Source organism: Anser cygnoides, chromosome Z (assembly GCF_040182565.1).
Source record: "Anser cygnoides isolate HZ-2024a breed goose chromosome Z, Taihu_goose_T2T_genome, whole genome shotgun sequence".
Classification (NCBI taxonomy): domain Eukaryota; kingdom Metazoa; phylum Chordata; class Aves; order Anseriformes; family Anatidae; genus Anser; species Anser cygnoides.
The window spans coordinates 79,954,451-80,061,007 of record NC_089912.1 but is presented as its reverse complement, the minus strand read 5'-3'; the positions used below and the strand labels follow the sequence as shown (position 1 = coordinate 80,061,007).

General features: G+C 39.4%; 3 protein-coding genes across 37 annotated transcripts; 1 reads left to right on the top strand and 2 right to left on the bottom strand.

Annotated features, from left to right (window-relative positions):
• Nucleotides 1-665: 665 nt before the first annotated feature.
• Nucleotides 666-17,953, bottom strand: GCNT4 (glucosaminyl (N-acetyl) transferase 4). Of its 19 annotated transcripts, none has more exons than XM_048049907.2 (5): nt 17,789-17,953; nt 14,279-14,482; nt 9,243-13,737; nt 2,843-3,014; nt 666-2,333 (listed from the first exon to the last, which is right to left on the bottom strand). In XM_048049907.2, exon 5 carries the CDS (start codon nt 2,330-2,332, stop codon nt 965-967), a length of 1,368 nt encoding a protein of 455 aa, XP_047905864.1. In that variant the 5' UTR covers nt 2,333; nt 2,843-3,014; nt 9,243-13,737; nt 14,279-14,482; nt 17,789-17,953; the 3' UTR covers nt 666-964. The 19 variants fall into 19 exon arrangements, with proteins under 19 accessions (XP_047905864.1, XP_047905856.1, XP_047905857.1 ...); XM_048049899.2 differs by lacking the exons at nt 9,243-13,737; nt 14,279-14,482; nt 17,789-17,953 and adding exons at nt 4,151-4,199; nt 4,573-4,838; nt 4,944-5,026; XM_048049900.2 differs by lacking the exons at nt 9,243-13,737; nt 14,279-14,482; nt 17,789-17,953 and adding exons at nt 4,151-4,199; nt 4,670-4,838; nt 4,944-5,026.
• A 2,196-nt stretch (nt 17,954-20,149) lies between these two features.
• Nucleotides 20,150-86,808, bottom strand: ANKRD31 (ankyrin repeat domain 31). Of its 15 annotated transcripts, none has more exons than XM_013192100.3 (26): nt 86,562-86,691; nt 85,503-85,558; nt 83,910-83,980; nt 80,568-80,614; nt 79,842-79,936; nt 78,763-78,803; nt 72,328-72,996; nt 69,198-69,475; nt 68,747-68,874; nt 65,928-66,098; nt 63,104-63,246; nt 59,772-59,916; nt 56,963-57,024; nt 55,119-55,578; nt 54,182-54,427; nt 49,497-49,628; nt 48,188-48,330; nt 45,596-45,755; nt 45,009-45,106; nt 44,197-44,278; nt 41,301-41,397; nt 38,439-39,486; nt 36,109-36,249; nt 35,391-35,487; nt 31,962-32,156; nt 20,150-21,425 (listed from the first exon to the last, which is right to left on the bottom strand). In XM_013192100.3, exons 1-26 carry the CDS (start codon nt 86,660-86,662, stop codon nt 21,280-21,282), a joined length of 5,052 nt encoding a protein of 1,683 aa, XP_013047554.3. In that variant the 5' UTR covers nt 86,663-86,691; the 3' UTR covers nt 20,150-21,279. The 15 variants fall into 15 exon arrangements, 14 of the variants coding, with proteins under 14 accessions (XP_013047554.3, XP_047905835.2, XP_047905839.2 ...); XM_048049878.2 differs by having other exon boundaries at nt 83,919-83,980; XR_010827782.1 differs by lacking the exon at nt 85,503-85,558 and adding an exon at nt 23,897-24,067 and having other exon boundaries at nt 21,302-21,425; nt 86,562-86,808.
• Nucleotides 86,809-88,780: 1,972 nt separating this feature from the next.
• HMGCR (3-hydroxy-3-methylglutaryl-CoA reductase) lies at nt 88,781-106,352 on the top strand. 3 transcript variants are annotated; one of them, XM_066988405.1, is made up of 20 exons: nt 88,781-88,936; nt 91,238-91,433; nt 92,279-92,390; nt 92,948-93,035; nt 93,152-93,236; nt 94,776-94,881; nt 95,588-95,694; nt 96,113-96,229; nt 96,647-96,798; nt 98,081-98,325; nt 98,458-98,630; nt 99,177-99,371; nt 99,966-100,124; nt 100,260-100,417; nt 101,398-101,503; nt 102,520-102,690; nt 103,298-103,438; nt 103,545-103,703; nt 103,987-104,141; nt 104,285-106,352. In XM_066988405.1, the coding sequence occupies exons 2-20, from the start codon at nt 91,269-91,271 to the stop codon at nt 104,337-104,339; spliced, it is 2,649 nt and encodes an 882-aa protein (XP_066844506.1). In that variant the 5' UTR covers nt 88,781-88,936; nt 91,238-91,268; the 3' UTR covers nt 104,340-106,352. The 3 variants fall into 3 exon arrangements, with proteins under 3 accessions (XP_066844506.1, XP_066844505.1, XP_047905869.1); XM_066988404.1 differs by having other exon boundaries at nt 88,805-88,936; nt 98,461-98,630; XM_048049912.2 differs by lacking the exon at nt 88,781-88,936 and adding an exon at nt 89,003-89,228.
• Nucleotides 106,353-106,557: the final 205 nt, after the last annotated feature.

Here is a 106,557-nt window from a genome sequence, read left to right as displayed (position 1 = left end):
TGTAGCGTGTTTGGTGTTTCCTAATAGCACCACACTGCTAAGTGTTAATTAGAAATAGCAGTTGTTATCCACCACATGTAAAAATACTGTCCCAAAAAGACTGGGATTTCACAGGAGGGTATTTCTATTGGCAGGGATAGATATGAAGGCAGACATCTTTTGGCATGGGTATCTACTTTTAGGGGCTGCCATTAGGACAAACCCTTGCTACCCTTGAAGAAGAGTAGTGCATTATTCATGCACGTTCACAGAGGTTGTTTTCAATCCACCACCATCCACTCCACATGCATGGCACAGCCCCTGAACACACACTCCACAGAAAGAAAGACAACGTGCAGATGAGCTGGGAGAAGGAAGAAATGCTACGTGCAATGTGGTGCCCAAGGATTTCTCCTCCTTGTGCCATCCAGCCACATTCACGTTACAGAGATCTCTGCTCGCTCCCGCAGAAGGGGAATTTGGGGCTTCAGGCTGGCCAGGGAGGCCGCATAGCTCATGTGGCATCGTGTTGTTCTCTTGGCCTTGTCTGTGAGTTGGGCACTTCCAGTTTTCCTGAGGTAGCAGATATAGAGGTCTTTGATTCACACCTTAATGAAAAACAAAAGTGAAGGAAAAGGGGAAAGGCAAACAGGCATGGCGGGGTTCCTTAAGAAAGACGCAAACACAATGTAAAATATTTCTGGAATATTCCATTAGGATAGTGCCAGAGTCTCCAAAAGCAAACCTTACCCTTCCAGAATCACCTTGAAGAACAGTAACAGGATCGTTGTAGCAAGTTACAAAATGGTTAACCAGGGAGACATGACTTTTCATAAATAGGTGGTCAGGCACACGTCTCCCCAGAGCCCTGGACCATATGCAGAAGGAGCACTTCTCCTGCCAGCCTCCTGCAGCAGGTCAGGGCAGAACTCCAGGCCCCATGCTGCAGCAGTACACAATACTGACAGCAGGGAGAATGGTACTGCTATAGTGAAGCATTCACATAACTTATACGCAGAAAATATTTGTCAGAGGACAAATAAACCCACTCTTTCTGTTGCTCTGCCAGTTTTTCTGCCAAACATTTTATCAGGACGGGGTCTACTTTGGAGTCAAACTTATTGGCAAACCAATGCCCATAATTCATAAGCCATCGTAATTCTGCAGCCCCGTAGATACAGACACTGCGAAGGTGGGTACCAGTGCATGGAGGATATAAATGTTCTTCAAGATAATTCCATTTCACCAAACGAGTTTTGCTCTGAAGGTCTGTGATATCCTGGGCTGACCTCGAAATTTCCCCAGGCACCCCAGGAACACGTACAAGAGTGGCCCAGAAATGTTCATCTGGAGAGTAGGTATCCCGTGACCAATCAAAAAAATCTTTTGCAAGAGAGCTTCTGAGGGTGTACTGAATAAAAGCTCGACTTAAAACAAAATAGGCACTGCCTACAAATACCTCAATATTATGAGGTGGTGGGTTCTTGGAAACGTTGGTTTTCACAGGCATCTGCATGTATTCATAAGGCACTTTCATAAGTTCATAGCGATAAGTAAATCGTTCTCTTTTGCTGCTGCTTGGCTTTACAGTTTCCAGCATGTTTCCCCCATTGAGTTTCTTCAGTTCAGCAACCAACTGGAAATTTGACCTCAAAGGGAAATCTTGTCCACACAAGTTAATAACATACTTCCAGGGAACTGTAGAGTCCATCAGATCAGACAAACAATTGAAATCTGCTTGCAGCCTCGAAATATGTGCGTAGTCCACTGTCTCCAGTTTTGAAGCAATGAAAATGTTGGGGAAACATTTAGCTAGATTGTTCATAGCAGATTTGAAACTTTTTGTTGCTTTTTGGTCATAATGGATGCAGTATATATTTTGATGACTGTACAGTGAATGTATGAGCCTTTCTACCATTACTGCATCTTTGTGAACAACCAAAGAATAGGCTAATGGAAAATTCTCTTCCTCTGGAGAAACAGGTTTTAGGTGGTATTTCCTAAGTATGCGATAAATGTGGCAATCATTCGTCATTGCTATGATATCTTCATCATCTAAATCAATTATCTCTTTTCTTCTTATCTCTAAACTCTTGCCAATTTCTTGGGGATCTTGTTCATATATAGATGAACAATTAATTTCATACTGAAAGTGATTTCTAAGATAGGAATACCTGTTTCTAACATAAGAAGAAGTGCTCAAGAAGTGCTCAACCAAATAAATGCCCTTAGATGGAAAAAAGTGTCTTTCAACGTGGAGGAGTTTCAGGAGTGCAATCACCCACCCCGTGAAACACAGAATCAGAATCTTCCTTCTTGTGGGACATCTGTAGGGACACTTATGCCTCCTCATTCTGTAAGAAAACAGAGATATATTGACATTTTACAATAGGAACAATGCATCGGAGGCAATTACAACTTCTGACAAAAACATGAGTGCACTGGTCTGGCTACAGCATAAGCACCACCTTTCTCCTTAATCGTCACATTAATTTAAGGACAGATTTTGCCACAATAATAGGCAAATATTTAATTACCCTTTATTATCTGACTGAAAGCAATAAAACAACTCTGATTTCAGATAATAACCAGCTAGATAAGTGTGTTGGAATAAGACTCCTATTGTTTATTTTCCAGACCTCTCTTTTTCATTTGAGTCATAAACTGAGGTACAGCAACCCCTGCATTGGCAGAAACATGACTGTCCTCTAAACGAGTAGAGAGGAAAGTGTATTTTCCTGGGTAAATCCAGGTAATTCACTGGGTGCGGCAAGAGACTCTCTCATGAGTCTGCAAAGAATGCGTGTTTAACAACTGTCTGTATTTGAAAAATAAAAAATAATAAAAAAAATAATAAATTAACCTGAAAGTTTTAAATTCAGTCAGGGCATCCTCATCGTCTTTGACACTAGGGTTGGCCTATGGAAAGGTGCAGAGGGAAATGGATTTCCTTCCTGTCTCCTCGCAGCAGGGTCTGATATGTCCAAAGTCCTCCCTATGTCCAGATTCCTTCTTGAAAATACTGCTAATCTGCCCTGAAAAAAAGACAGATGAAGACAATATTTCCATCCACTGGAGGGAGTGTATAATACAGTCTTTGAAGGCAGGAGGGACAGCAGTGGGAGGCCGTGCATCTCTCCTGTTCTTTTCTGTGTGATTCAACCTCAGCTGTGACTGCAAAGGCACAGCCACAGCCCTTTTTTATGAAACAGGGTGTGCAATATGATTTGTGTGAAGCATCTTAACAACTGAGGTATTACTGCAGTGAAAGTTAAACACAGTGATCCTGTTTCCATATATTTTTGCCTTACCAGCTGAGTACAAGCAGCACTATTGTTGTCCCTGAACTAAAATTAGACCAGAGTCCACGTCCAGGTCCAGGTGCAGCATTAGTTTAACCTCTATTTTCTTTCTACATTGAACTGTTCATGCAGAACAGCTTCCAGCACTTTCTTCCAAGAATAAGCTGTTCCAGAATGCCTCAGAGTAAAGGAAATTTCTGCCCAGTTTTGGGTAGGCATTTGCCAGCTGATGGGTGCACATAACCTGCTGTAAACGTTGTGCAATGCCGTAACAAGGACAGAGAGGCTTCAGTTCAGAACAGAAGCAACACGGTCTTTTGCAAACCAGTGAGATGATTTGGGAGGATTGTACATAGTGCCATGACAAGAGGTTTCCTGGACAATGGGCAGCTTTTCTGTACGTCTCCCCACAATGTCCTCTCCCTCCCTCCCCCTTGTCAGACACAAGACAGGGAACATGGATGAAGTACCGTGTGCTCTCTGGTTCCTGAAGCTGTGCAACAGGTGATGATGCCATAGTAAAACAGCTCCCAGTCATTCCCAGAATTAGAGCCAGGTGGATGGATGGCTTAACACAACCCGCCTCCATCAATTCCTGCAACAAGCGTTAGGCGAAGCACCTATGATGCTCTGCCTTCTCCTCTCCTGTACCAACCTCAACAGGATCTATGCTTCCACATGCAATACCAAAATGAATCCTTTCAAAAAAAGTTGGAGCTTCCCCCTCTTCCCAGTTTTCAGGTGAAGTTACAGGCAGGAATAAAATGGTGGGACCACCAGGAGTAGTCAGATGCCTGCAGGTTCCAGGTGTAGATGTAAAATCAAGTACTGAGATGTGTGTGCAGCTAACTTAGGGGTCTTTAACATACCCACAGTGGTCAGGTCTCGCAAGCTCTAGCTTCACAGTCAAAACTTATCCTGTCAAAATAGAGTTGTGTCATTAGTCTGCTCTCCTTGTGTTTTCCTTTCCCAGTTACTTTCTCTTTGAGGAGCAACAGAAAGGAGAAGGAAATGCCACCTTCCCTGAATAAATACATGCAGCCCCGATGCGAGCCTACATGTGGGTGCCCGTGCAGGTTCAACAAGCTTGCCTGAGTCCCCGGCACTCTGTGTTTCACCTGGGGTGCCAGCTAGAGACTGGGGAAGGGAGCACAGTAATATACCTATTTTGCAGAAGCCAGAGCTTGGCAACTCTCCATAGGTTTTACAGCCACCACACATACTAAAAAATTATGAGAAAAAAACAGATCTCTCTTTCCAGTGCTCCATTATCACAAAGCCAAAACCCCACCTTCTTCCTTAGCCAGCACTTGCTTGCCTTCACTTCTCCAAACTAGTGCCCAAGGTCTAATCAGTGTCTCAATGTCTGGACCAGGTTTCCCCTTCACCTGCTTCCTTCTTCTTCTTCCTTCTTCTTTCTTCTACTTTTTCTTTGCAGGAAGCAGAAATGTGGAGTGTGATCTCTGTGGGCAACCTACCCGATGATTCTGCCCTGTGGTCTCACTAGCTACCAAGGACAACTGATGTCACGCCTGGCTGAGCAGAGATCGCTACATGCTGAAAGGGAACAAATCTCACTTGAAAAGGCAAAAAGAGAAGCTGGAAAATGAAAAAAAAAAAAAAAAGAAAAAAAAGAAAAGAAAAAAAAAAAGGAGTACATACTCTGCTGCTCAAAACCCCCTCTATCTGCATCAGTTCTGGCCAACTACTGCCCAGCATCAAACATTCTGTCCCATGGTGTTCCAGCCAGGACACCACGGTTACCTTGGAGTGCTGGAGTCTGGTGTGGTCTGGAGGCAGGCCAGGATGTGCAGGAAATCACCTGGGCAGCACTGAGGTTTCCTTCTTCCCAGATGGTGGGCAAAGGATCTGTGCTCAGCTCTGTTTAACATTCCTATGGTTTTCGGCACTGCCAGCCACAAGAAACTATTGTGCCATATAAAGAGGTTATAGAAACCCAGAAGATTGTGGTGATGCGGTTTGAATTCCTCATGAAGAAAGGAACTAACGAGCACTGGTAAGAAATCGCAGCTCCTCCACTGAATCCCTTGTTTATGGAGGCTCTCTCTCTGATCCTAGCCAGGATCTGGACAGATGAGAGAACACAAGGAGTGAGCAATTATACCCACAGCCTCATCTATGTTTTTACAAAACACAGTATCACTATCACCACAGTGGTACAGACAGAATCAGGCCATGCATGATCCCAGCCACTCTCCAGCAGTGCAGCTCACCACTACCAGTATCCCACTGTCCCTCCTGCCCCACTCTTACTACCTTAAATTCATATTCTCTGTTGTTACCTCCAAGGCATCCAAGGCCAGGGTCAGTACACCAGTACAGGGGCAACAACTTCACTCTTTAGGCACAAAACACTTGCCTGTAACTAGAACAATGTTAATTTCTGCAGCAGACTGTGATTTACTATGGGCAAATTGTGCCTGACAGATCTGGTGTCCTTGTACAATAGGGTTATGGCATTGGCAGATAGGGGAAGAGCAACTGACATCATCTGCTTGGACTTGTGCAAAGAATTTGACGCTGTCCCACATGACATCCTTGTCTGTAAACTGGAGAGACGTGGATTTGAAGTTTGCCGATGACATCAAGCTGTGTGGTGCAGTCAACATGCTGGAGGGAAGGGATGCCATCCAGAGGGACCTGGACAGGCTTGAGAGGTGGGCCTGTGTGAACCTCTTGAGGTTCAACAAAGCCAAGTGCAAGGTCCTGCACCTGGGTCAGAGCAATCCCAAGCACCAATACAAGCTGGGTGGAGAACAGATTGAGAGCAGCCCTGAGGAAAAGGACCTGGGGGTGCTGGTTGATGAGAAGCTCAACATGAGCTGGCAATGTGCTTGCAGCCCAGAAAGCCAACTGTACTCTGGGCTGCATCAAAAGCAGCGTGGCCAGCAGGGCGAGGGAGGTGATTCTCCCCTTCTGCTCTGCTCTCATGAGACCCCACCTGGAGTGCTGTGTTCATCTCTGGGGCCCCCAGTGTAGGAAGGACATGGATATATTCGAATGAGTCCAGAGGAGGGTCACGAAGATGATCAAGGGGCTGGAGCACCTCTCCTATGAAGACAGGCTGAGGGAGTTGGAATTGTTCGGCCTGGAGCAAGAGAAGGCCCCGGAGGAGACCTTATGGTGGCCTTCCAGTACCTAAAGGGGGCCTACAGGAGAGATGGGGAGGGACTTTTTACAAGGGCATGTAGTGATAGGACAAAGGGTAATGGCTTTAAACTAAAAGATACTACATTTAGATTAGATATTAGGAAGAAATTCTTCACTCAGAGGGTGGTGAGGCACTGGCACAGGCTGCCCAGAGAAGCTGTGGATGCCCCGTCCCTGGAGGTGTTCAATGACAGCTTGGATGAGGCTTTGGGCAGCCTGATGTATGACAGTGGAGTTGGAACCAGATAGTTCTTCCAAATCAAAGCATTCTATGATTTCTTGAGGAGCAGTGTGAGACAAGAGAATGGAATTCTTCAGGAAAGAAGGGCCATCACAAAAATCTCATTAGTTTTTGATACCAGTGCGTAGCTCTTATTTCTTAGCACAATGCAGCACTTGAAGCCCCTCTTGGACACAGCACTGTACTGTATGCACAGTCGTCTCTGGAAGAGGAAGGGAATGAACAGCATGCTACAGACAGTAACAGTTACCTACAACTACCTGAAGCACCTACCTTGGGTAGCACTGACCACGACGGTTATCTCACACATGTATTTTTTTTTCCTCAGGTGCTAACATCCTGCTGTTTATACAATATCTAGGATCAGTGATCCCTCTTCTGCACAAGGATTTTATACTAGGAAGGGAGGACGGCATTGCCATCTTGCCGAGTTTCCTAACATGTCTGCACTTTCTCTTCTGCATGCAAGGCTCCTGAAGGAATTAATGAAGGTTGATCACATCTTGTAAACAACACGCGTCGCACAGCTGGTGTACATACACACATACACAGTGTCTGGCCTGGGCACTTGCTGTGTGGGATGCAAAGTACTGGATGACTCAGAGAAGACAAATGGGTGTTTTTATTTATCCCTTGCATCTGTAATGCAAGATCAAGAGATGTTCAAAGAAAACAGACATGAAACAAATACAAGGCAAACAAATTCGTGTTGTGTAAGAACATGCATGTGTTCTTACACAACATGTAATTACCATCTGTCAGAAGGTATCATAAAGACCATGAGCTCAGCAGGATTCAAGAAAGAATTAGGCAATCAGCTGGCTATTGGGAGTTTCCAGAGAATTGCATTAGCCAAGGTAGAAATATGGACAGAAAGCTCAATTCTCTGGCACCATGACATAAGGCAATTACCATCCACCAAGATCCCTGACTGGAAACTTTTACCAACAAGAACACTTACTGTGACCATTGCTCTGTTCTCGGAATCTGCTTTTATCTCCTGTTGGGCCAGAATAGGGTCTGCTAGTTAGATCCATTACAGTGATATTTGATGGTGGAGGGGGAGAATTTCACACACCCCTGAAGGACCTCAGCCACATATCAGGTCCTCGTTACCAAAGAAGATGCAGGATGTTCTTGATGATGAATGCAGGAGCTGTGCTAGCTTTCACCAGCAGAACAAGTACCCCCGAGGGGCATGGAGGGAAGCCTGAGCCGGCTGTTCTTGAAGAGGAACTATCAGTCCTCACCTCCAATGCACTTCACAGTGCCCAGTGTCTAAAGCAGTGATGCTGGGCTTACAGGAGGACCAGAGAACAACAGCCTTCTGCAAGTAGGCAGTGGTGCTCCACTCCCTCCTACGGGCTTCAATCCAACGTGCATGTCTCATCTTTTGGGAGGCTGCAGAAGATTTCTGCAGCTCTTCTGTAGCTCCCAAACCACTCATAAAAACTTGTAAAGCCCATAAAACTGGAGTATAGTGGTTTGCTTTTTTTTTTTTCCTCTCTTTGTCCTGAAACACTAGCCAAGCAAACAGTATTTTGACTCATCTCATGGCAGTGTAACTCAAGTGTTGCTGGAATTAAAACAGTGGAAAAAAACTGCAAGAAAAGCTTCCTTAGCAGGGCTTCTTCCTTAGCCTCATGAACTCATAGAGTACTGAAAGTGTTGATAGTTATGAGCAGAGCCATGGCCAGCTCAGGGAAGCGCTGGGAAGGAAGGCCAAGCTGATGGCACAGGCATGCCAGGAAATGCACACTTAGACCTGGGTTTCTACTGACTTGCAGCAACATGGGGACAAGGCAATGAGAACAGAGGAAATAACATGTGTGTATATACATACTATGTATATTTTAGGTAACACAGCAAAGGTTTGGGGAAATGAAGTATGGTCTGATCAGGGAAGCGTGACTGTAGAAAACCCGCTACCTCAACAGTCTCTACTTGCTGCTATCAGTGAGATATGCTGAAGTTCACCTTTCTGAGAAAGAAAAAAAAAAAAAAAGAAAAAGAAAAAAGAAGAAAAGGTATTCCTGCTTGCAAACTAGTCGGTCTTATCCAGCAGCCTGGAAACATAAATTAAAGCTGTGGAGTACCCAGAAATGTGCAATCCCCTACAGTGGCACATCATAAATGTGGAAAGCAGCATTTACACCTCTACAAAAGCCATAGGCAACCTGCTTGGGTCAATCACATAGCACAGTCAATACCAAGTTCATACTGGAACATTTTCACAGAAGTAGAAATAATGCGCACTGATAGGGAAAGTGAGGCGAACTGAGCTGGTGGCTATTTCTCTTGGCTATTTCTCTTTTTTTTACACCACAGCTTACAGAAACAACACAGAAATGTGGAATTTCTATACTAAGAGACTGTAATTGCTTGAAATATTAATTTCTTACAGGGTGAAAGCCAAGGAAAGGCTAAGTGAAGGTGAATTAAAACCCACTTTTAGAATTCTTTTGGGAAAGAAAAAAAATAAATATGAAAACAAGTATAATTCCAGCTCAGACGGCTCCTAACATTTCTACGCACTATAAGGTACTTACTCCATAGGGTGGCTCTTCCCGTCACAACAGCTGCTTGCATTCAGGGTAACTGAGGAAAGGCAGAGCATCCATCCCCCACATACAGCAACTCTAGCCTCTTCAGGAATATGCTCTCTCCTCAGCTGCAAAGGTCGCTGCACCAAAGGTTTCGGTGCTTATAAATCCACGCACACTGCTCAGGGTTCGGCCACCACACAAAAGCAAATGTAGGAGCTGGGCAGAGGAGGAAATCCCATCCGCAGGCACTCGGGCTTCAGGTGGAGCAGCAGAGCGGTGGCTGGGGAGCAGTCCGGCTAAAAGCTTTCCCTCACGAACCACAGACATTAATTACAGCTGTTCTGACTGACAGCCAGGCCCTAGTGTGCCCTCTGTGATATTGAAATTTAAATGGCTGTCCCTGAAAATGGTTCAGCAAAGGTCAGGTGCGCCGCTAGCACCAGATGCAAGCTGGTCAGAGAATCCCCAACATCGCGGGCACCGATGCTGCTCTGCAAGCTGTGTGGACAGCCATGTGCTTTTGCATTTAGCTGGCAGTCTCCTGTCCCAGTCACTGCACCGTGCACGTGTGACTCACCTTGCCCCATGTCTGCCAAACTAAGTGTCTGAGGTCCCTCTGCAGTGCGTTGGAAAGATGCAAGGAACTGCAAAGGACAATCAGTTTCACCCCAAGAACAAGCTGTGAGAAAATAGAGGAGGCATGCCCAGGAGAGCCACTGCCCCAGCAAACAGTGCTCCAGGATGGTGTTCAGGAGCTATGGAGAAAGGCCAGCCCAGGAGCTCCTCTGCTAGGCACGAGCCTGGGTCATCCTGGAGGACCAAGGCTGCCGGTGTCCTCCTGCTCCAACATCTTGTAGCCATGAGGGCTTCAGCTGCTTCAACTCTCTTTCAGGCTTCCCTGCTCTAAAGGGTTAAGGAGGGACTCAAACAGCTGACAGAAGTGGGCTGATCTCCTTCAGCCATGTGGAGAAACTTGCAGGCTTTGGGCTCGTGCTGCCTCTCTAAAGGCATGTTTCCACTTTGCTGGGATCTTAATGGCTTACATATGCAGAGCTCTGGCTCCTGAGAGAGCCCAGTGCTCTGCCACTGCTCCTCACATTGTTATTTCTACCATTTCAATAAACTCCATGCACAGGGAGTAACTGCAAATTCCAGTGCAACTCAGCAATGCCAATATCATTTTTGTGCAGGAAGAGTCTGCAGCTGCCTTCGCCCTGAGCGGGAACAAGTGGTTGGCTTTCACTTGCCTCTTGTCCTGCATGGCGAGTCTCTCCTGCAATCCAAGCAATCACCACTCTCTTGTCCCTGTATCAGCACTGCAAATCAGAGAACACGAACACCGACTGCCTTTCTTGCTGCAAAGAGAGAGCAGACCCCTCTGTCACCGAGGAACCAGCCCCAGCCTCTCCAGAAGCCTCCCTTCCTATTTGGCAGACAACTCGCAGACGGCTGCTGGAAACGGCCTGCTTGGGAATAAACCAGTTTCCAAAAATCTGTTCTTTTAAAGTAACAGCCACGCTATTCGAGGTACTTTTCATGGATGCTGCCCATGTGGAGGAGCTGTGCTGAGCCCCCGGGGTCCATCATAGGCAGCCCAGAGCCTGCTGGGGGGGGGGATCTCACACCAATATCCCTGTGGCAGGCAGCAGGGTGAGGGTGCTGCATTGGAGGCTGTCACTCATCCACCCAGATCTCTGCTCAGGGCAGGCTGGTGCCGTGCAGCCCACAGAGAGGGGAAGGAGCTCCAGGTATGGAAGCGATGGGGCAAGCAGGCAGAGCTACCTGAGGAAGCTTACAATGCACCCGCCTGCGTCAGTCCCTGCGTGGCAACTTCCCCGAGGAATGCAAGATTTGCATCGGTCAATACCCACTGGCCCTCCTGCTCTGCCCTCTGCCAGTCCTTCCTGAAGGACCAGTTTGGTAAGCAAACAAAATTCCAAGCTCAACCACCGGCTGTGTGGAGATGCAGGGAAACAACAGCCCTGGTCTCCCTTTAGCATGCATCTCCAACATTTACAGTTTATTTTCTGCCCCAGTGCTACCCATCTGAGAGGTCTGTGGCCCTCTGTGGTGGGCCACAGAGGCCACACGTGATTGCTGGTGTCATGCCGGGGGCCAGCGGGTGGGAACCAACTCGTTATCTGTTGTCGTCTCAGCTTGGGAGTGGTTAACCCAGACCGTGGCACAGCAAGGCACGGCGCGTTGGCTGCTACCGAAACGGGGATTCCTGGAAAATTCAAGCTGTAAGTAGGCAGCACGCTCTCCTCACTGTATCTGAAATACATTGTACTCACTACGAATACCATCAAAGGGAAACCTGAATTTGTGCCTGCCACACAGCAAGAACGAAGGGAAAATATAAATTCCGAACGAAAACTGTGAAAGGAGAGGGAGTGGATATGCAGGTGAGCAGGAGTGCTCCTGCCCCACTGTGTTGTTCTTTCTCCCATGTAGAAGTCTGTCTGCAGATGCTCCACAGGAACCAGGCAGCTCCTCCTCCACAACTTTGGTAAAAACAAAACAAAACAAAACAGCGGGAAAGGGACAGGTGCTGAAAAAAGTAGGAGAAGCAGAAAAGGAGTGGGGGAAAAGATGAAAGAGGAGAATGGAGAGAGGGATCAGTTGGGGTAGGTGATTTCATGTAGGTGGCATTAAGGAGAAAAAAAAAAAAAGGCAAACGGAGCAGCAAAACATGTGCTTTGTCTGACTTGCTGCTCCTCCAGCTCTCAGAGGCACCTGACTCAAAACCAGCGTCCACACCTTTCCTTGGAAGCCAGGCTACCGAGTGCCTGAGTGCTGCACAACAGCATTTCCATGCAACAGCAGGAGCAACAGGAACCTTTCCCTCTCCTTCAGGCAAAAAGACACTGGGAAAAGATCTCCTTTCTCCTCTCCCTCATTAGAGACCTCTGTTTGCTTTACACACACCCACTCCAACAGTGGTTGTGTGCAGACTTGGTCTCCACTACTGGCTCTGCAGAAAGACGCAGTCAGCTCCTTCTGGCTTTCCCTCCGCTCTGTGCAAACCAAGCTGCTGGAGAGGTCTCTGGGGAAGGCAGAAGAAAACGTCCCTGGGAAGCCAGGGAAGGAGAAAAGTAGTGATGTGCTTTGCTAAGTGATTTTTTTTTCCTTTAGTAAACTGTCTGGCTGAGTTAAACTTTTATCTCTACTTGATTATTCAGTGCTGCTAGCTGGGAAAATTAATTTATTCATGTACTAGTATTTACTGCTGCTAGCTGGTTATTTTCATTGCAGATTTATCTATGATAGGGATCTCAGAGCTCCTGTAGGAGTGCTTTATACTGGCATCAAATCTAGATAAGTTGATCTATCAGGTTTGCTTGTTTTTTCACCCATTTTTCTGACCCGTATGTCCTCATGCTGGAGCCCCAGTAAGAACAGCCCAGCACCTCAGGCTATGCCCCTGTACCAGGCAGCATTGCCCACTGCCAGTATCCTTCCCCACAGCTCACCCCCCTGTTTTGACCTGCCTGATGTCATACGTAGATTTCCTCTGAGTGACTGACAGCCAAAGAACTAAGAAACTCCTGTTTTTCCCAATTACTTCTGAGCTGTTTTATGGACCTCTATTTGTGATGTTCAAGATGTGGAAAAATACCCCATTGCTTTTCAACTGAAGCCATTTAAACAGTAAGCCTGTCAGTTTTAAGACCCTGAAGATTTAAAACAATGAGGTGCCCAAGGAACAACAATAACAATAAAATCCACAGTTTAACGCTGCCCATTTTGCTTGTGCTTCTGGAAGAGAAAAGACAGTGTCTGGGCAGATGGATGGGACATACAGATTCAGCAAAGATTTAGCAGTTCTGGATATCACCTCTGACTTTGCCCTGTCTGGCAAGGATTTTGTCATGCCAGCACTAAATATTGGGACATTTTATTGCGTGGGATACATAGATTTGTGTTTCCTTACAGAACCTGCTGTGCTGACAGTAAGTTATTTTGATCATCTCTCTGTCCCCTAACTCTGTAAATGTTCCTTAGAAAAGGCCAAATGCTCTTTTCTCGCTGCTGTCAACATGGAGGTGATCCTCATAATTGCAGTAGAACACCTAACATAATTTCCTGCATGCTTATGTCCCCAAAATAAGTCAAGGTAAGGGAAGTCGGGCCTCTGCTCTTCAGCCAGTAAAAGAGGCAAGCAGCTGCTGCGAGGTGGTGCAAGAAGGTGGCCCCCCAAGGGAGGAGTGAGCCCACCTCCTCTGCCTCCCCTGCTAGCCACAACTACTTCACAGTAATTTTTGCTGGAAGCAGCTCTGGTGAGTGCCTAAAAAGAAAAACTTCTCAACAAATCCCTTGGTATGTCCCAAACTACTCTGTCCTGCCAGCCAGAGGTTTTGTAGCCCTGTTAGGATGCAGAGGTGTTTGGAAAGCCCAAGGATGGTCAGCTGTGAAAGCTCTCAAGCCTGATCACCTGCAAGGTGAGTATTTAAGCTCTCTGACTTTAAGAGGTGGCCGTATCCATGTTTTTCAAGAACTTAAAGGCAGGAGTCAAAGAGGATTAAAAGAAAAAAAAAAAGAGAGGGGAAAAAAAAGAAAAAACCAACACAGGTAAATAGATTTTACTCACTTCTAACTTGGGGCAAGCCAGGGTTTAACAGCTTCTCTCTGGTTCATATGAGAGTTTAAAATAATAATAAGTCTATGGTGGAGTGAGGGTTAACCTTTACCCCCAAACTACTGCACAGCATAAAAATCAGACCCACAGGGGCAAAGCTTGTGTACATTGGCAAGCACTGTTGGCGTAAGAGAGGGTGGAAGTTTCCTGTCGGAGAAGGAGGCAGAAGAAGCTGCACCGTGCTCCAGAAAGGCTTCAGTGAGCAGCTGAGCCTATTTCTCCATTTCCCCCAACAGCAAGGATGCCTTCACCTTCCCGCCGAGCTTCTCACAGGCTCTTTTCTGCAGACCCTGGCTGTAAATTGCACCCCTCAAGTCAATTCCTACTGAGCCAAAGCCTTCCCAACCAGAGTCACAGCTGCTGTATTGGTAACACCATTTACACTGAGCTGCAGACCCACCTCCTGGACGTTGCTTTGGTCTCTTTTCCTTGGGGAACACGTCAGGGCGCCCTGCCCAGGAGGAGCCATCCAGGCACAACCGATGTGGTGGTGAAACGAAGCCTCGCTGCCCGCCCCATCCTGCCGGCACCGCCGCGTTCAGGTCGGTCTGCCTTTCAAGCGAGTGCGAAGTCGGACGGACGTATGGAGCAGGGACATAACTGCCTGCAAAGAATAACAGTAATAATAATAAAAAAGGGTAACAAATTAGCTGAAAAATAACGAGTGAAATAATGAGTGTAGGTTTGTATGACAAGCCACGGAAGTCTTTAGCCATACAACAAGCACCTATTTCTGTTCACCCACATAGCACTCCCAAGCACGGGGGAAAAAAAAATCCTAAAAAAGAGCGGCTGACATCAAAGCAACCACATTCTCTTCCACAGCAGGGAGAAGTGAACGTGCAGAGGGAAAAGCACCCTGACAGGAGGACTGACTGCCGAAAGCCCTCCCGGGTTCAGGCCTTGGCAAGTGACTTCCCCAGCCCGGCAGGGGACGCGCAGGACCTGGGCCATGCCGAGGTGGGTGCACTGACCGGCAGAGTGGGGGGACACCGGGGCTCCTTGGGTGCTGGCCCCTGAGGGGATGGGCACAGATGGGGCAAAACGCCTCTGGTGGTGGGCAAGGGCCCCGTGCTGCTCCTTGGAGCCGTCCTCCCCGCAGCCGAAACCCCAGCACCCAGATCAGAGGCAGCTCACTGCCCACAGTCCCAAGGTGGGCGTGATGCCGGGGTGTTGGATGCTTCCAGCATCCTTTGACTTCACGTCCCAAAAGCTATGCTCGGTCCTCGGATAAGAGAGCTCAGCTACGGACCCAAGGGCAGGAATCTGGGCTATGTATCACAGCGAAGGTCACGGTGATCCTTTCTGAAGTTTGTTTTAGGCACAACAATCTGCACTGCAAGTCCACCTATTCCTAAGCACCCCACATCCTGTCTGAAGTCTCTCATACGGCAAGAAATCTCCTTCTGTGCTACTACACATAAGCTTCACACATGCAACACTCACAAAGAAATCTGAGAAACCACACATTGTGCCGTCTGCATGTACAGTAAATAAATGCCATGGTCCTTTCTGCTGAGGAAAGCGCGGTAGCTGTACCCCAATAAGTCATACACATTTCCCCTCTCCGCCCAGACTTCAACCGAACCATTTCGCACACCAGCCCCCTCTTTGCCACCAGCCTTCCCCTTCATGTGGGCTTACAAACACGGAGCCCACAGCCTGTGCTCCACCCCGAGGTGGCATGGACAGCTCTCAGAGCTCTGCTGATGGGCCTGGAGCAGCCGGCAGCATCCCTGCTGCAGCACGATGGGCACAGCATGGCAGCTTCCCAGGGAAGGGTGGTCCTGGGATCCTTCCCCGTGGTGCTGCCCCCATGCCTCGGACACACAGGTGCCATTAGTTGATGAACACACCAGTAGCACAGAGATTACAGCGACTACAGGAATTTCCCATGGTCGTTTAAGTGATCCACCACCAGATGACAGTGGGTGATGTAGCTGGGCATGACGTGGTCTGGGAACTCTGCGCTTGCCACGGCTGTCCTTCGCACTCCGTCATGTGGCAAATCCCCGTGAGCCCCCCCGGAATTCGCCAGGCAGCAATCTGATGAGGCTTGACTTGTTGACAGAGTCAGACAAAACTTATCTCCCTTGCTGGATTCGGCACCCTGCGGTTTATGCTCCAGAAACAAGCTTTCTGTGACTCATCTGCCGTGCCTCTTCGCGCCTTCATTGATATTTCCTGGGAAACCTCGAACGCTACAGTCACCGTGTGACTGCTGATGCCATTCCGCAGCTGGAACAGCAATCACCATAAGCTCTGCTAAAGCCCTCGTAGCATCATCTGCTAGCGGGACCAAATCGCTCCACCAGCCAGCCTTGGGAGCACGCATCAGGACAGCCTCACCTAACCCTACCCAAAGTGGTTTCTTCTGCTGCGTGCAGGCAGAGTAACCACCAAGAATAATGCCAGCACCTCTCCAGTGCTCAATTCCTGGTGTCAAACAACAGCTAACACTTTTCCAAAATCCCTTTCTGTATTGCATCTATTGTCCTTTTCTGAAACCTTTCGGCAGAAGTCTGGCAATGCTCTCCTCCTGTTCTGCTAATTGACACAAAGCTTCCACAGGGGAGATTCACAGATCTAAGGATCCTTCTTGAAGTACATTGTGGATGCCCAATAAGGCCCTCAGCAGAAAGAATAAACAGCTGACAGACTGACAAGGTCTCTGAACTTACCTGTTCTCTATGAATGTTTCAACATTATCTTGGTTTCTCTGAATTCTGTGCATCAGTACTCACCAGTTTCTTTGTACGTGCTGATAACACACTGCTTGACCTTTTGTACTTTCTGAATTTTGCCTGTGGTCAATCCTTCCTGGATCTCCTGGGCTACTTCTGAAGAACTTGGGAGATCTATTTTTGAGATGATCAGACATTCTGGTGATTGACCAGCATAATTTGCAGAAATTACACCAGGAAATAGCAGGCACAGCACAGACTAACATCCACGAAGTCACAACAATTGGTACACCAGTGGATTTCAGTGTTTGGTCCCCCTCTCCTGCATCCCCACTGTAATCCAAAGCGATCCACAAGCAATCCAAAACAGCTGATTTTTCCTTGCCACCATCACCGCTTTTCAAAAGTTGTCCTTAAGAATTGCTCGCTAATTTGGATCATGCATCAGAAAGTGCTAGGCAGTGCTGTCACTGATCTGTAAATGCCTTTACAGGCAGGCAGCATACCCAGAAATGCACAAAAAAAAAAAATAAAATAAAAAAAAAATAAAAGCAGAACCAAAACCACGGGTGACAGATATGTAACCAACAGCCGCAGATGCACAAACACGGCAGCACCCCACGTCCCTTCCCTCGTCTTGTAAGAACAGGCACATCCCGCCCAGCCCATGGGGCCCCTCCAGCCCAGGGCGCTGTCCCTGAGCACACACAGGCGGGTGCTTGGGGAGCGAATGAAGAACAGAAGAGGACGAGCACTCTCCTACACCTTCTCCACGTATCCTTTCAGTCTGCGCCTACTCACAGCTCAGAAATCGACAAAGCCGGGAGTTACAACTTTCTGTTTCACAGCACCAGCACACTGTGACTTTCTGCCGTGAAATCGTACGTTTGCTTTTGAACCCCTGTAAATTTTTGGATATCCAGGAGACCGCGAGGGGCAAAGCACTCCGCAGCTGACCCACGTGCCGTGTGAGGAAACCACTTTCTCTCACTTGTTTTCAACCTTCTGCCTCCCAGCATCACTCAATAGTTGTAGATCTCGTCCTGAAAGACAGCAAGCAAGCAAGCAGCTCTTCCCTCCTTCGCTGCCTTCACTTCAGTTTCAAGTTTTCGGTTTCAAGTTTTCAGTTTCAAGGGCGCCCGCCCGCCCCGCAGCCCCCTCCTCGTCCCGCTGCCGGCCCGAAAATCCCCCTGCGCGCAACTTCTGGGGCGCACGCGAGTTCTTACCGGAGCTCCTCGGCGGCGCCCGCGGACGCTGACACCGAAAACACCGACGCTGCTCGTCCTCCTGTCCTCCTCGCCCTCCTGTCTGCTCGTCCTCCTGTCCTCCTTGTCCGCCTGTCCTGCCGCCGCGCCGCGCCGCGCCCTGCCCTGCTCTGCTCGGCCGCCCCCGCGCAGCAGCGCGCCCGCGGAGCGGCGTCGCGCCGCGCCCCTTCCTCCTCCTCCTCCTCCTCCTTCTCCTCCTCCTCCTCCTCCTTCTCTTCTTCCTCCTCCTCCTCTTCCTCCTCCCGCCTCCTCTCCAAACTCCGCCGTCGAGCCTCCAAGTTTGTGCCGCCGCCGGGCAGCGCGGAGCCTCCGCGGCCCCTGCGCGCTGCTCCGCGAGGAAAGTTGGGGCCGGGACGGGCAGCAGGAGGAGGAGGAGGAGGAGGAGGAGGAGGAGGAGGAGGAGGAGGAGGAGGGGGATGCGGGTCCCCGCAGCAAAGCCCGGAGCAGGTGGGCAATGTTCGCGGCAGCCGGGCGCTTGGCTCACCCGCAGCCGGGCACGGTCAGCGGCTGCTCTCGCCGCCGCGCAAATGGCCATCGGGCTACTGCGGAGCGGAGAAAAGAGCCCAAAGCTCTCGTGTGAAGCGGTTCATTCTCTTAATCGCTTAACCAGGGCGTTTTTCCCCCGATTAACACTGTCTGAAATCCAAAAAAAAAAAAAATAATCTTTTCCTCTGTGTCATAATCACAAAATACTTGCCAACTCCAGCTGCTCCAAGAATTTATCAGGATTCCTATGGTGATGTTACGCTGGGGCATCTTCCGCCTCCACCCCGCCCCCCCCCGCCTTCAGCAGGACTTCCCCAGGCACCACCATGAACCCACCGCAGGTATTTGCACCTTGCCGTGTTTTTGACAGCTTCCCAGAGCTGCCCTTCGTTCCCACGTTTCTCTTACCTTACCTATTCTTGCCGGTTACAGTTCAGCTTTGCCTGGCAAGAAGGTGCAATGTTTTGTGCTGATCCTCTGCCGAGAGTGAATTTAGCTCTATCCATGTCTTTGTCTTTGCTTCTTGTCTCTTTTCCCCTCGTCTCCCTCGCTTTTACCATTTAATAACCTACGGCCTATGTTATGCAGGAGGTCAGATTTTCACATCGGTCGCTTCTGGCCTCAGAACCTATGAATCTGTGTTGTATTGTCTGCCTCCCAGCTGCTTATTTTCCTTCCCTCTCACGCTTTTGTTTCGTGCCTTGCGTTCTTCCTCACTGGTATTAATCTTCTGATCCTTTTTTTTTTTTACCCCATCGTGGCAATACATAAATAAATAAATTGGTGGAAATACAAATCTGAATTTGTGGCCTTTGTTCCCTGCATCATCTCCTTTTCCTCCTGTTCCCCATCTGAATATTAACAACAGACAGAATGCCACGGGTTTTGTATTCTTTGCATTTCTTGTCCTTTCCCCTTTATTCTGTGCAGCACAAAATACGCACTAATTCACAGGCTACAAGTAGAGAAGTGGTTTGCTAAGAAAGAGAACTGGATCGTGACAGAAGGGCTGCGAGGACTAACCATCGCTGCTTGCCAGTTGTGCGCGGATGCTTCATTATTCTGCGGTGCTCAGGATCACTAGCAGCTGCCTGTCTTTGACCCCCCAGAACTACACTCAGAAAGCAAAAATTTTATCAAAGAAATCAAAACATCCTACTCACAGAGGCAGGACTTTTGTCATCTCTTAGTGGGTCTTTACATTAAGAAAAAGATTCCAGCAGGCACAACATAAAAAATTCATAGTTGGAAGATTTAGGAAGTGGAACCCTACATCTGTTGTCAAGCCAATGCCTTTCTTACGATGCTTATGTGCAATACAAATATCGAACAACAACAACAAACTGGTAACTGACTTTTACTTAAGGAGTTAACAAGAGCAGTTTTCATCTAACTCTCTGCATTTTTACCTCTGTACCTGTTTTGAATCATTCAGACTTTTGTCACTTTTGTATCTTCATACTGCCTTAGGTCATCTAATTGTGTTAATATAATGATGGGCTAAAAGCATCACTGTCAAGTCCTCCCAGTTTTTATACTGCAATTTTATTAAACATCTGGTAACAAAGAAGTCAAGCAAACATGTAAGTAACTCAGTAGTAATTTTAACAGTCATAAATCTTCAACTTCTAATGAAAAACTACTTCCCTCTTCCAAGGGTGTTCCAAGCAGCAGCATCCGAATGAACAGTTCCTTTAAACCAATATGCCTTCAGGTTTGTTTTGCTGCAGCAGCTGTGAGAATGTTCCATTTTCTTTTTGCGTGGAAACTGACCTTTACTAAATACCTGTCACTCAGTAGCCTTTAACTTTTTTTTTTGGCTTCGAGGCAGCTTGCTTTTTTTTTTTTTTTTTTTTTTTTAATCTTTACAGCCCATCAGGCAATGATTGCTCATGCATCCCAGGACAGAGTACTAACTCTGCCCATCAGACCCCTCTCTCTCTTCCCTAAAACTTCTCCCACTAAAGACACTAATCAAATCCCTGCAGAACAGCTCTTCTCACTCCAGATAGAGAACTGAGGATGTTAGGTATTGACAAGAGGTATTTCTCACCCCATTCACTGGAGTTAGGAGTAGTAGGTGTTATTATTTCATCTCTCCTTACAATCCGGGGAATGAAAGAGCAAGAACATCACTTGAATGCAGATAACTTTCATGACAGTCAAACGTGTTACAAATACGCTACAGAGGCAGATTCGCACATTGTAAAATAAAAACAAACAGAAAGCCTCCACAGATCAGGGTGGGAATCTAGGATGTTATTATGCTGAAAAATTCATTTACCAGGAATAGGCTCGGTGTATTTCCTGCCAGACGCTGGTGCATTTTTTGACTATCAGATAGATTTGGTTGAAACACTAATGGAATTTCCCCGAGCACTTTGAAAGATTAAGAGCCCTTTTCTAACCTCTCCCAACATACATCCCGTTCTCAAATGTTTGTATATAACCATGCCCAGTAAAGCAAAGTTGCTGGTTATTTTCAAAGCTGCCCGTCTTGATTTCTGCCTAACAGCTCACATTATTGCACAAGCATTTGCAGCCACTTCTGATAGCATGTGCTTTGGAAGACTGGATCAATGTTTAGGTGTAAAAAGTGAGCATTGGTGTTGGTACCTGCCTGGTACTGTCAAGCACGGGCAGGTAGGAAGGCACAGAAATCAGTGGAGTATCATACAAACTTACCAACACAGAATATATTTCATTGTGCACCAACATATAACAGGCCCCTGTCTACTTTCCCATTTAATGATGTTAAAGCACAAAATTCAATATTGACAGTTACTTTCACCTGCTACAAAGTACTCTTCAGTTTCTCATTTACTCAAACAATCTTTCAGTCCATTCCAAGTGCTGGGCAAATGATTTATCAGAATGATGGTAACAAAGCACTTGGTTCTAGAAGTTCAAATGTTTACTTCTAGATGATGATGGAAAAAAAAAAAATGTTAGCACTCAAGAAGTCTTCAGAATCCAAAATCTTCACATTCCATGTAGAAATTCCAGTGTTTTTCCATTACAGACCATGGTAGAAACTCCTCTGTACGTAGAACTAATATCTCATTGACAGCTTGTGTCAGACTTTCTACTGAGTTGAACTGGACAGAAGAACCTGTTGAAAACAAATGCAAATGATTACACAGTGCATGCTGAAGCAAGAGAAAGCAACCACTGGCACTATTAATTAGACAGGTGTTAGTAGCTTGTTAGAACCACGCAGGCATCACAGATCCCTGTGCACTAGGATGCTTGTAGCCTAAGACCCCAGATATCTCACCTGTGGTGCTACCACAGTACGTGCACCCAGACTTCAGTGAGACAAGGCAGTGCTGTGTGTTTCGGTGCTCAGGGTGAGGATCCCTCTCACCACGTCCTTCCTATAATCCTGAATGGACTGTACAAAGATGAAGCTGTACACGTTTATACAAAAAATTACAGCATCGAACAATGGGTATTTGCAATATTTAAATACCTGCTGGACTGACGCAACTACTGCAATGCATGAATTTAAGGCATTTGTGTCACTGCCAGGGCACCTGAACTTGTAGTTTTTACTGTTAAAATCAGTAACAAAATGGCAGAGTTAAGATCCAGCAACAAATAAGACCTTTTTTTTTTTTTTTCCCATAGGAGTACAGAATCCAACAGGCACTTGAGACTGATGTTTTCAGAGTTACTGGGATTTGTTCATCTTTCATCCACACTTTCTCCATTCAGTATGGGTGCACACAATGCTGGAGCTGCCACAACCAGCCCAACATGGAAACTGCCACATGTAGCAGATGCTAGCAGGGAAGGATTGTCATGAAAAGTGGTGATGGCCCCTGTTTAAAAAAAAAAGTGTTCTGACAGTCTTGAGAGGACAGGCATTTCAAGAGGATTAGACCGGCCAAAAGAAATACTTGTTGAAATACAGAGAAAACATGTCTCAAGGTACAGCAGGTGGTCATTTAGCTTGCACTCCTTTCTGATGTGCCATGCCAGGAGTTTGTCTTCCTTTGTTACCAAAGTTTTCTGTGTCACCTACGCCAATTCCAACATGCATGAGAGATTCACTGCACTGACCACACTGGTAGGTCCTAGTGGTGAAAAATCTGTGTACCTTGTAGGTATCAGACCTTTTAACTGTGTCTCATGCTCACTGACGAGTTGCCTGCCATTCCTGGATAACTTATCACCCAGAGCAGAGAAGCAGCAAATTACTAATAAAAGTGAGAGGTCTGAGTTCAGAATTGCAAATACACAATCTTGCATGTGAGGGTGTGTGTTGTTCCACGCAGCAGAACTTCTGACTTCAGCGAGAATACGATATCATTCCATATTTTACACCCTCAATGTGTCTTCTGGCATAACACAATACATAATGGAAAAAAAAAAAAAAAGCATGATGGAGCTATAATCCGATGGCTAGTGTATATTGAAGTATCTTGAACTATGGCAAACAAAGACGGGCAGGCTGAATGCATGCCCCATCCGAGAGGTAACATTACAGTGCTCCTCACACAAAGCTTATATCTCTTATGAAGGAGTAGTCAGTCACACCAGAGGTTCCTTACACACTCAACTGGAATTAATTTTCAAAGAGTGTAAGGAGAAATGCTTGAATGGGAAGTTACAAAACAGTTCTGCGGACAATGCCTTCAGGAAAAAAAAAAAATCTTAAAAGCAAGCCTGGGAATATTTTGATAAAATAAACTGGCAGAAACTGAGCTGAAAGGTTATCATTAATACTGGGTCTAGAGTAACACGACAGGCATGACTTCAACCTGTTTCAATCTGTTGAAAAAGCTTTTTCATCCTGAAATGCCCACATATTGCAGGTAAGTACAGGGAGACTTCTTGGCAAAGTCTGAAGTTATATGAACAACATCTTTTCATATCATAATTGGAGAAAAGACATCCATTTTTTACTTTTGGAAATGATCTTTTCAGCACTCTCACTGCAATATTCTAACTTAAAAAAAATCCAAAATAAAATTTGGAAGTGTAATAAAGTTATGACCAGATAAATCTATTGGTTTTGTTCGTTGATTCGCTGGCAGCTGATGGCTTTCTTTGTTGATTCCTTTGGGTCAAATTAATGTTTTACCAATTGGATGAAGATTTTGTAAATACCAGCATTGTATTATAAATACAAATTTACCTGATTGTATACTTTAAAAACAAAACCAAAAGCAAACAAACAAACAAAACCAGAAGCAAACAAAAAAAATCCTTTTCATTCTAACCTCTGATTTTTAGTAATTTTAGGTAATGGTTAGCAAAAGCACTACAATTTATCCACTCCAAAGCCTCCCCCTTGGTTCTGAACAGCAGTGTTGGGTAAGAGAGTTTCTACATCCACACACAATCTCTTTTTCCTTAGCAGGTATCAATCAGTTTTTTAACATTTAGTCCCTGTGTTTCCTACTCCATATTCTGAAATAAGCAACTAACTTCCTTCTCATTCCCTTTTTCTTTCTCAGCTCTTCTTCCCTTTTCTCTCTTTGCTTACTATTATGTTTAACATTTTAATACCCACTTTGAAGTTTCCTTTCTCCCTTTTGCCATCTGTTAACTCTCATCCCCTTACTGGCAGCTTACAGGCTTTTAGCAGTGCAGAACTGCTCCCATGCTAGTATCCAAAACTCAAATGTGTGCCTCAGGTTCAGAAAAAAGCTTAGGCAGGTAGTATGCACATAGCCAGGGTCTTTCTCTGCTTTACCACCTTTGCTGTCTTGTCAAGTGCTCTCAGTTTTCTTCCACCTTCATAAGCTAGAAGATAAAGTGCCAATCATTATCAATATCAGAATTAACTTTTCTTTTTTTTTTCTCTTTTTTTTTTTCTGTAAACCTGGAGAAAACATGTTCCCTTGATACTTTTTCCATCCCGCCTGCCAAGAACTTCTCTGTGTGCATTGGTATCTCTTTCAGCCTTACATTTTTGAAACCTTTTTAAATGTTTTTCAACTTCTGTTTTCATTTTGTTACAACTTTGCAAGACCTTGCTTCTGTGGTAGATAAGAACCTGAAAATTCTATTTAAGTGCTATATAATTCCCATTAGTGGCACAAAAATATAAATGTCAGACCAGAATCTCCAGTTGCATAAAGGTTAGTCACCAATGATTGCTACTTCTGTGCAGTCTCCATTTTCTGATCACTAAAATATCCCCTGAAAGATCTTTTTATTATTATTATTATTTTTTATTTATTTTTAAATGGCTATCCTACCAGTATTTTTTCCAATTACAAATTGCTGAAACCATCCAGAGATACCATTAAGCATTTTGTAACTATTTTGCTGATGTAAATTATCTGTAAAAGTTATTTAAATGCCCTTACATTATAACCACCAGCATATTTGAGTCAATATACAGGCAGCAGTCAATCTAGTGTCCATACTTCTGTAATACAGGTGAAGGTTATTACTACATCTGAGAGGAAGCCTAAGTGATTTGTGATATCTGTAGCAAAGTCACAGGAGATGCTATTCATCTAGCTCAAGCAGATCTGGGTTGGTGCAATAAGTCTAGATGCGGGCTACAGATGCATCAGCAAAGAGAAACTCTACGGACAACACACTGAAAGATGTCAGCAGTTGATCTACGATTCGGCAGTGAAGACTTAGAAGAAAAAAAAAAAAAAGAAACCCACAGCCTTAGATTTCAGGTTTCTTGGGTTTCTTCTGTGCTCCTTTCAGGAACCCAAATAGAGAACACCAGCCATAAACCAGGAATCCCATCACACATTGGCCCTTCATACCCAGAAATGACATCCAGAACCTCGCATAAACAACATTTAGATCCTGTGACTCTTAAAAGGCTGCTACTGAATTGAGGCACATGAGTTCTGCCCATGCTAGTGGTAATGTTGCAAATGACTTATTTCAGCTAATTAAGACATTAATTGGCATCTTGGAAAATGAGATGATTGTGGACAGTTCACCATTGTAAGACTGGATCTTTCTCTGACAAAATAAGATGCTTCCATGGTAACTGTTTTTGTTTGTCTTATTTTTGTTGTTTTTTTTCCCCTCAAAATGCCTTTTCTTTCCAGGTCTCCCCACAGTTCTTGACTCACTTCATGTGATGTAGATCTTCATTCTGACAGATTTTCGTTCTCTGTATCCTGTAGTCCAAGGTCTTTGCCTTTACAAACAGATTAGTGATATTTGTCTAACAATCAGACATGACATCCAATTCAGATACCTGAAGGTAAGGTATTCCCTAAAAGATACAGGCCAGCATGGATTTTGGATACTTGCTTTGTGACACTCTGCATCCACCTCCATCCTGATTTGGAAAGCACTTTTTTTCCCCAAAAATTAATTTATCAAGTACATTTGCTGTATTTTCTATACTAGTAGGTACCATCTATACTGGTAGGTACCATTTCAAAAAATTTGAAGGTTATTTGTAACATCTTGTGAAATAAATAAATGAATCGTTTCCACTTGGAAGCTAACTAATGGATTATAATGACCACTTGCAGTTCAGCGCACAGCTAAGATTGTATCAGGAGGACTTAGAGCACCTTCTGATAGTCACCCAGCCTATGCTTCTTTCATTCACAAATCAGACAGCTACTCACCACAGATCACCTGTAGGTTCAGTTCATCATTTGCCTATAAATAGAATTCACATGGCAATAATTTGGAATTTAATTCATGCTTTCACAGATCATTATTCTATTCTCTTGATGCTACATAAAATGGTAGATTTGAGAAAGCAATGTTTCTTCTTCTACTCAAAGAATAACATTTCTCAGGACTTCATTCTTTCTTTTTGTCCTCCAGTAAGATTGACAAAAGCAATGTCATAAAGCAGAAAAAATGATTAGGTATCTAGAATCATTCTTCTCTGAATTCATTTCATAACAGTGACCTTTCTTGTTACACTCTGCTTCTGTATGGAAAAAGGACTTGCAGGCATGATTAAAGAGCAGGAATTCATGCCTTTTATTCTAAAGCATCAGTTTCAAGGTTTACACTGAAATTTCTTTAATTATTTTTATATTTCTTGTAGCAGGAAGTATTGTTCCCACAACACAGTCAAGGAGATGTTATACTTTGTGGAGAGATACAGTTACTAGCAAATCTATTTTTAAATATCTGGGGGAAAAAAAAAGTATAATATTAATAATAATTCTTAGCTTTTCTGCAAGCAGTGCCTATATAGGTGATATAAATACAGTATATTATTCCCCATTAAAACCTGTGCCCACATCATAATCTTATACAGTAACATTTTTTTCTCATCTGCTAGATACATTGGGTATATGCATGTTAGCCAGTAATGAATACTTTATATGGTATCATACACTCTGAATTGCTACTCTTCAGGGCCATTGCGTTGTTGTATTAAAGTATTTTAAGATTTTTATTTACGAGTCTGGGAACTCAAAACGTCAAATTCCTTACAGAAAGAGAATGTTACAATATAGAAATAAAATGTTACAATAGGCTATCAGGGAAAAGAGAGAATAATTTAAGTCTCAGCAGACAGTTTCTTCCTGTCTTCAGTGTAGCTGTAATTTTATTTTTCCCAAAAAGTTGAGAGGCATTATTGACAAACACACAAATATCAATCTTGAAATGTATACAGACTCCCATAAAAGAATCTATATTCAAGACTGAATTTATTAAAAAAAAAAAAAGTATTTTAAATATAAAACATTATGCCTGATTCCTTTTTTTTCTAACCCAAATATTTTTACATAGCTGTCCAGATGACCTTTCCATTTCTGGATTAAGTCAATCATTCTACTTAAATATCAAATTACTAAGTTCTCCAATAACAACAAATGCATTTACCGATATCATTTATTAAAAGGCAGTAAGATTGCTCTAAAAGGATTAATAGGAGACTATTTCTCGGTCTGACTAGCAGGCTGCAGGTTCCCACCACAGGTTTCTCTCTTTTTAGACTTACTATTTTGAGTTATTATTTTACACTTGCTTAGACAATAATTCACTTGTGTACTCATTTGGAAGGCAAATACAGAGTTCTCTAAAATTATATCTAAGCATTTTAGAAAACCTGAGTTTAATGTGCCAAGTTAGTAAGAACCAGCTCCAGAAACAACCCTGAGTAATTAGAAAGTAACACTTTAAAATTCTCACAATTTACAGCACACTGAAATGTAGATTGTAAGAAACAGAAGACAATGTATAAATCAATTTACAGTTCAGATCAGAACAATTATTTGATAGAAAAACCAATAGTTCATGCTTTTTGTGCACTGGCAAAATCTACAAGAGCTGTGATTCATTCCGTAGATTTTATGTGGAGTCTCAGAACAACTTCTAGAGGCTTCTCCCTAGCTGTTATTGTGTGGTGATTTAAACACTGAACTGTTTTCCTTAGAAGATTTGTTCCAACTTTGTGAAAAGTTGGTCCTGAAAAAAAAAAACTGCAATATTACCTGAAAGCTCATCAAGGTAAGATTATGAGGTTGTCTACTAACTGCCTTAATTTGACAAAAACAAAAACAAAAAAAAAAAGTCTGTCTTTTCCCTGTTTCAAGCAACACAGCAGCTGAAAGCATTTCCTCTTGAGGCTTGCTGTTAATCACATTGCTTTTCATTTATCGCTTTCTTGGGTAAGGTAGAAAAAAGATAGATGTGTATTTGGAACGTTATCTACAACAGTTCTGTTTGTCTTAGTCTTCTCGCAGTCTCCACAGGACCACCAAAGCAGATGAAAAGCTGCTATGTGCAACTGGAAGGTCAGTTATCAAAGTATTTCCTTTACACCTTTTTTATTTTTTATTTTTTTCACAAAGTAAAAAGGCCAGAGAGACACTGTTTAAAGCTTTTAGGAGTCAGTTTACTTACTTTTCGCCAGACTTCTTAAGAAAATGAATCTCTTACGCACAGGGAAAAGAAGCAACTGTCAGTAATTGTAACATGTAAGATTCCAACTAGATATATGGAAAAGAAATTCACCATGAGCATGGTCAAGCACTGGAACAGCTTGTACAGAGATGTTGTGGAACATCCATCCTTGAAGATATTCAGAAATTGACTGGGCAAGGCCTGGAGCAACTTTATCTAACTTGGAATTTGGCCCTGCTTTGAGCAGGAGGCAGGGCTGGAGACCTCCAGAGGTCCCATCTGACCTACAGTACTCTATAGTTCTGTGAGATCACTCTCGCTGTCACCTAGTTACTTTTGAAGTAATGTTCCAGTTTCAGAAATAAATAAATTAGTTAGTAATAAAAAAAAAAAAAACAGGTAAGAAATTAAATTCTTAGAGTTGGTTTCCACAACATGTAGTCCTTTCCTTGTTTTTCCTTTCTGGCCATCTCAAAAGTGAATTTTGTTTGGTTCTTGCTAGCCACTCAGCTCAACTCCCAGTCAGTCACACAACATACTGCCTTTTACCTTGCTGATGGTCAAGTAAGAGCAGGTAGAGGATTTTGGAAAGGCAGAGTGTGCAGATGGAGTAAGCCTACACTTCAGTTATGGCATGCAAAGTTGCTGGAAAATACAGCCTTGTAAATTCTGCTGACAGAACTATTTGCTTCTTCATAAAGTATGTAACTACCTAAAGCAAATGTCTGGAACTTAAAAGTGTTGGAAAATATTTTTAAATATTTTGTCTGTAAGCCATAAAGAAGAGAACACAGCATGCATTCAAACACCATCAAAAATAAATTTTTGAAGCCAGAATTCAAATAATAGCTGCACCATGAAATAACTGAGATGGGAAAATATTCTGGATAGGAGTATTTGTCTACGATCTCACTCTGCTTCCAAAGTACAAAATATAAAGTAGCAGAAAATATAAATAATATATAGTGCATGCCCCTGTCTTTTACAGTCACATAAATAAGGACATTGTGTGGTTAATGAATATTCGGCTACAGGTAACAAGGAAGATACATTTATTAAATGCAGGAAGCACATTTTTAAGATGCTGTGGATTTTTTTTTTTTTTACACTTCCATGTACTTCTCCTCTTCCGTATAATTATTGCCATTATTGATAGTGACGATGGGCCACTACTTCAATAATTCCCAACCACAAAAATTCAGATATACAGAATCAAGCTCCTTTGAGTCATGATATTTTGTGTGTCCTCCCCACCTCTCCATCTTACCCCATCCCCACCCCACCAAAAAAAAAAAAAAAATTAGGAAAGAAAGAAGAATTAACCTTGGGGTTCTTGATTCACATACTGATTTTGGAATCACTAAGTGTTCAAGATCTTTTTCAGCTATTCTCCAAAAACATGAAGATAATAATTGTAGAGTTTTTCAGTGAAAGTAGTTTCTGACTTTATTTTCTAAGCCTTGCAGAATCTGGAGCTCTGAACTGGAACTCTATGCAGCACCAAAAGTATTACAAGCTTTCAAGTGTGGGTTACATTTCTTTACATTACAGTTACTTAAGGCAAGGAAATATAAACTACACTGGGCCAGATTTGGGTTTTGGACTAATACCTAAGTAATATTTCAACAAGTTCAATGAAGCAAAGAGATCCCTCTTCTGAAGAGTTCACAATTAGAGTCTAATGGAAGATTCTTGCAAATATGTATATGCAATGTTTACTAGTACCCTAATGTTACACCTATCTATGAGGTATAGAAATACTTCATAGTTTTCTTTCATGATGCTGAAGCACTTGGATTTAAATATTCTCCTGCCACATCAGCAGTTTCAGCCTCACAACTTTCTACTGCATAAGGACAAGAAGATAAGACTGACTAGCAAGAAAACTGAAATTAATTACACTTCTATCATTTTTCCAGGACTAGCGAAGCCACAAAAGAAAACTAGTTAAAAGTCAATTTAAAATGGCTGAGCTTTACATTCAGAATTTATTTAGCATGAAGTAAAGAAGCAATGGCATTGTGCATCTGAGTGTTTCTTAGGAAACAAATGTAAAGGGCAAACAATACAGCACATCCATCTTTGAGCTATATGGCTTCTCATGGCACTCCCAAAGCTTCATTTAAGAGATTCAATAAAATACACTGAGACATTCGTTTTTAAAGAATTTTCATTCCTAACTAAGAGTTTGATTTTGATAATTTATATTCAAAAATATTTTTGGTCAGACTTGAAATCTGAAAAGGCTCTCCTCAGAAGTGGATACAAAAGGTTTGGGTTCTGTAAGCTCAAAAAGTGGAAAAAGGGTTGTTACATTTTTTTTTAAAGATTATACTGCACAATAAGCAGTTCCTTCCTTCACTTAAAAGAGCACTTGCAGCAAATAATTAAAAAAATCTATACATGGAACAATGTTTCTGTGAATTTCCAAGTTACTAATTTTTATTTTATTATACATTTTTATTTTTGCATAATCCCCACGTCTGTTAGAGTGGGGATTGTTGTCTACAAAATGAACCTTTGTCTACAAAATGAACCTACCCTCTTGCTGTAAGTTTCCAGACAGGACTGACCACACAGATAATAGGGTGACGAGGACGACACATGCTACCAGACAGTTATGTTGGTAAGCAGAGCGACAACTAGTACCTTGAGAAAAAATGAACACGGCTGGCTAATCATTTGTTCAGCAGAGAAACACAACTCCTGTGAGCCATAACATGTAACTTTTCAATTCATATCAAAGGGAGTTCAGCCTGTTTGTTTGTTTGAAACACAAATGTTAACATAATGTGTTATATAATCTATTTCTTGTGATTTTTAAAACCACCTCCCTCCAAATATTCTGCCCTGGCAGTTAAGACACTCACTATAATTTCTTCTATAACACACACACACAAACACACAGAGAACTAGGCTAACAAAGCATTTTCTGCAGAAGATTCTCAACTCCAGGGTTTACTTCATCTTTTGTACTGCAGCTGAAGGGCCTATCTATAGTCCTGCAGAAGTGTAAGGAATCACTCTACTGTGTGGACACTCTTTTGGTTTACAGTGGATGATACAGATGTAGACACTTGTCACCTCTGATAGATATCCTTGTTCCTGTTTGCCACAGCAGGAACTGATTCAGCACTGTTACCCACTTCAGTGCACGGTGACATTGGCTATGGTGAGGGTTTGAGCTGACCACTCTGACTCTGCACTGCTGTTGATCAGGGTTGGTGGTCATCCCTCTGTGGTGTAATCAACAGCAGTAGAGGCAAAAATGCTAGCTCAAAGTGCAGTAACCACCATTGAAATTGTGCAAATACTACGGATCGGGTTTAATGTGCAATCAGCATGTAATACTGAAAATACAAATTTAAAAGCTCAGTGAACTCCACACAGATCTCAGCATCCTCAGTAACATTTCCTCTCTTCTCTCTAAATTAGACTACACTAATTATATTATTCCACAGTGCTGTTATATCATATTTCACTTCCCGAAAGCATTTGTCTTTGCTCTTACTCTGTTGAGACAAGCAACTAAACACTTCAAATGACGTAGAGTTATTTTATTAACTACATCAAAATAACAAAATGTTTCTAATTTGGATGCAGGAGAGTAGAACATACGGAGCTCTCAAAAACTTCATTATTACCTCTTTTAGATCAATCTAACCCATCAGCAGAGTCATCATTTTTCCCCAGCACTCTTTCCCTCCCCCAGACAAATCAATTCCGTTCAACCTGCTTTCTTTTTATCTTGTGTAACTGTTTTATATCCCCTGCCCCCACCATTTGTTTTTTTTTAACCAGTTAAAAAAACAAACAAACAAAAAAACCTTACTCCTTAATTCTCTGGTAATTGGGAGACTTTCAGCTGCTTCTCTTTCAGTGCATAGCAATGTTTTCGCAGTTTCTGTCTGAGTTCTTGGATGCATGTTGCTCAGGTCAAAGCTCCCAACAGGTAGAACAGAGTCAGCGCAGGGACTCGGGTAGTGCTGGGTGTGGTTGCTGGGGTCCCTTGTGATAAAATTCTTTCCTGAGAGTGCAAAAAGATCAAGACAACTTTATTCTATTTATTTATACCAGTATTATCTAGTGCTGGTGGTTTAATGCTTTAACACACAGAGTAGTTATGCTTTTTATCTTTCTTGCAGGCAAATCCTGAAATTTCCACTCAGCTTGACATTCTCTAATATGTAAGGAGGTTTTGGTTTTCTGCTCCTTTACATCTGAGATGTAGCTGCTAGAGGATGACTAGGGCATTCGCTTTTTTCCTTGGCAAAATTACTTTAGATGCCATACAAATTTAGCTTGAAAAGTAGCCTACTAAATATGCATGAGTTTCACTGCATGTCTCAAGGAAAGCAGAAACATATGGTATCACGTATGATCACAACAAAACTACTCTTACTTGCTTTCATGCAATCTTCCTGATCTCAGCCACTCATTTCATGGTCAGTACCTGAAGTAACACTAACATCAACATTCTGAAACAGTTTCTGTGGACCAGCCATTAAGAAATCACCCCAGTTCCCTTGAAAACACCCTTTATTACTCATAGTTTTTGCATCTTTCGTGAACTAAAGTTAGGGAGTCATTCTAATATTTACAGGTGTCCAATGGCTATTAAAGGCAGTCAGGGATTGCCAGGGCCCAAGAACTCCACTAATCACACTGTTTTTCAAAGACTACCTTCCCAAAATAACAACCTGGAAAATGTACGTATGTATTACACTCACGGTTAAAACTGGTTATGCTTTTATTTTAAGCCACCTAAATGTAAAATTTCTGAAATGAACATCTGCTCTGCAACTGACATCTGCTCTTCAGCTGACATCTGCTTCTGAATCCTTGCTTATTCCTGGCCATTTTTTCGTAAACATTATGTCTTTACAGCATTTATCAGAAAGCACACAGGAATAAATTCCAAACCATATAATCATAGTTTATTCTGCTTCTCCGAATACAGACAGTCTAGAATTATTGTATATCTTCTCAATGTTTATTTCTCACTCAGACTTGAACACAGTAATTCCTGCTTTCTGCTAGTGTGATCCTACAAGGTACTAAAGGCTCAAAGAAGAGGCACAGCTGTCTAAAGTACAATTTAGTTGGGATTAAGATAATTCATTCCCAAATTGCAATTTGTAAAACTTATGTTAAATACTGTTAAAAATTTTTGCCTTACTCTGGGATTCCTTTGCTTCATGGGATCTTCAAGTAATTTCCATTAACCTTCCTCAAGGGCCTAAAATTCTGCTACTGTACAATCCTGGAAGTACCTTCATCTCAAAAAGCTGAAAAACTAGGACTTTTCTTATGCTGTCGGCAGCTACAGAACAGGAACTCCTTCACCTGTCTTGCCTAAGAGCCTTAATTTGTTAAAGGTTCTTAGGACATGCTTCCTACATTGGTCTGTATGCAAAATTCAGTAGTAGCTGTTTCTTGCTGTTAAAAGATGGCTAGATATAGCCACTGCCAGATCATTTTCTTCCCATTATCCCATCATCTTCATATAATAGCTCAGTGACCAGAACACTGAGCTAAGATATGGCAAGCTGGAAGAAGTGTAAGGGTACTACTTAAAATAATAGCATTCTGCTCTGAAAACAGTCAAATTATCAGGCCCAGTATTCTCTTCTAGCAATGCTCTGGAATGTCTTGAAGTAAATACAATTCATTATTACAGAAAGAAAAATAAAAGAGTGATTCCTCAAATAGGCAGGATACACTTCTATTATAAACACGTAGTGTTTGAGTATATATTAAAAAAATAATATAACATATTAGACTGTTATGTTACATATTAGAGAATAGAAGTGTGTTTGTGAGTAGCTAGCATCCATATTAACAAACCTTCCTATGCTGTCCAGCAGGCTGACTGCAGGCAAAGTGCCCCTTGGGAGCTGCCCTTGGAATGAGCTCTCTCTCAAACCACCTGCAACCGTTCTCACAGTACAACAACAGAGGTTGATCATCTTCTGTAAATTTTTAAGACCCTGTTTAATTTCCTAGTATGTATCTGGCTATGTAGTATCTGAAATGGAACTGAAAGCAAGAACACTTCAGCTTTCCCTCCTCAATTTCCCAACTAGGACTAATGGTTGAATATTAATGTGATCTTAAATTACACCTGAGAACAAAATCTCTCTAAATACTCTTTCCTAGATTACCCTAGATCACCCTGGGCTGTGTGTGAAAGGCATGAAGAAAAAAAAAAAAGTTTACTGATCCCCAGTCTGATTTATGTTTGTCAAGTAACTATTTTTTGAAGAAACTGATTTCCCTGTTTTAGAAGTTATAATATTTATCATAAATCTTCCATGAAAGGAGAAATTTATAAGAACTAGTGAAATATTCAAAAGCCTATAAGAAGTTAGAGACTAAATCCATTTTTTAAGTCTCTTACACCCGGTAAAAACTTAACTTACTGAAGCAGGACAATATAATCTCATCATCTCAGTGTTCTTAGCCTAAAGCAATTATCAGTAGAACATGATAGTTTGAATATCAGATTAGATATTTTACAAGAATATATCTTAATTTACTTTTAGTATCTTAAGAACAGGCCAAGCCTGGTATCCCAGTTCACGTGAGGTGCACTGACTCATCAAATTAACAGACCCAATTACAAGAGCCCAAAAGCTGTTCGGATTCCAAGTGCAACTGACTGTCAAAGACACTTGGGTTTCCCTGGAAGCACATTAGTTATCAAAATCAGGCCGAAGTTCTTAAGTCTACTGCGCAGTTCTGAGAAAAATTATTCAATGTCATTTTCTCATATCAATGCACTCTGTTTCTTATGATTGATTATTTTTAGAGAATATCTCCCTAGTTATTAATGTTTCTTGAACATACCAGGATGTCCACTGACACAAATTATTTAATATGACTTTAATATGTACATACAATTAAGTTATGCATGTATCTGAGTTTCCAACAGAGTAAACAAAGTATTAAATTCATTTATTAAAATCTTCACTTTCTCTCTATATTAAATATTTTAGATAAAATTTTACATAAATATTTTTATACGGCAGCCATAACATAATTATTCTCTCGACACAAACACATTCTGAAAGAAAAGAAACATGCACTTCTTTAAAGATAACTAGTAATTTCTGTCACTATGTTTCAAGCCCAAGATCTACAGTACACATGTAGCACAGAATAAATCAGAAAACAATGGATGAATTTGGAATTTAAGCTCTTCAGAAATCACTTTCTGCTGCTTTCAGTCATGGTGAATATTAGATTTTGTGGTACGTACCCAAGGACTCTCTTTGTTGTGATGGTAATTCCAGGTCATTAGAAACAGGCACTTCTTCAACAAGAAGTTTTGACAACTCCTTCCCACGATACGTAACCTGTACAAACAAATCTAAATCAATAACTGGTCATTCTAATTACTTTTTTTTTTTTTCTGATAGGTGACAAATTTTCACTTTTCTTATAATACTGAGTTTATGCATATAATAGTCCAAACTGTGTCTATCAATATCAAGCAGAAATTCTGCTCATTTGAATTCTGACTGACAAAACGTACTTCATCTGCTAAGCCCTGTAAACCATGCCACTATTTTTGCAGCATTTGTCCCTGACACTCTGACATTTCAATAAGATTGCTCCTTTTTGTTCTCTTAACTACCTTTCAGCTTTTCCTGTCAGTCTCTTAATCATTTTTAAAACTACTCTTTAAAAGCACTGAGAGCTTACAGAGTGGGCATTCCACGGTCTCTGAACTAGTTCATCATTGTACATCTGCTCTTTTTCTGGGGTTATGTACCTCTCCGTTTGCTGCTTATTCATTAACAGTAAGAAGACTTTAAAATTTAGGCTTGTACTGTCTTCTGTTTTAAGAACTAAGAACTAGAGGTCCTAAATGGTGAAAATATTTTCTAATTGCATTTTACCTTATAAATTACAGATTTGTGAAATTTGTTATTTCTATTTATTAGTATTATTTCAGAGAGTAAAATCAGGCCTACCTTGTTCCACACATACTTCCATGTCACAGAAATATCATTTCCTAATAGGTCTTTAACCCACTGAACTGGATTCTGAAGTATTTTGTTTTCACTTGTTTTGATCTTGCCATTTTCTAAGAGTGTGGCTTTATGACTAAATTCCTAAGAAATAAAAAATAAGGAGGAATTTTTAATTCATAAATCAACAAATCTAAAGTAAAATCCTTAAAATATGGGAAAATGATGAAGGATGATATAACTGAAATGTTGCAGCTAACTTGTTTTTTCTCAAAAAAAAAAAAATTACTGCCACTATGTATCGTAAACTGTGATACATAAGATAAAAGGATTTATTCCAACAGAATAAGATGTTTTGGCCACACAGATAACACTATCAGAGGACAACTCCCCCTAGGTTTGAGATCAAATTCCTTTTAATAACAAGTGCTTGTCAGAACAGTATTTGCATTTTATTTCCTCTTAGACATAACAGAGCTGTGAATAAATTAATTTGTAAAAGAGAACTTAGGAACCCACACTCCAAAAAACTGTAACTCAAAGTCAGTCTCTTAGATGTGTGGAATAAATACATGTCACAGTAGAATTCCAACAACAATTCAAAGATTCAACATATTTGCACAAAACTTCATCTACATCAAGAGACATTAAAAGGAGAAACCTGACAGCCCTACCTCATGCAAAATTAAGTATAAAAGAATTTATTGTTACTGTCTCTCTGACAAGTAGACCAGTTCTGAAAACTTATATGCACCTCTGGAAGCATGGCTTACAGTTGTTTGCAGATCAGTAAGTTATGGTTTTGTTATACTGGTCTCAGTTAGGCTAACACAACAAAAAATAGTTGTTGATTGGTAGGTTGTTGATTGTTGACTGTTAGAACTTGGTAAGTTTGCTTAGTATGCATGAGGTTAAACAATCACAAACGGAGAATTATCCATCAGATTCAACTGCCTTCTACCATGACAAATGGCTTGGCTCTGTGTCTGTAAGAGTCTAAACAAAGATGTTTAACCCAAACATTCTGACAAACACCGAATCCAGTTTACAGTTTCATAGGTTGGGTCCACAGTGTTCAAAATTGCATCCTGCCTACCCAAAGCTAACTTAAGTAAGGACTAAGCACTAAATGTTGTTATCAGGTAGATATCTGTAACTACAAAGAAGGAAACTTTACTGATCATCACTTCTTTGCAATGCAACAGATACTGGCTTCTTAACTCCAATCTCTACAGTACTCACTGTCTTCTAAGACATGAGTGCCATTTTCATTCTACTAAAAACCACTGACTTCTCTAAACCCCCAACATCAACATTTCAACATAGGGTTATAATTCCTCACATCCACATGCATCAGGCTGATATCATAGGTAACGGTCTTCAGAGATGACAGTAAGCATACCAAATTCTTCATCCTTGAATTTAGTCATCTTGGGGTTTGGAGAAATATTACATTTCCTTCAACAATATGAAGAATGTGTATAGATCTATGACAGGACTCAGTGTAGAGAGCCGTAACTTCCTAACACTGTCTTATGTTACTAAACAGAGTAACACACCAAACAGCTGCTCTCAGCAGAAAAGCATTCCTGAGCAGATTGTAGGTGCATAAATGAAGGTCTTTTCTACATTAACTATACCTGATTAGCTGAAAAGTACCTTTCATATTTTAGTCAATACGTTGCCCTGGAAATCAACTGGCTCACAACTGGGAATTCAGTCAATAATTCCATCATTTACTCAATACAAAGCCAGTTCCCTGGCAGCTGTCTTGCAAATCTGCTTTGTATTTGAAAGCACAGGGGCATGTTTTTATATTAAAAAGACGTTGATTTTACTTTTACTTTTTGCAAATGTGGTTCGCATCAGACTCCAAAACCAGCTGGCATGTAAGCAAGTAATTTTGCATGCATTCATGTCTGCTGTGGCACAGTGAAATCCTTAGTGTTACATTTATTTATTTAAGGGACCTAACAGTTGCTTCAAAAATCACATTGTCATAAGGACCTGAATGTACCTCCTCCTTTCAATTTGAAAACTGGGTATTACACAATTACACACAACTAACAACTCCACTCTGGTTTTAGCAACAGGAAATACTAAGAAACTGATAATGCAAAGTTAAACACAAACTTTACACATTCAGTGTTTGGGGTGTTAAAGTCATGGGGTAACAGAAGACGTACATAACATCTTCCTTTAAAACTCATAAAAGATTATCTGCAACTAATGCATAAAAATTTTCACTACCAAATGCTGAAGATACAGACTGCTGTTTCCCCATTTTTTTTCATTATTTGCTAATATTAGCATTATTATATCTCAACAATTACCTGCAGTTTGAATTCTAAAACATTTTCTCCTGGCTTAATCCTTCCCAATTGAAGTAGATCTATCAACTGGAGCTTCTTCTTGTTTTTTCTTTTATACTTCACTTGTTTTTGTCCACATTCCTGATAACTATAGCCCTGGGAAGATTTCTTACTAAGGTTTGCTGGGTAATCTGTGTTTGATGTAAGATTTGTAAGCACTAAGTTGGCATTAAATGGGTTCTCACTGCACTGAAAGATCATTCCCTGCAGAGTATTTGAAAAGTTCTCTGTGGATGTTGACACAATTACTTGCTGGTGCTGTTGCTGGAAAGCTTCTTTCTTATTTACGTATCTGTGTAGATCCTCATCTGTAAGAACCTGCTGACAGTCACCACCTGGCTGACAAACATTGTTATTGACAACAGTGCTTCGGGCTTCTGAAATATTTAATGTGTTTGTTGCTGGAGTGGGATGTAAAGACTTGTGTCCTTGCTCTGCAACTGCTACACAATCAATGCCGTTTTGCTGTGAATTCTTTGTTTCAGCAGTGGAACCAGCAGTTTCTGAAGGCACTGTCACCACTTCTACAGCATTTGACATAGTATTGAAGGGGTATTTTCTTTTCGTCTTTTCAGATGTTGAAGTATGATCAGAAACCTCTTTGCTTCTAATTGCTTCTTTATTTGCTTCTGTCTCAGCCAGGCAGTTGTTTGGATGTTGGCTGCATTCCTGAGCTGAAAACCTATTTTCTAAAGAGAGATGTGCTTCTACTCTGTTTCCATTAGCCATGCTGGCACCAAGCCCCATATCAGATGTAACTACATCAGGATGCATGATTTCATCAGCAGCTAAACCTTGTCCTTTACCATTTCCGTAGGAAAAAAGTATGTTTGAGATTTGGTCCTCTAACTGAGCTGCTCTGAATACTTGCTTTGTTTTTCTGTAATTTTGTATTTTCTGGACTAACTCCTTCTGGTTTTGGGCAACAGTCAACAGACTCTTTTGCCTGGAAGCAAGGTTAAATACTTGTTCCCTCAGTGCTCCCTTCTTAAAAGATTCCACTGAAGCCCTACAGAAAATTAGAAAAGTCTTATTAAAGACCCCATAGTTACTATGAACAGAGAACAAAAACAGTTAAACAGATGTAACTCACTAAAAACAAAGTAGGTTTCAAAGGACTTTGCCAACATCTAAAATTTGAACAATGTTTTAATCATGTATGAAGTTAATGGTTCAGATCCAAGGTTTCACACACAACAAACTGCAGAATTCTGTCTAGAAGTAGCATGAAAGCTTCAAAACTATAGCAAAAACCTTATACCACCCTTAACTCATAGAATCTAACCTGGGTCTCTATTACCATTGGCCAGCCTTTTATCATTGCAAGTAGCAATGGTTCATTGAAGTCAAAGCTTTTAAAGGATGTACTATCAGATATTTTTATGGTCTTCCACCGTAGAACATTTAGTGAACACCAAAACTGTAATAATATCACATGACCATTCAGACAAAAGCAGTTTAGGATGTTGTATGCCAGTTTGGAAATCTCTTTCCCTTCATCAGGACTTGCTTCCTAGTTGACCTGGTCTCCCTGTAAGATTCTTTCGAAGGATTCACCTCCTGCTAGAAGGGAATTCCTTGTTTTCCCACTTTGGCACAAGAACCATCAGCATGGCCTAATACTCTTTTCTCCTCATCTCCCCTCATGAGATAATTGATTGCACCATTGCTCTGGCTCCTTGCTGGAAAGATAGAGGAGTACCACAATGTGTGGGCAAAGGAACAGCAGTGCAGTTTGCTTTTAACTCCACCCACGGCAGAGACGCCATGCAAGTAACACTATCCCAATCTGAGAAAAGAGAGACTGTAGAGGGGATCAGGACAGAGCTACAGCAAGACTAGTTCGTACAAAACAAGGACAGCTAAACTACAATGTGACTGTATTGGTGTTCCATTCTGTACTGTGATACTGCTTGCTGTCACGTGCTTAGAACCCATGATATGATCAGTGTATCAGCATATCATTGATCACTGATATTAGTAAGCCTTGACAACTACAGAATACCACAGAAGCCTGTGAGGCTCCACACATTTTTCTAGCACTGTTTCTCTGGGAAGTTTTGTTGCTTTATTGCCAAATAGGTACAGAAAGAAGCTGCAACTGAAGAGAAAGTACAAAGCAAAGATAGTGCAACTAGAATGACAAAGGCAAAGCAATTTACAGCCACTGATAAATACAGTGCTTTTTTCCCCTCCTTTTTCTTAGGTGAGAGAAACATTTTAATATCTTCAAAGGAACATACTGAAATAGAGAAGTATTAGTATTTCTCCCTGGGCCAACTAACTGAATAACAGAAAGATAAAAAAATATGATGATGCTTCCTCATCTTCCGTACATTCATATCTTGAGTGGCAAAGGCTTATATGTTAATTAGTTTAAAATAAACTTTATACCATATAAATAATAAAAAGGAAATATAATGTAATTTGGCTCATTACTGTTGATGGACAGCTGTTGTATTAGCTGCAGGGTATCTGCAATACCCAGAAAATTTTATCATTTTTCTCTAGAACAGTTTCATTCTCAATATTAGAAGACAGACAAAACTGTGAAAATATTAAATTAATTATGTTGTTTTTTAATTCAGCCACTAGCTTGTTCACAAGGATAGTTTGGAACCCTAACTTCTCTTCACATAAAACTGTCTTATTTACATATTCTGTGTAATTTACCTCTTACTGGAAGTAACTGAAACCAATATTGATAAAAATTCAGCAAAATCTGAATGAATAGCACCTATTTTTGCTTTCACACTACTGTATACTTCTAATTACATCTGCTTTAAAGAATTCCTGTAAATACAAACCTTATATTCCACGTACCTGTATTTTTTAGCAAGGGCATCCCTTTCTGTTTTCTGTTTTGCAAACATTTCATTCAAAGTATTTTGTATCTGACACAGCCTTTGGACATACATATCTATCCAATATTTTGATATAATCAAAATTATGATGGCAATAAGCATTAGAAAATGATAATAGTAATAACATTTTTGATGTAGTAAATGCACAGCCAAAGTACAAACATATTTTTACAGCATAACCTTATACAGTCATTCACACTAAAAGCTATTTACAAGTAGAGTATTTCCAAAGAAAATGCTCCCAGGAAAAATTAAACACAAGTTTAATTTAAACTGAAGTAGTCTGAGTATCAGAAAATTTTGAAGTGCAAGTGCCTAGCCTAGAAAGTTGTTATGAGAACAGGACAGATTAAAGAACTGCCCTGTGGCTGATAAGAACTGAAACTTTTTCAAAGTTTCTTTGTGTTGCAAGGAGTTGCGTAATATAATAATGGTATGTGAGGCTACGTGCAGAAGTTACACAAGTGTAAGAAGGTGGCTAAAACATTTTCATTTTAGTATTATAAAACAGTTTGATGAGTTTAGACTGTTCTTAGTTAAATATGTGCTAAAAACATACGTATCACGGTCCTACATATTATCTAATACATAGTACAAGACAAAATATGATTAGAAATTGTCACATTTGTTAGCTGTATTTTTCTGAAATAAGAGGAACAATTAAAATTTCTTCTCTAGATCTCTTCTTTTCTTAGACATATATCAAAAAGAGAGCTCAGAAGTCATGATCAGCAGATACTACTGGAATAATACAGTAAACATATAATCTCATTTCTAAGATTCTAAAAGAGGAGATATGAAATCTCCATTATCACGGAAACTGGATAATTACATGATTAAAATTGCATTTATGTTTCCAATAACTTATTTCACAGTATCTGCCAGTACTCATTTTTTAAAATAGAAAAAATATTAAAATACTACTCTTATTAATCATAGAATCACTGAATGGTTTGTGTTGGAAGGGACCTTAAACACCATCTAGATCCAACCCCCTGCCATGGGCAGGGACACCTCCCACCAGACCAGGTTGCCCAAAGCCCCATCCAGCCTGGCATTAGACACCTCCAGGCACGGTGAATCCACAGCTCCTCTGGGCAATCTGCTCCAGTGCCTCACCACCCTCAAATGTAAGCTTAAGGTAACTTAATAGAGAATTCGAATCTATTTTTTACAGTAAATTGTACTGCATGTAAACACCCTGATGGTTTTATCCTATGCTGTAAATTTGTCAATATAATCCTATATTCTTGTTCAGTCTTGTACTTCTCCACAAGTAGTAACTATGATTTCATTTAAGAGGTGCTACATTATCAGTGCCTTAGTCAGCAGTCTATACCAATCATCATGTTCATTTCATTCATATCCCTAAACAGTAATAGTCTGATACTTCTTATTTTCCTCATTTATGAAATTGCATAAATCTTTGTTTCAGCCTTATCATGCATAAAGCTTTAACATGCATACAGATTTCTGCCTATCATATGTCCCTTTGTCAAACATTTTTCAAGCAAATATGATTTTAATTAACAGTTCATAATCCATACTTTTGACTTGGAGACTACAAATCTGCACAATTCCATATTTCACATTTATTTTTGAAGGTATATTTTAAATATAATTCGAAAGCTCCAAGCTATTTTCAGGGAAATAAATAAATAAATAAGATTTTCTTTTCTGTCAGGAAGCAAAACTTTTTAATGTGCATGATCTGCTCCAAAGTACACAGTCCCATCTAGCTGGCAGAGGCAGCTGGGGAGAGTCTTTTGTCAAAAGTCTTCCTGCAGCAAGCTTTGCCACTTAAACAGTCGTGGCACAGACACAATATGCTCAAACAACTATGCAGCACCAGCATCGCAATGTTTTAGGAAGTCAGGGTCACTTAGTTGTCTCTTGAGACTAATCTGAACTGAGATTTGATAGACTAAGACAAATTACACCTCCAGGCACCAGCATTTCTGAAACTGCCCATCATCAATAATGTTTGCCATATTTTTTACCCTCATAAATTATTTTAGGCTCCTGAAAGTGCATTTGCACAAGAATGAAAATGCTGCATCCATTATTTTTTACTATTACAGGCACATATTCACGTTCATGGAGGGGCTCCAAAAGAATCTCATACTTGTCACTGACCAACAGTGTGCATTTTTATCTGATGATCCTTACTTATATGATTGATTTGAAACGTATATTTCCATGCCTCCAAGTGGCACGCTTCCCTTTTTTATTATTATATTCATTCTTTTGCAAATGGGAAGTAAAGGGGAAGACATACAAGGAGTGGCTGAGGTCACTTGCTTTGTTCAGCCTGGAAAAGTGGAGGCTGAGGGGAGACCTCATCACAGTCTACAGCTTCCTCACGAGGGGAGCGTAGGGGCATGCGCTGAGCTCTGCTCTCTGGGGACCAGTGATAGGATCTGAGGGAATGAAGTCAAGCTGTGACAGGGGAGGGTCAGGTTGGATATCAGGAAGAGGTTCCTCACTGAGGGGGTGGTCGTGCACTGGAACAGGCTCCCTAGGGAGTCAGGGCACCAAACCTGTCAGAGTTTAAGAAGCATTTGGACTGTGCTTTCAGTCATATGGTCTGAATTCTGATTTTTGGGTAGACCTGTGTGGAGCCAGGAGTTGGACTCAATGATCCTTGTGAGTCTCTTCCAACTTGGGATATTCTATAATTCTATGATTCTATTCCAGTAAATACACTTATCTGGGAACTGTTATTAAATTCTTATTGTCAAGCTATATGTTCCAAAGGAGATATGCAAATACCATTACTTGTTACTTGCAATACTATTTCTAAAGTGATGATATTAGATATTTACAAAAAATAACTGAAACAAATTTACATCGACCTGCATCTTTGGAAGTTCTCAGTTCACATAGCAACAGTTCTTTCTGCTTCTTTTTGGTATCTTGTATGGCTACAACAGACTCCTGTCAACAAATACAAGAATTATAGTAAGAAGTAGGGTCAAATGCACCATATCCTGCATGGAGGCAGGATAAGTATTGGTGGACTCAAGTCATTCCAGATAGGGAGCAGCTTCTGTGAGAAGGTCATGGGGGCACTAATACGATAGATACACATAGTGCCAAAGCTATACTCTGCAAGGGGCTTTCACAGCCTGGTTTTGCCCAGGTGTTCAGACTTGTCTTTGCTCAGAGTCCCACCTCTGAGTGCACTGCAGGGATTAGATAGTGAATTTCACCATGACATTATCACCTAGACAACATACACATAGCCTATGGGTATGAGCAAGAGCTCTCCTAACATAAAACTTGTGCAAAAATCTTTGCTGGTGTTTTAAACTAAGATTAAACAATTTCTAAATGTCTTCATTATGAAGAAAAATCATTACACTTTCAAAGAGCCATTTTGGAAATGTATTGAAAAGTCTCAGAATTCCTCACCTTTTTCTATTCATATAAGGAATAAAAAAATCTATATGTTGCCTACTATTTGCACAATAAGCATAAATACATGGAAATCATGAACTGAGAGAAGTGATAATCCACAAATTTATTGTTTACTGAGCATGATACTGTTCTTTACATAGATTCTAATGTTATTCAGACATTTTTATGTTATTCAGTCAGTAAATCATGCTATACAGTATTCCACTATGAAGCACTGTAACAAAACTCTTCTATTGTCCATACTCACCACACAGGATTTCTCACATTGTGGCTTCAAAGCTGCATCATCATTTTTGCAGCACTCAAAACAAATTTTTGCTCTTCTTGACCTAAGATAACTCCTCTCTTTGCAATTAAAAAAAAAAAAAAAAGAAGAAGAAGAAGAAATATAATTTAAAATGAAATTGCAGGAGGAAATTGCACCATAGGTTAGATGAGCTCATATAGGTTAGAAAAATGTAATGGCAGACCATACTACGAAAAAATATCTTGTATATGCAAATGAGATCGTATTTAGGCAGCATAGTCTTTAAAGCTACAATTTTTAAAAAACACAAAGGTCCTGTAAAAGGAAGTATGGATGACAGTGAAAATCTAAAGAGCCAAATATGTCCTTATTCCTTAGATTCTCAAGAAAAAAAAACATCATGCATCCTATTTTCTGAAAATAAATAAATAAATCCTAATCAGTTGTTAACAGAGTTAAACATACCTGTGCCAGGCAATATGCAGCTCTGCAAATCAGCAGAAATCTAATGTACAGTTTTGCACTATGACTACAGATCCTATGTTTTACATGATAATCCTATTTTTTACGTTACCAAACCAACATACCTGTAACCTCAATAGTTTCAACAGGAAGTACAGAGTCAATAGCACCATAAGACTTAAGAAGTTCTTTCATTTCATCATCACAAGCTTCATCCAAAGCACTTTTCCCAGAACTGTCTCTCTCACAGGGATTTGCTCCATGCTCTAGTAGAATCCTGGCTGCCTATTACATATTATAATTTGTATTGTGATTATTCTTGCTGTAGAAATATACCACAACTATCTATGGTAAGCCACGAGTAACAAAGGTACAAATAAGGTACCCTAAAACCTATTACACATGCAGAGCCAAGTTTATTTGGCTCTTATTTTATACTTCTTTCTTTATAACAACAAATTTTAAAAGGGCAACTTGTTGTGAATCACTAGACAGTAGTTAAAAAACATCCTAGACCTAAATTAATAGAAACTGGTGAATTTTATTGTGAACAAAGGGCAGAAAAGAAGTGGATTTTTTCCTCAAGACATTTAATAGTGTTTTTGTTTTTCAGCTATGTGCTCTGATGATTTCTTTTCTAACTCAAAATCACTTATACATCTGCTTAATTTTAAAATGTGGAAAAGAGATTAGTGGCATCTGTGGAATCATTTCCCTTTAAAACTGAGATCATATGAAAGCATTGAGGGGGCCAGAGGTTAGATAGTAAAGAATTTTCATACGTATGATTTCTCATTTTTAACATTTCTAATTTTCTTACATTGCAAATATTCAGAATACTGTTAAATATCAAAAGAAGAACACCCCACAGAATTTCAAAATCTGTGGTGCTACCTCTAAAGTAGTGGCATAATCAGTCATAATCCTCTATTGGTTTTGCCCACAAATACTGAATAACAGTTTGTATGTTTTCAAGAGTCCTACTGACAGTTAGGCACCAGGACTGTGAAGTCTCCTCCTTCATATTATCTTGCCTCACAGAGAAGATAAATGGGATGCCTCACAGAAGAGATAAATACAACAAAAAATCAGCTCTTTTGATGTGAATAGAGGAGGTACATTTGAGTCAATCTGGCATCATCTTTCTATGCTCAGTTCCCTGGAACTCACTGTGCCAAAAAAAAACATTTTATTTGTTTGTTCAAATAAAATGCAGACATTTGGCTGAGCCGGAGGAGTGTGTTTTACCAGTTACACATGGATCCAAAGCTGCTTCCACAACTGTTTTCTTACCTTGCACATTACAAACCCCAAGTACATGCTATAAGGAAGTCCCAGCCTGCATTTGGGACTCTCCAGTGTGGGAGAACCCAAACGCATATAGGTCACATTTCCACAGACAGTTATCCCATCTGTGCTGGGGTTGCCTTAACCCTACACTACCCACGATGTGCCACCCCAACCCATGCTTTCCCTTACACTAGCACAGTTCTTAAACTGGCTCAGGGGCTATTCTAAACTAAGCCTTGTTTTTTCCAGGATTAGTTTTCCATTTGTTCAGCTCCCTGAACTAGTTTTATGCACGATCACTGAAGAGCTCCAAACTGAAGACTGGCCTTTGGCAGGGACTCTTGCAAGATACATGCAGTGTTAAGTGCTCTTAGAAATGTATCCCTTCGTCTGTTGTAAAGACTTCAACATCTCTTCCACACTGTTAAAATAAAGTTTAACTTTGGATGGATTTCCTTAATAGTAAATTGAAATATTTTTAAATGGGCATCAAGCAAATATTCATGGTTCAGAAAGATTTACAAAAGGGAAAAATTATGACTGAATATATTTTTAACTTACTTTTTAAATAAATCTGGTATTTTCTTTGGTTATTGTGATATTTCTTTAACTTCTTATTTTACATAGTGTAAAGAAACAACAACAACAAAAAAAACTCCAACACCATCAAAAAATGAACATAGCCTTCTGTTCAAAAAGCAACCATTTTTTCATTAATGAGTAAAGATTTTCTTCTTTCCCTAGCCTACAAAACATCTCTGATCTCTTAGTCAGTATTTTGCCTTCTGAAACACCTTTACAAATCCTGTATGTTTCAATAGGAAGTGCACTCATGAAAACTTAATTAAATTCTTCTGATTAATTTTCTGTTTATCAAAATATGGATGTGTAGGTGTACCAGGATTATTCATTGATTTTTGGTCAAATCAGGCAACTCCGTTTGCCTGAAATGATTAAATTTTCGGAAAAATCCATTCTTTGTCTTTAAATATGATTTTCCTTTAAAAATTATGTTTTGAGAGTTAAACTATGCTTGCTTTAATCTACTTTAATGGGAAAATTATCTAACTCAAAACACCTCTATAGAATTCAAATTTAGAATGCTCAATGTTTTAGTATTATTTTAAAGAATCCCAATATGTGGGAGAGAACTATTTATTGCTTCTGAACTTTGCTGATTTGTACACTGGACTGAAAATGTCAATTGACCGTACAGCTTCAATTGTCACTACAGAAAAATAATAATTATTCAAATTTTCATCAACTCGAAGAATATTGATATATTTCCTAATAAATATACACTAAAAATACTAAAAATACTAAAATTGTATTAGTAACTGACTTATCTTATTTAAACCAGCATTTTACTTTGCTGGCCCACTCCTGCACATCAGGTTTAGGTAATGTAATTTAAAAGAAAAATGTACCTCCAAATAATTGCCAGAGACAGCATCGTGTATGGGCAACACACCATTCATGCTTCTGCTGTTAACATTAGCACCAGCTTTCAGTAATTCTAAGATCACTTCAGTACAACCACCATTGGAAGCTTCATGAATCGCTGTCCAACCTAATCAAAGCAAGACAACATGGATCAGATTTGGAAACATCTACACAAATCACTAGTTAGCAATTACACATTTCACTGTGTTTGCTTTAAAATACACATTGGACTATTCTCTTTAAGACTAACCTTAAACAAAGAATTGTCATGCTAAGGTAAATCATTTCCCATGTAATTCAGCTTACTTCAGAGAAAAGTGCGTCCAGCATTGGCTAGAAAAATATTTTTTACTTCTCTACTACACCACTAGAAACAATAAAAGAAACAAACAAAAAAAGTAGAGTAGAAAGAGTTAAAAACTTACATGATTTTTACCCTTATTTCCCAAGGAAAATTTCCTAAGGAAATAAGATTCGTGTGATTGTGCTTCACAAATGAGTATATAATCACCAAGTGCATAAGCATCAGTTCTCTCTGAACTTCCAAGGCCACTGGTCAATTCCAATCAAATTTAATAGGGGCTGTAGGTCTCATAGATACCAACCTTCCATACACTCTCTGCCAGTGTGCTCTTCAACAGAGGAGCATGCCCTGATTAATGTCCCTGCTGAGGGAAAGGCTGCATTTGCTCCATGCTGTGACACAAATCCAGAGGTTCACTGGCTGCTTGAACTTACTAAATGACTTCCTCCCCTCTTCTTCCTTACCCATCTGAAAAGTTTGGAATCAAATACTAAAGTAGACACACTTACTCTTACCAATAAGCCCACAAATCAGGAGACAAAAAATGAGTTTCAAGTTGTCATAAATATGAAAAATAGAACAACTCTCCACAGTTTGTCACACACCCCATCACTATAAGGGTTTCGTATAAATGCTGTATGTGAGAAATGTATGTCTGCATATATGGCTTTATAAGCACTAATATACAGTCATAAAAGCACCTTTGCTCTGCTGAACACTATAACATATTTCAAAGAATTAATATGGCTTTTTTGTAATTGTTATAAATACATCTGAACAAAAAAATACAAACTGTGCTTATTTAATAAATATGTAACACTAATGAAGAGAAGCTATTTTCTACAGGATTATGGTTGAACAGTTTCAAGAATCTCAAAAAGAAATCAAGAATACATAATTAAATTAAAATTAAATGAATTACATAAAACCAAATATACACGTTACATAAAATTATATCTAAAACAAGTTCATGAGAGCCATATTCAAACCTGCATTGTCCTGCTCATTGACACAAATCCCAGATGATATCAGAGTTTTCACCAAAGACAAATTTCCTCTCCTAGCAGCAATATGCAGCTTAGTTTCTCCTTTTGCATTTCTCTTTCTCTTCTTTGATCCACCTGTTGTATTTACAGGTAACATGTAAAATTACATCTTCCTTTCTGTTAGATACGGGAGATTCTGAACACATATTGGATGCTCAACACGAACAATAAAAAATGTTTAATTATAAAAGGGATTAAGTTTCCTAACTCATTTGGATTAATGTAAATTTGTGGAATAGTATGACCTTAATTATTCACCGCTATTAACTGACTGTATCAAAAGTTTAGAAAAGTACTGCATAATAGAGTGGAAAACAAACACATTCTATGCCAAAACATACACAGTTCAGCTCTAGATGACTTAAGAAGGGTACAATGGTTTAGGGATGAACCGAAAAGATAACAATGTTGAACAGTTTTATAATATACAGAGGTAGGAAGCTTGTCACATTTCTCCACAAATTTCTTGTAAGTTACCAGGCATACCTGCCAAACATATTAAATATGCAAATAAAAGTATTTAAGAAAGTACATAGAAGTGGAGACTTGACCATTACCACTTTTCCATTCTGGATTCTGTATTATGGAAACCATACATTTCTACAGAAGATATTTCTACAGCTGTGGTGTGACAAAGTCCCGTAGACTAATTATATATCTTTGATTAATGTCAACTAACACAGCTGAACTGCCTTTTAAGTAAACCGGTGCAGTACTGGACTCATGAGCGTAAATAAACTTGATTTAATCCTTCTCTTATTGGTTCACAAAACAATGCCTGCTTTAAATAGTATCATATGATCAAACAGGTCCTAATTCTCAGGCTTCAGGTAACAGACATAAAATTGGAAGTGATACAAAGAAAAAAAGCAGATTAAAAAAGTATTAATTCTGCACATGGATTAAGGACACCAAAAAGACATGTATCAATATTCAAAGCATGTATAAATCTTCAAAAGCTCTACCACGTTAGCTTTTTTTTTTTTTTTACTCTTGTTCTTACTGTTTTAATACTGTGCTATCACATTTTCAAAAATAATAATAATAATAATAATAATTCATTTGGTTCTTTCCCCGATTTCTTAAAAATCTGAGGTTTCAAATAAGAATTTTGCAAATCTTATCCATTTTTTTTTAAGTATTTATATGAACAAGTATTTCCTGCATCCCCATTTCCTCTTCTCATCAGACAAGCTGTCTTCTCAGATATTTCCAGTTACCAGTAACCATTGCTATCAAACATCTTTCGTGATTTGACAGCTGCCTGTTTTTAGGTTCCTTCTGCCTCATGGAAAATCTGTCTTTCCAAGGTTTTCTTTATTGTAAACTACTGAGCCTGTCATCTAGGACTGTTTGGAAGCATAAGAAAGATATATTGCAAATATATGAAAGATAAACATGCAGTGAGGATATATCCATATTAACTTTAGCTCATTCAGATCCTGCTGCAGTGAGACCATGGCAGCACAGAGCTCAACATAGGCCATTATAACCTGTCAAAAGGCATTTGGGCAGCCAACTTTGTAATGAGTGTACTTGGCCCACATTGTATTGGCAAACAGAATAGCTGAAGACTTTCTTTTTCAAATGAAAACTATGATTCTAGACCATGCAGAAGGGAGCACATTATTGAAATATTCCTCCAGCCTGAGACCTACTCTTCTGTAAGATAATGTACTGTATTTTGTCTAAAAGCTTCTGGGTCTGAACTCCCAAAGCAATCATCCACTTTCTGGTCCTTGCTTTTTTTTTTTTTTTACCCTTTGATTCATGGGGAAATGTCCTAGGGACTCTTTATGGAGATGAAGGAGAAAAAAAAAAAAAAAAGGTGCACAATAGCACATTAAGCAAATGACCCTTAGCAATATTGGCTGCAAGTGAACAGAAATAATTGCAAAGTTTTCCAGTTAAGTTGTGATGCACAACAGTATTCTTCATGCTTGTTCGGAAATATTTGCAAAAGCATAATGGGACGTTGGTATGTGAATCATAAAGTTTTCCATGGAGTACATTGCCAGGTGTATCATAAGCAGGAAGGATTAGGATCTTGGCAAATACAAGATCCAGTAACTGCCAGAACAAAGACAAGGTGGAGAGGTTACAGTAGCCAAGTTAGGCTTGATTAGGCAGCAATACTTCACAGCTTCTTCAGATATTAGTATACTTCACCACTGGCCTATGAGTAATTTTTCCCACAAATCAAACTATAAGAAGTACCTTTGTTCTGTATAAGCAGAGTATGAATGTTGAGAGCCTAACAAGTGACTGAATGTAGATAAAAGTGGCACTGTGTATGTGATCATTTAGGAATAGGAATTTTTTATTCAAGAACAAAATAGCATAAGGAAGGTCACTGGGACACAGAACAAGCAGCTAAGAGACAAAAGCCAGTTAATGAAGAAGAGGCATGAGACAGCAAAAACGTGAAAATGCTGCAAGCCAGGAAACATTATCCCATCTTCCACTTTTTCTGCTGCATCTGAATGCCATTTTCCCAGTCTCCAAAGTGATTAATGCGTTCAGTTATAAAAAGGGCTACACTTTCTCCCATGACCTGTCAAACAGCAACATTCTTCTGCAATGAAGGACATAATTAAATTTAGCAGAAAAAAATACTACCTGTAGAATCTCTCTTGAAAACAAACTAAAAAATAAAGTGATCTGTGAAACGATATTCCACAGGAGACCAAAATGTAAGACCCATGTTTGGGATAAATTTTATTAAAATTCTGAATTGCATGTAAAGGAGGTAAAACATGTGAAGTAAAATAAAATCCAAAATGTATCAAGGTGTACACACCTCACTATAAATACTGAGCAGAAGCATAGGAGCTGCAGAGAAGGACATTCGGAGGGAAAGGCATGATTTCCATGTTCAGTGTTTATTCTTGCAATAATTAGAAGCAGATGGTGCCATGTATCAATTGTGCCATGTTTTCTTTCCAGAATGATGTGAAAAGGGTTTCCTACAACAGGAGGAACCAATTTGGAGATAGGAAAGCTAAGTATTGACACTGCCAAATATTGGAGAACAGTAAGTAGAAAGCAGCATTGACTCCTTTCCACCCGCCCCTTCACTTCCAAAGGAATACAAGAGCTTGCAGTCCAGAAACTCAAGACAACAGAAACCTGAGATGGATAGAAAAACAGCAACCACCTGAGACGGAATAAGGAAACAGAGTTCTGTACAACTGAAGACCGAAGAGAACAAGAAGACTGTGACTATCAAAGAGAAAAGATCAGCAAGAACCTTGTGTAGTTTACTTGTTAATTTTGTCATGGCATCATGACTGTTACAGGACATTGCCAAGATTGGTTGGTGATCCCTTAATTCAACATACAAAACTAGTAAGCATCAAGATCAAAGTCACCAAAAGGAAGTCAGTTGTTGCCAGAGAAGGTAGAAACAGAAATGATGTTTTGCAGGACACAACTACTTTTCACAGAAGCCATATCAAGTCTGGCTTAGGAAGGCAAGGTTAGAGGCCTGGAAGAGAGTGGAATATTAAATGAAAAATGAAAAAATGGGAAGTGTATAATAGAAAATACAAATAAGTTGTAGAAGAATGATATGGAAAACAAAGGAATACAAGGAGATAGTCGAAGCCGGCAAAGATCCTAAAAAGGCAGTATTTACAGGTATATTAAAGCAAAAACAAATTCCTCAAACTTGTAACGTAATTACCTGACAGAAAGTTCAGAATTCTCTAAGATAACAATGAAGACAAATACTCCATTATGCATCTAGGCAAAGCTACACAAGGAATTTGTACCTTTTAATGACACGGTACTTTTCATTTCAACACAAATTAAGAAGAATGCCAAAATGTAATGAAGATAAACATTTCTGAATCAGCAGTCCAGATATATTACATTCAAATGTTTTAAAAGAGGAGGCATCCCATCTGAACCATGCGTTTTGGTTTTATAAGTCTTGAGTACTATGGTGGTTCCAAAGAAAACCTGTCAGTTTCTCCAAAAAGATGTAAGTGAAAAATACTTGGGGGTTATGATGAATAATCTGTTGGATCAGGGCTTTATTGTGAAGGCAAGACTTCAAAATAAATGTAAGTCTTACACATGTGATGAAACTTTTAAACAGAAAGATATATGAGCAGGCAGCAGAGCTTGTTGCAGGGCACTAGAACTTCTTACCATATGGAAGTAAGTTCAGCCTGAGTGTATGCTGATTTGTGCCTAATATATATAGTATATAAAAATATAAGTGAATATATGTGTGTCAGGTACACAGAGAGTCAATTTTACCTGTGATATATAAAATACCTCACTGAAGACCAGTTTAGTATTATACTCTCATTTAAGTAACTTAGTTAACTAGGTATCAATTTAGTGTTATTTAAAGTTCCCAGTTATGATTCTGCATCTCCTCAATTACCATGCTGAAAAGACTGATAAATGCTATGTACATAAAACAGAGTAAGAATACCCATTCTGTAAAACTGATTTCTGGCAATATTTCAAGTGTTTGGAGCTCACAAGACTATTTGTTTAGTATGCTATTCATATTTTTCCATGATTTTGCTCTGGTATTACAAGAAGCCTTCCTCCTATATGTCTGGGAAAAAAAACAGCAACACTGTTTCAGTAAAATATAATTAACCTTTCACCTGATTTCTTAGACGTTTGCTGTTCTGATGCTTGATTGAATTGTGATTGATTAGATGAAAGCTTGTATTTACTGCTACTAGAACACAAGTCTCTCTTTTGGCTTGTCTCCTGTAGGTCTAATCTCATTCTTTTAGTTTGGATTTCTTCTGCTTCAGTAAACTGTGAGAACACATTGCTTTTTCCACTTCCTTCTTCATTTTCTTCAGTGCCTTCTATTCCATTCATTCCAGCAAACCCTCCTTCATCTGTCATTTTAACAAAAGAACTTGGAATAACTATGCCTTAATACACTGTAATGTGTTAAATGATGTTAAAATTTGTGTTAAAATGACCACCTAGTCTAGGTTAAAATACCACTGCAGTACTCATTCAATTTTTAAAAATACTTTAACATAATAAATAGTTTGTTCGCTATTCACTGTATGTTAATGTACTGAGATCGAATCCAAAAGAGTTAAAAGATTCTTTTGTGAAAAAAGGGCCTTTATTGATTTATAAGTATTAAAAAAATAAGGTGCTTAAGAAATTCACTCTAATTAATGTAACAAACATTCTGGTCACATTTTGATAAACACAATGGAGACTTATATATAAAATAGCGCCCCCCCGCCCCGAAAAGCAAAAATGACCAAATAGTTAATCTGGCATGGTGGGCTGTACCAAAACATATTCCATGTTTTTGCCATTTATTCATGGCGATAAACATGCTCTGGAAATCCACAGCTGCAATTTTTTTTTTTAATTTTTGTGTGTGTGTGTTTTGTTTTGTTTTGTTTTTTAAGTAAAATACATAGAATGCTTACAACAAACAGATAAAATAATTATTTACAAATAAAAACATTGTAGGTATTTTCTGGGAGGTTTCTTTCTGTGCATTTTACACAGTCTGGAATGAATAAGGAGCCTTCTTGTCTGCCTTAATACTGAAATGCAAACCTGATTTTGAGTTGGTCTCCTGAAGATCCTGTCTCTTATGTTTAATTTGATGTGCTTCCTTTTCATGGAGTTGTAAAGCTGTAAACTGGATCTCTATACTACTAGCATTTTCAGTTGCTTCAGTATGACAGCCTTCAGCACTTTGTTCTGCATTAAGCAGGATCCTCCATCCTTTCTCTGGTTGTGGAGCCTTTTCTTCAATGGTACTTAGTGCACCACCAGTAGAATTAGAAAGACTTCTAGAAACACTTTCTCCACTAGTAGCTGCTGAAAGCTCACGTGCTAAGATTGCTTCTGTATTTGTTTGAGGTGTCTGTTCAATGCAGCTGGTTCCATCATCCAATATATTGATATGAATGTTTTGCACCTCATTTACAGTAGTCTGTTGCAATATGTCTGCACTCCCTGTACCAGTAAGATTCGCACATGCTGGTACAGACTCACCTGTCTGTAAGGAAATCTGTTCAAACAAAGGCAAAGAAAGTTTTAAAATCAGATCCTATTAATTTCATTTTCATCAACATTAAATTTAACTTGATTTGTCAAGTTTTGCAAAAAAAAATGATTTGATCTGAAGGTATTCTCATATCAGTATTTAGATTCCCATCAGTCAAACTATTACTGTTACTCTGCTTGAGACGTTGATCACTCTCATAATTCTTGGATTTCCTGTTATGACTTTACAACAGATACACTGTGAGAGGAAGTCAAAGCAAATATCGACTGAGAATCAGGTTCTGTTAAATCAGTAGTCTCAGAATGCTGTACAGACACTTTTTATCCAGAAACCAATGATGTGAAGAAACACAAACTGGTGATCACCTCCCCTATTAGGGCAGAAGTGGCTGAACTTCTGCCATTTCTGCCTTTTTCTTTTTTAAATGCATTTTCATTGTTATTCCTGTTGAATTCATGTTCCTGTTGCAATCCTGTCCAATTTAGCAAGCTCAGTTTTCCTGCATTAACTGGAATGCAACAATTATAACTGGAAACAACAACAGTGATGCCTGTTTTGTTACATCCAGCATCAGGGAAACACGTTTTCTGTAATTTAATTGTTCCTTGGTATACAGGTGGATATAAAGAAGACATACTTCTCATGTTAATTATTTCTGAGTGACACTATTTCTGAGTAGTTTTAGTTTTGGCTGTAGCCTCTGCTATATCAATAACAGATATATTTGCATTTTTGAATGTGTATTTTTTGATTTTTTCCCATTCAGTTTTCTGCCTTCAAAATCCCAAGGAACTGTATATTTTTTTGTAAATTTTACCAAATTTCTTTGTTCATTTTAAGCAAAAACTTTGATGCTTCAGTAAGCTTAGTATGTTGAACTGTGCTATCTGCAACCTTGAGCAAGGCAGTAGCTGCCTAATCTTTTCCTATGGAAACCCAATAAATACAATTTAATGCATGGGTGCAAGAAGCAGCTATCCAAGTACTACCAGACAGACAACATTTTGCAGTTTCAGTCAGGTTTCTACAATTACTAAGAGGCACGGATATACCATGGTTGTTGTAAATTACCACTGCAGCACTTGCAAAACCTCAGTAAGAACCACTGTTCACGAGAGGCAGCTGATTGCCTCTGTCTTGCATCTTCATGAGGCTGCAGCTTATCCCAAGTAACATCAAGGATCACCAACTGTTTGCCAAAGGTTTGGCATAATGTTGAATGTCACCCTACCTCAGTCCCTGCTGGATACAAAGCATCTAGTACATTATGTGCTGTTTTTGAAACACATTTCAGAAACAATTGTCTGCTTCAGTTTACTGAAGAGAGCTAGCAATCCCATAACAGTCCAGCATCAAATTAACACCAGAATTCTTTGTAAAGATGTACCTGGTGCAGGTTTGTATCATCTACACTTTGAGCACTTAATGTATTCTCTGCATCATCTCCACCTGAAAACAAAATAAGACAGAAGGAAATGATTACTGAAAAGGGACCATAATTATTTGCTTTGTACATATAGCATATTGTGTCCAAAATCTTGTGCAACAGTACCTACCACATTCAGCTACCCAGAAAACTTACTAAACCACAGGGTTTTTATTAGAATATAAAACATACCAATATATGAAATACATATCCAAATATTGGAGCCCAATCTTCATTGCAGAAGGGACTTTGTACAAACCAGAAGAGGATGGAGTAAAGTTTGACATTATGCTTCCAGATTTTTCAGATTAGTGATATGAGCAATTCTTTTTGAAACTTAGAGGAGCTACTATGTTTCCCTAACTTATAATAGGCTTCTCTGGTCCCCAAGAGGCTTTCCTGAAGCCAGTGATAGTGGGATACTTAAGTCTTTACCTGCATAGCATACTTTGGCAGGGAAAGGGATGAAGTAGCTAAAGCCAAGCTGTTTGTATAAAAACAAGGAAGGATATTTCCCAGCACCAATTCAATGCCTTGCTGGTGGATTGCTTGAGCATTCCAGCTACTCTCTGTGCTGACAAAATGGCATAAAAGGAGTACAGCAGCTACCAAGTTCTGGCCTTAGATATTAATGTACTTAATCCATATAAGTTTATGTATTCACTTTTTTCCAATGTATTCTTAAAACTAGACTGGCCACGCCACATTGAACGAAAATCTAGCTCATCACCCTTTGTCACCTTCACTGCAACATGAACTCTTGCCCAACTACCCATGATGGAACCAGCCTTAAATTTAACAGGCATTTCACAGCACGGCAACTCTTTCTCTAACAGTTCTGGGGATCTCCCTTACCAGATGTTAACCCTAGCCCTAGGATCACTGCTAGTCCAGTGGTCCCTGCCAGTCTTAGTCCTAAATCAAGCCCAATGGCCCAGCTATTGAATACTGATTAGGCCAAATCCTAATCCAAACCCTAATTTTGAACATAGTTCTATCCCACCAATCTTCGTAAGGCTCAGAATGTCAAGATGATTTTTGGTGGCTGCAGCCTTAAACCGTAGTACAGCAGCCTTAAGCTCCCAAGTACAGCAATCCCTGCCAGCAGCTTTAACTTTTATTTCCCTCATATTTGAAGCCAGTAACTTCTGCCCACTCCCTAGTCCTGCAAAACCACGGGGGAATGGCTCTAAACTAAAAGAGGGGAGATTTAGATCAGAGATTAGGAAGAAATTCTTCACGCAGAGGGTGGTGAGGCGCTGACACAGGTTGCCCAGAGAAGCACTGGATGCCCCATCCCTGGAGGTGTTCAAGACCAGGTTGGATGAGGCCCTGAGCAACCTGACAGTGATCCATGGCAGGGGGGTTGGAACTAGATGATCTTTAAGGTCCCTTCCAACCCAAGCCATTCCATGATTCTTACACCCCTGACTCTAAGTTTATTCTGGGTACTCCTTCCACACTGAAATATGCTGCAGACCAAACAGGTTCATCAGTGTCCAAGAGTCCTAATTCCACCTCTAATCAAGGCTTACCTTGTGGCACTTCTTTATATCTGACCCTGACCAAACAGCCCCTTCTGAATTGTCTTCTCAGCTTACCTCCTAAGACTGTACGAGATCCAGTTCTCACCTTAGCCTGAACATTCTACCAACACCCTGCAAACTCAGCCTTTACTGTAGCTCAGCTACACTAATATTACCCCTAAATTGTAACTTAACCCTAGTTCCTGCCCTAACATGAGCAGTTAAGGCTTGGCCTTAACTAAGGCCTTAACTAAGGCCTTAACTAAGATCTAGGTCTAATCCTAGATCCTCCATTTTTAATCTCATGAACCCTTCTAAATTCAGTCTCTATGCCAGTTTAGAGCCAAATCTTACTCCTAGCCCTAAGCCATAACGCAGTCATATCTCAGCAAGTCCTGCCATGCTCCGTCTTACATTTAGATAGGCAACATTGTTGTACTTCACATCTTCATTTAAAATTTAGAGGTAGCTCCAGCCCAAGAAAAAGCTTAACACCATTGTATTTTATACTTCACCAGCATACAGCAATTGTGCTGGGTAAGGAGTGCTCTCTGCAACATCAGACAGCAAAGTCTGTGGAATTACTAGCTATATTTAAGGAAATATTGTGAAATGGATGTTCTGAATTTCTTCGTTTAATAATGATAATATGTCAGTTCTCTCCACTGTTGTGGTTTAACCCAGACAGCAGCTAAGCACCACACAGCCGTTCGCTCACCCTCCCCTCACCCTCCATGGGATGGAGGAGAGAATTGGAAAAAAATGGCAGCCTGTGGGTTGAGGTAAAGACAGTTTATTAGTACAGAAAATAAAGGAAAATAATAATAATAATGACAATAGTACTACTAATAATAACGTGTACAAACAAGTGATGCACAGTGCAATTGCTCACCACCCGCTGACCGATGCCCAGCCTATCCCCGAGCAGCCGGCCCCCCACCCCAGCTAGCCACCCCTATATATTGTTTAGCATGACGCCAGATGGTATGGAATACCCCTTTGGCCAGTTTGGGTCAGCTGTCCTGGGTCTGTCCCCTCCCAGCTCCTGCTGCACCCCCAGCCTGCCCGCTGCCACGACAGAGCGAGAAGCTGAAAAGTCCTTGGCTTAGCGTAAGCGCTGCTCTGCAACAACTAAAACATCAGTGTGACATCAACATTAGTCTCATCCTAAATCCCAAACACAGCACCCTACCAGCTACTAGGAGGAAAATTAACTCTATCCTAGCTGAAACCAGGACACCCACCTGATACCGAATCTCTTCTGGATTTCACTAGATAGCTTTTAAGCAGTCTCTTCATAGATTGGTCAGAAGCTTCTTCTAATGCACATCTCCCCCACTCATTTTTTAATAAGGGATCAGCTCCATACCAAAGCAATAATGCTGCCACCTAGAAAAACAAGGCTTTTTTTGAGATTGTTTCTCTTCTGGCAATATTTTTCATACTCCTTCCTTATACATGTTTCCCTCTGATACACTTGAGAACATGAGCAACTAAAATCTAAAGCCTACAATAAATAGTCCTTCCCTCTACTAGTTAATATATCCTAAGTATTCTCCTAGATGCATCATTATTCTAAAATCTTACTATTTTTATTTTAAAAAATTGTTTCCAGTGATTAACCTGATGCCATTAAGCCAAGGCCTCCGAAAACATAAGGTAGGATTCAACACTCCATAAGTCCTTAACTGGTGGAAAATAATAAGCAATTTTAGGATATGAGTCAGTTTACCTACTTAAGATATCTAGTTTGGGAGAAAATAAGTTATACTGTGTGTACTTTATTGAGACTCTTGTGCCTGCAAAGGGAATTGACAGCTATTTCAGATGTATAAAGTACATCAGGTCAAAGGAAACCCATTCAAACAGTCTTACTGACATTTCAGCTTCATTACAAAATGCAAAGCCTGATTGTGTTGTTGTTCAAGAAACGATCACTTCGGCAAAATGTTCCATCTAGTTTTAAAGAACACTTTTTTAAAACATGGAAAATTTATGGATGATTTCTTTTCTGTGGCTAATGCTGCAATCTTATTCCAGCACTAGTGTGGTTTTACTTGTACCTTTGCCTTTCTCTCTCTTCCGCATCTATTATCATCTATTATCCCTCACCCGTGCATTTAAAGTCCCTCATTCCTTCTAAGCAGACTGCTACTGACAGAATTGCTAGCAAAGTTTTCTCAATTCATACATTCTTCTAACAACAAAGCAAATAAAAAAGGTATTCAATTCACAGCAAAAACCCTCTTGGGCTTCACAAGTTGTCCAAAATCTATGAACTCTTTCATCCAGGAATGTTGAGAACTTCTTCCTTAATGAGGTCTTGAGCTGCACATCACACTTGTATGCTTTCCTCCTTAATTTTACTATTAGAAAGTCTTAAAGTCTTCCATATGCTTACCATTTTTGTGAAATGAGAAATTAATTTTGCAATATTGCAGGTGGGGAAAGGAATAAGGCAGTCAAAAGCTGTGTTTCCAATCTACAGTAGTAACACAACACAAAAAAAGTAGCTTTTAAAGAAGCACGTACAAATGCCATATTACCAAAGCAGCAAAAATTAAGCCTGCCAGACCACTACAGTGATGCAACTGTACTGAGCCCCGCTGTGCAGTACCATTCCCTGTGAATATACCAGCTCACATAACTCATAACACAGCTTTGTGTTGACTGATGTTGATGCTGTGGTGGTTTTACCCAGCTGGGCAGCCAAACTCCACCACAACCACTCTCTCACTCCCACTCCTCAAAGGGAAAGGAAGATAAAATGGAAAAGGCTAAAGGATTGAGATAAGGACAGGGAGATCGCTCACCAATTACTGTCACAGGCAAAACAGACTCAGCATAGGGAGAATAATATAATTTATTACCTATCACTTGCAGGCCAGAGCAGTGAAAAAAATAAAAGCAAAACACGAACAACTTCCCCCCATCTACCTTTTACCTTCTACCCCCATTTACCTTCTTCTGCCTTCTACCTCCTCCCACAAAGTAACGCAAGGGAATGGGGGCTGCAGTCAGTCCCTGATGCTTCCTCTCCACTGCTCCTTCAGGGTCACCCTTTGCCCCTGCTCCAACACAGGGTCCCTCCCACGGGCTGCAGCGTGGAGATCTGCTCCATGTGGGACCCATGGGCTGCAGGGGGACAGCCTGCTCCACCAGGGGCCTCTCCACAGGCCGCAGGGGAACTGCTGCTGCCTGCCTGGGGCACCTCCTGCCCTCCTGCTGCACTCACCTGGGGGGTTGCAGGGCTGCTTCTCGCTCCTCTCTCTCTCCCAGCTGCTGTGCTGCAGCACGTTTTTTTTTTTTTTTCCTTTCTTCAGTCTGCTCTCCCAGAGACCCAACCAGCATCACTCATGGCTCAGCTCTGGCCAGCGGCACGTCCCTTTTGGAGCCATCTGGAGCTGGCTCTGATCTGACATGCGGCAGCTGCTGGGCTCTGCTCACAGAGGCCACCCCTGCTATCAAAACCTTGCCACGTAAGTCCAATGCAGATGCATCCCAAATGGCCTAGCAGAGACCAGTGTTTTTCCAACACTGTTCAAATTGCTGATCCTCAAATATTACCTGTGCAGACACAGAGTCCTTCATGCCTAGGCATGGACACAGTGGCTTAGGTAATTTCACAGATCTCAGAAATATTTCATGAACCCCCAAGAGTCTGCAATCTCTTGACTGCAGGTAAAAACCAAGCCTGGGGCTTGGTCTCAGAGAAAAATATTATCCAAAAGCCCACTCTTCATCCAGCGGTACTTGGAGAGGAACAGATTAAGTCTTATTTTGATTGGGAAACTGAAAGAGAGCAAATGCTTAGGGACAAAAGTTCCTATATCGTACAAAAGCTCTTTAAAAAAAATCACAGAAATGAATAAATGTTAGGCAGCAGATGTGCACTTCTAGAGAAAGAAGCAGCCAGCAGGTAAAAGCAACATGCAGAACTGCAACAGGAATTTGGGCCACTCTAGGAACGGACACAAGCAGGTGGAGGCAACCACTACCAGACTGAAAGAGGATCTAGAATTCAGACACAGGCTACGAAACCATAGCATTTACCATCATCAGTTACAACTAATTCACACTGAATATTCAGTTGACTTTCTGTTTAAGGCTATGTAAAATACAGCGGCATGTATTCATGACGGTCTACGCTATGTGTTTTTACCCAAAAAATGTCTGTGTATACCTGTAGCTGCACACCATACATGCAAGTTTACTAAAACATGAAAAAAAAAAACCCACACATTAAAACTCCAAAAGAGTGCTCAGGTCATAAAATGATTCTGCAGTGATTATAAGGTATGTGAAATAAGTAGCATTAAACAGCAGGAACCTATTCCTCAGCACTTCAGCCATTGTTCCAAACAGTTATAAAAAACAACTCACTTCTGCTATTGGATAAATCTTGTAAAACGTGCAATGGTTTGAACAGAAATTAGGCAGAAAAGACTTATTCACTCCTGAATTAACACATAATCTGAAAGGACAAACCCACATGTAATAAAACTACGTAACTTTCTGGATTAACAACAATAATTTCTATTCCCAAACCACAATTTACATTAAAGTTGGAATATACCTCATAATGGCCTCCCTTAACTGCATCTTGCAATGGTGTTATTTGTTCACTTCCTCTAGCATTAACATCAGCTCCTGCTTTCAAAAGCTCATTTGCTATCCTATAACGGCCTTGTACACTTGCTTCATGTAGTGCAGTCCAGCCTATGAAAAAAGAAATCCTGACAACTGAAAATTGTATTTCACATTTGTGTAATTTATAAAAAAATAGGTCAGTGTTAGATTTTCTACTTGATAAATATTCCAGGACATACTGACAAGTTGAAAACTGATGCATTTTACAGTAAGTTGTATAAAGAAATATTTATTAAAATATCAAAAGTGTTGCGAGCTCTCAGTCTTTTGTCAAAATCTGCACATACTGAAGAACCACGTGCTGCTATAACAATGTTAGTTTTATATTTTATAGTTCTTTTGAAACTTCTTTTGAGAAAAAAAAAAAAAGAAGAAGAATTATTCCACCTTAGTAATTTCACCATGAAGGCAATGTATAGGCTATTTTAAGAACAAGTTAATTTTCCAGGATGTCCTTTTATTTATATGGCCATGATAAAGAGGGCAGGTGAGAAAGAAGAGATGAAATAAAAACCTGGAGTTATGTATAAAGCCATACCTTAGAAACATATATTTGCAACTTGAAACAGTAAGGCAGCATTTCCAAAAATGTTTTTTAACTCTATCCAAGAATGGTTCAAATTCAAGTTTCTAAAGAAAGCATTACAAAATCCTTAGTGAAGTTCCATATCCATTCCTAGCTGTATGGAATAAGCCATGGTATTAGTTTCATGGCCCATGGAACAATTATACCCCATGAAGGAGGTGTTGAGGAAAAACAAAAGGTAGAACACAAGTCTTTGAACTGGGTTTAGCATACAACTAAAGCTCCTTAAACTTTTATTACATTTTTCTTTGTACAGTGAGAAAAGAGAAAAAGCAGAGGATCTTCCAATTCCTATCTCCCACCTCTCAAACCAGCATTCCTTACAGAAGTCCATTTTGATGGCCAGCCTTACTCTTCAACTATCTTCCATTACTAGAAGGTTGTCTAGCCCTAATTTGCATACTAGAGATAAATTGTTTATTAAGACTGTTCTGCTCTCATTAAGTGAAATGCTCTTAATTGGAAAGGTAAAACTCTTGAGGCTCTCTTCTACACTACCCAACCCAGAATAATGTATACTTGCACAGAATTGTGTTTATTATGTACACAGGATATTGCATTGGGTTGCCCAAAAACTTTGTGTTATTAGGCTTTGTTCCTAAATGCTCAAAACTCAGCTAAGTTCTAACTACATTGCCTAATGTTGACAGTGCTTCAAGGTGAATTTTTCTTTAACAATATAATAGAGCACCTATAGCTCATTAAGAAATTCTAGTAACTCTATATTCTGGAGATAAAGCTTGAAATCTGTTAAGGAAAAGAGAAAGAAGGACACTTAAGTGAAAGTACCTATTTCACCATCATTTAAAAGTATCTTTTATCTGATATATTAATAGTCCCCTGAAAAACTGCACCTGGAATGTGCTTAATAGATAATCATTACAGTTGAGCAACTTGTTTCTCCAGAGACTACAGAGAAGCACAAGCTTCATTGCAAATACTTTTCTGCTCCCTAAACGGACTGTGAACCAAGGCTCAAACTGAGAGCACAGACAGTATCTCCTTCATGCTTTCCATATCCCTCATACTGACATCTGGAAAATAAAAGGGGAACAAAAATCAACCTCAGGTATTCAGTAAAGTTCTGAAGCAGAGTAATGAAGTGGAGCAGGAATGAAAAAGATGAGGTTAAGATATGTATAATTACTGGTGGAGGGTTTTAAAGGAAAAGTCGGGGCACAGAGCCAGAATATAATCATTAGAACAGTGATTTTCCAGAGAGTAAGATGAAAGTGGATTTTAAAATGGCACAGGTCTGGCAATTCCTTTCTGGTTACACCTCCCTCACTGTAAAAGAAAGGCGCAGGGCCAGGTCAGCTTCCCATCTTTTCAAAGAGTTCAGACAAAGCACATTTTGTGCAGTTGTGCTCCTTTCACACCAAAAGACAGATGCCAGAGCCTGGGGGATTAAGAAACCGTGGCCTGGCAAAAGGTGCAAAGGCAGAAAAAGGAAGCAGCAATGAGACCAAAAACTGGAACTACTGTACTTTAGTACACTTGCTCACACAGATTGCAGTTGACAACACTCTATCAACGTTCCTCTGTTGTCAGTTGCTGGCTTTGAAACCCACCAAGAGCTTTCTCATCTAGCTCTAGCAGAAGTTAATGTACAGGTCACTCTGTGAGTTCAAATGCCAGGGTCCTATGCTGTGGAAGTACAAAATCTGCACCTGACTCAATTTATCTGTCAGTATGTTCCAGAAGACAAAATGTCTAGCTTACTTTTGGTCTGTTACATGCCTGCATTATGCAACAGTCTTTAACTGCAGGACAACGTATTTTTGTTCCCACATCACAATTTTGAAATCTCAGCCACTGTACAACATGGACACACTCTAAGAATTAATAAACAATCTGTGAAGCACATTACGTTGATTATTTACTTAAGGGACTGCATTGTGATGAGAACACACAGATCATTGAATTAAGGTTAAGTAAAAATAATTGTAGCTTTTCTAAGTGCTTACTTTTTCAGCAAAATTTTCTAATATACTTTTATATGTATGAACTTTCTCAAGAAGAGTTAACAAGCTAAATCAATAAAAATTCAATAATCTACTGACCAGCCACAAAACTACACTTTCTTTCACTGCACAAACTCATTATATTAGTTATACCTAGACACTTATTTGGAAAATAGTACTCTAATATAATTGTAACTTACCAGCATAATCCTGAGCATTTACATTTGCACCAGATTTTATTATGTTACGTACGAGGTCTATATCTTCTTCAGCAACAGCTCTATGAAGTAAGGTCTCACCAAAAATATTCCTCCTATTTATTCTTGAAAGTGATATGGGGCAACAAGGATTTACAAAATAGGCTTCTAGTCCTGAAAAAAATAATTTAAAATATCTGTTTACAGAAAAATGTATTTCCTCTCTTACCTTGGCTTCAGATTGCATTAGAATTAGTGGATAAACCTTCTGGAGAGAAAAAATGTTCATTTGATCTAGTAGAAATAAATATATCAAAAGGGACATTACCAAGTAAATAACAATCAAACTCAATAAAAGATGCCATAGTGAATTCCATAACAAAACTCCCAACTTAAGTTCAACACACAGGAAAATAACTTTGCAAAAAGGTACTAAGTTTAGGCTTTTTGTTTTTCAATTACATTTTTTCAAAATGCATTGTTTCCCACCAGTTGATAAAACTGGTACTCTAGGCTACACTACCCATTACATGATAAGCAGATTTCAATAGCTAATCAAGCTACTCAATAAATTCTTTCTTCTTAACAGCCATATTCATCAGTAGATTTTGTACTCATTTACACTTTAAAACCTCTGCTTTATAAGCAAGGAGCATTTACACTAGGATAGGGAATGAAATTAGCTCCTTCATATTTCCCTATTACTTCACAACCAGCTCAGCTATTTGTGCAGTGAGGAAAACAGTTGGACCAAAATCCTCATTAGCTATCCATTATCTCTGCTTGGGAGTCAGAATTCTAAATGTAAAAAATACAACAAACCATCATCATTTTTTTTGTTTATTATTTTACAAAGGAAATGCTGTCTCGCATTATGCACCCATTATGCTTTTCAGTTTGGACAAAATGATTTCCAATATATAGATGAGCTGTCCTGCACTTTACCAGCAGCACAATCCCATTACCTCTTCATTGCATGGAGTCTGCTGCCTCTTCTGAAAAACAGGGAAGGAAGAAAGAAAATGGCAGGACAGGAAGATGGCCTGCAGGAAACCACACTCAAATGTCTCAGACCATTAGCTGATCTACTAATGAAAAACCTTGGGTTTTCAGGGAGTGCATGCCATATCCACTGCTCTTCCACAGTCTGTGGCAGATGTGGCCCTAAAACTCCATGTGGGTGGCCCTTTCGCTGGCCCTAAAACTCCAGCTGAGTGTCAGGAATAGAAATTTTAAGCAGGACCTTTAAAGACATTGTTCTCTTAGAGCTGTAACTCACGCAGCCTGATGACTCCACTGTTTTGTGCATTCTGGCATACTGTAAGCCCAAGTCTAAATTGCTCCCAACCTTTTTATGTTCAATGTTCAACTCTGCACAGATTTTTCGAATCCAGTAGGTAGAGACTTACCCAGCACCCTCCTTCAACTGAGCACATGAAAAGTCTTTCTCTTCTACCTATCCAGCCTTGCAAGACCTTAATCATTTAATAGCTTAATCAAAGTTATTTTAAATCAGCCAAGAATTTCAGAAGGGGTTACACTACACAAATATTCATCGAACATAGTGCAATTTTTTTATACTTAACCCAATTTAATTAGGCATTGTTATTTCAAGAGGACCTATTTCCTGCCACTGGTACTCTACCTTCCCTACCACCTTCCTTGTGTCAAACCATGAATAAAACAAGTGATGCTTGTTGACCCAAAATGAAACTTTTTTGGTGCTGTTTTTTCAGTGAACTACCAAGTTAAGATGACTCACAGACTCCTGATAGCTAGGTTTGATGCAAAAGGGGAGTAAACTTGTTAGATGGATTAACATGAAGCTACCTCTATAGGCAGCACAACTCTTTCTGCAGAAATCATGCTAAAAACAACAGCCTGTTTTTTAAGTAGAAACTACTAAGTCATGAAATAGATGAGCAGTTAGTCATCCAACTTTAAATCTCACAAAAATAGTACTTCCACTGGGAATACTGAAACCCTGTAAGAGAGAAGGGTTGTTAATTGCTGGTAGAATTATTCATATTTTATAAGATCTGTAATGTAGCTGTAACAGTTCAAATACTACCAAACTTTTAAATCTGTTTAAACGTTTGTAACTGCACAGATAAAAACAGATTGAGTGGGCTTTAAGAAAAACAAACTTTTAAGACCCCAGTCTTGCAGGCTGGCTCTAGGATAAGCACGTAAATGTGGAAATTCTGTGTTCTCCTACACACTTTCTCTATGAGCAAAAGAATTTCTTTGCATTCACCTTCAAAGGATGAAAAATAGCAATCTTTCTCTCTGACAAAGAATACTGCAAGGAAGAATACTTCAAAGAGTGCTCAGTGTATGTGATAGCGAAGGCCTATAATCCTATATATAAACAGACAGAACAACAACAGCAGGCATTTAAAATAAAATAAACTGCTTTGTATCGGTCAGTTCTTGGGGATGCCATTGTCCTCAGAATAATGTTGCACGCTGAATACTAGATAATAGAATTATGACCAACATTCTCACTCTGTAATAAAACATTTTTCTTCTGCTTTTTAGAATATACAGTAAGTTTCATTCCATGACTAAAAATGCATCCTGGAAAAATTCTGATGATTCCTAATGAGTTTGTGTATACAAGTCAACTGTTAGATTGCTAATACACAGATTTAAACAAGGAAGGGGAATTATTAAGAATTTTAATTATTAAAATAAATGTTTATGTCACCTTTTTAAAAAAATTCATGCCACAATATATTGGAAAGGCTATGAATTATATTTGATTCAGTACAGCTTTTCAAATAAAAAAATAACCTGATAAGTATGAGAGAATATCTTACTCATTTTATCTTTGATTCTTTTGCTTCTCCTTATCTGCTCAGCGTTTCTATCCTCATTTGGAGTTATTTCTTGGTACATGTTGGTTTCTAGATCTTCCTTGTCTTTAGAAGCAGGTTTCAGAATTTTACTGACAAGAGATTTGTTTAGAATCAAAAAAAGTATTTTCTTCTCTGTATTAATTGGTATTTGCGATAGACCTAAGAAGGTTAACATATTTGATTTTAAAATGAAGTTTCCAATAGCATGCTAGGATATATGCTAACTTAGGTAGTACTGAATAAATGGTAAATCAGTAAAGAAACTGACTTCCAGATACTTAAATAGAAGGAAAACCTTTACTTTTGGATCACCTAAAATCACTAATGTGAGGAATGAGCAGTCTGTATGAATTACATTTGTTACATTAATAAAAAGAAGAATTTGAGAATACTGCACGTGACTTTGTCATACCTAAAATCCTTGGTTTTGTTTCTTGTTGTACTGTGATTGTGAGACATACTCTGCTGTGTCTCTTCCAGTGCTTGGTGATGACAGGAAATACTATCTCTACACTTTATTGAGGAGGTCTCTTCTAGCTGCATTGTTCTCCCTGATGCTGTTTTATTGGTTTCTGCACATACAACAGCCTCCACTGAATGCAAACTTCCCTCCTCATTTTGTTTTTCATTAGAGATGGCACTCCAATAATCTGAAATTGCTTCTTTCCCTTTCTGCTGATCACCCGCAGGCTGTGACAAAAAAGGAAGTATTACAAGCAACTGGTAAGCATGCAATTAAAACGAGGGCTGCATAATACAAGAACTCAAAAAACACTGTGTTATACATGATATATGTGCTCACAGATAACAGAGTTTCTTAAGTGAGAAACTGGAATTCTAGATACCGGAGACATTATGTTTTCATAGGAGAGGGACTCCTAAAGTAGTATGCCACACCACGTGGTGGGAGAGCTAGCCATGGGAAGTACGATACTTAGAATCACAACTTAGGTAATAAATCTAGCTTGGCTGTCAGGGAGCAAAAATTATTATTACCCATAAGTTGTTTAGTTGGACATGTGAAACGACTTAGCAGATTCATTTCAGTTTCCTATGGACACAAGCTCCTGTCCCGAAAAAATAATGTGACATTTATGATGTCTTAAGCTAACCCTTCTTATTCCACTCTTGCACAAGCCTGGAATAGTGCACAAGATCTGGAACCATGTTTCACCTGAGGCTCAGTAACTACCAGCTGAGAAGTTGTTTCTGAAGACATACCATCCCTAAGCTACAGCCACCACAGAAGAGAATCACTTCACTTACCTTCAGCCTTCTAAAAACCAGGCATCTAAATGACACTAAACATCCCAGTTCTCCCTACCACAGATGAAAAGCGGCTTTCACAGAGTGATTCATCTCATCCTAAGATGTGCAAAGGGGAACTTAAATTACTGCTCTACACCAGAGGCTTTTCTCTTAACAGTCAGTGAGAAAAATTCCATCCTAGTTATATGTCATCACATGGAAATTCATTTGAGTTACTCGAGTGTATTCACAATTTTAGTCAAGTGAGTATGACATGCTGTTGAGGCATCACTCAAGTTGCTGAAACAGCTTGAGTACTCATTAGCTTATTACACACTTGGCTAATGCTGAAAGCTTCTAGGGCACACCCTCAGCACACATGCATATGAATTCTTTCACAGCAATGTGGGAGAACTTGTTAGTCCTTTCCTGAGACACAAATGGAAGACCCACTGATCTTTTTAGAATTTACATATTCAGCAGAAAGGAGCTGAATTCCATACCTAGATCCAGGCCCCTCAGATCAAGACATGATGCATTGTAACACAGCATTTGGGTGAAAACAACTATTTCAGTTTACAAAATTGAATCAATGAAGTATTTTCTATTGCATTACATCTGCTATGAGAAAAGGGTTTGAGAAAGAGAAGAAAACATTTCAAAGAAAACAAAAGCCACTTGCTTTATAAGGGACCATATATTACAACAAATGAGCTTTCTACCATGCCAATTACATCTACAGGACTGTACAGGCTCGCCTCTTTCGGGTCCTTGTTTCACCACAAGAAGGATCCTCTGAATAAACAAGGATGAGAAAAGACCAAGGAGAACAATATACTGCCAGAAGGCAACAGTTACTAAAACAAATATCCTAGATTTCTTCCTCATTAAATTGCCTGCCTACTTTCTACCTTCAAAAACAGCAGATGGAGACATAAAAAATAATAATAATAAAATTGATTATTATTTGCAAAGAGATTATAGATCCACATCCCCAAAGGACCCTGCTCAACAGCCTTAGCTGTAATATTGAGTAAAACTATATATTTAGCTTCACGGAGCTGTACTACAAATTTCAGAAATCACCACTATGTAAGTTGCTGTGGTTATGAGACAATTAGCTTAGAGACCTTTCAGCACCTTTAAATTAGCATTTTATTACACATTGTTATATTCACTAAATATTACCAACAAAAGATTGAAACAACTGACAGGTTTGGGATGCTTTATGCCATTCTGTGGCAGCTGAGTGGCTATACAAACACCTAAAGTATCTAGTTATACATGGTTTATTTTTGATTTTCAGCTCCAGATTATTCAAAGACAACACAGAGATCCTGATTCCAGATTTACAAGGGATGTCTACTATACTCCAGAGCATAAACCTTTTTCCCCTGTGTGTCCTCTTTCCTTTACTATAACCTAAATAGGAAGACACTATAATATCGCTTTCCCTTCATGTCCCCCTCTACATTTCTGCCTTTGTGTTGTTGAATTCAAATGACCTATTCCAGACCACCTTTACAGGACAAGGCATGCATTGTGGACAGAACAGCACAGGGTTACAGGAAAAAAATGAAAATGAGGATCACATGTTGTATCCACACATACTGGCTTCTTTAGGGGAGGGCAAGAACCCAAAACCATGCCACAAAAACTGCCTTTTTCAGTCAGCCTTTCACAGGCAGAAATAAATAACCTAAATGCAATTCTGAGTATATGTGTAAAAATACCTGAACGCAGGGATTTCCCTTGCTAGTCTTTGGGAAAGACACAGCTATAATTTCTTTTTGTAATACCTGCAAAGTATTTGTACGCTACAGTGGCGGGGGACATGAAAGCAGAAAACAGCATACTATAGTATGGGAAAAGAACAACAACATAGGGTAAGGTAGAAATCTAGAGTTAAAATTGGTTAGTATATGCCGGTGTGTTACAGTGGAATAACCGACGAGTGGTTTGGAACTTTCCTTGGAAACCATGTCAGACAAAGAAGATATGCAGAGGTATCAAGAGTTTTTGAAACTTCCATGCTGACTCTAGATTTCCACATCAGCCACTGACTTTACCAGGTTCTCCGATCCCAGCAAGTTCAGCCAGTTTCATAACATGGATATATCAAAAGAGAAACACACTAAAATAATACTGTAAAACAAAAATAATATATTAAGCATTTAAATTACTGATGCCAGTTTATTCCCTGTTAAGATTGCATCTCCACGTAATTTGACTATTATAGAAAATATTTTCTGATAAACGTGACATTTCAAATACTGATTAAATTTTGTATGTACTTGCTCATTTGTTGTCCTCTGCAAGTTAGATCCTGTTAAGGCTTTTATTTCTTCTTCGTGAATTGTAGGAAGCTGAGGCTCAAACACGTTTGTTATTTGTGTACAGTCATCATCTTGCTGGGGAGTACTGGATTCTGAATTTAACTGCTCTTCCTCAGTGGTATGCTGTCTCTTGCTTGGCACTACAGGACTGTCAGACTGTATTACAGATCCTGACAAGGAATTCAGAGCTGTCACAAGCTCTACTGGAAGGGCATCACTGTTCTCATCTGCTGATATATCACTGGAAAAGACATGACCCTGATAGTCTAATACGTCATGCAGTTGGTTTATCGTTTTAGGACTCTCAGAATCACTGAGAGGTCTCAACAAATCACTGACTTCAAGTTCAGCAGTCTCTATGCTCTGTTCAGTGAGCACTAGTGGTTCTGTGAAAATATTTCCTAGGGTTGCCAATGAAAGATCTGTATCATTATTACAGGATTGTTCTTTTACACTGTTATCTGTGTCAATCACAGTCATGCAGGTTCTCTGGCAATCTTCTAAAACATGTGGAAATAAATCCTGTGGTGTCTGTTGCTTTGGAACTGCTATTATCTTCTCCAGAAAGGCATCTGGATGCTGGCTTGTTACTGGAGAGAGACCTTCATAACTTATTTTCTGTGAAATCTACGCATTAAAAAAAAAGGAAAAAAAAAGAAAAAAAAATTACAAAAGGGAATGGAACAACTCTTTCTAAAAAGCATGTAATCAACATTTACTTTAGAAGTCATCAGTATCCATGTTTTGTTTACAATTTTTGCATAAACTTTAAGACCTGTAAACCTACCCTAAGAGATCATTCACTTTCTGAGTAAGGGTTAGAGTGAAACCTCAGTTTCAAAAGTAGAGCAGCTGTTACATTCCCTAGCAGTAAAATTCAGAATGAGAGAGACTAAATCTGTTATGAAGTCAAGGATTTTATGCCATTGCCAATGACCTGAAGATGTTAAAAAGTCTTAAAAGAAAGGCATTAAAAATTTGTCACACAGAAATAATCGAAGTGGACATACAGCATAAAAAGCATACTCAGTAAAACACTATGTACTCTAAGTTTTGATTAGATGTTTCTGCGGATCCCAATTTTTACACCAATTAATAGGTTTTTCATTTTTTTCCTTTCCATGTTTCAAAAGCTTCTGCAAGCCTAAAACATATATTTCCATATGATGTGTGCATGTAATAGTGGTGTTGCTTAATAATATTGGATCTTAAGATAATTTCTTTCAATATATTTTAGACTCTTGCTGCCAGCAAGTGGCAATACTGTGCAGTGCAATAATCCTGTAACATTGCTGGTAACATATTTTTGTAATTTTTTTTATAAATTACGTTACCAGCTATGTTAAAGGTTCTTCCACACATAATAAAACAGAAAGGGCAGAAAATTGACTCTGTTGACACATGTTCAGTTTGTAAGCCATTATAAATGTATGATCCTTTGTTGAAAAATTTTTCCTGTCTGCTGTTTCCTATATTGTGCAGCTAATTGTTCCTTTTTTAGCACTGCCTATGTTTTACTTTCGTGCACTGAATTACAGTTTATTTTTAGACCACTTCTCCAATTTTTCAAACTTTAAACAACTGGGAAAAAGAAAACACTGACGTAACCTTCTGTACTTACACAACTATGGTATAAATGGCAGATATGTATATTATTAATTTTCTACCAAAAACATAGAAGGGTAGGTGAAACTGACATTTATGTTAATGAAGAAGGAGCAGTCAGGCTTAAGTGGCTAATTTATCAAGACCTTGAACGCCCAAATGCCAACTGAAATCCAATACTTAAACGTGACTGGTGTTCAGAAAACCTCCATCTACCTATAAAGCCTATATTTCTCCAGCACTCGTTTCTGTTAGTAAAATCCTGTGCGACTACAAGTAACCAAAATCTGCAGAATGTAAGTCCAAACTTTCCCTCTCCGAACATAATCCTTAGCTGCCAATTACCCATAAAGATACTTAAAGCCCCAATGCCTAAGGTCTCTACACCTCCAATTGTCTGTTGGAAATGAATGGGAGAGCTGCTGAAGGAGCAGGGCTGAGACAGCCGGCAACTGAAAGGAAGCATCAGCAGGATTCTTAAACAGGGATTTCTCTCTTTTGTGCACCCCAGTCTGGTAACTCTGGTCTAAATACACAAAAGTTTCACTCAAGAGAAGAGCAAAACTCATCCTCAGTCAGTAGGTCAGCAGTAAAACATCAACATTGTGGTTAATGTAGGTTCAGGTCCATCTTCTACCAGAAGAGCTATGCTTCAAACAATTCATTTCATGAAGGGGTTCCTATAAAAGAATACCAACAAGTAAAGGTATCTCGCTGGCATTAACTTGCTAATTTTGGGGTGAGGGAGAGGGTTGAATACGAGCCATCTCATGGTATTTGTGAATGTCTTCCACTGAACACATCCGTGGTACTTTGAAAGCCTTGGTTCAAATCCCACTACCCTCATGTCTCATTTACTTCTGGTACAAATCCAAATTACAGTGTGCCTTAATCCAGGCACAAATCCTCTTGACCTTACAGCATTAACCCAGAATCTCGTCACCCCATCTTACCCAGGAAGCACACACTGGCTAACAGCTGAGCATGGCCACATTCAAATCCAGCCTCAGCTGATTCAGAACCTTGCACAGGAGGAAGCAGAAGGACACTGAAATCAAGGCCTCATCTAAGAAACCTTGACTGCAGATATAGAAACTGTGGGTTAAAAGCCTCAAAGCCAGATTTAGCCAAGCCTTATATGTCTAACTCTCCGTGAACTGTATGAACAAGCTTGTATGAGACACGTTACTTCCAGCAGATGGCAGTGCATTCAAATCGCTTTTGTGAATCTTGAGATACAAGGATTTTTCTACACGTTTGAGAACAATTAAAAAGTTACTGATAAATTGGTGGCTATTTGGCGCTACAGATCGTGTCTTGGAAATGTTACAAAAGATGGAAATGGACTGAATAGCGCAGAAGTGTAAGTAATGAGGGTGCAGCAGACATATGAAGTGGACTCCTATTTCTGCTAGCCCCACGTCAAATAATAGCAGAGTTCAGTCCTTCAAAACACACATACAAGAGAATCACTATAAAAGAGTTAAGGCTTCAGAAGGATCAACACTTGCAGCTTTTGGGAGAGTGCTGAGCTGAACACAATAGCAATAAACTGGGACATGAGAGGTACACAAAGAGAATCAGAGAATGGTTGAGGTTGGAAGGGAAGCCTTTGTGATCATCTAATCCAACTTCACTGCTCAAGCAGTGTTAGCTGCGGCAGTTTGCCCAGCACCACATCCAGTCAGGTTTTGAGTACCTCCACATATACAGACTCCACAACCTCTCTCAGCAACCTGTTCCAGTTTGTGACCATCTTTAAAGTAAAAAAGTGTCTTCTTGTGCTCAGATGGAATATCTTTGGTTTTCATTTGTGTCCATCACCTCTTGAGCTAACAGTGGGGGAACTACAGAGACTGAGAAATACAGACTACTGACAAGTCTGGCTCAGTCATCTTCATTCCTACCACTTGTTTATACACATTGATAAGATTCCCCAATCTTTCTCTTCTCCAGGCTGAGGAGTCCCTGATCTCTCAGCCTGTCCTCATGTGAAATCGTGTCCATGAACCACCTTTGTGGCCCTGTGCTGGCCTCCCTCCAGTATGCGCCTGTCTTTCTTGTAGTGAGGATCCAGCATGGGACACAGGACTCTGGCTGCGGCTTCATCAGTGCTGAACAGAGGGGAAGGACCCCCTGGCAGACCTGCTGGCAATTCTCCTCCTAGTGCAGCTCAGGATATTGTTCACCTTCTTTGCCAGAAGTGTGCATCGCTAGAATGTGGTCAGCTTGTTGTCCACAGGAACATGAGGTCCTTCACTGCAGAGCTGCTTTTCAGCCAGTTGGTCCCCAATATGTCCTGGTGCATGCGGTTATAGCTCTGCAGATAAAGGACTTTGCAATTTCCCTTGCTGAAATTCATGGGACTCCTCTCCGACTAGCCTGTCCATGTCCCTCCTATTGGCAACACAGCTATCCAACGTGTCAGTCACTCCTCCTAGCACAACCTGTTAACTTTCTGAGGGTTCATGCTGTTCCATTGTCCAGGTCATCCACGAAGACTTTGAACGGTACTGGCCCCACTACTGACAGACAAACCAGAACACAAATCAAAGCAGCTATTTTATCAAAATCAACAAAACACAGTAAGACTCAATTTATGCTGTCATGATTTCTAGAGATTGTGTTCATTATTGACTTTCTCTTGTATTTCCAGGACTATGTAAAAAAACCCAACATGCCCAATGACTCACTGCTGGTTGTCAAGGTGTCTGTCCTGCCCTTTCTTCAAACCAGTACACAGAAGCTGTGATGGTCATCGGTTCCTCTCACAATATGCTTCCCTGCAGCTCTCAGATCTTGGCAGCGCCAACATAAGCCAATATGGAAAAAGTATAATTCACCATAGTGATAAATTCCAACCTTCCTACTCCAGGCACCTGAAATACCGTCTGTGGAGGTCTTCTCAATACACTTGATCTAGCTATTCTCTACAGGCATTTATTTCAAGGTATTTAGGTTCTATTTTTGTTCCATTCCGCGCAATTAATTAAAAATTCATTTACCATACCCACTATTATAGTTGCATATTGATAGTCGTATATTTTTCAGGAAGAAATTCTGAAACCAGTATCTTTCTGTGAGTTAATGGGAGTTTTCCTAAGAAGCTGCAGATGGCAGCAAGCATTCCATGTACGCACCAAGATCCTCTTGTTTCTCTACAACCCATGCAGCTGATGTTAACAGAGCTGCAGAAATTCTCATGATGGTCCATGACATTGCAATAGGAGTTGGTAATAGCAGTTATTTTTTTCCTGCAGAAACTAATTTCAATGAGAGTTACCTTGTCCAGCATCCATAGGCCTGAGAGCCATGAACCGGTCAGCAGTGAACTGAGACTAAAAATCAAAAAGCACAAAGATGACACTGTGCCTCAGAAGGGCAATAGAAGGAGATAACCATGCGGAGGTAGCAGAACAGATACAAGTAAAATCATGGCTGTAGACAACAGCATAAAGACATACCATACAAAGGTCAAGAAACCCTTTATGAAACGCTGCCAGCACTCCCTCTGCTGGATGGAGATAAATATGCTCAAGTCCTTCATTACAGCTTGGACTTAATCACCACAAAAAACATGACTGGACTGTGCTAGAAGGAAAAGGAGGAGAGGAGGGGTAACAAAGGCACATTTGACCACTGGATGTTTATGTCAGTGGTAGCAGACTCAGCTCTTGTTCTAGATATTTGTGGGTTGGGTGTTTCACTGATATATAGTTGAAATTTTTGTTACAGTTTCTGAAAGATGGTGGGAATTCCCTCTTCCCTCCAAGGTTTTCTTTGTTTTATGAGCAACAACATTGCCTACAAGCAGGTAGTTTTTAAAATAATCAGCATTACATGTGAGTTACATTCATAATATTTAGGTTGCATTAAGCTTATTTAAATTAGTCTTGCTACAATCCCAGCCTTTTGTTTGCTGGCAGCTACGCATTTCCACATTCTCTCTAGCACTGTATTGGCACTTTTCTAATCTTCTGTGGAGCTTGGCTTGAAAAGGTAACCTGGCTAAAACAACTAAGACAACTTTAAAAAATTGATGAACAACATCTGAGAGTTGTTCCCCAAACCCTGCTTCATGATAGGGGTCAAACAAGTACTAGTGCTGGCACAGAAGCAGCAAAAACATGTTACAAGGAAAACATGCAACACCTTGCAACACCCAATTAGATGGGCTTACATAGGAATGGAATTATCCCTGATTCAAAATCTCTGAGAAAGCAGCAGACAAATGGTGGAAAAGGTAGCTCCAAAGCTGTTCCTTCACTTCTACACGATCAGCAGTGAAATCTGTAATTCGTGAGCAGCTTTGGGAATAGCAAGGAGACAAAGAGACTGGTACTACCTATTTCTGTCCAAACGTGAATGAATCACAGCTTCCAAACAGGACAGTTACAGATACTTTGTTCCTCCACAGACACCTTCCTAATGCCTTTTCCATAACTTTCATTGGTGGGGAACAGGTTTTAAGCCACTAGAAGTCTTCACCACTTCAGTTTAAGCCACTGCCTTATAGATTCTGTGTCGGGACAATTTTGTCATGCTTCACTGTTACTGCTTATGCCCTGTAAACGTATTACCTGTAGCTCCTACTCAAAAAGCAGGTAACTGAATAAAGCCTAGGTTAGCCCTCAAGATGTTTACACCTCATGTGCTCAGTGTTGGTTTCAATAGCTATGTACCTACTTTTAAAAATGAGAGAATCTGGTAATTTTCAGTAAAATATTTTCCAATGGTAATTCAATTAAATGAAATTTTCTATATATTAAGTTGTAGAAATACACTAACCTTTCCTTCTGAATCTCTCTGAAATCCAATCACCTTGGTATCTAAATTTAGGAGAGTAAACAAATATTTCAGTTGTACTACCACTGAATTTCACCCCTGGAAGTTTTCATGATTTCTAATGAAATGAGACTGCACCCTCTGATTAAGTCTCAAACATTCTTAAAAATGACTATGTTCATATTTTCTAACTGACAATAAGTTTTCTAGTTAGACTCTGCTAGACCCCTTGTTATATTCCAATTATGTTCCAGCGGTACTTTGTCACTTTTCTTAACCGTGGTTTAGAGGCCTGTGCTTCCAAAGACTACCAGCAGATGAAATTGCCACCCACTACAGAGGATGAGACATCCTCCCCACCCTCTATAATTACAATGCAATTAGACAATACAAGTAATACAGTACAAAAAAACACCACCTCTGAAAGGGGCTAGTCCCACATCCCCTCCTCACATCACTCTGTTTTGATACTCATGCAACTCCCTGGGAAGATGACCTTACACTCGGTTTAGTGAAAATTAATCACAAATAAAGTGAATGGGCTTTGGTTAGCAAAAATTTGCTGAGGAGGAGCAACAAAACAGATGGGGCAGTACTGTGTAACTGGGAGCACACAGAAAAAAAAGAAGTACAGATGAAGTAGCAGCAGAAAGATGAGAGACAGATCAGATCTGGGGAAGGACTGGTATCATTTTTAAGCCTCCTTTCTTAGAGATGTCTTTTATTCTTGAGAACACTAATAAGAAACATGCAGGAACCCTCAGTGTCTGTTACTCACATCCATGTTTACCTTACGCATCTATATGGTATTTGACAACCATGTGACCTGTAACTTTTGCCAAAAAATTCCATAACAATAAAGTAATTTTAAGCTGGAAATATACCACTGGCTTAGGATTTTTTTTTTATTTTTTCAAACAGTCCTAACAGAGTACTAACAGGCAACTATGAAAACTAAGCAACAGTTGAAAAGGTCACATATATTCAGACTAAATCAATCTATATGGATACTCATCTTCAGCTTCTCAAATGATTTTGCTATACCTAGAGCAACTTGCAGTTTCATACAGTGTACAACATACCTAAAGAATTATTTTGCTGTCCCTCTACTGCAGAATTTAGTGAGAAAGCAGGTTTAGAAATATTTTCAGTAAGCAATGGATAGTTTATCCAGCTCCTAGAATTAAATAATAAAATAACAGGTCCTATTCAGAAAGAATTGTAATCGTCTCAGCTTAAGAAAATTTCCACAGTAAATTAATACATGCAGTTTTGTATTTACAATTATTTATTAGGAACAATTGAAGTTATTTCAGAGGCATACTTCTCCAGCTTACAAGGGCATGCAGTAGTTAAGACTTCCAGATCTCCTGAATTGAGCTACCTCTGCTTGTACACTCATTCTCCAAATTAAAAAGGCCCCTTCCAATTTTGTATTACTTATTTCTGTACTTCTGTTATAAATCCACCCTTCTGTTACAAATCCACCCTCTACTGAAATCCTTCCATAATTTCTAAGACCAAAAGGTCCAATAATTTTTTTAATTACTTTTTTTTCCCACTTGTCTAACTGCTTATATATTAATACCATTAAAGGCAATGCCATTAATACAGACAAACATGGGTACAGTTTGACCGATATGGGACACAGGATTACCTCTGACATGAATATATCCTTCATTAAGCAAACAAGAAAACTGCTTCACAGTAAGACACTGGGAATAAAATAACATACAAATTGAGGTATATGGGAATGGTTTAGTTACAGTATGCCTGACTGGAATTCCTGTGTGATGTACTATACTCACTGCAGTAGGGACTGAGACTGGTCAGGTGCATATCTCTCTTGAGGTATCTGGACAACAACAACAGAAAAGTGTTTTAGCAACTTAGTAAACAAAGTACTTCATTATTAACTTTCTCAGCATTGCTATATGCTTATCTTTTTCCTTCTGTAATTGATTTTTTGGATCAGGTCTTTACATACCTTACTAATACGATAAAAAAGCCATTTCTCTTTAATCTTTTTTTTTTTTTGCATTATTTAAAGAAATGTTAAAACAAAATCAAGATTATGAATGAAAACTCACACAGGAGGAAAACACCTATGCAATTACTGTATGATTACTTTGAACTTTGGCTGTTTCATACATCAGAAGGCTAAACTACATGATATTTATATTTGAACTCCCAATTTTAACCTTTGTTTTTTGGAACAATTCCTTCTTCTAATTAAACTAGCTGTTTCAGATATTGTGAAGTTTATTACTCAGCTCTGAATATCCCTGGAAAAGGAAGAATTAAGGAACTTCTCAGATGACAAGACCTGCACATCAGGAAGCTCTAAGTGGTACAAGAAGTCAGGACCACTGCACAAAAACACAGGAAAGAGCATACAGATAAGAAAAGAGCTAAAGTCAGAGAAGGGGGCAAAGTCAAGTTCTTTAGTAAAAGGAGCTTGGATGCTTTTTGTGCCTCTGACTGTACTTTGAGGAGAGAGAAATCTCAAGTTTTGAAAATGAAGGCTTTACACAAAGTCCAACGCAACTTAGGGAAGATGAATACAAGCAAGTGAATTGGAGAAGAGTTCTAGATGAGGTGAAGATTGAGTATTACTGGCTACGATTTCAAGCAAATTATTGGCATATAGTTGAGAACATTCACAGGACTATGAAAACTCTGGGAAAGAACATCTTTGTGTGGACACAAAATGATGAGTTACTCAGCTTGCACTAGGTACTAGTTACACAATAATCACAACCATTTTAGCAGAGACCTGAAAAGTAACAGGTTGTGATCATCCAGCAGGAATGACTATTGAAAGGTTCCAAAGAACAGAACAGATCTTTTAGAAACAGCTCATGCAATAATTATTGACTGATCTAGTCCCAAAATATGGCAATGGGATAGCTGGCAGAAAGTTATTGACTTTGCTAAATATATCCTTAGTACAAATCAGCCTGGGTATTTACACAGAACATTATCCAGAGACCAAGTGAGGTCTGGAGGATAGCAGTAGAACTAGTAAATCTCTTTGCTTGGGTAACATTGCTCAGAAAGTCACTTAAAGCTCAGTGGACTACCTTTGTATCTCAGATGAAGGAGGAGTTACATAACCTGCTAAAAAATTAGATTCTAGGCCAAATCAGTGTATCACTCATAGCAAAAGTCTTGTTGAGAGGTTTTCTCAGATCATAAAAGTTACACACACAGTATTTGTGGCCACAGACTGCATGTACTGGGAACAGCTTTCTGTCCTGCTGTATTGCTTGTGGTAAGGAAATTCTTGCAAAACTCAACTGATTCCTCCCATCTGAGCTTTTATTTATACAGTCATTTCAAGGGATTCTGGAGGTGTTCCAAAAAAAAAAAAAAATACTGAAGTTTAAAAATTTTAAGTGCCACCTAATAATTTTAGGTGCACTTCACCGAACTGGGAAAGAAAAAAAAAACAACCAACAAACGTGAATCATGGGGCCTGCCTGAACAACCTATGGAATAGGGTTTTAATAGATAATGGAAACGACTTGTCTGGTGGAAAGGACCTGAAGGGTACAAAATCTCTGGTTGAAGAAAAGTCTTAATGACAATCTCTTACACGGCAGAATCAAAGACAGGACTCCACATCCCAAGCTGTTGCGAACCCACATCTAGTGCACAACAAGCCAAGGCTCTTCAGAACAACAGGAACAGGCACTGCGTTTCCTGAAGAAACTCATGGCCTCACACAACCCTCTGGCTGCACATCACATCAAGATGCGGTATTCACATAAACCATTTCAAAGGATGCAGCTAAAGGAAAGGCTTTGGTGTAACCACATTCCATGTTGGCTCTTGGAGTGGCTGAAAAGCCACACTGGTGCAGTCTACATACACAAGAAGCAAGGACGAGAGCCCAACACAGTTCTTCACAGCCTTCAGTAACCGTTTAAATTTGAAATTGACACCATGCTGTGGATGATCAAGCTGCCAGTGGCATACTATATAAATCTCACTAAAAAAAAAAAAAAAGTGAGAATTAACCCAACTATTTGCTAAAGTATTTGACGGTTCTTTGCTTTTCTGACTCTTCTTTTTGGGGAAAGGAGGTTTGTCCATCTTAGACTTGGAAGAATCCCTTATTGGGATTGCCGACTGGCTACTCTGGTGACAGTCACAAAGCCAAAGACTTAATTCAGGCAGCGTATGGTCAGATCAGCTCCCAGAGGAGCAAAGTAATAAGCAAGTGGGCACACTTCTCCTTCCCTCTGTCCTTGAATAAACCTCAGTCAAAACAACCCTAGCAGTAAAATAAATTTAGGGAGAGAAGCCTTTGAAATAACATCTTTTCAATTTTGTTCAGTGTTTCCTTTGCTGACAGCTGACCAAATTTATTTGCTATACTGTAGCCCTCTATTAATAACATTCACTTCAGTAGAAGGAGTGTCTTTTCAGTATAGCCATTGTAATTTAGGGAACAGTTTAATCTTTTTTTTAAACTCCTCTTGTACTGGGGTAAGTATACAATATAAACTATTTTTTTTGAACTATAATACTCTATATAGCATAATAGTCACAGGTTTAAAAAGAATTTCTGTTAAAGAATAGGAACCTGTTTCTAATTACACAAGGATGCCATATAAGGGTGGAAAGCTGATTGCTCAACAGAACAGAATTTAATAGGCTGGCTATGGACTGTGCCAAATACATTAAAAATTAGGCTAATTAGCAGATTAGGGAACCCAGAATTACACATAGATTAGAATAATAGCCCTATCGCCACATAAACAGAGATTTTATTCTGCTTTTCAGACTATTATCTTGTTCTTTTATAACGAAACAATTGTCCCATTGCTGGATCACAGCTCGGTTATGAGTAACCAAGGGTGTATTCTGATCAACCCAGATAGTTATCTTTCACACCTGAAGGGAACATACTAAAAGGTTCAAATTTGAAAGGCTATAAACTCATGAAGTACCAAGGAAGAGACTTTGATTTCCCGGAGAAAATGTGCTACACAAGTGACAACTTTTTTTCCCATAAAATAAATTTCAGCTGCAAGCCACCAATCTGTTTTGCACAAAAAGAATGGCAGGCTCGGTGATTTTATTAATTATTAATAGCTAGATATGCATAGAAGGAGATGTATCATTTCTGTACATATTTGTACCTGTTTTACCTTTAGTCCATACATATGATCGTGAGCTATATGCATAAAATGGATTTCTGGAGAGGAAACTCCTAGAAAAAAAAATAAGTACAGTGGCAAAATACAGTATTAAAAGGCAGTTTTGTTGTCTTATGGTTCCATAAATTTCTACGTGTATCAAAATCTCTAATATGCAATAGACTTGAATGGTTTATCGGTCTATCTAACTAGATTTTTGAACTACAACATAGGAGAGATGAATAAAACCATCTGAGTAAAAATATGTACACTTCCATATACAGTACTTTTCAAGGTGACTATATGGAGGGAGAACTCTGGAGAAAAATAAATAAATAAAAAGAGAAACAAAAGAGAAACCCCCAGGGCTGGAGCCTTAGGCTACAAAACTACAACACTGACATGAAGAAAATACTCTTGAAATTAGTGTTTATGATATGCATCTAATCACCAAATTGCTACTAGACAAGTATGCACAAATATATGAATAATGAAATAATAACTCCAAGTTACCGAATATAAAGTACCACAGGCAAAATGCTAAAAATACTTTAAGGTGTCACATTCATAGAAACAGAAAAAGAAACCCCAACCCTCAGGTAAATAGCCACTCCCACCACAAACTGAAGAACAAGTCAAAAGAACACACTTTAAACCACCTAAGTTGAATGTTGCCAAGTTCTTATTTCTGTGGATAACCATAGGTAAGGTCAAAAGCATATGTTCAAATGCTTCTCTCCTCAGACAAAACTACTTAGCAACTTCAAAAGGTTCAGCATCAGGAAATGGCAGCAATAGGAAAAAATTCCACAGATTTCAATGGACTGTATATAAAATGTACACTAACTCAGACTAGTTTGATTTAAAAAAATGGTAGATTTGAATCCAATCAGGTTTTCAAATTGGCAAAAAAAAATGAACAAAAAGAATCCTGAAGAACATCTTGTGTCACTTAAAGAGTAGGCAGTCTCTTTATTGCCAGAACAAAACATTAAGGAAAAGAAATGAATTGTGTTAAAAAGCCAAGAACGTTACAGTAAAATTGTTATGTAACTACCAGATACCTGTTCATGCAACCTCTTTCAACAGAGTTCTCGAAGGACATTTTAAGGTTTTAACTGCATGTGCACACATTTATGTTTAATATAGTTAATAATGCACTTAGAATAATGCACTTGAGTATTTGAAGAGAATGGATCTATTTAACAAATTTAAAACTTTTTCTAATAATATACGCTACTGTAGTTTCACATAAGTTTACGTGGATGTATATATTCCATTTATTTCCTTCTGTTCAAATACAATGCACATAAATGTATCTAAATTTAAAGGATATCCTTCATGCACTTACTAAGCAAGGCATTCTCACTTATAGTACATGGAATGGTGAAATTAAGAGCAAAATGATTTTTCAAAATCTGATTATTTATTTATTTATTTATTTATTGTAAACTACCAGTTAAAAACATGGGTTTAGTTAAAGATCACTTGCATTTCAAAAGAATGCAACATTTATATTTCAGTATTGCGGACTCTGGCAACATCCACAGAAACAGTTCACTGAATAAACTCAAGACTGAGAAGAGACTGTCCTACCTCCATTATTTTTTATTTCTGTTGTTAAATCCATGTCCTTATTGAATACAGATAACCTTTTATGAAAGAAGAAAAAAGAAAAGAAAAGAAAAGAAAAGAAAAGAAAAGAAAAGAAAAGAAAAGAAAAGAAAAGAAAAGAAAAGAAAAGAAAAGAAAAGAAAAGAAAAGAAAAGAAAAGAAAAGAAAAGAAAAGAAAAGAAAAGAAAAGAAAAGAAAAGAAAAGAAAAGAAAAGAAAAGAAAAGAAAAGAAAAGAAAAGAAAAGAAAAGAAAAGAAAAGAAAAGAAAAGAAAAGAAAAGAAAAGAAAAGAAAAGAAAAGAAAAGAAAAGAAAAAAAAGAAAAGAAAAGAAAAGAAAAGAAAAGAAAAAAGAAAAGAAAAGAAAAAAGAGACATCAAACATTTGGACCACCCTCTTTCCATTCCCATAAGATCAATGAGCAGTTTAGGCAAGCCTCATTAGCTTACTTTGCAAGGATGTTGCAAACCTAGATGAGTACTGTGTAACAAAAATACCAGTTGTAAAGCACTCCCAAACCATGATGATATATATGCATTGTACTGTTACTCTGCATTTTAAGCCTTAGGTAGGGAAGTACATCACTCTCATATATTAACAGTCAATATTGAGATTTAAGTACAAATAAAAAGTGCAGCTATGTGGCAGTTTCAGCTCTTTGCAATGTTTTAAAGAATACGGAAAAAATGTCATAAAAATGGCATTAAAACTGCAGAGAACCAACATTACCAACAATCTTATTTGATGGCACTTCATTTTTATTTTCTCTGAGCAGGATTCTGGGAATGTTTCACCTCACTGACTTAAAACATTGCTCTGTGGAGAGCAGTGGTACAAAACCGGCGGCCTGCAAGATGTATGTATATTTTTCACATTCGTGAAAAACAGTGGAGGTGTTTGTTGTGTGAGAGATGCTTTGCTCTCCAGGATTTCGGCGAGGGTTTGGGCGCTCCTCGCCTCAGGGCGGCGCGGGGCGCGGGCCTCCCTCAGACCCCCCGCGCCGGGCCCGCGGCTCCTCCCGCTCCACGCCCGCCTGAACGCTACCATCTCCTCCTGTGGAACTCCTCTTCCTCCACATCGCTCTCCGCCACAGAGCCCTCCACCACGGTCTCGTCGCTGTCGCTGTCCCACATCTGCTCCCCCATGGTGCTGCCACCCCGCTCCCCACCTCTCCCTCTTCCCCGGTAGCCCCGCGATCGCCCTGAGGGGTGTTCGCCCCGCCCCGTTCCCAACCCCCCCCGGCGGTCTCCTCAGCGGTGGCGGCCATCTTGTAGGGAGCGGGGCCGGGCATTCAAGATACAGAATTATTAGTAAAGATACTGAAATATTGTTGTTCTTGCAGTATTTGCAGCTGCACTCTTGTACGTAACCCAGTGATCATCTTGAAAATCAGAGGAGCGTTTTCTCTGCCTCAGCCTTGCCTTCCATGTCTGCAGCAGCTGGGCCAGTGCTATTGCCATGGTCACTGCCAGGGTCAAGCTGGTGTGTGGGCAGGCCACAGGGAGAGCTGCAGATACAAAAATATATATATATTATATATGTATATACATAAAATATATAAATATGTATTTATATATTATATATAATATATATAAATATATAAAAAATATATATATATATGGCAGGAAACCTTATGCCATATATATACAAACCCCATAAAGTCCTATAAACCCCTATATAGTCCAAATTATGATTGTGACTCATGCTAACACTGAACTTGATGATAAAATAAGCATTCCGATTAATTTCTAAATTATATTCCATCACGGAATATTCAAATAAACAAAAACAAAACCAAAAAAATACCCTAATTAAGAAAAAATATAGAAAACAGGGAAAGATAATAAAGGCTATCTTAAATTACATAACGATTATACATAATTGCTGCAAGTGTGTACAAATTGCTGTTTTGCTTTGACTTAGTCATATCCACATGCAATTATAGCAATTGCAGTTGCACATTACCAAATTACTCCAGAAAGCTTGGTGGTAATGTTTTACTTTTCTGTGAATAAAGGTGAGATGCTCAAGAAAATGCACATTAGGAAAGAAGCTAGCTGGGAATAGGGATATTCAGCAGCAAGTTGTCAGGATTTATGTATATCATGTTGAGAATGCAAAATGTATTATGTGTTAAAAGACTGAGCTGGCATGAATAATTTCCCCACTCATAACAGCTGCTTTGGGTGGAGTTTTCATGGAAACCTTTCATCATTGTATCTTTTTTTTTTTTTTCAGAATTACGTCAATGCTTTGCAGCACAGTAACTGACATATGGTGTGCCTCGAAATATTTCTAAATGGTGCATGTAAGAAGCAGATTTGGAAAGTCCAATGTGTAAATTGTCCGTAGCAAAATCATTGCAGGTTGTGTCTTGTTTGAAACACGTCAGCCTGGAATTGCTCAGACCTGACAACACAGAATGGCCATGTGAGACGGGGGTGATGCATTGCCATGAAGGTGTGGGGAGCTGGGGTTTGGCCTCTTCTTGCAGGTAAATAGTGATAGGATTAGAGGGAATGGCTTCAAGTTGCGCCAGGGGAGGTTTAGGCTGGAAATGAGGAGACATTTCTTCTCAGAAAGTGCAGTCAGGCATTGGGACGGGTTGCCCAGGGAGGTGGTGGAGTCACCATCCCTGGGGGTGTTCAAGGAAAGATTGGACGTGATGCTTAGGGACATGGTTTAGTGGGTGACAGTGGTGGTAGGGTGATGGTTGGACCAGATGATTTCGGAGGTCTCTTCCACCCTTAATAACCCCATGACTCTACATGCAGAGAGGCTGACGAGCCCCGTGTTTCCGTATGGAGGGAAGGCTGCACACGCATAGCTAAGCCTAATAAAACGTCTCGCCTTCGGCAGGAAGCCACAAACCCGCGCACATCGCACTCTGAGAACCAAGGGCCTGCTTCCCACGGCGACCGGGCCGAGGGACCCCGCCGGAGCCGCGGCCGGGCCAGGGCTGCGCGGCGGGGCCCGGACGGGGCGAGGCGGCGCGGGGCCGGGCCGTACCCGTCAGCGCGCCGCGCGGGGGCGGGGCGACCCCGTCGCTCGATCGCCGTATGTAAATAAGCCGCCTCCCGCCGCCCAATCAGCAGGCACGGCGAAGGCAGCGCGGCGCCCCATTGGCGGGCGGCCCCGTGGCGAGATGGCGTGTTCGCCGCTCCTGATCGAGACCCGGGCTCCGCGCGCCGTTCGGCGGGCGGTTGCCTCGGCGACGCGGCGCGGGCCGGGCGTGGCGGCCGCTCGCCATTGGCTGCGCGATCGGGCGATGGCGGCGGCCGCGGCGCCGTGCCCCGGGTGTCCTTGCGCGGGGCGGGGCGGCCGCCTCAGTGCGCGGCGCGGCGCGGCGGGACGGGGCCGGCGGCGAGAGGGGACAGGGACGAGGACGAGGACGGAGCGGGTCTGCTCGGCCCGGAGCGGTGAGGGACGGGGACCGGGAGCGGGCAGAGCGGCCTCCCCGCGGGGCCCGGCGGGTGGGGGTGCCGCAGGGGCAGGGGCAGGGGGAGGTCTGCGGGGCGCCGCCGGGGAACCCTCGTACGTTGGGGATCAGCAGGGCAGGCACCCCGAATTTCGTACCAGGGATCAGGTGTGGAACACTGCCCACGAACGGACAGCCCTTTTTATAACCAAACAAACGCGTTTTCCCCTGCTGGATTTCCGTGAAGCCATTTCGTGCTTACCAGGACGGGACTTCCAGCTTCGCTTACAAACGTGAGGAAACTTTGAAGAAATGTGTTTTGGGGATGGCGTTTTCCTAGGCCTAACAGCAATTCTTTAATTGCTTTTATAAATTTCGGCAGTTGATATTGTTAGGAGTTGCGTTTATAATTTTAAGCCTCGCAATGTCTCTGTATAGTTATCTGATAAGTGCTGATTTTTAATTTTCCTGAAACAGCGTGGTATTCAGAAGTACCGGTATCTTTGTAGGGTATTACTAGGCCTTTTGTATTTTAGTTTGTGTTTCAAAATCTTTGGCAGTAAGATATTACTATGGCCATGTGTTTATTTTTCCAGTTAAATGGTACTTTCTGTGCTGCTGAGGAAAAAACATAGTACCACTGCAAAACAGTTTTGTAAGAACATAAATTCACAAAAGAACGTGTAGATAAATTCATAAAACGATATTCAGAATATGTTGGTTGGAAAACAAGGGGTAATGTTGACCTTTAAAAGAATTTTGGGGAAAAAAAGGCAAGCAAGCTTTCTTCATTTGAGGACTTTTTTTTTTCCTTCCTTTCAAAGGAAATGGAAAAACTTGTTCATATGGAAGGCAGTACTCTTAATGATGTTACCTAGTACACTCCATCAGACACTGAAGTCCTGACACCTTCTCTGTGGAAGGATAAAGAAAAATATATTGGTGCTTTTGATGCTTAGTAGGCACTGAGAGGAAGGCAGTCTGACAACCAGGGTGATTCTGGCATATTGAGTATCACTGAGCAGATAGGTTTGTTCAATTTATTGGTTTCTACAACAAATGTCATGTTTTTGGTGTCGGAGCACAAGAAATAATAGAAGGACTGTCTCCCTAAAAGCCTGGTGGTTGGATTGTTAATTTCAAGGTAACATGAAAGGATTTCTATCCACTTCAGTGTGATGGTGTGTAGAGCCCTCAATCTGCTATGGAAATCTCCACAGTACTAGGTTGGTACTGACATTTTGTAGTTCAGTATTTAGAAGTACAAGTCAGACTGCTATTTAAATGTCTTTTGAACCTTAGGATGTAGTTATAGGGTTAACATTCATCATAAGAGTGTTAGAAGTTGTTGATTACGTGCAATGAGAAAAGCAAAGTTCCAGTACTAATGTATTTAAGAGACGGTTTTATGGCATTTTGTTTCTACACTATAAAACATGAGTAAATATCCTCAATGAACTTGAAGTCTAAAGGTACAACACAGAGCAAATGGACCAGGATGCAGATTTTGTAAGAGAAGGAGCATCCATGTTCTCAGTTACGTGAAGGAGAGGTGTGAGCATTTTTCCTGAATGTTTGTAATCCATTTAAAGCAAAGGGGATGATGAAATGCATCAGTAACCTGGGAATTAGTTACGGTACAGGGAACTGTTGCAGAATACTGTATTTGAGAAGGATTCGTGTGCTTGAGGTGAAGAAAGAACTGCTTTGAATGTAATTAACTCGAATTAGTGAAGAATATTTATCAGCAAGTAGAGAAGACTCAATCAAAGGAAGGTAACATTGAGATTCCTACTGTTGAAGTTGAGAATTACCAGCAATGGTTTGTTGGTAACTTACATAGTCAAAGTTAGTATCATTTGATAGAAAGAAGTAACAGAATTTAGTGAGTGCTTACATATGCTGGTGGTAAAAACAAGAAGTTGGAGTCAAAATGGTGTTGAAATTGCATGACAGTAGATACTAAACAGAGATACTAAAAAAATGTCAACATTAACAGAGAGTGAAGGAGTGTTGTAAGCAAGGCACTTCGAAGAGATAAGGGAGATGTGTGTTGTGTTTTTTTTAAAGAAAAAAAGTGGACTGAGAAGGCAGAAGCAGATCATACTAAGTTTCAGAATACTAGAAATAAATGTTTTTTGAAGAAAAATTTGGAAATTTGAAGATGAGTTTCCTTACTCATCTGTTACATAGCTGGCTTTGAGACTTCCTGAGAGATGACTTACAAGAATTTATACATCTCTATCCTTTTCCCCTCAAACTCTAATTTGCTTATGTGAAATATTTTTTGTTGTTATTGCAGGTTTGCTAAGTATAGAAAAACAGTCCTGAAAATGTTGTCCAGACTCTTTCGAATGCATGGCCTTTTTGTGGCTTCTCATCCATGGGAAGTCATTGTGGGAACAGTGACTCTCACCATCTGTATGATGTCGATGAAGATGTTCACTGGGAACGATAAGATCTGTGGCTGGAATTACGAGTGCCCAAAACTTGAAGAAGTAAGGATTTAAATTCATGTTATAGTACTTATTGTTAATCAGGTAATTGATGGGTTCCAACAGAGTAAGATTAGGTTGTGATGTATTAGAAGGAGAATAACTGTGGTAAAACTTCTTTATTGCCTGCTTTCCCATACTAGATTTTTAAAGCTGTATGCAAGCAGTGGTGTGCTGCAGAAAGTTTTCATTAAACCTAGAGCATCTCTCCTATGGGAAAAGGCTGAGAGGTGGGACTGTTCAGCCTGGTGAAGAGGAGGCTTAGGGGGATCTTAGCCGTCTCTGTAAATCCCTGAAGGCAGGGTGAAAGAGGACGGAGCCAGGATCTTCTCAGTGGTGCCCAGTGCTAGGACAAGAGGCAGTGGGTGCAGACTGGAACACGGGAGGTTCCCCCTGTACACCAGGCAGCACTTCTGTACTGTGTGGGTGATGGAGCATGGGCACAGGCTGCCCAGAGAGGTTATGGTGTCTCCCTCCTTGGAGGTCTTCAAAAGCCACCTGCCTGGGCATGGTCCTGGGTACCCTGCTCTCTGTGTCCCTGCTTGGGCAGGGAGTTCAGCCAGATGGACCCAGAGGGCCCTGCCAGCCTCAGCCATTCTGTGATTAAACCTAATATTTTTTTTGTGCATCGTCTTGTGAACAAGGATGTGACATTAATGTTGTTTGCAGAATTTTATTTTTAGGACAGACTAGCACTGATTGTTATTTTATTCAGGGGGGGAAAAAAGCCACCTTCATTATAAGTGCTGCTTCACAAGGGATTTTTTTTATTGTTGTTATTAGTGAAACCTAACAACAAGTTACTTCTAAATGTGAAAACTAACTAAATCCCTTTGTGTTTCATACAGGATGTTCTGAGCAGTGACATCATAATACTGACAATCACACGCTGTATAGCAATCCTTTATATATATTTCCAATTTCAGAACCTAAGGCAACTTGGATCAAAATACATTTTAGGTACTCTATCTGATTTTCTATTTGGTGTATGCATTTTAGTTGTTTGTTTTTTATACTATAAATCAGTAAAGAATGTTAGCATTTTAGTACGTAGATACAGAACAGGTTTACTTTGATCTATGCAGAACATTCTGCTGTCTAGCAAAAAATTGAAATGCAATTTTATAAGAGACGTTGTGCTGGATTATATAAACATTGGAAACACAGTTCTTGAAATAGCTGTTTATTATGCCATAAACTCTAAAAATTAGTGCTGCTTAAGCCAGTTCTCATTTTTGCAGATAATAAATGAGAAGGTTTATGGCTTTTATTTTTCAAAGTCTTGCTTTGAATACTGTACAAATTTTGGATTTAAATATCCTTATAAAAATCGCATCCATATTAGTTTGTACCGCAACTGCTGTTAATGCAGTCTGTGATGAGTTGTCATTCATTTGCATCTAGATTGATCTAGAGGTATCAGGTTTTTTGCTTATTTTGGTTTTGTTTGCCCCCCCCCCCATATATGTGTGTATATATATACATATAAATATTTTTGCCTTTTTTTTTTTTTCAAGGTATTGCTGGCCTCTTCACAATCTTCTCAAGTTTTGTTTTTAGTACAGTGGTAATTCACTTCTTGGATAAAGAATTGACAGGTTTAAAGTAAGTAGTGAATTATTGTTCTGGATTTCTTGCTTGAATTTTTTTCTTCAGCACAGTAAATTTTAAATCTTCAATTTAATTATTAACATTCCTGTTTGTTTTTTGTTTGTTTTCAGTGAAGCTTTACCATTTTTCCTGCTTCTGATTGATCTTTCAAGAGCAAGTGCATTAGCCAAATTTGCACTAAGTTCCAATTCACAGGTTAGTTTTTTTTGTTTTTTCTTTTTGCAGTAGGGCGTTTGCATTTAGTGAACAAATCATCACAAAAACATCTTTGCATAGATGAACAATCCACAGGGAGAGACACACAGGTGAACGTGGTATTAGTGATATGCAAAAAGGATCAGATGTAATCTGTGTTCAGTAGTGTCTTTTATCCAGGTCAGTGTTCCAAGTGAAGAATAACATGATACAATCATGTGAGCTAAGTTAATTTTATGTATGAATACTTTATAAGATCAGAACTTCAAACAGCATTGCCTATAGCTGTGTTAATGAGGCTAGAGTTCCAAGACCAAAGTCTTCCATAGAACAGTTACGGATAGGAAAATTATTCTGTAGGGCTCCGGAACAGTATATAAACAGATGTCTAAAGTTATAATGCTGGTACAGGAAAAAACACATTTCTAGACAAAATCCAGAACAAATATGGCATATTTGTTGGCTACAAATTGTTGTGGCATACACACACAGTCTTGCTCTAATTTTGGAAATCTCCTTGGATATGCTCAAAATCTGCCTGGACGTGGTTGTGGCTGACCTGCAATAGCTGTATCAGGCTGAGCAGGGGGATTGGACCAGATGACCTCCAGAGGTCCGTTCCAACCTAAACCATTCTGTGATACTTCAGTGCAGTTAACACAGCACAATGTGAAGAATCAACAGTACATTTTGCCCACTGTACATGGGAATGTTTATTTCTTAGTATTCTATGTTGTAAAACAAATTAATTTCACTAAAATTACTTTCATACCAATAACATACTTTTCATAGTAATTCAGCATAATATTTGTGACAAAAATATAGTACATTTTTCTATAAATATCATAATATAGTTTATTATATATTCTCTATATATGCAATGTTATTAGTGTTTGCATATTATTATATAATTGCATCCTTCTTTATTTGTTTAAAAAAAATCACAAATACATTTTCACTACAGCTTCTCCTTGATTGAAATCAATCAAATGAGGGAAAAAAAAAAAAAAAAAACAGGAGTGGACCCCCTAGAGTTATCCATGCCTGGTATTTGGAAGAAATCCCTTTCCTTTTGCCAGGGGAAAATTTCAGTATCTTTTAAGCTGAGTCTAGAGAGTTAAAGAAAGAAATATAGTAAAAGTTAGGTTACAGATATCGGGTTAGAAGAACTTTTGAGATGCCATGACATAAGCGGTTTCTATTTTGTCTTAAAGTGTAGAACTCTTTAATCTTATGAATGTACATTAATTAAAGTCTGTGCTCATCAGTGTCATAGGAGGCTAGAATAGTGATGAACCGAAGATGAAGAATTTGGAAATTTAAATAATCCTGTTGCATAAATAAAGACTGTCAAAGCATAACAGCTTATGAGAAACCAAGCAATTAAAGAATGCATTCTATCATAATAGTTCATTTCTCAATGTCTGCTTTATAAAGCCATATCACCATAATACTCAATTTACTAATCATGTTATGCGCATTGTACCTTACTTTGATTTTTTTGTCCTTATTGTAATGTAGAGAAATTTTTCCTTTTAGGATGAAGTAAGAGAAAATATTTCACGTGGAATGGCAATTTTAGGCCCCACGTTTACACTGGATGCACTTGTGGAGTGTCTTGTGATTGGTGTTGGTACTATGTCAGGTGAGTGATCAAGTCTGAAGGTCTAAGTCTTGCCAGTTTAAAAAAAAAAGCTGTTGGAATATTAAGTGTTTCAAGAAATGTGTTAACTGTGGGAATGGAATGACAATCTATTTGTTTGGCTATTTTAGGGGCAGAGAAAGGGGGAAATGTATGTTGATAAGCAGTTTTCCTGTTTACGTCTAGGAAAAAACTCATTTTGGTATAGCATATGTTTATTTTTTTCTTGTTGTTGTTTTAACTTTTGAATGATTTACACTGCTAGCTCATTTATCTTTATTAAGGGCGTTCTGAAATGCATGACTTTGACACTTGTGAAAATGCAGGTGGGGCATATATTCTTATTTCCTGAAGACTTAATTGGCTACCTTTTACAAGGGTTTTCAATACATAACTACTATGTTGGTTAACTGATCTTTATTTAGGTAAGGGAAGAGTTTCAAACTTCCAGTGTAAAGCTTTAAAAATCTTAGTAAACTGTAATTATTTTTATTTACATTTACACTTTAAAATTTTTGTGTAAATACATATTGTGCTAGGAATAGGTTAATACAAAATGACAGGGCTTAATATGCTCATTTTTCATTAATCTAGGCAATTCCCTCTATAATCTACAGTACCAATTTAATGGTTTCAGAAACTGTTCTTCAAGTATATAAAAAACCTCTTGCATATTCAAATGTAAAAAAAACTTTTTTTTTTTCTGTAGGAGTGCGACAGCTTGAAATTATGTGCTGTTTTGGCTGTATGTCTGTTCTTGCCAACTATTTTGTCTTCATGACCTTCTTTCCAGCTTGTGTATCCTTGGTATTAGAGGTAAGACCCACTTAAAGACAACGATTGAGCTTAGTATTCAGACCCTGCACTTGTGGTAGCCTATGTTTGTCTTCCTTTTGAAGTGAACAGAGGGAATGCACAGAAAGAGTTACTGTGGCTCTGCTGATGGACAGTAACTTGTTAATGCTGCTGTAAACAAGTCACGCTCAATGGTCTGAGTTCTTATCTAAAGCAGAGGGGAAAAAAAAAAACAGTTTAAATTAATGGCTGTCCAGGGTTTCTCACTGTTTAAACTCTAATATAGGCTAAACAGTAGACTGTAGACCAATTCTTTATTTTTTTTTAAATCACAAAATCTTTTTTTGGTAAATAAGCTTTAACACTGTATTTCTATTTCATCACTTGCTTGTTCTTCAGATAGCTACTAAATAAGACCTGGTTTTGTTTATTTTTACAGCTTTCCCGAGAGAGTCGTGAAGGACGTCCAATATGGCAGCTTAGCCATTTTGCTCGTGTTCTGGAAGAAGAAGAAAATAAACCAAATCCCGTAACACAGAGGGTCAAAATGATTATGGTTTGTGGCTTTTTTTCACCTGTTATTATGCAGTCAGTAAGGTGTCCTTGGAAAGCTAACAAAGCCTTTGTTTTCTATAGACTAGTGTTCTGCAGTCCATTGCTCTAGCTAACTGTGGTAGTTTTTAGTAACGTCCCATTTACCTACATTTACAGTCTTCTTGCATATGCCATTTCCATATAAAACAACTCTGGCTTTTCGTGTGTACATGTGTTCAGCTTTCTCTTGCTCATCTAATAAGCAGAGGAAGAATCTGCTGGGTGCTAAATGATGTAGACGAAAGGAGGAGAAGATCCTTTAGGTTTAGACTTGTGAGGCATGGGAAACAAAAATGAAAAGAAAACGATTCATTTTAGTAGGTTAGATAACTAACTACAGTTGAAAAAATATTTGTCTTGCTTTTTGTTTTTAATACAGTCGCTGGGTTTGGTTCTTGTTCATGCCCATAGTCGGTGGATAGCAGAACCAACTTCTCAGAACAGTACAGCAGAAAATTCAGTGGGATTGGATGAGAACGCACCAAAGAGAATTGAACCTAATGTTTCACTATGGCAGTTCTACCTTTCTCGGTAAGCAACTTCACATAAGATACCTATATGTCATGGAATAGGGTGTATTCTCCAGTACTGTAAGGCAATGATCCTTAGGGTGCAACAACAACAAACCTACAGAGCTGACTAGAATTTCTTGAAACTGGAGATGACGTTTCGTAAGAAATACTTCAATATTTTGCTATTCCTTTAGTCTCCTTGAAGTAATAAGAAAGAGATCAGGAGGCAGCTGTGCTGGATGCATCATAATTGGGACTGGAGGGCTGGAGCACCTCTCCTCTGAAGAGAGGCTGAGGAAGCTGGAGCTGTTCAACCTGAGAAGGCTTTGGGGAGACCTTATGGCGGCCTTCCAGTACCTAAAGAGGGCCTGGAGAAGAACTCTGTCAGGGATTGTAGTGATAGGACAAGGAGTAATGGTTTTAAACTAAAAGAGGGTAGATGTAGATTAGATATTAGAAAGAAATTCTTTACTGTGAGGATGGTGAGGCACTGGAACAGGTTGCCTAGAGAAGGTGTGGATGTGCACTTCCCAACACAAAGTGTTCAAAGCCAGGTTGGATGGGGCTTTGAGCAACCTCATGGTTGAGGTCTCTGACCATGGCAGGGGGGTTGGAAATAGATGGTATTTACAGTCCCTTCCAACCCAAACTATTCTGATACTATGATAACACCATCTTTTCCCAACAACCCTGTCATTTTTCAGAGCACACTGAAAAGTTAAGCTTTCTGACTGCGCTAGTATCATTATTTCTGCAGTTTCTGACCATTCACACAAAAGTACAAAAAGAGATCCATGTCACTATTGCTTTTCCTTCAGCTCATCTGAAAGCTGAGCAGCTGTGGTTCTGTATTCTGAGAATTCAGAAGTGTATCTTATAGGCTGTTTTCCTCCCTCTCAGAAATTCAGCTTGCACTATAGTAGTCATTAGTGACAGAGGATGATAATTGATTGACTCTTTCTACTTAATTATTGGGAGATAGGTATTAAATGAATATGATTTACCTGTTGAATAGTGATTATTGTAGTCATTTATTTTACTGTGACTGCTTTTTAACTAAGATTTTGTAAATAGTTAATGAAATCTGAAAATACATATCCTAATAATACAAAGAAAAAATTCTCTACCCTGAACTAGCATACTTGAATTCCCTGTTAGAAAATGTGTTTTGACTGGCATCTGAATAAGTGTATAAATGATGATCAAACTACTATCCTTTCTAAAAGAAGGGGGTGTCAGAACGTTGTTAAAACACACAAATCATATCATACATTTAATTCTTGATTTTTGTCCCTTTTTAGAATGGCCAGTATGGATATTGAGCAAGTAATCACTCTCGGATTAGCCCTTCTCCTTGCAGTGAAATACATTTTTTTTGAGCAAGCAGAGACTGAATCCACGCTTTCACTGAAGAATCCCATAATATCTCCAGTGATGGTCCAGAAGAAGGTCCCTGAGAATTGTTGCAGGAAACAATCTGGACTTTTGAAAAACAATCAGAAATCTAACACAGTAGAAGCAGCTTTTGTTCCCAGAGATGACAATGGTAATTTTCAGCATCTGAATCTCTTGCTGAGTCTTTGCAACAAATAATGAAAATCTGTATTAGCATGTTATATTTGGAAATGAAACCTAAGATTTTTGTAAACCAAAGTTCATTTTAATTGTCTTTATGCAGCAGAAGTCATAAAACCTGTATTAGCAGAGTCATCAACCAAGGCTACGTTTGTAGTTGGCAGCAGCACCCCTGTGGAAACTACCTCAGTTATTAATAGAAAAGAGGAGGAAATCGAGTTACCTAAAGAACCTCGTTCTATTGAGGAATGTGTTCGTATTCTTGGAAATGCAGAGGTATGGAAAAATAACTTTTTGTTTTATAGCCTCTGACAAAATCTGATTTAAGAATTTGTGCAGTTCATTTTCTGGCTTCTAAATGATCCCATTGATTGTAATGTTAAAGAGTTACATGGCTTTAAGAACTTGGAGGGGAGGTGGAGAACACAAACCCCTTTCAGAAGTTATTTCTGCTCCAGTCAGTTTCTGTTGCATTTATTTCTTCAATAGAGATGAGGAAAACAGATAAGTGTATGTTTTTGAAGTTTTACGTGAAAAGTCTTCTATTACGATTCTCTCTCCAAGATGGGGCTGGAGAGAAGAAGCAGCTTCATTGTTCATGGCATACCAAGTACTTGAGGTTTCATTAAGTTCAGTTATAAGAGGGTGTAAAAAGTTTTATAGTAGGCCAGGATATGATCAAAAACCTGACATTGGCAGTTTGTTTCTTTAGACAGGATCTGATTGCGTCAAAGTAAAGTTACCTTCTTTCATTTGGAAACGTTTAAAAGGATTTTCACCAACAGAATCTATACTTACTCTATCTATCCTTTACATTTCCAGAAGGGAGCAAAATTCCTCACTGATGCTGAGGTTATCAGCTTAGTTAATGCTAAGCATATTCCTGCATACAAACTGGAAACCTTGATGGAAACTCAGGAGCGAGGCGTGTCCATTCGCAGACAAATGTTATCACAGAAACTCCCTGAACCTTCTTCCCTGCAATATCTTCCTTATAGGAACTATAATTATTCTTTGGTAAGTATAAAGCAGACAAGTAAAATTCACTGTGAACAGTTTTCAAAACCTATGAAACATCTGCTTGAAGTGATGAGTATGAACTAACAAGAAGCTTGGTCAAAACTGATATTTTAAAAAAAAAAGGGCAAACATAAGGCACTAGCTTCTATTGCTTCAATGTTTTTAAACCTAGAGAGGTAGGTTAGTTTTGTAGCTTACCCAAAAATATTTCCAACCAAGATATGCAGTTGCCTTATCTCATAAATAAGTAATTCTGCCAATACTGAGTATGAGTTCAGTTGAATGAATATTATTACACTGAGCTCAAGTTAAAATAAAAGTTCATTTAAAAGTCACTTAACGCTATTAAATTTTGAAGAGCATTTAAGACTTAGTAAGATTCAATAGATCTGTCAAATACTTAATTTTAACAGTATTATTTATTGAAAATTATAGCTACAACTCTTAGAGCTGGGAATTGTTTGCTTCATCCATAGGATTGTGGGTTTCTAGCTAAGATAACTTGCTAAGTCACATAAACAGTTTGTAGCATGATACTGTGCCGCTCAGCTGGTAACCTTACTGATACCTTTTCGTATTATTTTTTGCAAGGTTATGGGAGCTTGCTGTGAAAATGTGATTGGCTATATGCCTATTCCTGTAGGCGTAGCAGGACCATTGTATCTGGATAACAAAGAGTTTCAGGTTCCGATGGCAACAACAGAAGGATGTCTTGTAGCAAGCACCAACAGAGGATGTAGAGCAATATGTGTAAGTACCATTTGACAAGCTTAAACTGTCTGTAAAGCATGTTTGAGGGTGATAAAAGGCGTATTTTTGACTTAATAATAGCTAAAACTCAGTTTCAGCAATCTTACTTTGTTTCCTTTCTGCTTTGATTTGTAGCTTGGTGGAGGAGCAAGTAGCCGCATTCTAGCAGATGGGATGACTCGAGGACCTGTTGTAAGGCTGCCCAGCGCTTGCCAGGCTGCAGAAGTGAAGGCTTGGCTCGAAAGCCCTGAAGGCTTTAAAATAGTGAAAGAAGCTTTTGACAGCACTAGTAGGTTAGTACAGTGGTTAATGTGGCCTTATTTCCTGATACAAGACTTCTGTGAATGGTAGAAAGCTCCTAATTGTATTTCCGCATGCTGCAGTGCAGGAAATGGCACGTTCATTTTGCCTGTCCCATGTAGTGTGCATCTAAGAAAACAGAAGTAACTCTGGCTATACAGCTAGGCTAGTAATAAACACTTTACGATAAGTGGTAAACAATTGGGTCATATCAACAAATACCTTTGCACTGTATATTACTTAATGAATTATTTATTTTGTCTAAACATTTAAAAACCATTAAAGCTCTAAAGCTCAGTTGTATTTTTAGTAGTTCTATACTAAAAGTAATTTAAAGTCTGGAATTGAGTCCTTCTGATAATATTACTAACGTGAAGGTTCCAGAGAATACAGGGTAAACTAAAACTAGGACAGAAACATTTAAAAAATGTAAAACTGTATTAAGAATAAGTTTATTTCAAACCCTAGAGTTTCTTCTAAGATTTAGGATTACTTGCTTTGTTAAGGAAATCTTTCTGTAAATCTTCCTAATCAGTTTTGTTTCTTACTGATCCTACAAGCGTTGACCATGGACATGCATGTATTTTGGTGATAATCAACTCATGCTGCTGTTTAAATGCAGTATTTCCCAGTTCTTGTTTGCCCTTACTCTGTAGGAACTTTGATTTATGGAGCTTGCACCATTGCTGAAGATGGAAGAGATTTTGCCTTGCTGTAAAACTGACATAAAATTTTCCAAGATCTAGAAAGCATAAAAGGCAACCAGTGCTCTCAGGAGCAGTACACTTTAAAGTATTTACTTAAGAGAACTATATGCATGGTAGCTGAAGATTTTTTTCCTGTGCTGAGGGAGGAAAAGAACAGATTGCAGATAGTGCTGATAACTACGCTGTGCTATGATTTACTGTCATTTTGCTACTTAAAATTCTCAAGGATTAAACTAGTTTTTAGTAATCATTACATTTTCTTGCAGGTTTGCCCGCCTACAAAAACTTCTCATAAGTTTGGCTGGTCGGAACCTTTATATCCGCTTTCAGTCAAGAACAGGGGATGCAATGGGAATGAATATGATTTCCAAAGTAAGGTTCAGACCCTATAAGTCTTTTCAATAAATGTATATTTCTATTAAAATAAATTGTGTGCTATTAATTTGTGATTACCTGGTATGTGAAGATGGAAAGTGAAAAACAAGATGCAGCTCTGTTTGCAGTGCTATAAAACGTTACATATATATATATGTGTGTGTGTGTATATATGTACTATATATATATAAATGCTTGCTCTTTTTGAGCATAAACAAGAAGAGGATGAGAACAACAGAAGAAAAAAAGGTTAAAGTAATTTTGTATTTTAGTTTTTTTTAAATAAAGTATTCTTGATAATATAGAAGTTAAGCTGCTTATTCTGTTGTTTTGGGCCAAAGATTTATTTTATCCATCAGTAATTAATCTGTTACTGTGTTTATCACTTTTTCTAAATAAAGGATGAGGAATCTGGTAAGTGGCAGCAGGATGGTGTGGTCTTTATTTTTTTAAAATATGAATGTGGAAGACCATTAAACAGCACATCCTACGTGTCGCGTCTGAGATAGACTTTGACTGCTGGTTCTATATAAAGGTTCTATATAAAATTTCTTAGAACCATTACAGAAATGAGTCTGTCCGTAGATAAGTACTAAATATAGCAGACCTTCTGTCTGATTTCCTAGTGCAGAGAAGCTCTTCCCTACTGCATTCAAAATGAGTTAATTTCTTGCCTGTCATGTTTGACTTGGTTCATGCTGTATCTCTAGTATGGGAAACGTATGCCTATTCTCCTGGAATGTGTCCAGAGAATCCATACGTACTGGCAAGAACCCAGTGCTGTTTGTTATTCTCTATGTAATTCTCAGCATGTAGAGAAAGGATGGTGATTGTGCTACCATATGTGCCTGTTTCAGGTTTCCTGGGGAATTCTGTTCTTTTCCTCAGCTGTAATTAGTGATCTGATTAGACTTAATCTGATCTTGCTATTCCAGTGTTCTTGAGTAGCTTGCTTTGCAACCGTAATTGATACGCTAACATTTAATGATACATACCTGTTTCTATTTTAACAGGGTACTGAAAAAGCTCTGGCAAGGCTGAATGAAGAGTTTCCGGATCTTCAGGTTATAGCTATCAGCGGTAACTACTGTACAGACAAAAAACCCGCTGCTATAAACTGGATAGAAGGAAGAGGGAAGTCTGTTGTCTGTGAAGCAGTCATTCCAGCCAAAGTTGTTAAAGAAGTAGGTGTCTGCATTCTTTTTACTGAATTTGGTTCATAAAAATATATGCATTTTATAAACTGATACATATTTTAAGTCATAAATATTAACTGTTAGTTGTGTTCCTTGTAAAATTATTTCCTGCTTGTATTTTCAGACTATTGCTGTACAATACATCACTTCCCCTGAGAATCTCATAGATTATATATTCTTTTTTCTTTCACTGTCTTTTCAAAGATAATGTGCTATATATTTAATCTAGTCGAAGGCATTAGGAATTTCACTTTTTTTCCTTCGAAAAATTATACCACAGTTTGATAGACTTTTACAGATTAAACTCAGTAATTTTGATCAATTCACTCATCTGTTGTCATTTGCGCAACCATGGCATTCTTGTCAAAGTTTATATACCCCCTACTACAGGAGAAACTGACGATTAAGTGGTTCCACTTATTCCAAAGCTGCTTTACTGTCTTGCATGATTTTGAACAAAAATAAAAGTAGGCATCTATGACAGTGATTGAGCCAAATTTCCAAATGGAAGCAAACGAGATTGGGGGGAGGGCTGATTAACATGAAACGGGGTATTTCTACTCCCGATTAAGGAACAACCTATCACTTTGTTTAGGTACTGAAGACAACTACCGAAGATATAGTTGAAGTGAATATAAACAAAAATTTGGTGGGTTCTGCTATGGCTGGTAGCATAGGTGGCTACAACGCACATGCAGCAAACATTGTTACAGCTATCTACATTGCCTGTGGTCAGGTAAGTTTATTTATACCTAATGGTCTTTTCTTTAGTAGAGTAGCTCTTAACTGAACACTTCAGTTGAATGTGTTTTTTGCTTTTTTTTCTCCCTCCTGATCTAAAGGATGCTGCACAGAATGTGGGCAGCTCTAATTGCATCACTTTGATGGAGCGGACTGGTGCCACCAATGAAGACCTGTACATCAGCTGTACGATGCCATCTATAGAAATAGGAACTGTTGGCGGAGGCACCAACTTGCTACCGCAGCAGGCCTGTTTGCAGGTATAAAGCAGGAAGCTTCCTGAATCAAAGCCTGCTTTCACATTGTTTTTATTATGTTCCACTGTTGTTGTGGGAATTGGCCCTCTTGAAACTTGGTGGACTTGACATGAAAATTATACATTTATCTACTTATTTTCATGTATCTAGCTCTTAAAGTTTAAATTAACATTAAAGAAATTTAAAGCTAGTTGATTAGATGTAATTTGTAAAGACTTGAATATTAAAATTTAGCATAAATTTACTTAGTTTTCACAGTGTAATACAGCATGTTTTTTCCCTCCAGATGTTAGGGGTTCAAGGTGCAAGCCAAGATAACCCTGGTGAGAATGCCCGTCAGCTTGCTAAAATTGTATGTGCTACAGTGATGGCTGGGGAGTTATCTCTAATGGCAGCTCTTGCTGCTGGGCATCTAGTCAAAAGCCACATGACCCACAACAGGTAAGAATTTTCCTGTCTTTCTCTGCTGTTTGTCCTTTTTACAAGTACACACGATCAATAACAATTATATTAATATTTGTAACATACAGCAACAGTCTGTCACTTTAATGTAACTGATTTGGTTATCTTACTGTTTTTATCAGGTCAAAAATAAATCTGCAAGATCTGCAAGGAACCTGCGCCAAGAAGGCAGCTTGAATACTAAAGTTTTGAAATGAAGAATTGTTCCACCAACTGACTAGGCGCACAGAAAAAAAATAATGTAATCTGTGAAGTTTAGAATGAAAATCACCTTTGATTCAGATTTCTGGGGATGATAAACTGAGAGATAATGGACTTGCGTGAGACTATCTCTTCAGTGGTTAGAGATAACTTCATGAAAGAAGTCCTGTCAGCTGTCTGGAACATAGCTTTGGAATTCTCACGCTTACACATCATCTTCTGAAGGGTCAGTCCCATGTTTTTACAAGTTGACATTACTTCAACTTGTAAACTCCTAGCAACTACCAAGGTGAAAAGTGATATGTACTTTGTACAGTTGTTTGTTTTGTTGTTGGTGGCTTTTTTCTTTTTTTGTTGGTTGGTTTGTCCAACCTTGGCTTGAATGCATTGGTCCTTCTTAAAGTGATGGCAAACCTGATCACTTTCCATGAACTCCCAGTTTTAATTTCTTTCAGATGTTAAAGTTAGGTCTTTAGCTACGAGACATTTTTATTAAATCACAGTAGCTTTATAGAAACCTCTGTCAATATACAGTACTTATTTGCTGCTGCTTCAGCTAAGCAGCATTCAATGTTGTAACTCTACAATTTAGGTTATTCCTTTAAAGAAAACTTGTGACCTACGAAGTGCTGACCTGTTAAATATAATATGTACTGAAGTGGGGAAAATATCTTAACTGTTGTCATTTTCTTCAGGTACAAAAAATTGAAACTGATTACATGTCAGAGCATAATAATTTAAGCAAATGCAGCTTCTTGAACTTCTTGATTAGGAGTGCATTCAAACAACAAAAGTCAGTAACAGATGTTTACACTTCTTAAAAGAGGTCTCTTAATGTACAATGTGTTTGCATATTGCTAAATGTTTTTTGTTCTTAGTGTTTGGCACTTATTCCCCAGGAATAGGTGTGTATCCACTGCTTACGCCGAGATAAAATGAAGCCAGAAAATCATACTGTTCTTTAATGCTAAAGGGTTTTTTTAATGTTTTAATTCTTTTAAAACCTTTTTTTTGGGGGGTGGGGTGGGGGGGGTGGGGAGTATTTATTTAAGAAGTCTTTTTTTAAATGAAAAGTACTAATCAAAGGAATTCAGTGAAATGACATGTTAATACAGCAGATTTTTGTATTAAAATATTGTACTTGGACCAGTGAAGCAGTCTCAGGTGTTCTTAATGTAATAGAGAAAACAATTGTATTCTAGTTTGATTCACTTTTTGGAAGATTGTTAAATGCCCTGCCCTGTCTAGTTGATCACAGGAGGGAAATTGTTAATATGCTTGATGATGATTTTTAGGGGGAGAGGGGTGGAAGGGGATTTGGGGTGGAATCAGTGGATTGGACTAGCTGGATTTCTTAGAGGACTGCAGTGGCATTTTTCATGGGGTGACTAGCAGAGGTGCTCTTCAAAGTGCAACTTCGATATAAATCATGATGAGTTGTTTTGTAGTACATCACCAAATTAATATTACTGTAATGAGCTCATAAAGCTACTGTGCAAGCATGAAGTCATACATGCTAGATATGCTATGATAGCATGTAAATACCATGAATGTTTATCTTCCTGCAGTATTGTTGTTAATAGCTACCATTTTATTTAAGGAGGAACTACTTGGTTTCTATGTTCATTCAGTGAGCTTATTTAAAGTAACACTGTACTGGCAATAAATGGTGGTTCAGTGTTCATTTTGGTGGATTTAACTGACATTCTGTCTTGCAGAATTAACATTTTGTATTATTACTAAATTGTGTACATTTTGGTACAGAACTACTTTTTCAGTTTCCGTAAAACAGTGGAAAACTTAACTGGTTTAATTGTGATATTTTAAGGTTATCTTATGACACTGATCTTATTAAGCAACATAAAATGAAGCTTAAGGACTGCAATACAGTACTCAACACAGTGGGGATATGATACTAGAATATTTTATTGCAGAAGCCTGTAAACATTAAATAAAATAAAAGTTAAATTATGTGGTTTGTCCATTTCATTTCAGCATTAGCAGTACCTTTTGTTGAGGCTTATTTGTGTGCTTCTTTTGTCTCCCACAAAATTGTTAAATTCTACTTCTGGCAGTTTCTCATGCGTCCACCAAAATAAAAGTTTCAAAGCTACGTTTTAATCTTTTAAGTTACTACCTGAATTTTAAATACATCTTTCACACGGAAAGTGTATTTTTATTGAAATAGGCAGTA

Excerpts from the sequence above, each read along its gene's own strand:
- GCNT4 (XM_048049896.2), bottom strand. The coding sequence starts at position 9,310 with ATGCTCTGCCTTTCCTCAGTTACCCTGAATGCAAGCAGCTGTTGTGAC. Across the intron at positions 2,334-9,242 it reads GGGAAGAGCCACCCTATGGA|AATGAGGAGGCATAAGTGTC; the intron begins GTAAGTACCTTA and ends GTTTTCTTACAG.
- ANKRD31 (XM_048049882.2), bottom strand. The coding sequence starts at position 86,808 with ATGCCCGGCCCCGCTCCCTACAAGATGGCCGCCACCGCTGAGGAGACC. Across the intron at positions 59,917-63,103 it reads TTAAGGGAGGCCATTATGAG|GTGGCAGCATTATTGCTTTG; the intron begins GTATATTCCAAC and ends TTGTTTTTCTAG. Across the intron at positions 35,488-36,108 it reads GGAAGTATGTGTGGAACAAG|GTTACGTATCGTGGGAAGGA; the intron begins GTAGGCCTGATT and ends TTGTTTGTACAG.
- HMGCR (XM_066988405.1), top strand. The coding sequence starts at position 91,269 with ATGTTGTCCAGACTCTTTCGAATGCATGGCCTTTTTGTGGCTTCTCAT. Across the intron at positions 98,631-99,176 it reads GTATTCTTGGAAATGCAGAG|AAGGGAGCAAAATTCCTCAC; the intron begins GTATGGAAAAAT and ends TTACATTTCCAG. Across the intron at positions 100,125-100,259 it reads GAGGATGTAGAGCAATATGT|CTTGGTGGAGGAGCAAGTAG; the intron begins GTAAGTACCATT and ends TTTGATTTGTAG.